We start from the raw sequence: 144179 nt of genomic DNA, 5'->3' as shown, positions 1-144179 counted from the left end.
GCATCGGAGATAACTACTTGTGTTCCAGGGAACGATCAAAGCGAAGACTGTTTGAGACATTACTCCTGTGGTGGAAAGTGTGCATGGTGACTGTTGTATTCAATCCCAATGCAATTTCTGTGTTTCATCAACACTCCGATAGTCCACAGATTACAGAATTGCTCCAGATGTGCGTCGGATACTACTATTGGCATTCCAGGGAACGATCAAAGCGTAGACAGTTTGAGACATTTCTCCTGTGGAGGAAAGTGCGCATGGTGACTGTTGTATTCAATACCGATGCAATTTCTGTGTTTTTCGTCAACACTCAGATAGTCCACAGATTACAGAATGCCACCAGATGTGCATCGGAAACTACTACTGGTCTTCCAGGGAACGATCAAAGCGTAGACTGTTTGTGACATTACTCCCGTGTAGGGAAGTGCACATGGTGACTGTTGTATTCTAACTCGATGCAATTTCTGTGTTTCATCAACACTCTGATAGTCCACAGATTACAGAATGCTACCAGATGTGCATCGGAAACTACTAGTTGTCTTCCAGGGAACGATCAAAGCGTGGACTGTTTCAGACATTTTTCCCATGGAGGAAAGTGCGTATTGTGACTGTTGTATTCAATCCCGACGCAATTACTGTGTTTCATCAACACTCTGATGGTCCACAGATTACAGAATGCCTCCAGATGTGCATTGGAAACTACCACTGGTCTTCCAGGGAACGATCAAAGCGTAGACTGTTTGAGACATTACTAACATGGAGGAAAGTTCGCATGGTGACTGTTGTATTCAATACCGATGCAATTACTGTGTTTCATCAAAACTCTGATAGTCCACAGATTACAGAATGCCTCCAAATGTGCATCGAAACTACTACTGGTCTTCCAGGGAACGATCGAACCATAAACTCTTTGACACATTACCCCCATGGAGGAAGGTGCGCATGGTGACTGTTGTATTCAATCCCGATGCAATTTCTGTGTTTCATAAACATTTTGAAGGTCGACAGGTTACAGAATGCCTCCAGATGTGCATCGGAAACTACTACTGGTCTTCCTGGGAACGATCAAAGCGTAGACTGTTAGAGATATTACTCCTATGGAGGAAAGTGCACATGCTGACTGTTGTAATCAATCCCAATGCAATTTCTGCGTTTCATCAACAATTAGTCAGTCCACAGATTTCAGAATGCCTCCAGATGTTCATCGGAAACTACTACTGGTCTTCCAGGGAACAATCAAAGCGTGACTGTTTGAGACATTACTTCCGTGGAGAAAGTGCGCATGGTGACTGTTGTATTCAATCCCGATGCAATTTCTGTGTTTCATCAACACTCAGATAGTCCACAGATTACGGAATGCCTCCAGATGTGCATCGGAAACTACTACTGGTCTTCCAATGAACGATCAAAGCGTAGACTGTTAGGGACATTACTCATATGGAGGAAAGTGCGCATGGTGACTGTTGTATTCAATCCCGATGCAATATCTGTGTTTCGTCAACTCTTTGAAGGTCCACAGATTACAGAACGCCTCCAGATGTGCATCGAAACTACTACTGGTTTTCCAGGGAACGATCAAAGCGTAGACTGTTTGAGACATTACTCCTGTGGAGGAAATTGCGCATGGTGACTGTTGCATTCAATCCCGATGCAATTTCTGTGTTTCATCAACAGTCTGATAGTCCACAGATTACAGAATGCCACCAGATGTGCATCGGAAACTGCTACTGGTCTTCCAGGGAACGATCAAAGCGTTGAGAGTTTGAGACATACCTCCCGTGGAGGAGAGTGCGCTTGGTGACTGTCGAATTCAATCCCGAAGCTATTTCTGTGTTTCATCAACACTCAGATAGTCAACGGATTACAGAATGCCACCAGAATTGCATCGGAAACTACTACTGGTCTTCCAGGGAACGATCAAAGCGTGGACTGCTTCAGACATTTCTCCCATGGAGGAAAGTGTGCATGGTGACTGTGATATTCAATCCCGATGCAATTTCTGTGTTTTATCAACACTCTGATGGTCCACAGATTACAGATTGCCTCCAGATGTGCATCGGAAACTACTACTGGTCTTCCAGGGAACGATCAAAGCGTGGACTGTTTCAGACATTACTCCCATGGAGGAAAGTGCGCATGGTGACTGTTGTATTCAATCCCGATGCAATTTATGTGTTTCATCAACACTCTGATAGTCCACAGATTACAGAATGCCACCAGATGTGCATTGGAAACTACCACTGGTCTTCCAGGGAACGATCAAAGCGTAGACTGTTTGAGACATTACTAACATGGAGGAAAGTGCGCATGGTGACTGTTGTATTCAATCACGATGCAATTACTGTGTTTCATCAACACTCTGATAGTCCACAGATTACAGAATGCCACCAGATGTGCATCGGAAACTACTACTGGTCTTCCAGGGAACGATCAAAGCGTAGACTGTTAGGGACATTACTCATATGGAGGAAAGTGCGCATGGTGACTGTTGTATTCAATCCCGATGCAATATCTGTGTTTCATCAACACTTTGAAGGTCCACAGATTACAGAATGCCTCCATATGTCCATCGGAAGCTACTACTGGTTTTCCATTGAACGATCAAAGCGTAGACTGTTTGAGACATTACTCCTGTGGAGGAAAGTGCGCATGGTAACTGTTGCATTCAATCCCGATGCAATTTCTGTGTTTCATCAACACTCTGATATTCCACAGATTACAGAATGCCACCAGATGTGCATCGGAAACTGCTACTGGTCTTCCAGCTAACGATCAAAGCGTAGACAGTTTGAGACATACCTCCCGTGGAGGAAAGTGCGCATGGTGACTGTCGTATTCAATCCCGATCCAATTTCTGTGTTTCATCAACACTCTGATAGTCCACGGATTACAGAATGCCACCAGAATTGCATCGGAAACTACTACTGGTCTTCCAGGGAACGATCAAAGCGTGGACTGTTTCAGACATTACTCCCATGGAGAAAAGTGCGCATGGTGACTGTTGTATTCAATCCCGATGCAATGTCCGTGGTTCATCAACACTCTGATAGTCCACAGATTAAAGAATGCCTCCAGATGTGAATTGGAAACTACCACTGGTCTTCCAGGGAACGATCAAAGCGTACACTGCTTGAGACATTACTAACATGGAGGAAAGTGCGCATGGTGACTGTTGTATTTAATCATGATGCAATTACTGTGTTTCATCAACACTCTGATAGTCCACAGATTACAGAATGCCACCAGATGTGCATCGGAAACAACTACTGGTTTTCCTGGGAACGATCCAAGCGTAGACTGTTAGAGACATTACTCCCATGGAGGAAAGTGCGCATGGTGACTGTTGTATTCAATCCCGATGCAATTTCTGTGTTTCATCAACACTCTGATAGTCCACAGATTACAGAATGCCTTAAGATGTGCATCGGAAACTACCACTGGTCTTCCAGGGAATGATCAAAGCGTAGACTGTTTGAGACATTACTAACATGGAGGCAAGTGCGAATGCTGACTGTTGTACTCAATCCCGATGTAATTTCGGTGTTTCGTCAACACTCTGATAGTCCACAGATTACAGAATGCCACCAGATGTGCATCGGAAACAACTACTGGTGTTCCAGGGAACGATCAAAGCGTAGACTGTTTGAGACATTATTCCCATGGAGGAAAGTGTGCATGGTGACTGTTGTATTCAATCCCGATGCAATTTCGGTGTTTCATCAACTCTCTGATAGCCCACAGATTACAGAATGCCACCAGATGTGCATCGGAAACTACTACTGGTGTTCCAGGGAACGATCAAGTCGTAGACTGTTTGAGACATTACTCCCATGGAGGAAAGTGCGCATGGTGACTGTTGTATTCAATCCCGATGCAATTTCCTTGTTTCATCAACACTCTGTTAGTCCACAGATTACAGAATGCCTCCAGATGTGAATTTGAAACTACCACTGGTTTCCAGCGAACGATCAAAGCGTAGACTGCTTGAGACATTACTACCATGGAGGAAAGTGCTAATGGTGACTGTTGTATTAAATCCCGATGCAGTTTCTGTGTTTCTTAAACACTCTGATAGTCCACATATTACAGAATGCCACCAGATGTGCATCGGCAACAACTACTTGTGTTCCAGGGAACGATCAAAGCGTAGACTGTTTGACACGTTACTCCCATGGAGGAAGGTGCGCATTGTGACTGTTGTATTCAATGCCGATGCAATTTCTGTGCTTCATCAACACTCTGATAGTCCACAAATTACAGAATGCCTCCAGATCTGCATTGGAAACTACCACTGGTCTTCCAGGGAACGATCAAGGCGTAGACTGTTTGAGATATTACTAACATGGAGGAAAGTGCCCATGGTGACTGTTGTATTCAATACCAATGCAATTTCTGTGTTTCATCAACACTCTGATAGTCCACAGATTACAGAATGCCTCCAGATGTGCATCGGAAACTACTACAGGTCTTCCAGGGACCGATCATACCGTAAACTCTTTGAGACATTACTCCCATGGAGGAAGGTGCGCATGGTGACTGTTGTATTCAATCCCGATGCAATGTCTGTGTTTCATCATCACTCTGATAGTCCACAGATTACAGAATTCCACCAGATGTGCATCGGAAACTACTACTGGTCATCGAGGGGAAGATCAATGCGTAGACCGTTTGAGACATTACTCCTGTGGAGGAAAGTGCGCATGGTGACTGTTGTATTCAATACCGATGCAATTTCTGTGTTTCGTCAACACTCTGGTAGTCCACAGATTACAGAATGCCACCAGATGTGCATCGGAGATAACTACTTGTGTTCCAGGGAACGATCAAAGCGAAGACTGTTTGAGACATTACTCCTGTGGTGGAAAGTGTGCATGGTGACTGTTGTATTCAATCCCAATGCAATTTCTGTGTTTCATCAACACTCCGATAGTCCACAGATTACAGAATTGCTCCAGATGTGCGTCGGATACTACTATTGGCATTCCAGGGAACGATCAAAGCGTAGACAGTTTGAGACATTTCTCCTGTGGAGGAAAGTGCGCATGGTGACTGTTGTATTCAATACCGATGCAATTTCTGTGTTTTTCGTCAACACTCAGATAGTCCACAGATTACAGAATGCCACCAGATGTGCATCGGAAACTACTACTGGTCTTCCAGGGAACGATCAAAGCGTAGACTGTTTGTGACATTACTCCCGTGGAGGGAAGTGCACATGGTGACTGTCGTATTCTAACTCGATGCAATTTCTGTGTTTCATCAACACTCTGATAGTCCACGGATTACAGAATGCTACCAGATGTGCATCGGAAACTACTAGTTGTCTTCCAGGGAACGATCGAAGCGTGGACTGTTTCAGACATTTTTCCCATGGGGGAAAGTGCGTATTGTGACTGTTGTATTCAATCCCGATGCAATTACTGTGTTTCATCAACACTCTGATGGTCCACAGATTACAGAATGCCTCCAGATGTGCATTGGAAACTACCACTGGTCTTCCAGGGAACGATCAAAGCGTAGACTGTTTGAGACATTACTAACATGGAGGAAAGTTCGCATGGTGACTGTTGTATTCAATACCGATGCAATTACTGTGTTTCATCAAAACTCTGATAGTCCACAGATTACAGAATGCCTCCAAATGTGCATCGAAACTACTACTGGTCTTCCAGGGAACGATCGAACCATAAACTCTTTGACACATTACCTCCATGGAGGAAGGTGCGCATGGTGACTGTTGTATTCAATCCCGATGCAATTTCTGTGTTTCATAAACATTTTGAAGGTCGACAGGTTACAGAATGCCTCCAGATGTGCATCGGAAACTACTACTGGTCTTCCTGGGAACGATCAAAGCGTAGACTGTTAGAGATATTACTCCTATGGAGGAAAGTGCACATGGTGACTGTTGTAATCAATCCCAATGCAATTTCTGCGTTTCATCAACAATTAGTCAGTCCACAGATTTCAGAATGCCTCCAGATGTTCATCGGAAACTACTACTGGTCTTCCAGGGAACAATCAAAGCGTGACTGTTTGAGACATTACTTCCGTGGAGAAAGTGCGCATGGTGACTGTTGTATTCAATCCCGATGCAATTTCTGTGTTTCATCAACACTCAGATAGTCTACAGATTACGGAATGCCTCCAGATGTGCATCGGAAACTACTACTGGTCTTCCAATGAACGATCAAAGCGTAGACTGTTAGGGACATTACTCATATGGAGGAAAGTGCGCATGGTGACTGTTGTATTCAATCCCGATGCAATATCTGTGTTTCGTCAACACTTTGAAGGTCCACAGATTACAGAATGCCTCCAGATGTGCATCGAAACTACTACTGGTTTTCCAGGGAACGATCAAAGCGTAGACTGTTTGAGACATTACTCCTGTGGAGGAAATTGCGCATGGTGACTGTTGCATTCAATCCCGATGCAATTTCTGTGTTTCATCAACAGTCTGATAGTCCACAGATTACAGAATGCCACCAGATGTGCATCGGAAACTGCTACTGGTCTTCCAGGGAACGATCAAAGAGTTGACAGTTTGAGACATACCTCCCGTGGAGGAGAGTGCGCTTGGTGACTGTCGAATTCAATCCCGATGCTATTTCTGTGTTTCATCAACACTCAGATAGTCAACGGATTACAGAATATCACCAGAATTGCATCGGAAACTACTACTGGTCTTCCAGGGAACGATCAAAGCGTGGACTGCTTCAGACATTTCTCCCATGAAGGAAAGTGTGCATGGTGACTGTGATATTCAATCCCGATGCAATTTCTGTGTTTTATCAACACTCTGATGGTCCACAGATTACAGATTGCCTCCAGATGTGCATCGGAAACTACTACTGGTCTTCCAGGGAACGATCAAAGCGTGGACTGTTTCAGACATTACTCCCATGGAGGAAAGTGCGCATGGTGACTGTTGTATTCAATCCCGATGCAATTTATGTGTTTCATCAACACTCTGATAGTCCACAGATTACAGATTGCCACCAGATGTGCATTGGAAACTACCACTGGTCTTCCAGGGAACGATCAAAGCGTAGACTGTTTGAGACATTACTAACATGGAGGAAAGTGCGCATGGTGACTGTTGTATTCAATCACGATGCAATTACTGTGTTTCATCAACACTCTGATAGTCCACAGATTACAGAATGCCACCAGATGTGCATCGGAAACTACTACTGGTCTTCCAGGGAACGATCAAAGCGTAGACTGTTAGGGACATTACTCATATGGAGGAAAGTGCGCATGGTGACTGTTGTATTCAATCCCGATGCAATATCTGTGTTTCATCAACACTTTGAAGGTCCACAGATTACAGAATGCCTCCAGATGTCCATCGGAAGCTACTACTGGTTTTCCAGCGAACGATCAAAGCGTAGACTGTTTGAGACATTACTCCTGTGGAGGAAAGTGCGCATGGTAACTGTTGCATTCAATCCCGATGCAATTTCTGTGTTTCATCAACACTCTGATATTCCACAGATTACAGAATGCCACCAGATGTGCATCGGAAACTGCTACTGGTCTTCCAGGGAACGATCAAAGCGTAGACAGTTTGAGACATACCTCCCGTGGAGGAAAGTGCGCATGGTGACTGTCGTATTCAATCCCGATGCAATTTCTGTGTTTCATCAACACTCTGATAGTCCACGGATTACAGAATGCTACCAGAATTGCATCGGAAACTACTACTGGTCTTCCAGGGAACGATCAGAGCGTGGACTGTTTCAGACATTACTCACATGGAGAAAAGTGCGCATGGTGACTGTTGTATTCAATCCCGATGCAATGTCCGTGGTTCATCAACACTCTGATAGTCCACAGATTAAAGAATGCCTCCAGATGTGAATTGGAAACTACCACTGGTCTTCCAGGGAACGATCAAAGCGTACACTGCTTGAGACATTACTAACATGGAGGAAAGTGCGCAAGGTGACTGTTGTATTCAATCACGATGCAATTACTGTGTTTCATCAACACTCTGATAGTCCACAGATTACAGAATGCCACCAGATGTGCATCGGAAACAACTACTGGTTTTCCTGGGAACGATCCAAGCGTAGACTGTTAGAGACATTACTCCCATGGAGGAAAGTGCGCATGGTGACTGTTGTATTCAATCCCGATGCAATTTCTGTGTTTCATCAACACTCTGATAGTCCACAGATTACAGAATGCCTTAAGATGTGCATCGGAAACTACCACTGGTCTTCCAGGGAATGATCAAAGCGTAGACTGTTTGAGACATTACTAACATGGAGGCAAGTGCGAATGCTGACTGTTTTACTCAATCCCGATGCAATTTCGGTGTTTCGTCAACACTCTGATAGTCCACAGATTACAGAATGCCACCAGATGTGCATCGGAAACAACTACTGGTGTTCCAGGGAACGATCAAAGCGTAGACTGTTTGAGACATTATTCCCATGGAGGAAAGTGTGCATGGTGACTGTTGTATTCAATCCCGATGCAATTTCGGTGTTTCATCAACTCTCTGATAGCCCACAGACTACAGAATGCCACCAGATGTGCATCGGAAACTACTACTGGTGTTCCAGGGAACGATCAAGTCGTAGACTGTTTGAGACATTACTCCCATGGAGGAAAGTGCGCATGGTGACTGTTGTATTCAATCCCGATGCAATTTCCTTGTTTCATCAACACTCTGTTAGTCCACAGATTACAGAATGCCTCCAGATGTGAATTGGAAACTACCACTGGTTTCCAGCGAACGATCAAAGCGTAGACTGCTTGAGACATTACTACCATGGAGGAAAGTGCTAATGGTGACTGTTGTATTAAATCCCGATGCAGTTTCTGTGTTTCTTCAACACTCTGATAGTCCACAGATTACAGAATGCCACCAGATGTGCATCGGCAACAACTACTTGTGTTCCAGGGAACGATCAAAGCGTAGACTGTTTGACACGTTACTCCCATGGAGGAAGGTGCGCATGGTGACAGTTGTATTCAATCCCGATGCGATTTCTGTGTTTCATCAACACTCTGGTACTCCACAGATTACAGAATGCCTCCAGATGTGCACTTGAAACAACTACTGGTTTTCCTGGGAACGATCCTAGCGTAGACTGTTAGAGACATTACTCCCATGGAGGAAAGTGCGCATGGTGACTGTTGTATTCAATCCCGATGCAATTACTGTGTTTCATCAACACTCTGATGGTCCACAGATTACAGAATGCCTCCAGATGTGCATTGGAAACTACCACTGGTCTTCCAGGGAACGATCAAAGCGTAGACTGTTTGAGACATTACTAACATGGAGGAAAGTTCGCATGGTGACTGTTGTATTCAATACCGATGCAATTACTGTGTTTCATCAAAACTCTGATAGTCCACAGATTACAGAATGCCTCCAAATGTGCATCGAAACTACTACTGGTCTTCCAGGGAACGATCGAACCATAAACTCTTTGACACATTACCCCCATGGAGGAAGGTGCGCATGGTGACTGTTGTATTCAATCCCGATGCAATTTCTGTGTTTCATCAACATTTTGAAGGTCGACAGGTTACAGAATGCCTCCAGATGTGCATCGGAAACTACTACTGGTCTTCCTGGGAACGATCAAAGCGTAGACTGTTAGAGATATTACTCCTATGGAGGAAAGTGCACATGGTGACTGTTGTAATCAATCCCAATGCAATTTCTGCGTTTCATCAACAATTAGTCGGTCCACAGATTTCAGAATGCCTCCAGATGTTCATCGGAAACTACTACTGGTCTTCCAGGGAACAATCAAAGCGTGACTGTTTGAGACATTACTTCCGTGGAGAAAGTGCGCATGGTGACTGTTGTATTCAATCCCGATGCAATTTCTGTGTTTCATCAACTCTCAGATAGTCCACAGATTACGGAATGCCTCCACATGTGCATCGGAAACTACTACTGGTCTTCCAATGACCGATCAAAGCGTAGACTGTTAGGGACATTACTCATATGGAGGAAAGTGCGCATGGTGACTGTTGTATTCAATCCCGATGCAATATCTGTGTTTCGTCAACACTTTGAAGGTCCACAGATTACAGAATGCCTCCAGATGTGCATCGAAACTACTACTGGTTTTCCAGGGAACGATCAAAGCGTAGACTGTTTGAGACACTACTCCTGTGGAGGAAATTGCGCATGGTGACTGTTGCATTCAATCCCGATGCAATTTCTGTGTTTCATCAACAGTCTGATAGTCCACAGATTACAGAATGCCACCAGATGTGCATCGGAAACTGCTACTGGTCTTCCAGGGAACGATCAAAGCGTTGACAGTTTGAGACATACCTCCCGTGGAGGAGAGTGCGCTTGGTGACTGTCGAATTCAATCCCGATGCTATTTCTGTGTTTCATCAACACTCAGATAGTCAACGGATTACAGAATGCCACCAGAATTGCATCGGAAACTACTACTGGTCTTCCAGGGAACGATCAAAGCGTGGACTGCTTCAGACATTTCTCCCATGGAGGAAAGTGTGCATGGTGACTGTGATATTCAATCCCGATGCAATTTCTGTGTTTTATCAACACTCTGATGGTCCACAGATTACAGATTGCCTCCAGATGTGCATCGGAAACTACTACTGGTCTTCCAGGGAACGATCAAAGCGTGGACTGTTTCAGACATTACTCCCATGGAGGAAAGTGCGCATGGTGACTGTTGTATTCAATCTCGATGCAATTTATGTGTTTCATCAACACTCTGATAGTCCACAGATTACAGAATGCCACCAGATGTGCGTTGGAAACTACCACTGGTCTTCCAGGGAACGATCAAAGCGTAGACTGTTTGAGACATTACTAACATGGAGGAAAGTGCGCATGGTGACTGTTGTATTCAATCACGATGCAATAACTGTGTTTCATCAACACTCTGATAGTCCACAGAATACAGAATGCCTCCAGATGTGCATCGGAAACTACTACTGGTCTTCCAGGGAACGATCAAAGCGTAGAATGTTAGGGACATTACTCATATGGAGGAAAGTGCGCATGGTGACTGTTGTATTCAATCCCGATGCAATATCTGTGTTTCATCAACACTTTGAATGTCCACAGATTACAGAATGCCTCCAGATGTCCATCGGAAGCTACTACTGGTTTTCCAGTGAACGATCAAAGCGTAGACTGTTTGAGAGATTACTCCTGTGGAGGAAAGTGCGCATGGTAACTGTTGCATTCAATCCCGATGCAATTTCTGTGTTTCATCAACACTCTGATAGTCCACGGATTACAGAATGCCACCAGAATTGCATCGAAAACTACTACTGGTCTTCCAGGGAACGATCAAAGCGTGGACTGTTTCAGACATTACTCCCATGGAGAAAAGTGCGCATGGTGACTGTTGTATTCAATCCCGATGCAATGTCCGTGTTTCATCAACACTCTGATAGTTCACAGATTAAAGAATGCCACCAGATGTGAATTGGAAACTACCACAGGTTTTCCAGGGAACGATCAAAGCGTACACTGCTTGAGACATTACTAACATGGAGGAAAGTGCGCATGGTGACTGTTGTATTCAATCACGATGTAATTACTGTGTTTCATCAACACTCTGATAGTCCACAGATTACAGAATGCCACCAGATGTGCATCGGAAACAACTACTGGTTTTCCTGGGAACGATCCAAGCGTAGACTGTTAGAGACATTACTCCCATGGAGGAAAGTGCGCATGGTGACTGTTGTATTCAATCCCGATGCAATTTCTGTGTTTCATCAACACTCTGATAGTCCACAGATTACAGAATGCCTTAAGATGTGCATCGGAAACTACCACTGGTCTTCCAGGGAATGATCAAAGCGTAGACTGTTTGGGACATTACTAACATGGAGGCAAGTGCGAATGCTGACTGTTGTACTCAATCCCGATGCAATTTCTGTGTTTCGTCAACACTCTGATAGTCCACAGATTACAGAATGCCACCAGATGTGCATCGGAAACAACTACTGGTGTTCCAGGGAACGATCAAAGCGTAGACTGTTTGAGACATTATTCCAATGGAGGAAAGTGTGCATAGTGACTGTTGTATTCAATCCCGATGCAATTTCGGTGTTTCATCAACTCTCTGATAGCCCACAGATTACAGAATGCCACCAGATGTGCATCGGAAACTACTACTGGTCTTCCAGGGAACGATCAAGTCGTAGACTGTTTGAGACATTACTCCCATGGAGGAAAGTGCGCATGGTGACTGTTGTATTCAATACCGATGCAATTTCTGTGTTTTTCGTCAACACTCTGATAGTCCACAGATTACAGAATGCCACCAGATGTGCATCGGAAACAACTACTTGTGTTCCAGTGAACGATTAAAGCGTAGACTGTTTGAGACATTACTCCTGTGGTGGAAAGTGTGCATGGTTTACAGTTGTATTCAATCCCAATGCAATTTCAGTGTTTCATCAACACTCTGATATTCCACAGATTACAGAATGCCACCAGATGTGCAACGGAAACTACTACTGGTCTTCCAGGGAACGATCAAAGCGTAGACTGTTTGAGACATTACTCCCGTGGAGGGAAGTGCACATGGTGACTGTTGTATTCTAGCTCGATGCAATTTCTGTGTTTCATCAACACTCTGATAGTCCACAGATTACAGAATGCTACCAGATGTGCATCGGAAACTACTAGTGGTCTTCCAGGGAACGTTCAATGCGTGGACTGTTTCAGACATGTTTCCCATGGAGGAAAGTGCGTATTGTGACCGTTGTATTCAATCCCGATGCAATTTCTGTGTTTCATCAACACTCTGATGGTCCACAGATTACAGAATGCCTCCAGATGTGCATTGGAAACTACCACTGGTCTTCCAGGGAACGATCAAAGCGTAGACTGTTTGAGACATTACTAACATGGAGGAAAGTTTGCATGGTGACTGTTGTATTCAATACCGATGCAATTACTGTGTTTCATCAAAACTCTGATAGTCCACAGATTACAGAATGCCTCCAAATGTGCATCGAAACTACTACTGGTCTTCCAGGGAACGATCGAACCATAAACTCTTTGAGACATTACCCCCATGAAGGAAGGTGCGCATGGTGACTGTTGTATTCAATCCCGATGCAATTTTTGTGTTTCATGACACTCTGATACTCCACAGATTACAGAATGGCTGTAGATGTGCATCGGAAACTGCTACTGGTCTTCCTGGGAACGATCAAAGCGTAGACTGTTAGAGATATTACTCCTATGGAGGAAAGTGCACATGGTGACTGTTGTAATCAATCCCAATGCAATTTCTGCCTTTCATCAACAATTAGTCAGTCCACAGATTTCAGAATGCCTCCAGATGTTCATCGGAAACTACGACTGGATTTCCAGGGAACAATCAAAGCATGACTGTTTGAGACATTACATCCGTGGAGAAAGTGCGCATGGTAACTGTTGCATTCAATCCCGATGCAATTTCTGTGTTTCATCAACACTCTGATATTCCACAGATTACAGAATGCCACCAGATGTGCATCGGAAAATGCTACTGGTCTTCCAGGGAACGATCAAAGCGTAGACAGTTTGAGACATACCTCCCGTGGAGGAAAGTGCGCATGGTGACTGTCGTATTCAATCCCGATGCAATTTCTGTGTTTCATCAACACTCTGATAGTCCACGGATTACAGAAAGCCACCAGAATTGCATCGGAAACTACTACTGGTCTTCCAGGGAACGATCAAAGCGTGGACTGTTTCAGACATTACTCCCATGGAGGAAAGTGCGCATGGTGACTGTTGCATTCAATCCCGATGCAATGTCCGTGTTTCATCAACACTCTGATAGTCCACAGATTAAAGAATGCCTCCAGATGTGAATTGGAAACTACCACTGGTCTTCCAGGGAACGATCAAAGCGTACACTGCTTGAGACATTACTAACATGGGGGAAAGTGCGCATGGTGACTGTTGTATTCAATCACGATGCAATTACTGGGTTTCATCAACACTCTGATAGTCCACAGATTTCAGAATGCCACCAGATGTGCATCGGAAACAACTACTGGTTTACCTGAGAACGATCCAAGCGTAGACTGTTAGAGACATTACTCCCATGGAGGAAAGTGCGCATGGTGACTGTTGTATTCAATCCCGATGCAATTTCTGTGTTTCATCAACACTCTGATAGTCCACAGGTTACAGAATGCCTCAAGATGTGCATCGGAAACTACCACTGGTCTTCCAGGGAACGATCAAAGCGTACACTGCTTGAGACATTACTAACATGGAGGAAAGTGCGCATGGTGACTGTTGTATTCAATCACGATGCAATTACTGTGTTTCATCAACACTCTGATAGTCCACAGATTACAAAATGCCACCAGATGTGCATCGGAAACTACTACTGGTGTTCCAGGGAACGATCAAGTCGTAGACTGTTTGAGACATTACTCCCATGGAGGAAAGTGCGCATGGTGACTGTTGTATTCAATCCCGATGCAATTTCCTTGTTTCATCAACACTCTGTTAGTCCACAGATTACAGAATGCCTCCAGATGTGAATTGGAAACTACCACTGGTTTCCAGCGAACGATCAGAGCGTAGACTGCTTGAGACATTACTACCATGGAGGAAAGTGCTAATGGTGACTGTTGTATTAAATCCCGATGCAGTTTCTGTGTTTCTTCAACACTCTGATAGTCCACAGATTACAGAATGCCACCAGATGTGCATCGGCAACAACTACTTGTGTTCCAGGGAACGATCAAAGCGTAGACTGTTTGAGACATTACTCCTGTGGAGGAATGTGCGCATGGTAACTGTTGCATTCAATCCCGATGCAATTTCTGTGTTTCATCAACACTCTGATATTCCACAGATTACAGAATGCCACCAGATGTGCATCGGAAACTGCTACTGGTCTTCCAGGGAACGATCAAAGCGTAGACAGTTTGAGACATACCTCCCGTGGAGGAAAGTACGCATGGTGACTGTCGTATTCAATCCCGATGCAATTTCTGTGTTTCATCAACACTCTGATAGTCCACGGATTACAGAATGCCACCAGAATTGCATCGGAAACTACTACTGGTCTTCCAGGGAACGATCAGAGCGTGGACTGTTTCAGACATTACTCCCATGGAGAAAAGTGCGCATGGTGACTGTTGTATTCAATCCCGATGCAATGTCCGTGGTTCATCAACACTCTGATAGTCCACAGATTAAAGAATGCCTCCAGATGTGAATTGGAAACTACCACTGGTCTTCCAGGGAACGATCAAAGCGTACACTGCTTGAGACATTACTAACATGGAGGAAAGTGCGCATGGTGACTGTTGCATTCAATCCCGATGCAATGTCCGTGTTTCATCAACACTCTGATAGTCCACAGATTAAAGAATGCCTCCAGATGTGAATTGGAAACTACCACTGGTCTTCCAGGGAACGATCAAAGCGTACACTGCTTGAGACATTACTCCCATGGAGGAAAGTGCGCATGGTGACTGTTGTATTCAATCCCGATGCAATTTCTGTGTTTCATCAACACTCTGATAGTCCACAGATTACAGAATGCCTTAAGATGTGCATCGGAAACTACCACTGGTCTTCCAGGGAATGATCAAAGCGTAGACTGTTTGAGACATTACTAACATGGAGGCAAGTGCGAATGCTGACTGTTTTACTCAATCCCGATGCAATTTCGGTGTTTCGTCAACACTCTGATAGTCCACAGATTACAGAATGCCACCAGATGTGCATCGGAAACAACTACTGGTGTTTCAGGGAACGATCAAAGCGTAGACTGTTTGAGACATTATTCCCATGGAGGAAAGTGTGCATGGTGACTGTTGTATTCAATCCCGATGCAATTTCGGTGTTTCATCAACTCTCTGATAGCCCACAGATTACAGAATGCCACCAGATGTGCATCGGAAACTACTACTGGTGTTCCAGGGAACGATCAAGTCGTAGACTGTTTGAGACATTACTCCCATGGAGGAAAGTGCGCATGGTGACTGTTGTATTCAATCCCGATGCAATTTCCTTGTTTCATCAACACTCTGTTAGTCCACAGATTACAGAATGCCTCCAGATGTGAATTGGAAACTACCACTGGTTTCCAGCGAACGATCAAAGCGTAGACTGCTTGAGACATTACTACCATGGAGGAAAGTGCTAATGGTGACTGTTGTATTAAATCCCGATGCAGTTTCTGTGTTTCTTCAACACTCTGATAGTCCACAGATTACAGAATGCCACCAGATGTGCATCGGCAACAACTACTTGTGTTCCAGGGAACGATCAAAGCGTAGACTGTTTGACACGTTACTCCCATGGAGGAAGGTGCGCATGGTGACTGTTGTATTCAATCCCGATGCGATTTCTGTGTTTCATCAACACTCTGGTACTCCACAGATTACAGAATGCCTCCAGATGTGCATTTGAAACAACTACTGGTTTTCCTGGGAACGATCCTAGCGTAGACTGTTAGAGACATTACTCCCATGGAGGAAAGTGCGCATGGTGACTGTTGTATTCAATCCCGATGCAATTACTGTGTTTCATCAACACTCTGATGGTCCACAGATTACAGAATGCCTCCAGATGTGCATTGGAAACTACCACTGGTCTTCCAGGGAACGATCAAAGCGTAGACTGTTTGAGACATTACTAACATGGAGGAAAGTTCGCATGGTGACTGTTGTATTCAATACCGATGCAATTACTGTGTTTCATCAAAACTCTGATAGTCCACAGATTACAGAATGCCTCCAAATGTGCATCGAAACTACTACTGGTCTTCCAGGGAACGATCGAACCATAAACTCTTTGACACATTACCCCCATGGAGGAAGGTGCGCATGGTGACTGTTGTATTCAATCCCGATGCAATTTCTGTGTTTCATCAACATTTTGAAGGTCGACAGGTTACAGAATGCCTCCAGATGTGCATCGGAAACTACTACTGGTCTTCCTGGGAACGATCAAAGCGTAGACTGTTAGAGATATTACTCCTATGGAGGAAAGTGCACATGGTGACTGTTGTAATCAATCCCAATGCAATTTCTGCGTTTCATCAACAATTAGTCAGTCCACAGATTTCAGAATGCCTCCAGATGTTCATCGGAAACTACTACTGGTCTTCCAGGGAACAATCAAAGCGTGACTGTTTGAGACACTACTCCTGTGGAGGAAATTGCGCATGGTGACTGTTGCATTCAATCCCGATGCAATTTCTGTGTTTCATCAACAGTCTGATAGTCCACAGATTACAGAATGCCACCAGATGTGCATCGGAAACTGCTACTGGTCTTCCAGGGAACGATCAAAGCGTTGACAGTTTGAGACATACCTCCCGTGGAGGAGAGTGCGCTTGGTGACTGTCGAATTCAATCCCGATGCTATTTCTGTGTTTCATCAACACTCAGATAGTCAACGGATTACAGAATGCCACCAGAATTGCATCGGAAACTACTACTGGTCTTCCAGGGAACGATCAAAGCGTGGACTGCTTCAGACATTTCTCCCATGGAGGAAAGTGTGCATGGTGACTGTGATATTCAATCCCGATGCAATTTCTGTGTTTTATCAACACTCTGATGGTCCACAGATTACAGATTGCCTCCAGATGTGCATCGGAAACTACTACTGGTCTTCCAGGGAACGATCAAAGCGTGGACTGTTTCAGACATTACTCCCATGGAGGAAAGTGCGCATGGTGACTGTTGTATTCAATCCCGATGCAATTTATGTGTTTCATCAACACTCTGATAGTCCACAGATTACAGAATGCCACCAGATGTGCGTTGGAAACTACCACTGGTCTTCCAGGGAACGATCAAAGCGTAGACTGTTTGAGACATTACTAACATGGAGGAAAGTGCGCATGGTGACTGTTGTATTCAATCCCGATGCAATTTCTGTGTTTCATCAACTCTCAGATAGTCCACAGATTACGGAATGCCTCCAGATGTGCATCGGAAACTACTACTGGTCTTCCAATGACCGATCAAAGCGTAGACTGTTAGGCACATTACTCATATGGAGGAAAGTGCGCATGGTGACTGTTGTATTCAATCCCGATGCAATATCTGTGTTTCGTCATCACTTTGAAGGTCCACAGATTACAGAATGCCTCCAGATGTGCATCGAAACTACTACTGGTTTTCCAGGGAACGATCAAAGCGTAGACTGTTTGAGACACTACTCCTGTGGAGGAAATTGCGCATGGTGACTGTTGCATTCAATCCCGATGCAATTTCTGTGTTTCATCAACAGTCTGATAGTCCACAGATTACAGAATGCCACCAGATGTGCATCGGAAACTGCTACTGGTCTTCCAGGGAACGATCAAAGCTTTGACAGTTTGAGACATACCTCCCGTGGAGGAGAGTGCGCTTGGTGACTGTCGAATTCAATCCCGATGCTATTTCTGTGTTTCATCAACACTCAGATAGTCAACGGATTACAGAATGCCACCAGAATTGCATCGGAAACTACTACTGGTCTTCCAGGGAACGATCAAAGCGTGGACTGCTTCAGACATTTCTCCCATGGAGGAAAGTGTGCATGGTGACTGTGATATTCAATCCCGATGCAATTTCTGTGTTTTATCAACACTCTAATGGTCCACAGATTACAGATTGCCTCCAGATGTGCATCGGAAACTACTACTGGTCTTCCAGGGAACGATCAAAGCGTGGACTGTTTCAGACATTACTCCCATGGAGGAAAGTGCGCATGGTGACTGTTGTATTCAATCCCGATGCAATTTATGTGTTTCATCAACACTCTGATAGTCCACAGATTACAGAATGCCACCAGATGTGCGTTGGAAACTACCACTGGTCTTCCAGGGAACGATCAAAGCGTAGACTGTTTGAGACATTACTAACATGGAGGAAAGTGCGCATGGTGACTGTTGTATTCAATCACGATGCAATAACTGTGTTTCATCAACACTCTGATAGTCCACAGATTACAGAATGCCTCCAGATGTGCATCGGAAACTACTACTGGTCTTCCAGGGAACGATCAAATCGTAGAATGTTAGGGACATTACTCATATGGAGGAAAGTGCGCATGGTGACTGTTGTATTCAATCCCGATGCAATATCTGTGTTTCATCAACACTTTGAAGGTCCACAGATTACAGAATGCCTCCAGATGTCCATCGGAAGCTACTACTGGTTTTCCAGTGAACGATCAAAGCGTAGACTGTTTGAGAGATTACTCCTGTGGAGGAAAGTGCGCATGGTAACTGTTGCATTCAATCCCGATGCAATTTCTGTGTTTCATCAACACTCCGATATTCCACAGATTACAGAATGCCACCAGATGTGCATCGGAAACTGCTACTGGTCTTCCAGGGAACGATCAAAGCGTAGACAGTTTAAGACATACCTCCCGTGGAGGAAAGTGCGCTTGGTGACTGTCGTATTCAATCCCGATGCAATTTCTGTGTTTCATCAACACTCTGATAGTCCACGGATTACAGAATGCCACCAGAATTGCATCGGAAACTACTACTGGTCTTCCAGGGAACGATCAAAGCGTGGACTGTTTCAGACATTACTCCCATGGAGAAAAGTGCGCATGGTGACTGTTGTATTCAATCCCGATGCAATGTCCGTGTGTCATCAACACTCTGATAATCCACAGATTAAAGAATGCCTCCAGATTTGAATTGGAAACTACCACAGGTTTTCCAGGGAACGAACAAAGCGTACACTGCTTGAGACATTACTAACATGGAGGAAAGTGCGCATGGTGACTGTTGTATTCAATCACGATGTAACTACTGTGTTTCATCAACACTCTGATAGTCCACAGATTACAGAATGCCACCAGATGTGCATCGGAAACAACTACTGGTTTTCCTGGGAACGATCCAAGCGTAGACTGTTAGAGACATTACTCCCATGGAGGAAAGTGCGCATGGTGACTGTTGTATTCAATCCCGATGCAATTTCGGTGTTTCATCAACTCTCTGATAGCCCACAGATTACAGAATGCCACCAGATGTGCATCGGAAACTACTACTGGTCTTCCAGGGAACGATCAAGTCGTAGACTGTTTGAGACATTACTCCCATGGAGGAAAGTGCGCATGGTGACTGTTGTATTCAATACCGATGCAATTTCTGTGTTTTTCGTCAACACTCTGATAGTCCACAGATTACAGAATGCCACCAGATGTGCATCGGAAACAACTACTTGTGTTCCAGTGAACGATTAAAGCGTAGACTGTTTGAGACATTACTCCTGTGGTGGAAAGTGTGCATGGTTTACAGTTGTATTCAATCCCAATGCAATTTCAGTGTTTCATCAACACTCTGATAGTCCACAGATTACAGAATGCCACCAGATGTGCATCGGAAACTACTACTGGTCTTCCAGGGAACGATCAAAGCGTAGACTGTTTGAGACATTACTCCCGTGGAGGGAAGTGCACATGGTGACTGTTGTATTCTAACTCGATGCAATTTCTGTGTTTCATCAACACTCTGATAGTCCACAGATTACAGAATGCTACCAGATGTGCATCGGAAACTACTAGTGGTCTTCCAGGGAACGTTCAATGCGTGGACTGTTTCAGACATTTTTCCCATGGAGGAAAGTGCGTATTGTGACCGTTGTATTCAATCCCGATGCAATTTCTGTGTTTCATCAACACTCTGATGGTCCACAGATTACAGAATACCTCCAGATGTGCATTGGAAACTACCACTGGTCTTCCAGGGAACGATCAAAGCTTAGACTGTTTGAGACATTACTAACATGGAGGAAAGTTCGCATGGTGACTATTGTATTCAATACCGATGCAATTACTGTGTTTCATCAAAACTCTGATAGTCCACAGATTACAGAATGCCTCCAAATGTGCATCGAAACTACTACTGGTCTTCCAGGGAACGATCGAACCATAAACTCTTTGACACATTACCCCCATGGAGGAACATGCGCATGGTTACTGTTGTATTCAACCCCGATGCAATTTCTGTGTTTCATCAACATTTTGAAGGTCGACAGGTTACAGAATGCCTCCAGATGTGCATCGGAAACTACTACTGGTCTTCCTGGGAACGATCAAAGCGTAGACTGTTAGAGATATTACTCCTATGGAGGAAAGTGCACATGGTGACTGTTGTAATCAATCCCAATGCAATTTCTGCCTTTCATCAACAATTAGTCAGTCCACAGATTTCAGAATGCCTCCAGATGTTCATCGGAAACTACGACTGGATTTCCAGGGAACAATCAAAGCGTGACTGTTTGAGACATTACATCCGTGGAGAAAGTGCGCATGGTAACTGTTGCATTCAATCCCGATGCAATTTCTGTGTTTCATCAACACTCTGATATTCCACAGATTACAGAATGCCACCAGATGTGCATCGGAAAATGCTACTGGTCTTCCAGGGAACGATCAAAGCGTAGACAGTTTGAGACATACCTCCCGTGGAGGAAAGTGCGCATGGTGACTGTCGTATTCAATCCCGATGCAATTTCTGTGTTTCATCAACACTCTGATAGTCCACGGATTACAGAAAGCCACCAGAATTGCATCGGAAACTACTACTGGTCTTCCAGGGAACGATCAAAGCGTGGACTGTTTCAGACATTACTCCCATGGAGGAAAGTGCGCATGGTGACTGTTGCATTCAATCCCGATGCAATGTCCGTGTTTCATCAACACTCTGATAGTCCACAGATTAAAGAATGCCTCCAGATGTGAATTGGAAACTACCACTGGTCTTCCAGGGAACGATCAAAGCGTACACTGCTTGAGACATTACTAACATGGGGGAAAGTGCGCATGGTGACTGTTGTATTCAATCACGATGCAATTACTGGGTTTCATCAACACTCTGATAGTCCACAGATTTCAGAATGCCACCAGATGTGCATCGGAAACAACTACTGGTTTACCTGAGAACGATCCAAGCGTAGACTGTTAGAGACATTACTCCCATGGAGGAAAGTGCGCATGGTGACTGTTGTATTCAATCCCGATGCAATTTCTGTGTTTCATCAACACTCTGATAGTCCACAGGTTACAGAATGCCTCAAGATGTGCATCGGAAACTACCACTGGTCTTCCAGGGAACGATCAAAGCGTACACTGCTTGAGACATTACTAACATGGAGGAAAGTGCGCATGGTGACTGTTGTATTCAATCACGATGCAATTACTGTGTTTCATCAACACTCTGATAGTCCACAGATTACAAAATGCCACCAGATGTGCATCGGAAACTACTACTGGTGTTCCAGGGAACGATCAAGTCGTAGACTGTTTGAGACATTACTCCCATGGAGGAAAGTGCGCATGGTGACTGTTGTATTCAATCCCGATGCAATTTCCTTGTTTCATCAACACTCTGTTAGTCCACAGATTACAGAATGCCTCCAGATGTGAATTGGAAACTACCACTGGTTTCCAGCGAACGATCAAAGCGTAGACTGCTTGAGACATTACTACCATGGAGGAAAGTGCTAATGGTGACTGTTGTATTAAATCCCGATGCAGTTTCTGTGTTTCTTCAACACTCTGATAGTCCACAGATTACAGAATGCCACCAGATGTGCATTGGCAACAACTACTTGTGTTCCAGGGAACGATCAAAGCGTAGACTGTTTGAGACATTACTCCTGTGGAGGAATGTGCGCATGGTAACTGTTGCATTCAATCCCGATGCAATTTCTGTGTTTCATCAACACTCTGATATTCCACAGATTACAGAATGCCACCAGATGTGCATCGGAAACTGCTACTGGTCTTCCAGGGAACGATCAAAGCGTAGACAGTTTGAGACATACCTCCCGTGGAGGAAAGTGCGCATGGTGACTGTCGTATTCAATCCCGATGCAATTTCTGTGTTTCATCAACACTCTGATAGTCCACGGATTACAGAATGCCACCAGAATTGCATCGGAAACTACTACTGGTCTTCCAGGGAACGATCAGAGCGTGGACTGTTTCAGACATTACTCCCATGGAGAAAAGTGCGCATGGTGACTGTTGTATTCAATCCCGATGCAATGTCCGTGGTTCATCAACACTCTGATAGTCCACAGATTAAAGAATGCCTCCAGATGTGAATTGGAAACTACCACTGGTCTTCCAGGGAACGATCAAAGCGTACACAGCTTGAGACATTACTAACATGGAGGAAAGTGCGCATGGTGACTGTTGCATTCAATCCCGATGCAATGTCCGTGTTTCATCAACACTCTGATAGTCCACAGATTAAAGAATGCCTCCAGATGTGAATTGGAAACTACCACTGGTCTTCCAGGGAACGATCAAAGCGTACACTGCTTGAGACATTACTCCCATGGAGGAAAGTGCGCATGGTGACTGTTGTATTCAATCCCGATGCAATTTCTGTGTTTCATCAACACTCTGATAGTCCACAGATTACAGAATGCCTTAAGATGTGCATCGGAAACTACCACTGGTCTTCCAGGGAATGATCAAAGCGTAGACTGTTTGAGACATTACTAACATGGAGGCAAGTGCGAATGCTGACTGTTTTACTCAATCCCGATGCAATTTCGGTGTTTCGTCAACACTCTGATAGTCCACAGATTACAGAATGCCACCAGATGTGCATCGGAAACAACTACTGGTGTTTCAGGGAACGATCAAAGCGTAGACTGTTTGAGACATTATTCCCATGGAGGAAAGTGTGCATGGTGACTGTTGTATTCAATCCCGATGCAATTTCGGTGTTTCATCAACTCTCTGATAGCCCACAGATTACAGAATGCCACCAGATGTGCATCGGAAACTACTACTGGTGTTCCAGGGAACGATCAAGTCGTAGACTGTTTGAGACATTACTCCCATGGAGGAAAGTGCGCATGGTGACTGTTGTATTCAATCCCGATGCAATTTCCTTGTTTCATCAACACTCTGTTAGTCCACAGATTACAGAATGCCTCCAGATGTGAATTGGAAACTACCACTGGTTTCCAGCGAACGATCAAAGCGTAGACTGCTTGAGACATTACTACCATGGAGGAAAGTGCTAATGGTGACTGTTGTATTAAATCCCGATGCAGTTTCTGTGTTTCTTCAACACTCTGATAGTCCACAGATTACAGAATGCCACCAGATGTGCATCGGCAACAACTACTTGTGTTCCAGGGAACGATCAAAGCGTAGACTGTTTGACACGTTACTCCCATGGAGGAAGGTGCGCATGGTGACTGTTGTATTCAATCCCGATGCGATTTCTGTGTTTCATCAACACTCTGGTACTCCACAGATTACAGAATGCCTCCAGATGTGCATTTGAAACAACTACTGGTTCTCCTGGGAACGATCCTAGCGTAGACTGTTAGAGACATTACTCCCATGGAGGAAAGTGCGCATGGTGACTGTTGTATTCAATCCCGATGCAATTACTGTGTTTCATCAACACTCTGATGGTCCACAGATTACAGAATGCCTCCAGATGTGCATTGGAAACTACCACTGGTCTTCCAGGGAACGATCAAAGCGTAGACTGTTTGAGACATTACTAACATGGAGGAAAGTTCGCATGGTGACTGTTGTATTCAATACCGATGCAATTACTGTGTTTCATCAAAACTCTGATAGTCCACAGATTACAGAATGCCTCCAAATGTGCATCGAAACTACTACTGGTCTTCCAGGGAACGATCGAACCATAAACTCTTTGACACATTACCCCCATGGAGGAAGGTGCGCATGGTGACTGTTGTATTCAATCCCGATGCAATTTCTGTGTTTCATCAACATTTTGAAGGTCGACAGGTTACAGAATGCCTCCAGATGTGCATCGGAAACTACTACTGGTCTTCCTGGGAACGATCAAAGCGTAGACTGTTAGAGATATTACTCCTATGGAGGAAAGTGCACATGGTGACTGTTGTAATCAATCCCAATGCAATTTCTGCGTTTCATCAACAATTAGTCAGTCCACAGATTTCAGAATGCCTCCAGATGTTCATCGGAAACTACTACTGGTCTTCCAGGGAACAATCAAAGCGTGACTGTTTGAGACACTACTCCTGTGGAGGAAATTGCGCATGGTGACTGTTGCATTCAATCCCGATGCAATTTCTGTGTTTCATCAACAGTCTGATAGTCCACAGATTACAGAATGCCACCAGATGTGCATCGGAAACTGCTACTGGTCTTCCAGGGAACGATCAAAGCGTTGACAGTTTGAGACATACCTCCCGTGGAGGAGAGTGCGCTTGGTGACTGTCGAATTCAATCCCGATGCTATTTCTGTGTTTCATCAACACTCAGATAGTCAACGGATTACAGAATGCCACCAGAATTGCATCGGAAACTACTACTGGTCTTCCAGGGAACGATCAAAGCGTGGACTGCTTCAGACATTTCTCCCATGGAGGAAAGTGTGCATGGTGACTGTGATATTCAATCCCGATGCAATTTCTGTGTTTTATCAACACTCTGATGGTCCACAGATTACAGATTGCCTCCAGATGTGCATCGGAAACTACTACTGGTCTTCCAGGGAACGATCAAAGCGTGGACTGTTTCAGACATTACTCCCATGGAGGAAAGTGCGCATGGTGACTGTTGTATTCAATCCCGATGCAATTTATGTGTTTCATCAACACTCTGATAGTCCACAGATTACAGAATGCCACCAGATGTGCGTTGGAAACTACCACTGGTCTTCCAGGGAACGATCAAAGCGTAGACTGTTTGAGACATTACTAACATGGAGGAAAGTGCGCATGGTGACTGTTGTATTCAATCCCGATGCAATTTCTGTGTTTCATCAACTCTCAGATAGTCCACAGATTACGGAATGCCTCCAGATGTGCATCGGAAACTACTACTGGTCTTCCAATGACCGATCAAAGCGTAGACTGTTAGGCACATTACTCATATGGAGGAAAGTGCGCATGGTGACTGTTGTATTCAATCCCGATGCAATATCTGTGTTTCGTCATCACTTTGAAGGTCCACAGATTACAGAATGCCTCCAGATGTGCATCGAAACTACTACTGGTTTTCCAGGGAACGATCAAAGCGTAGACTGTTTGAGACACTACTCCTGTGGAGGAAATTGCGCATGGTGACTGTTGCATTCAATCCCGATGCAATTTCTGTGTTTCATCAACAGTCTGATAGTCCACAGATTACAGAATGCCACCAGATGTGCATCGGAAACTGCTACTGGTCTTCCAGGGAACGATCAAAGCGTTGACAGTTTGAGACATACCTCCCGTGGAGGAGAGTGCGCTTGGTGACTGTCGAATTCAATCCCGATGCTATTTCTGTGTTTCATCAACACTCAGATAGTCAACGGATTACAGAATGCCACCAGAATTGCATCGGAAACTACTACTGGTCTTCCAGGGAACGATCAAAGCGTGGACTGCTTCAGACATTTCTCCCATGGAGGAAAGTGTGCATGGTGACTGTGATATTCAATCCCGATGCAATTTCTGTGTTTTATCAACACTCTAATGGTCCACAGATTACAGATTGCCTCCAGATGTGCATCGGAAACTACTACTGGTCTTCCAGGGAACGATCAAAGCGTGGACTGTTTCAGACATTACTCCCATGGAGGAAAGTGCGCATGGTGACTGTTGTATTCAATCCCGATGCAATTTATGTGTTTCATCAACACTCTGATAGTCCACAGATTACAGAATGCCACCAGATGTGCGTTGGAAACTACCACTGGTCTTCCAGGGAACGATCAAAGCGTAGACTGTTTGAGACATTACTAACATGGAGGAAAGTGCGCATGGTGACTGTTGTATTCAATCACGATGCAATAACTGTGTTTCATCAACACTCTGATAGTCCACAGATTACAGAATGCCTCCAGATGTGCATCGGAAACTACTACTGGTCTTCCAGGGAACGATCAAATCGTAGAATGTTAGGGACATTACTCATATGGAGGAAAGTGCGCATGGTGACTGTTGTATTCAATCCCGATGCAATATCTGTGTTTCATCAACACTTTGAAGGTCCACAGATTACAGAATGCCTCCAGATGTCCATCGGAAGCTACTACTGGTTTTCCAGTGAACGATCAAAGCGTAGACTGTTTGAGAGATTACTCCTGTGGAGGAAAGTGCGCATGGTAACTGTTGCATTCAATCCCGATGCAATTTCTGTGTTTCATCAACACTCCGATATTCCACAGATTACAGAATGCCACCAGATGTGCATCGGAAACTGCTACTGGTCTTCCAGGGAACGATCAAAGCGTAGACAGTTTGAGACATACCTCCCGTGGAGGAAAGTGCGCTTGGTGACTGTCGTATTCAATCCCGATGCAATTTCTGTGTTTCATCAACACTCTGATAGTCCACGGATTACAGAATGCCACCAGAATTGCATCGGAAACTACTACTGGTCTTCCAGGGAACGATCAAAGCGTGGACTGTTTCAGACATTACTCCCATGGAGAAAAGTGCGCATGGTGACTGTTGTATTCAATCCCGATGCAATGTCCTTGTGTCATCAACACTCTGATAATCCACAGATTAAAGAATGCCTCCAGATTTGAATTGGAAACTACCACAGGTTTTCCAGGGAACGATCAAAGCGTACACTGCTTGAGACATTACTAACATGGAGGAAAGTGCGCATGGTGACTGTTGTATTCAATCACGATGTAACTACTGTGTTTCATCAACACTCTGATAGTCCACAGATTACAGAATGCCACCAGATGTGCATCGGAAACAACTACTGGTTTTCCTGGGAACGATCCAAGCGTAGACTGTTAGAGACATTACTCCCATGGAGGAAAGTGCGCATGGTGACTGTTGTATTCAATCCCGATGCAATTTCGGTGTTTCATCAACTCTCTGATAGCCCACAGATTACAGAATGCCACAAGATGTGCATCGGAAACTACTACTGGTCTTCCAGGGAACGATCAAGTCGTAGACTGTTTGAGACATTACTCCCATGGAGGAAAGTGCGCATGGTGACTGTTGTATTCAATACCGATGCAATTTCTGTGTTTTTCGTCAACACTCTGATAGTCCACAGATTACAGAATGCCACCAGATGTGCATCGGAAACAACTACTTGTGTTCCAGTGAACGAATAAAGCGTAGACTGTTTGAGACATTACTCCTGTGGTGGAAAGTGTGCATGGTTTACAGTTGTATTCAATCCCAATGCAATTTCAGTGTTTCATCAACACTCTGATAGTCCACAGATTACAGAATGCCACCAGATGTGCATCGGAAACTACTACTGGTCTTCCAGGGAACGATCAAAGCGTAGACTGTTTGAGACATTACTCCCGTGGAGGGAAGTGCACATGGTGACTGTTGTATTCTAACTCGATGCAATTTCTGTGTTTCATCAACACTCTGATAGTCCACAGATTACAGAATGCTACCAGATGTGCATCGGAAACTACTAGTGGTCTTCCAGGGAACGTTCAATGCGTGGACTGTTTCAGACATTTTTCCCATGGAGGAAAGTGCGTATTGTGACCGTTGTATTCAATCCCGATGCAATTTCTGTGTTTCATCAACACTCTGATGGTCCACAGATTACAGAATGCCTCCAGATGTGCATTGGAAACTACCACTGGTCTTCCAGGGAACGATCAAAGCTTAGACTGTTTGAGACATTACTAACATGGAGGAAAGTTCGCATGGTGACTATTGTATTCAATACCGATGCAATTACTGTGTTTCATCAAAACTCTGATAGTCCACAGATTACAGAATGCCTCCAAATGTGCATCGAAACTACTACTGGTCTTCCAGGGAACGATCGAACCATAAACTCTTTGACACATTACCCCCATGGAGGAACATGCGCATGGTTACTGTTGTATTCAACCCCGATGCAATTTCTGTGTTTCATCAACATTTTGAAGGTCGACAGGTTACAGAATGCCTCCAGATGTGCATCGGAAACTACTACTGGTCTTCCTGGGAACGATCAAAGCGTAGACTGTTCGAGATATTACTCCTATGGAGGAAAGTGCACATGGTGACTGTTGTAATCAATCCCAATGCAATTTCTGCGTTTCATCAACAATTAGTCAGTCCACAGATTTCAGAATGCCTCCAGATGTTCATCGGAAACTACTACTGGTCTTCCAGGGAACAATCAAAGCGTGACTGTTTGAGACATTACTTCCGTGGAGAAAGTGCGCATGGTGACTGTTGTATTCAATCCCGATGCAATTTCTGTGTTTCATCAACACTCAGATAGTCCACAGATTACGGAATGCCTCCAGATGTGCATCGGAAACTACTACTGGTCTTCCAATGACCGATCAAAGCGTAGACTGTTAGGGACATTACTCATATGGAGGAAAGTGCGCATGGTGACTGTTGTATTCAATCCCGATGCAATATCTGTGTTTCGTCAACACTTTGAAGGTCCACAGATTACAGAATGCCTCCAGATGTGCATCGAAACTACTACTGGTTTTCCAGGGAACGATCAAAGCGTAGACTGTTTGAGACACTACTCCTGTGGAGGAAATTGCGCATGGTGACTGTTGCATTCAATCCCGATGCAATTTCTGTGTTTCATCAACAGTCTGATAGTCCACAGATTACAGAATGCCACCAGATGTGCATCGGAAACTGCTACTGGTCTTCCAGGGAACGATCAAAGCGTTGACAGTTTGATACATACCTCCCGTGGAGGAGAGTGCGCTTGGTGACTGTCGAATTCAATCCCGATGCTATTTCTGTGTTTCATCAACACTCAGATAGTCAACGGATTACAGAATGCCACCAGAATTGCATCGGAAACTACTACTGGTCTTCCAGGGAACGATCAAAGCGTGGACTGCTTCAGACATTTCTCCCATGGAGGAAAGTGTGCATGGTGACTGTGATATTCAATCCCGATGCAATTTCTGTGTTTTATCAACACTCTGATGGTCCACAGATTACAGATTGCCTCCAGATGTGCATCGGAAACTACTACTGGTCTTCCAGGGAACGATCAAAGCGTGGACTGTTTCAGACATTACTCCCATGGAGGAAAGTGCGCATGGTGACTGTTGTATTCAATCCCGATGCAATTTATGTGTTTCATCAACACTCTGATAGTCCACAGATTACAGAATGCCACCAGATGTGCGTTGGAAACTACCACTGGTCTTCCAGGGAACGATCAAAGCGTAGACAGTTTGAGACATACCTCCCGTGGAGGAAAGTGCGCTTGGTGACTGTCGTATTCAATCCCGATGCAATTTCTGTGTTTCATCAACACTCTGATAGTCCACGGATTACAGAATGCCACCAGAATTGCATCGGAAACTACTACTGGTCTTCCAGGGAACGATCAAAGCGTGGACTGTTTCAGACATTACTCCCATGGAGAAAAGTGCGCATGGTGACTGTTGTATTCAATCCCGATGCAATGTCCGTGTTTCATCAACACTCTGATAGTCCACAGATTAAAGAATGCCTCCAGATGTGAATTGGAAACTACCACAGGTCTTCCAGGGAACGATCAAAGCGTACACTGCTTGAGACATTACTAACATGGAGGAAAGTGCGCATGGTGACTGTTGTATTCAATCACGATGTAATTCCTGTGTTTCATCAACACTCTGATAGTCCACAGATTACAGAATGCCACCTGATGTGCATCGGAAACAACTACTGGGTTTCCTGGGAACGATCCAAGCGTAGACTGTTAGAGACATTACTCCCATGGAGGAAAGTGCGCATGGTGACTGTTGTATTCAATTTCGATGCAATTTCTGTGTTTCATCAACACTCTGATAGTCCACAGATTACAGAATGCCTTAAGATGTGCATCGGAAACTACCACTGGTCTTCCAGGGAATGATCAAAGCGTAGACTGTTTGGGACATTACTAACATGGAGGCAAGTGCGAATGCTGACTGTTGTACTCAATCCCGATGCAATTTCTGTGTTTCGTCAACACTCTGATAGTCCACAGATTACAGAATGCCACCAGATGTGCATCGGAAACAACTACTGGTGTTCCAGGGAACGATCAAAGCGTAGACTGTTTGAGACATTATTCCAATGGAGGAAAGTGTGCATGGTGACTGTTGTATTCAATCCCGATGCAATTTCGGTGTTTCATCAACTCTCTGATAGCCCACAGATTACAGAATGCCACCAGATGTGCATCGGAAACTACTACTGGTCTTCCAGGGAACGATCAAGTCGTAGACTATTTGAGACATTACTCCCATGGAGGAAAGTGCGCATGGTGACTGTTGTATTCAATACCGATGCAATTTCTGTGTTTTTCGTCAACACTCTGATAGTCCACAGATTACAGAATGCCACCAGATGTGCATCGGAAACAACTACTTGTGTTCCAGTGAACGATTAAAGCGTAGACTGTTTGAGACATTACTCCTGTGGTGGAAAGTGTGCATGGTTTACAGTTGTATTCAATCCCAATGCAATTTCAGTGTTTCATCAACACTCTGATAGTCCACAGATTACAGAATGCCACCAGATGTGCATCGGAAACTACTACTGGTCTTCCAGGGAACGATCAAAGCGTAGACTGTTTGAGACATTACTCCCGTGGAGGGAAGTGCACATGGTGACTGTTGTATTCTAACTCGATGCAATTTCTGTGTTTCATCAACACTCTGATAGTCCACAGATTACAGAATGCTACCAGATGTGCATCGGAAACTACTAGTGGTCTTCCAGGGAACGATCAATGCGTGGACTGTTTCAGACATTTTTCCCATGGAGGAAAGTGCGTATTGTGACCGTTGTATTCAATCCCGATGCAATTTCTGTGTTTCATCAGCACTCTGATGGTCCACAGATTACGGAATGCCTCCAGATGTGCATTGGAAACTACCACTGGTCTTCCAGGGAACGATCAAAGCGTAGACTGTTTGAGACATTACTAACATGGAGGAAAGTTCGCATGGTGACTGTTGTATTCAATACCGATGCAATTACTGTGTTTCATCAAAACTCTGAAAGTCCACAGATTACAGAATGCCTCCAAATGTGCATCGAAACTACTACTGGTCTTCCAGGGAACGATCGAACCATAAACTCTTTGAGACATTACCCCCATGGAGGAAGGTGCGCATGGTGACTGTTGTATTCAATCCCGATGCAATTTTTGTGTTTCATGACACTCTGATACTCCACAGATTACAGAATGGCTGTAGATGTTCATCGGAAACTACGACTGGATTTCCAGGGAACAATCAAAGCGTGACTGTTTGAGACATTACATCCGTGGAGAAAGTGCGCATGGTAACTGTTGCATTCAATCCCGATGCAATTTCTGTGTTTCATCAACACTCTGATATTCCACAGATTACAGAATGCCACCAGATGTGCATCGGAAAATGCTACTGGTCTTCCAGGGAACGATCAAAGCGTAGACAGTTTGAGACATACCTCCCGTGGAGGAAAGTGCGCATGGTGACTGTCGTATTCAATCCCGATGCAATTTCTGTGTTTCATCAACATTCTGATAGTCCACGGATTACAGAATGCCACCAGAATTGCATCGGAAACTACTACTGGTCTTCCAGGGAACGATCAAAGCGTGGACTGTTTCAGACATTACTCCCATGGAGGAAAGGGCGCATGGTGACTGTTGTATTCAATCCCGATGCAATGTCCGTGTTTCATCAACACTCTGATAGTCCACAGATTAAAGAATGCCTCCAGATGTGAATTGGAAACTACCACTGGTCTTCCAGGGAACGATCAAAGCGTACACTGCTTGAGACATTACTAACATGGGGGAAAGTGCGCATGGTGACTGTTGTATTCAATCACGATGCAATTACTGGGTTTCATCAACACTCTGATAGTCCACAGATTTCAGAATGCCACCAGATGTGCATCGGAAACAACTACTGGTTTTCCTGGGAACGATCCAAGCGTAGACTGTTAGAGACATTACTCCCATGGAGGAAAGTGCGCATGGTGACTGTTGTATTCAATCCCGATGCAATTTCTGTGTTTCATCAACACTCTGATAGTCCACAGATTACAGAATGCCTCAAGATGTGCATCGGAAACTACCACTGGTCTTCCAGGGAATGATCAAAGCGTAGACTCTTTGAGACATTACTAACATGGAGGCAAGTGCGAATGGTGACTGTTGTACTCAATCCCGATGCAATTTCTGTGTCTCGTCAACACTCTGATAGTCCACAGATTACAGAATGCCACCAGATGTGCATCGGAAACAACTACTGGTGTTCCAGGGAACGATCAAAGCGTAGATTGTTTGAGACATTATTCCCATGGAGGAAAGTGTGCATGGTGACTGTTGTATTCAATCCCGATGCATTTTCGGTGTTTCATCAACTCTCTGATAGCCCACAGATTACAGAATGCCACCAGATGTGCATCGGAAACTACTACTGGTCTTCCAGGGAACGATCAAGTCGTAGACTGTTTGAGACATTACTCCCATGGAGGAATGTGCGCATGGTGACTGTTGTATTCAATCCCGATGCAATTTCTGTGTTTCATCAACACTCTGTTAGTCCACAGATTACAGAATGCCTTCAGATGTGAATTGGAAACTACCACTGGTCTTCCAGGGAACGATCGAAGCGTAGACTGTTTGAGACATTACTAACATGGTAGAAAGTGCGCATGGTGACCGTTGTATTCAATCCCGAAGCAATTTCTGTGTTTCATCAACACTCTGATGGTCCACAGATTACAGAATGCCTCCAGATGTGCATTGGAAACTACCACTGGTCTTCCAGGGAACGATCAAAGCGTAGACTGTTTGAGACATTACTAACATGGAGGAAAGTTCGCATGGTGACTGTTGTATTCAATACCGATGCAATTACTGTGTTTCATCAAAACTCTGATAGTCCACAGATTACAGAATGCCTCCTAATGTGCATCGAAACTACTACTGGTCTTCCAGGGAACGATCGAACCATAAACTCTTTGAGACATTACCCCCATGGAGGAAGGTGCGCATGGTGACTGTTGTATTCAACCCGATGCAATTTTTGTGTTTCATGACACTCTGATACTCCACAGATTACAGAATGGCTCCAGATGTGTATTGGAAACTACCACTGGTCTTCCAGGGAACGATCAAAGCGTACACTGCTTGAGACATTACTAACATGGAGGAAAGTGCGCATGGTGACTGTTGTATTCAATCCCGATGCAATTTCTGTGTTTCATCAACACTCTGATAGTCCATAGATTACAGAATGCTACCAGATGTGCATCGAAAACTACTACTGGTCTTCCAGGGAACGATCAAAGCGTAGACAGTTTGAGACATACCTCCGGTGGAGGAAGGTGCGATTGGTGACTGTCGTATTCAATCCCGATGCTATTTCTGTGTTTCATCAACACTCTGATAGTCAACGGATTACAGAATGCCACCAGAATTGCATCGGAAACTACTACTGGCCTCCCAGGGAACGATCAAAGCGTGGACTGTTTCAGACATTACTCCCATGGAGGAAAGTGTGCATGGTGACTGTGATATTCAATCCCGATGCAATTTCTGTGTTTCATCAACACTCTGATAGTCCACAGATTACAGATTGCCTCCAGATGTGCATCGGAAACTACTACTGGTCTTCCAGGGAACGATCAAATCGTGGACTGTTTCAAACATTACTCCCATGGAGGAAGGTGCGCATGGTGACTGTTGTATTTAATCCCGATGCAATTTTTGTGTTTCATGACACTCTGATGGTCCACAGATTAAAGAATGCCTCCAGAAGTGCATTGGAAACTACCACTGGTCTTCCAGGGAACGATCAAAGCGTAGACTGTTTGAGACATTACTAACATGGAGGAAAGTTCGCATGGTGACTGTTGTATTCAATACCGATGCAATTACTGTGTTTCATCAAAACTCTGATAGTCCACAGATTACAGAATGCCTCCAAATGTGCATCGAAACTACTACTGGTCTTCCAGGGAACGATCGAACCATAAACTCTTTGAGACATTACCCCCATGGAGGAAGGTGCGCATGGTGACTGTTGTATTCAATCCCGATGCAATTTTTGTGTTTCATGACACTCTGATACTCCACAGATTACAGAATGGCTCCAGATGTGTATTGGAAACTACCACTGGTCTTCCAGGGAACGATCAAAGCGTACACTGCTTGAGACATTACTAACATGGAGGAAAGTGCGCATGGTGACTGTTGTATTCAATCCCGATGCAATTTCTGTGTTTCATCAACACTCTGATAGTCCATAGATTACAGAATGCTACCAGATGTGCATCGGAAACTACTACTGGTCTTCCAGGGAACGATCAAAGCGTAGACAGTTTGAGACATACCTCCCGTGGAGGAAGGTGCGATTGGTGACTGTCGTATTCAATCCCGATGCTATTTCTGTGTTTCATCAACACTCTGATAGTCAACGGATTACAGAATGCCACCAGAATTGCATCGGAAACTACTACTGGCCTTCCAGGGAACGATCAAAGCGTGGACTGTTTCAGACATTACTCCCATGGAGGAAAGTGTGCATGGTGACTGTGATATTCAATCCCGATGCAATTTCTGTGTTTCATCAACACTCTGATAGTCCACAGATTACAGATTGCCTCCAGATGTGCATCGGAAACTACTACTGGTCTTCCAGGGAACGATCAAATCGTGGACTGTTTCAGACATTACTCCCATGGAGGAAAGTGCGCATGGTGACTGTTGTATTCAATCCCGATGCAATTTATGTGTTTCATCAACACTCTGATAGTCCACAGATTACAGAATGCCACCAGATGTGCATCGGAAACTACTACTGGTCATCGAGGGAACGATCAAAGCGTAGACTGTTTGAGACATTACTCATGTGGAGAAAGTGCTCATGGTGACTGTTGTATTCAATTCCGATGCAATTTCTGTGTTTCGTCAACACTCTGATACTAAACACATTACAGAATGCCACCAGAAGAGCATCGGAAACAACTACTTGTGTTCCAGGGAACGATTAAAGCGTAGACTGTTTGAGACATTACTCCTGTGGTGGAAAGTGTGCATGGTGACTGTTGTATTCAATCCCAATGCAATTTCAGTGTTTCATCAACACTCTGATAGTCCACAGATTACAGAATGCCTCCAGATGTGCATTGGAAACTACCACTGGTATTCCAGGGACCGATCAAAGCGTAGACTGTTTGAGACATTACTAACATGGAGGAAAGTGCGCATGGTAACTGTTGTAATCAGTCCCAATGCAATTTCTGTGTTTCATCAACAATCAATCAGTCCACAGATTTCAGAATGCCTCCAGGTGTACATCGGAAACTACTACTGGTCTTCCAGGGAACAATCAAAACGTAGACTGTTTGAGACATAACTTCCTTGGTGAAAGTGCGCATGGTGACTGTTGTATTCAATCCCGATGCAATTTCTGTGTTTCATCAACACTCTGATAGTCCACAGATTACAGAATGCTTCCAGATGTGCATCGGAAACTACTACTGGTCTTCCAGGGAACGATCAAAGCGTAGACTGTTAGGGACATTAGTCATATGGAGGAAAGTGCGCATGGTGACTGTTGCATTCAATCCCGATGCAATTTCTGTGTTTCATCAACACTCTGATAGTCCACAGATTACAGAATGCCACCAGATGTGCTTCGGAAACTGCTACTGGTCTTCCAGGGAACGATCAAAGCGTAGACAGTTTGAGACATACCTCCCGTGGAGGAAAGTGCGCATGGTGACTGTCGTATTCAATCCCGATGCAATTTCTGTGTTTCATCAACACTCTGATAGTCCACAGATTACAGAATGCCACCAGATGTGCATCGGAAACAACTACTGGTTTTCCTGGGAACGATCCAAGCGTAGACTGTTAGAGACATTACTCCCATGGAGGAAAGTGCGCATGGTGACTGTTGTATTCAATCCCGATGCAATTTCTGTGTTTCATCAACACTCTGATAGTCCACAGATTACAGAATGCCTCAAGATGTGCATCGGAAACTACCACTGGTCTTCCAGGGAATGATCTAAGCGTAGACTGTTTGAGACATTACTAACATGGAAGCAAGTGCGAATGGTGACTCTTGTACTCAATCCCGATGCAATTTCTGTGTTTCGTCAACACTCTGATAGTCCACAAATTATGAATGCCACCAGATGTGCATCGGAAACAACTACTGGTGTTCCAGGGAACGATCAAAGCGTAGACTGTTTGAGACATTATTCCCATAGAGGAAAGTGTCCATGGTGACTGTTGTATTCAATCCCGATGCAATTTCGGTGTTTCATCAACTCTCTGATAGCCCAAAGATTACAGAATGCCTCAAGATGTGCATCGGAAACTACCACTGGTCTTCCAGGGAATGATCTAAGCGTAGACTGTTTGAGACATTACTAACATGGAGGCAAGTGCGAATGGTGACTGTTGTACTCAATCCCGATGCAATTTCTGTGTTTCGTCAACACTCTGATAGTCCACAGATTATGAATGCCACCAGATGTGCATCGGAAACAACTACTGGTGTTCCAGGGAACGATCAAAGCGTAGACTGTTTGAGACATTATTCCCATAGAGGAAAGTGTGCATGGTGACTGTTGTATCCAATCCCGATGCAATTTCGGTGTTCCATCAACTCTCTGATAGCCCAAAGATTACAGAATGCCACCAGATGTGCATCGGAAACTACTACTGGTCTTCCAGGGAACGATCAAGTCGTAGACTGTTTGAGACATTACTCCCATGGAGGAAAGTGCGCACGGTGACTGTTGTATTCAATCCCGATGCAATTTCTGTGTTTCATCAACACTCTGTTAGTCCACAGATTACAGAATGCCTTCAGATGTGAATTGGAAACTACCACTGGTCTTCCAGGGAACGATCGAAGCGTAGACTCTTTGAGACATTATTAACATGGAGGAAAGTGCGCATGGTGACCGTTGTATTCAATCCCGATGCAATTTCTGTGTTTCATCAACACTCTGATAGTGCACAGATTACAGAATGACTCTAGATGTGCATAGGAAACTACTACTGGTCTTCCAGGAACGATCAAAGCGTAAACTCTTTGAGACATTACTCCCATGGAGGAAGGTGCGCATGGTGACTGTTGTATTCAATCCCGATGCAATTTCTGTGATTCATCAACACCATGATACTCCACAGATTACAGAATGGCTCCAGATGTGCATCGGAAACTACTACTGGTCCTCCTGGGAACGACCCAAGTGTAGACTGTTAGAGACATTACTCCCATGGAGGAAAGTGCTCATGGTGAGTGTTGTAATCAATCCAAATGCAATTTCTGTGTTTCATCAACAATCAGTTAGTCCACAGATTTCAGAATGCCTCCAGATGTGCATCGGAAACTACTACAGGTCTTTCAGGGAACAATCAAAGCGTAGACTGTTTGAGGCATTACTTCCGTGGAGAAAGTGCGCATGGTGACTGTTGTATTCAATCCCGAAGCAATTTCTGTGTTTCATCAACACTCTGATAGTCCACAGATTACAGAATGCCTCCAGATGTGCAACGTTAACTACTACTGGTCTTCCTTGGAACGATCGAAGCGTAGACTGTTAGGGACATTACTCATATGGAGGAAAGTGCGCATGGTGACTGATGTATTCAATCCCGATGCAATATCTGTGTTTCATCAACACTTTGAAGGTCCACAGATTACAGAATGCCTCCAGATGTGCATCGGAAACTACTACTGGTCTCTCAGGTAACGATCAAAGCGTAGACTGTTTGAGACATTACTCATGTGGAGGAAAGTGTGCATGGTGACTGTTGTATTTAATCCCGATGCAATTTCTGTGTTTCATCAACTCTCTGATAGCCTACAGATTACAGAATGCCACCAGATGTGCATCGGAATCTACTACTGGTCTTCCAGGGAACGATCAAATTGTAGACTGTTTCAGACATTACTCCCATGTAGGAAAATGCGGATTGGGACTGTTGTATTCACTGCCGCTGCAATTACTGTGTTTCATCAACACTCTGATAGTCCACAGATTACAGAATGCCACCAGATGTGCATCGGAAACAACTACTGGTTTTCCTGGGAACGATCCAAGCGTAGACTGTTAGAGACATTACTCCCATGGAGGAAAGTGCGCATGGTGACTGTTGTATTCAATCCCGATGCAATTTCTGTGTTTCATCAACACTCTGATTGTCCACAGATTACAGAATGCCTCAAGATGTGCATCGGAAACTAACACTGGTCTTCCAGGGAATGATCTAAGCGTAGACTGTTTGAGACATTACTAACATGGAGGCAAGTGCGAATGGTGACTGTTGTACTCAATCCCGATGCAATTTCTGTGTTTCGTCAACACTCTGATTGTCCACAGATTATGAATGCCACCAGATGTGCATCGGAAACAACTACTGGTGTTCCAGGGAACGATCAAAGCGTAGACTGTTTGAGACATTATTCCCATAGAGGAAAGTGTGCATGGTGACTGTTGTATTCAATCCCGATTCAATTTCGTTGTTTTATCAACTCTCTGATAGCCCAAAGATTACAGAATGCCACCAGATGTGCATCGGAAACTACTACTGGTCTTCCAGGGAACGATCAAGTCGTAGACTGCTTGAGACATTACTCCCATGGAGGAAAGTGCGCATGGTGACTGTTGTATTCAATCCCGATGCAATTTCTGTGTTTCATCAACACTCTGTTAGTCCACAGATTACAGAATGCCTTCAGATGTGAATTGGAAACTACCACTGGTCTTCCAGGGAACGATTGAAGCGTAGACTGTTTGAGACATTATTAACATGGAGGAAAGTGCGCATGGTGACCGTTGTATTCAATCCCGAAGCAATTTCTGTGTTTCATCAACACTCTGATAGTGCACAGCTTACAGAATGACTCTAGATGTGCATCGGAAACTACTACTGGTCTTCCAGGAACGATCAAAGCGTAAACTCTTTGAGACATTACTCCCATGGAGGAAAGTGAGCATGGTGACTGTTGTATTCAATCCTGATGCAATTTCTGTGTTTCATCAACTCTCTGATAGCCCACAGATTACAGAATGCCACCACATGTGCATCGGAAACTACTACTGGTCTTCCAGGGAACGATCAAATTGTAGACTGTTTCAGACATTACTCCGATGTAGGAAAATGCGGATTGTGACTGTTGTATTCACTGCAAGTGCTATTTCTGTGTTTCATCAACACATTGAAGGTCCACATATTACAGAATGTCACCAGATTTTCATCGGAAACTACTACTGGTCTTCCAGGGAACGATCAAAGCGTAGACTGTTTGAGACATTTCTTCCATGGAGGAAAGTGCGGATGGTGACTGTTGCATTCAATCCCGATGCAATGTCTGTGTTTCATCAACACTCTGATAGTCCACAAATTACACAATGCCACCAGATGTACATCCGGAACTACTGCTGGTCTTCCAGGGAACGATCAAAGCGTAGACTGTTTGAGACATTACTCCCGTGGAGGAAAGTGCGCATGGTGACTGTTGTATTCAATCCCGATGCAATTTCTGTGATTCATGAACACTCTGATAGTCCACAGATTACAGAATGCCACCAGATGTGCATCGGAAACTACTACTGGTCTTCCAGGGAACGATCAAAGCGTAGACTGTTTGAGACATTATTAACATGGAGGAAAGTGCGCATGGTGCCCGTTGTATTCAATCCCGAAGCAATTTCTGTGTTTCATCAACACTCTGATAGTGCACAGCTTACAGAATGACTCTAGATGTGCATCGGAAACTACTACTGGTCTTCCAGGAACGATCAAAGCGTAAACTCTTTGAGACATTACTCCCATGGAGGAAAGTGAGGATGGTGACTGTTGTATTCACTCCCGATGCAATTTTTGTGATCATCAACACTCTGATAGTCCACAGATTACAGAATGCCTCCAGATGTGCATCGGAAACTACTACTGGTCTTCCAGGGAACGATCAAATCGTAGACTGTTTGAGACATTACTCCCATGGAGGAAAGTGCGCATGGTGACTGTTGTATTCAATCCCGATGCAATTTCTGTGATTCATCAACACCATGATACTCCACAGATTACAGAATGGCTCCAGATGTGCATCGGAAACTACTACTGGTCCTCCTGGGAACGACCCAAGTGTAGACTGTTAGAGACATTACTCCCATGGAGGAAAGTGCTCATGGTGACTGTTGTAATCAATCCAAATGCAATTTCTGTGTTTCATCAACAATCAGTTAGTCCACAGATTTCAGAATGCCTCCAGATGTGCATCGGAAACTACTACTGGTCTTTCAGGGAACAATCAAAGCGTAGACTGTTTGAGGCATTACTTCCGTGGAGAAAGTGCGCATGGTGACTGTTGTATTCAATCCCGAAGCAATTTCTGTGTTTCATCAACACTCTGATAGTCCACAGATTACAGAATGCCTCCAGATGTGCAACGTAAACTACTACTGGTCTTCCTTGGAACGATCGAAGCGTAGACTGTTAGGGACATTACTCATATGGAGGAAAGTGCGCATGGTGACTGTTGTATTCAATCCCGATGCAATATCTGTGTTTCATCAACACTTTGAAGGTCCACAGATTACAGAATGCCTCCAGATGTGCATCGGAAACTACTACTGGTCTCTCAGGTAACGATCAAAGCGTAGACTGTTTGAGACATTACTCATGTGGAGGAAAGTGTGCATGGTGACTGTTGTATTTAATCCCGATGCAATTTCTGTGTTTCATCAACTCTCTGATAGCCTACAGATTACAGAATGCCACCAGATGTGCATCGGAATCTACTACTGGTCTTCCAGGGAACGATCAAATTGTAGACTGTTTCAGACATTACTCCCATGTAGGAAAATGCGGATTGGGACTGTTGTATTCACTGCCGCTGCAATTACTGTGTTTCATCAACACTCTGATAGTCCACAGATTACAGAATGCCACCAGATGTGCATCGGAAACAACTACTGGTTTTCCTGGGAACGATCCAAGCGTAGACTGTTAGAGACATTACTCCCATGGAGGAAAGTGCGCATGGTGACTGTTGTATTCAATCCCGATGCAATTTCTGTGTTTCATCAACACTCTGATTGTCCACAGATTACAGAATGCCTCAAGATGTGCATCGGAAACTAACACTGGTCTTCCAGGGAATGATCTAAGCGTAGACTGTTTGAGACATTACTAACATGGAGGCAAGTGCGAATGGTGACTGTTGTACTCAATCCCGATGCAATTTCTGTGTTTCGTCAACACTCTGATTGTCCACAGATTATGAATGCCACCAGATGTGCATCGGAAACAACTACTGGTGTTCCAGGGAACGATCAAAGCGTAGACTGTTTGAGACATTATTCCCATAGAGGAAAGTGTGCATGGTGACTGTTGTATTCAATCCCGATGCAATTTCGTTGTTTTATCAACTCTCTGATAGCCCAAAGATTACAGAATGCCACCAGATGTGCATCGGAAACTACTACTGGTCTTCCAGGGAACGATCAAGTCGTAGACTGCTTGAGACATTACTCCCATGGAGGAAAGTGCGCATGGTGACTGTTGTATTCAATCCCGATGCAATTTCTGTGTTTCATCAACACTCTGTTAGTCCACAGATTACAGAATGCCTTCAGATGTGAATTGGAAACTACCACTGGTCTTCCAGGGAACGATTGAAGCGTAGACTGTTTGAGACATTATTAACATGGAGGAAAGTGCGCATGGTGACCGTTGTATTCAATCCCGAAGCAATTTCTGTGTTTCATCAACACTCTGATAGTGCACAGCTTACAGAATGACTCTAGATGTGCATCGGAAACTACTACTGGTCTTCCAGGAACGATCAAAGCGTAAACTCTTTGAGACATTACTCCCATGGAGGAAAGTGAGCATGGTGACTGTTGTATTCAATCCTGATGCAATTTCTGTGTTTCATCAACTCTCTGATAGCCCACAGATTACAGAATGCCACCACATGTGCATCGGAAACTACTACTGGTCTTCCAGGGAACGATCAAATTGTAGACTGTTTCAGACATTACTCCGATGTAGGAAAATGCGGATTGTGACTGTTGTATTCACTGCAAGTGCTATTTCTGTGTTTCATCAACACATTGAAGGTCCACATATTACAGAATGTCACCAGATTTTCATCGGAAACTACTACTGGTCTTCCAGGGAACGATCAAAGCGTAGCCTGTTTGAGACATTATTCCCATGCAGGAAAGTGTGCATGGTGACTGTTGTATTCAATCCCGATGCAATTTCGGTGTTTCATCAACTCTCTGATAGCCCACAGATTACAGAATGCCACCAGATGTGCATCGGAAACTACTACTGGTCTTCCAGGGAACGATCTAGTCGTAGACTGTTTGAGACATTACTCCCATGGAGGAAAGTGCGCATGGTGACTGTTGTATTCAATCCTGATGCAATTTCTGTGTTTCATCAACACTCTGTTAGTCCACAGATTACAGAATGCCTTCAGATGTGAATTGGAAACTACCACTGGTCTTCCAGGGAACGATTGAAGCGTAGACTGTTTGAGACATTATTAACATGGAGGAAAGTGCGCATGGTGACCGTTGTATTCAATCCCGAAGCAATTTCTGTGTTTCATCAACACTCTGATAGTGCACAGCTTACAGAATGACTCTAGATGTGCATCGGAAACTACTACTGGTCTTCCAGGAACGATCAAAGCGTAAACTCTTTGAGACATTACTCCCATGGAGGAAAGTGAGGATGGTGACTGTTGTATTCACTCCCGATGCAATTTTTGTGATCATCAACACTCTGATAGTCCACAGATTACAGAATGCCTCCAGATGTGCATCGGAAACTACTACTGGTCTTCCAGGGAACGATCAAATCGTAGACTGTTTGAGACATTACTCCCATGGAGGAAAGTGCGCATGGTGACTGTTGTATTCAATCCCGATGCAATTTCTGTGATTCATCAACACCATGATACTCCACAGATTACAGAATGGCTCCAGATGTGCATCGGAAACTACTACTGGTCCTCCTGGGAACGACCCAAGTGTAGACTGTTAGAGACATTACTCCCATGGAGGAAAGTGCTCATGGTGACTGTTGTAATCAATCCAAATGCAATTTCTGTGTTTCATCAACAATCAGTTAGTCCACAGATTTCAGAATGCCTCCAGATGTGCATCGGAAACTACTACTGGTCTTTCAGGGAACAATCAAAGCGTAGACTGTTTGAGGCATTACTTCCGTGGAGAAAGTGCGCATGGTGACTGTTGTATTCAATCCCGAAGCAATTTCTGTGTTTCATCAACACTCTGATAGTCCACAGATTACAGAATGCCTCCAGATGTGCAACGTAAACTACTACTGGTCTTCCTTGGAACGATCGAAGCGTAGACTGTTAGGGACATTACTCATATGGAGGAAAGTGCGCATGGTGACTGTTGTATTCAATCCCGATGCAATATCTGTGTTTCATCAACACTTTGAAGGTCCACAGATTACAGAATGCCTCCAGATGTGCATCGGAAACTACTACTGGTTTTCCAGCGAACGATCAAAGCGTAGACTGTTTGAGACATTACTCATGTGGAGGAAAGTGCGCATGGTGACTGTTGTATACAATCCCGATGCAATTTCTGTGTTTCATCAACACTCTGATAGCCCACAGATAACAGAATGCCACCAGATGTGCATCGGAAACTGCTACTGGTCTACCAGGGAACGATCAAAAACGTAGACTGTTTGAGACATTACTCCCATGGAGGAAAGTGTGCATGGTGACTGTTGTATTTAATCCCGATGCAATTTCTGTGTTTCATCAACTCTCTGATAGCCCACAGATTACAGAATGCCACCAGATGTGCATCGGAAACTACTACTGGTCTTCCAGGGAACGATCAAATTGTAGACTGTTTCAGACATTACTCCCATGTAGGAAAATGCGGATTGTGACTGTTGTATTCACTGCCTGCTGCAATTTCTGTGTTTCATCGACACATTGAAGGTCCACAGATTACAGAATGCCACCAGACTTTCATCGGAAACTACAACTGGTCTTCCAGGGAACGATCAAATCGTAGACTGTTTGAGACATTACTTCCATGGAGGAATGTGCGGATGGTGACTGTTGCATTCAATCCCGATGCAATATCTGCGTTTCATCAACACTCTGATAGTCCACAGATTACAGAATGCCACCAGATGTGCATCGGAGACTGCTACTGGTATTCCAGGGAACGATCAAAGCGTAGACAGTTTGAGACATACCTCTCGTGGAGGAAAGTGCGCATGGTGACTGTCGTATTCAATCCCGATGCAATTTCTGTGTTTCATCAACACTCTGATATTCCACGGATTACAGAATGCCACCAGAATTGCATCGGAAACTACTACTGGTCTTCCAGGGAACGATCAAAGCGTGGACTGTCTCAGACATTACTTCCATGGAGAAAAGTGCGCATGGTGACTGTTGTATTCAATCCCGATGCAATTTCCGTGTTTCATCAACACTCTGATAGTCCACACATTACAGAATGCCTCCAGATGTGAATTGGAAACTACCACTGGTCTTCCAGGGAACGATCAAAGCGTACACTGCTTGAGACATTACTAACATGGAGGAAAGTGCGCATGGTGACTGTTGTATTCAATCCCGATGCAATTTCTGTGTTTCATCAACACTCTGATAGTCAACAGATTACAGAATGCCACCAGATGTGCATCGGAAACAACTACTGGTGTTCCTGGGAACGATCCAAGCGTAGACTGTTAGAGACATTACTCCCATGGAGGAAAGTGCGCATGGTGACTGTTGTATTCAATCCCGATGCAATTTCTGTGTTTCGTCAACACTCTGATAGTCCACAGGTTACAGAATGCCACCAGATGTGCATCGGAAACAACTACTGGTGTTCCAGGGAACGATCAAAGCGTAGCCTGTTTGAGACATTATTCCCATGGAGGAAAGTGTGCATGGTGACTGTTGTATTCAATCCCGATGCAATTTCGGTGTTTCATCAACTCTCTGATAGCCCACAGATTACAGAATGCCACCAGATGTGCATCGGAAACTACTACTGGTCTTCCAGGGAACGATCTAGTCGTAGACTGTTTGAGACATTACTCCCATGGAGGAAAGTGCGCATGGTGACTGTTGTATTCAATCCTGATGCAATTTCTGTGTTTCATCAACACTCTGTTAGTCCACAGATTACAGAATGCCTTCAGATGTGAATTGGAAACTACCACTGGTCTTCCAGGGAACAATCAAAGCGTAGACTGTTTGAGACATTACTTCCGTGGAGAAAGTACGCATGGTGACTATTGTATTCAATGCCGAAGCAATATCTGTGTTTCATCAACACTCTGATAGTCCACAGATTACAGAATGCCACCACATGTGCATCGGAAACTACTACTGGTCTTCCAGGGAACGATCGAAGCGTAGACTGTTAGGGACATTACTCATATGGAGGAATGTGCGCATGGTGACTGTTGTATTCAATCCCGATGCAATATCTGTGTTTCATCAACACTTTGAAGGTCCACAGAATACAGAATGCCTTCAGATGTGCATCGGAAACTACTACTGGTTTTCCAGGGAACGATCAAAGCGTAGACTGTTTGAGACATTACTCATGTGGAGGAAAGTGCGCATGGTGACTGTTGTACACAATCCCGATGCAATTTCTGTGTTTCATCAACACTCTGATAGCCCACAGATTACAGAATGCCACCAGATGTGCATCGGAAACTGCTACTGGTCTTCCAGGGAACGATCAAAGCGTAGACTGTTTGAGACATTACTCCCATGGAGGAAAGTGAGCATGGTGACTGTTTTATTCAATCCTGATGCAATTTCTGTGTTTCATCAACTCTCTGATAGCCCACAGATTACAGAATGCCACCACATGTGCATCGGAAACTACTACTGGTCTTCCAGGGAACGATCAAATTGTAGACTGTTTCAGACATTACTCCGATGTAGGAAAATGCGGATTGTGACTGTTGTATTCACTGCAAGTGCAATTTCTGTGTTTCATCAACACATTGAAGGTCCACATATTACCGAATGTCACCAGATTTTCATCGGAAACTACTACTGGTCTTCCAGGGAACGATCAAAGCGTAGACTGTTTGAGACATTTCTTCCATGGAGGAAAGTGCGGATGGTGACTGTTGCATTCATTCCCGTTGCTATATCTGTGTTTCATCAACACTCTGATAGTCCACAAATTACACAATGCCACCAGATGTACATCCGGAACTACTGCTGGTCTTCCAGGGAACGATCAAAGCGTAGACTGTTTGAGACATTACTCCCGTGGAGGAAAGTGCGCATGGTGACTGTTGTATTCAATCCCGATGCAATTTCTGTGATTCATGAACACCCTGATAGTCCACAGATTACAGAATGCCACCAGATGTGCATCGGAAACTACTACTGGTCTTCCAGGGAACGATCAAAGCGTAGACTGTTTGAGACATTATTCCCATGGAGGAAAGTGAGGATGGTGACTGTTGTATTCACTCCCGATGCAATTTTTGTGTTCATCAACACTCTGATAGTGCACAGATTACAGATGTGCATCGGAAACTACTACTTGTCTTCCAGGGAACGATCAAATCGTAGACTGTTTGAGACATTACTCCCATGGAGGAAAGTGCGCATGGTGACTGTTGTATTCAATCCCGATGCAATTTCTGTGTTTCATCAACACTCTGATAGTCCACAGATTACAGAATGCCTCCAGATGTGCATCGTAAACTACTACTGGTCTTCCAGGGTACGATCAAAGCGTAGACTGTTAGGGACATTACTCATATGGAGGAAAGAGCGCATGGTGACTGTTGTATTCAATCCGGATGCAATTTCTGTGTTTCATCAATAATCAGTTAGTCCACAGATTTCAGAATGCCTCCAGATGTGCATCGGAAACTACTACTGGTCTTCCAGGGAACAATCAAAGCGTAGACTGTTTGAGACATTACTTCCGTGGAGAAAGTGCGCATGGTGACTGTTGTATTCAATCCCGATGCAATTTCTGTGTTTCGTGAACACTCTGATAGTCCACAGATTACAGAATGCCTCCAGATTTGCATCGGAAACTACTACTGGTCTTCCAGGGAACAATAAAAGCGGAAACTGTTTGAGACATTACTTCCGTGGAGAAAGTGCGCATGGGGACTGTTGTATTCAATCCCGAAGCAATTTCTGTGTTTCATCAACACTCTGATAGCCCACAGATTACAGAATGCCACCAGATGTGCATCGGAAACTACTACTGGTCTTCCAGGGAACGATCAAATTGTAGACTGTTTCAGACATTACTCCCATGTAGGAAAATGCGGATTGTGACTGTTGTATTCACTGCCGGTGCAATTTCTGTGTTTCATCAACACATTGAAGGTCCACAGATTATAGAATGCCACAAGATTTTCATCGGAAACTACTACTGGTCTTCCAGGGAACGATCAAGGCGTAGACTGTTTGAGACATTACTTCCATGGAGGAAAGTGCGGTTGGTGACTGTTGCATTCAATCCCGATGCAATATCTGTGTTTCATCAACACTCTGATAGTCCACAAATTACACAATGCCACCAGATGTACATCCGGAACTACTACTGGTCTTCCAGGGAACGATCAAAGCGTAGACTGTTTGCGACATTACTCCCGTGGAGGAAAGTGCGCATGGTGACTGTTGTATTCAATCCCGATGCAATTTCTGTGATTCATGAACACTCTGATAGTCCACAGATTACAGAATGCCACCAGATGTGCATCGGAAACTACTACTAGTCTTCCAGGGAACGATCAAAGCGTAGACTGTTTGAGACGTTACTCCCATGGAGGAAAGTGCGGATGGTGACTGTTGTATTCACTCCCGATGCAATTTTTGTGTTTCATCAACACTCTGATAGTCCACAGATTACAGATGTGCATCGGAAACTACTACTGGTCTTCCAGGGAACGATCAAAGCGTAGACTGTTTGAGACATTACTCCCATGGAGGAAAGTGCGCGTGGTGACTGTTGTATTCAATCCCGATGCAATTTCTGTGATTCATGAACACTCTGATAGTCCACAGATTACAGAATGCCTCCAGATGTGTATCGTAAACTACTACTGATATTCCAGGGAGCGATCAAATCGTAGACTGTTTGAGACATTATTCCCATGGAGGAAAGTGCGCATGGTGACTGTTGTATTCAATCCTGATGCAAATCTGTGTTTCATCAACACTCTGATAGTCCACAGATTACAGAATTTCTCCAGATGTGAATTGGAAACTACCACTGGTCTTCAAGGGAACGATCAAAGCGTAGACTGTTTGAGATATTACTAACTTGGAGGAAAGTGCGCATGGTGACTGTTGTATTCAATCCCGATGCAATTTCTGTGTTTCATCAACACTCTGATACTCCACAGATTACAGAATGGCTCCAGATGTGCATCGGAAACTACTACTGGTCTTCCAGGGAACGATCAAAGCGTAAACTCTTTGAGACATTACTCCCATGGAGGAAGGTGCGCATGGTGACTGTTGTATTCAATCCCGATGCAATTTCTGTGTTTCATCAACACTCTGATACTCCACAGATTACAGAATGGCTCCAGATGTGCATCGGAAACTACTACTGGTCTTCCTGATAACGATCCAAGCGTAGACAGTTAGAGACATTACTCCCATGGAGGAATGGGCGAATAGTGACTGTTGTATTCAATCCCAATGCAATTTCTGTGTTTCATCAACAATCAGTTAGTCCACAGATTTCAGAATGCCTCCAGATGTGCATCGGAAACTACTACTGGTCTTCCAGGGAACGATCAAAGCGTAGACTGTTAGGGACATTACTCATATGGAGGAAAGTGCGGATTGTGACTGTTGTATTCAATCCCGATGCAATATCTGTGTTTCATCAACACTTTGAAGGTCCACAGATTACAGAATGCCTCCAGATGTGCATCGGAAACTACTATTGGTTTTTTATTGAACGATCAAAGCGTAGACTGTTTGAGACATTACTCATGTGGAGGAAAGTGCGCATGGTGACTGTTGTATTCAATCCCGATGCAATTTCTGTGTTTCATCAACACTCTGATAGCCCACAGATTACAGAATGAAACCAGATGTGCATCGGAAACTGCTACTGGTCTTCCAGGGAACGATCAAAGCGTAGACTGTTTGAGACATTACTCCCATGGAGGAAAGTGTGCATGGTGCCTGTTGTATTCAATCCTGATGCAATTTCTGTGTTTCATCAACTCTCTGATAGCCCACAGATTACAGAATGCCACCAGATGTGCATCGGAAACTACTACTGGTCTTCCAGGGAACGATAAAATTGTAGACTGTTTCAGACATTACTCCGATGTAGGAAAATGCGGATTGTGACTGTTGTAGTCACTGCAAGTGCAATTTCTGTGTTTCATCAACACATTGAAGGTCCACAGATTACAGAATACCACCAGATTTTCATCGGAAACAACTACTGGTCTTCCAGGGAACGATCAAAGCGTAGACTGTTTGAGACATTTCTTTTATGGAGGAAAGTGCGGATGGTGACTGTTGCATTCAATCCCGATGCAATATCTGTGTTTCATCAACACTCTGATAGTCCACAAATTACACAATGCCACCAGATGTACATCCGGAACTACTACTGGTCTTCCAGGGAACGATCAAAGCGTAGACTGTTTGAGACATTACTCCCGTGGAGGAAAGTGCGCATGGTGACTGTTGTATTCAATCCCGATGAAATTTCTGTGTTTCATCAACACTCTGATAGTCCACAGATTACAGAATGCCTCCAGATGTGCATCGGAAACTACTACTGGTCTTCCAGGGTACGATCAAAGCGTAGACTCTTAGGGACATTACTCATATGGAGGAAAGTGCGGATGGTGACTGTTGTATTCAATCCCGATGCAATTTCTGTGTTTCATCAATAATCAGTTAGTCCAAGGATTTCAGAATGCCTCCAGATGTAAATCGGAAACTACTACTGGTCTTCCAGGGAACAATCAAAGCGTAGTTTGTTTCAGACATTACTTCCGTGGGGAAAGTGCGCATGGTGACTGTTGTATTTAATCCCGATGCAATTTCTGTGTTTCGTCAACACTCTGATAGTCCACAGATTACAGAATGCCTCCAGATGTGCATCGGAAACTACTACTGGTCTTCCAGGGAACTATCAAAGCGTAGACTGTTAGGGACATTACTCATATGGAGGAAAGTGCGCATGGTGACTGTTGTAATCAATCCCGATGCAATATCTGTGTTTCATCAACACTTTGAAGGTCCACAGATTACAGAATGCCTCCAGATGTGCATCGGAAACTACTACTGGTCTTCCAGGGAACAATCAAAGCGTAGACTGTTTGAGACATTACTTCCGTGGGGAAAGTGCGCATGGTGACTGTTGTATTCAATCCCGATGCAATTTCTGTGTTTCGTCAACACTCTGATAGTCCACAGTTTACAGAATGCCTCCAGATGTGCATCGGAAACTACTACTGGTCTTCCAGGGAACTATCAAAGCGTAGACTGTTAGGGACATTACTCATATGGAGGAAAGTGCGCATGGTGACTGTTGTAATCAATCCCGATGCAATATCTGTGTTTCATCAACACATTAAAGGTCCACAGATTACAGAATGCCTCCAGATGTGCATCGGAAACTACTACTGGTTTTCCAGGGAACGATCAAAACGTATACTGTTTGAGACACTACTCATGTGGAGGAAAGTGAGCATGGTGACTGCTGTATTCAATCCCGATGCAATATCTGTGTTTCATCAACACTCTGATAGCCCACAGATTACAGAATGCCACCAGATGTGCATCGGAAACTGCTACTGGTCTTCCAGGGAACAATCAAAGCGTAGACTGTTTGAGACATTACTTCCGTGGGGAAAGTGCGCATGGTGACTGTTGTATTCAATCCCGATGCAATTTCTGTGTATCGTCAACACTCTGATAGTCCACAGATTACAGAATGCCTCCAGATGTGTATCGGAAACTACTACTGATATTCCAGGGAGCGATCAAATCGTAGACTGTTTGAGACATTACTCCCATGGAGGAAAGTGCGCATGGTGACTGTTGTATTCAATCCCGATGCAAATCTGTGTTTCATCAACACTCTGATAGTCCACAGATTACAGAATTTCTCCAGATGTGAATTGGAAACTACCACTGGTCTTCCAGGAACCGATCAAAGCGTAGACTGTTTGAGATATTACTAACATGGAGGAAAGTGCGCATGGTGACTGTTGTATTCAATCCCGATGCAATTTCTGTGTTTCATCAACACTCTGATAGTGCACAGATTACAGAATGACACTAGACGTGCATCGGAAACTACTACTGGTCTTCCAGGGAACGATCAAAGCGTAAACTCTTTGAGACATTACTCCCATGGAGGAAGGTGCGCATGGTGACTGTTGTATTCGATCCCGATGCAATTTCTGTGTTTCATCAACACTCTGATACTCCACAGATTACAGAATGGCTCCAGATGTGCATCGGAAACTACTCCTGGTCTTCCTGGGAACGATCCAAGCGTAGACAGTTAGAGACATTACTCCCATGGAGGAATGGGCGAATAGTGACTGTTGTATTCAATCCCAATGCAATTTCTGTGTTTCATCAACAATCAGTTAGTCCACAGATTTCAGAATGCCTCCAGATGTGCATCGGAAACTACTACTGGTCTTCCAGGGAACGATCAAAGAGTAGACTGTTAGGGACATTACTCATATGGAGGAATGTTCGCATGGTGAGTGTTGTATTCAATCCCGATGCAATATCTGTGTTTCATCAACACTTTGAAGGTTCCACACATTACAGAATGCCTCCAGATGTGCATCGGAAACTACTACTGGTCTTCCAGGGAACGATAAAATTGTAGACTGTTTCAGACATTACTCCGATGTAGGAAAATGCGGATTGTGACTGTTGTAATCACTGCAAGTGCAATTTCTGTGTTTCATCAACACATTGAAGGTCCACAGATTACAGAATGCCACCAGATTTTCATCGGAAACTACTACTGGTCTTCCAGGGAACGATCAATGCGTAGATTGTTTTAGACATTACTCATGTGGAGGAAAGTGCGCATGGTGACTGTTGTATTCAATCCCGATGCAATTTCTGTGTTTCATCAACACTCTGATAGCCCACAGATTACAGAATGCCACCAGATGTGCATCGGAAACTGCTACTGGTCTTCCAGGGAACGATCAAAGCGTAGACTGTTTGAGACATTACTCCCATGGAGGAAAGTGTGCATGGTGCCTGTTGTATTCAATCCTGATGCAATTTCTGTGTTTCATCAACTCTCTGATAGCCCACAGATTACAGAATGCCACCAGATGTGCATCGGAAACTACTACTGGTCTTCCAGGGAACGATAAAATTGTAGACTGTTTCAGACATTACTCCGATGTAGGAAAATGCGGATTGTGACTGTTGTATTCACTGCAAGTGCAATTTCTGTGTTTCATCAACACATTGAAGGTCCACAGATTACAGAATGCCACCAGATTTTCATCGGAAACTACTACTGGTCTTCCAGGGAACGGTCAAAGCGTAGACTGTTTGAGACATTTCTTCCATGGAGGAAAGTACGGATGGTGACTGTTGCATTCAATCCCGATGCAATATCTGTGTTTCATCAACACTCTGATAGTCCACAAATTACACAATGCCACCAGATGTACATCCGGAACTACTACTGGTCTTCCAGGGAACGATCAAAGCGTAGACTGTTTGAGACATTACTCCGGTGGAGGAAAGTGCGCATGGTGACTGTTGTATTCAATCCCGATGAAATTTCTGTGTTTCATCAACACTCTGATAGTCCACAGATTACAGAATGCCTCCAGATGTGCATCGGAAACTACTACTGGTCTTCCAGGGTACGATCAAAGCGTAGACTGTTAGGGACATTACTCATATGGAGGAAAGTGCGGATGGTGACTGTTGTATTCAATCCCGATGCAATTTCTGTGTTTCATCAATAATCAGTTAGCCCACAGATATCAGAATGCCTCCAGATGTGCATCGGAAACTACTACTGGTCTTCCAGGGAACAATCAAAGCGTAGACTGTTTGAGACATTACTTCCGTGGGGAAAGTGCGCATGGTGACTGTTGTATTCAATCCCGATGCAATTTCTGTGTTTCGTCAACACTCTGATAGTCCACAGATTACAGAATGCCTCCAGATGTGCATCGGTAACTACTACTGGTCTTCCAGGGAACTATCAAAGCGTAGACTGTTAGGGACATTACTCATAAGGAGGAAAGTGCGCATGGTGACTGTTGTAATCAATCCCGATGCAATATCTGTGTTTCATCAACACTTTAAAGGTACACAGATTACAGAATGCCTCCAGATGTGCATCGGAAACTACTACTGGTCTTCCAGGGAACAATCAAAGCGTAGACTGTTTGAGACATTACTTCCATGGGGAAAGTGCGCATGGTGACTGTTGTATTCAATCCCGATGCAATTTCTGTGTTTCGTCAACACTCTGATAGTCCACAGATTACAGAATGCCTCCAGATGTGCATCGGAAACTACTACTGGTCTTCCAGGGAACTATCAAAGCGTGACTGTTAGGGACATTACTCATAAGGAGGAAAGTGCGCATGGTGACTGTTGTAATCAATCCCGATGCAATATCTGTGTTTCATCAACACTTTAAAGGTCCACAGATTACAGAATGCCTCCAGATGTGCATCGGAAACTACTACTGGTTTTCCAGGGAACGATCAAAACGTATACTGTTTGAGACATTACTCATGTGGAGGAAAGTGCGCATGGTGACTGTTGTATTCAATCCCGATGCAATTTCTGTGTTTCATCAACACTCTGATAGCCCACAGATTACAGAATGCCACCAGATGTGCATCGGAAACTGCTACTGGTCTTCCAGGGAACGATCAAAGCGTAGACTGTTTGAGACATTACTCCCATGGAGGAAAGTGTGCATGGTGACTGTTGTATTCAATACCGATGCAATTTCTGTGTTTCATCAACTCTCTGATACCCCACAGATTACAGAATGCCACCAGATGTGCATCGGAAACTGCTACTGGTCTTTTAGGGAACGATCAAATTGGAGACTGTTTCAGACATTACTCCGATGTAGGAAAATGCGGATTGTGACTGTTGTATTCACTGCCGGTGCAATTTCTGTGTTTCATCAACACATTGAAGGTCCACAGATTACAGAATGCCACCAGATTTTCATCGGAAACTACTACTGGTCTTCCAGAGAACGATCAAAGCGTAGACTGTTTGAGACATTACTACCATGGAGGAAAGTGCGGATGGTGACTGTTGCATTCGATCCCGATGCAATATCTGCCTTTCATCAAGACTCTGATAGTCCACAAATTACACAATGCCACCAGATGTACATCCGGAACTACTACTGGTCTTCCAGGGAACGATCAAAGCGTAGACTGTTTGAGACATTAGTCCTGTGTAGGAAAGTGCGCATGGTGACTGTTGTATTCAATCCCGATGTAATTTCTGTGATTCATTTTCACTCTGATAGTCCACAGATTACAAAATGCCACCAGATGTGCATCGGAAACTACTACTGGTCTTCCAGGGAACGATCAAATCGTAGACTGTTTGTGACATTACTCCCATGGAGGAAAGTGAGGATGGTGACTGTTGTATTCACTCCCGATGCAATTTTTGTGTTTCATCAACACTCTGATAGCCCACAGATTACAGATGTGCATCGGAAACTACTACTGGTCTTCCAGGGAACGATCAAAGCGTAGACTGTTTAAAACATTACTCCCATGGAGGAAAGTGCGCATGGTGACTGTTGTATTCAATCCCGATGCAATTTCTGTGATTCATGAAAACTCTGATAGTCCACAAATTACAGAATGCCTCCAGATATGTATCGGAAACTACTACTGATATTCCAGGGAACGATCAAATCGTAGACTATTTGAGACATTACTCCCATGGAGGAAAGTGCGCATGGTGACTGTTGTATTCAATCCCGATGCAATTTCTGTGTTTCATCGACACTCTGATAGTCCACAGATTACAGAATGCCTCCAGATGTGAATTGGAAACTACCACTGGTCTTCCAGGGAACGATCAAAGCGTAGACTGTTTGAGACATTACTCCCATGGAGGAAGGTGCGCATGGTGACTGTTGTATTCAATCCCGATGCAATTTCTGTGTTTCATCAACTCTCTGATAGCCCACAGATTACAGAATGCCACCAGATGTGCATCGGAAACTACTACTAGTCTTCCAGGGAACGATCAAATTGTAGGCTGTTTCAGACATTACTCCGATGTAAGGAAAATGCGGATTGTGACTGTTACATTCACTGCCGGTGCAATTTCTGTGTTTCATAAACACATTGAAGGTCCACAGATTACAGAATGCCACCAGATTTTCATCGGAAACTACTACTGGTCTTCCAGGGAACGATCAAAGCGTAGACTGTTTGAGACATTACTTCCATGGAGGAAAGTGCCGATGGTGACTGTTGCATTCAATCCCGATGCAATATCTGTGTTTCATCAACACTCTGATAGTCCACAAATTACACAATGCCACCATTTGTACATCCGGAACTACTACTGGTCTTCCAGGGAACGACCAAAGCGTAGACTGTTTGAGACAATACTCCCGTGGAGGGAAGTGCGCATGGTGAATGTTGTATTCAATCCCGATGCAATTTCTGTGATTCATGAACACTCTGATAGTCCACAGATTACAGAATGGCACCAGATGTGCATCGGAAACTACTACTGGTATTCCAGGGAACGATCAAAGCGTAGACTGTTTTAGACATTACTCCCATGGAGGAAAGTGCGCATTGTGCCTGTTGTATTCAATCCCGATGCAATATCTGTGTTTCATCAACACTCTGATAGTCCACAAATTACACAATGCCACCAGATGTATATCCGGAACTACTACTGGTCTTCCAGGGAACGATCAAAGCGTAGACTGTTTGAGACATTACTCCCATGGAGGAAAGTGTGCATGGTGCCTGTTGTATTCAATCCTGATGCAATTTCTGTGTTTCATCAACTCTCTGATAGCCCACAGATTACAGAATGCCACCAGATGTGCATCGGAAACTACTACTGGTCTTCCAGGGAACGATAAAATTGTAGACTGTTTCAGACATTACTCCGATGTAGGAAAATGCGGATTGTGACTGTTGTATTCACTGCAAGTGCAATTTCTGTGTTTCATCAACACATTGAAGGTCCACAGATTACAGAATGCCACCAGATTTTCATCGGAAACTACTACTTGTCTTCCAGGGAACGGTCAAAGCGTAGACTGTTTGAGACATTTCTTCCATAGAGGAAAGTACGGATGGTGACTGTTGCATTCAATCCAGATGCAATATCTGTGTTTCATCAACACTCTGATAGTCCACAAATTACACAATGCCACCAGATGTACATCCGGAACTACTACTGGTCTTCCAGGGAACGATCAAAGCGTAGACTGTTTGAGACATTACTCCGGTGGAGGAAAGTGCGCATGGTGACTGTTGTATTCAATCCCGATGAAATTTCTGTGTTTCATCAACACTCTGATAGTAAACAGATTACAGAATGCCTCCAGATGTGCATCGGAAACTACTACTGGTCTTCCAGGGTACGATCAAAGCGTAGACTGTTAGGGACATTACTCATATGGAGGAAAGTGCGGATGGTGACTGTTGTATTCAATCCCGATGCAATTTCTGTGTTTCATCAATAATCAGTTAGCCCACAGATTTCAGAATGCCTCCAGATGTGCATCGGAAACTACTACTGGTCTTCCAGGGAACAATCAAAGCGTAGACTGTTTGAGACATTACTTCCGTGGGGAAAGTGCGCATGGTGACTGTTGTATTCAATCCCGATGCAATTTCTGTGTTTCGTCAACACTCTGATAGTCCACAGATTACAGAATGCCTCCAGATGTGCATCGGAAACTACTACTGGTCTTCCAGGGAACTATCAAAGCGTGACTGTTAGGGACATTACTCATATGGAGGAAAGTGCGCATGGTGACTGTTGTAATCAATCCCGATGCAATATCTGTGTTTCATCAACACTTTAAAGGTCCACAGATTACAGAATGCCTCCAGATATGCATCGGAAACTACTACTGGTTTTCCAGGGAACGATCAAAACGTATACTGTTTGAGACATTACTCATGTGGAGGAAAGTGCGCATGGTGACTGTTGTATTCAATCCCGATGCAATTTCTGTGTTTCATCAACACTCTGATAGCCCACAGATTACAGAATGCCACCAGATGTGCATCGGAAACTGCTACTGGTCTTCCAGGGAACGATCAAAGCGTAGACTGTTTGAGACATTACTCCCATGGAGGAAAGTGTGCATGGTGACTGTTGTATTCAATACCGATGCAATTTCTGTGTTTCATCAACTCTCTGATAGCCCACAGATTACAGAATGCCACCAGATGTGCATCGGAAACTACTACTGGTCTTTTAGGGAACGATCAAATTGTAGACTGTTTCAGACATTACTCCGATGTAGGAAAATGCGGATTGTGACTGTTGTATTCACTGCCGGTGCAATTTCTGTGTTTCATCAACACATTGAAGGTCCACAGATTACAGAATGCCACCAGATTTTCATCGGAAACTACTACTGGTCTTCCAGAGAACGATCAAAGCGTAGACTGTTTGAGACATTACTACCATGGAGGAAAGTGCGGATGGTGACTGTTGCATTCGATCCCGATGCAATATCTGTCTTTCATCAAGACTCTGATAGTCCACAAATTACACAATGCCACCAGATGTACATCCGGAACTACTACTGGTCTTCCAGGGAACGATCAAAGCGTAGACTGTTTGAGACATTAGTCCTGTGTAGGAAAGTGCGCATGGTGACTGTTGTATTCAAACCCGATGTAATTTCTGTGATTCATTTTCACTCTGATAGTCCACAGATTACAAAATGCCACCAGATGTGCATCGGAAACTACTACTGGTCTTCCAGGGAACGATCAAATCGTATACTGTTTGAGACATTACTCCCATGGAGGAAAGTGAGGATGGTGACTGTTGTATTCACTCCCGATGCAATTTTTGTGTTTCATCAACACTCTGATAGCCCACAGATTACAGATGTGCATCGGAAACTACTACTGGTCTTCCAGGGAACGATCAAAGCGTAGACTGTTTAAAACATTACTCCCATGGAGGAAAGTGCGCATGGTGACTGTTGCATTCAATCCCGATGCAATTTCTGTGATTCATGAACACTCTGATAGTCCACAAATTACAGAATGCCTCCAGATATGTATCGGAAACTACTACTGATATTCCAGGGAACGATCAAATCGTAGACTATTTGAGACATTACTCCCATGGAGGAAAGTGCGCATGGTGACTGTTGTATTCAATCCCGATGCAATTTCTGTGTTTCATCGACACTCTGATAGTCCACAGATTACAGAATGCCTCCAGATGTGAATTGGAAACTACCACTGGTCTTCCAGGGAACGATCAAAGCGTAGACTGTTTGAGACATTACTATCATGGAGGAAGGTGCGCATGGTTACTGTTGTATTCAATCCCGATGCAATTTCTGTGTTTCATCAACACTCTGATAGTGCACAGATTACAGAATGACTCTAGATGTGCACGGAAACTACTACTGGTCTTCCAGGGAACGATCAAAGCGTAAACTCTTTGAGACATTACTCCCATGGAGGAAGGTGCGCATGGTGACTGTTATATTCAATCCCGATGCAATTTCTGTGTTTCATCAACTCTCTGATAGCCCACAGATTACAGAATGCCACCAGATGTGCATCGGAAACTACTACTAGTCTTCCAGGGAACGATCAAATTGTAGGCTGTTTCAGACATTACTCCGATGTAGGAAAATGCGGATTGTGACTGTTGCATTCAATCCCGATGCAATATCTGTGTTTCATCAACACTCTGATAGTCCACAAATTACACAATGCCACCATTTGTACATCCGGAACTACTACTGGTCTTCCAGGGAACGACCAAAGCGTAGACTGTTTGAGACTATACTCCCGTGGAGGGAAGTGCGCATGGTGAATGTTGTATTCAATCCCGATGCAATTTCTGTGATTCATGAACACTCTGATAGTCCACAGATTACAGAATGGCACCAGATGTGCATCGGAAACTACTACTGGTATTCCAGGGAACGATCAAAGCGTAGACTGTTTGAGACATTACTCCCATGGAGGAAAGTGCGCATGGTGACTGTTGTATTCAATCCCGATGCAATTTCTGTGTTTCATCAACACTCTGATAGTCCACAGTTTACAGAATGCCTCCAGATGTGAATTGGAAACTACCACTGGTCTTCCAGGGAACGATCAAAGCGTAGACTGTTTGAGACATTACTAACATGGAGGAAGGTGCGCATGGTTACTGTTGTATTCAGTCCCGATGCAATTTCTGTGTTTCATCAACACTCTGATAGTGCACAGATTACAGAATGACCCTAGATGTGCACGGAAACTACTACTGGTCTTCCAGGAACGATCAAAGCGTAAACTCTTTGAGACATTACTCCCATGGAGGTAGGTGCGCCTGGTGACTGTTGTATTCAATCCCGATGCTATTTCTGTGTTTCATCAACACTCTGATACTCCACAGATTACAGAATGGTTCCAGATGTGCATCGGAATCTACTACTGGTCTTCCTGGGAACGATCCAAGCGTAGACTGTTAGAGACATTACTCCCATGGAGGAAAGTGCGCATGGTGACTGTTGTAATCAATCCCAAAGCAGTTTCTGTGTTTCATCAACAATCAGTTAGTCCACAGATTTCAGAATGCCTCCAGATGTGCATCGGAAACTACTACTGGTCTTCCAGGGAACAATCAAAGCGTAGACTGTTTGAGAAATTACTTCCGTGGAGAAAGTGCGCATGGTGACTGTTGTATTCAATCCCGACGCAATTTCTGTGTTTCATCAACACTCTGATAATCCACAGATTACAGAATGCCTCCAGATGTGCATCTGAAACTACTACTGGTCTTCCAGGGTACGACCAAAGCGTAGACAGTTACTGACATTACTCATATGGAGGAAAGTGCGCATGGTGGATGTTGTATTCAATCCCGATGCAATATCTGTGTTTCATCAACACTTTGAAAGTCCACAGATTACAGAATGCCTCCAGATGTGCATCGGAAACTACTACTGGATTTTCCACGGCACGATCAAAGCGTAAACTGTTTAAGACATTACTCATGTAGAGGAAATTGCGCATGGTGACTGTTGTATTCAATCCCGATGCAATTTCTGTGTTTCATCAACACTCTGATAGCCCAGAGATTACAGAGCGCCACCACATGTGCATCGGACACTGCTACTGGTCTTCCAGGGAACGATCAAAGCGTAGACTGTTTGAGACATTACTCCCATGGAGGAAAGTGTGCATGGTGACTGTTGTATTCAATCCCGATGCTATTTCTGTGTTTCATCAACACTCTGAGTCCACAAATTACACAATGCCACCAGATGTACATCCGGAACTACTACTGGTCTTCCAGGGAACGACCAAAGCGTAGACTGTTTGAGACAATACTCCCGTGGAGGAAAGTGCGCATGGTGAATGTTGTATTCAATCCCGATGCAATTTCTGTGATTCATGAACACTCTGATAGTCCACAGATTACAGAATGGCACCAGATGTGCATCGGAAACTACTACTGGTATTCCAGGGAACGATCAAAGCGTAGACTGTTTGAGACATTACTCCCATGGAGGAAAGTGCGCAAGGTGACTGTTGTATTCAATCCCGATGCAATTTCTGTGTTTCATCAACACTCTGATAGTCCACAGATTACAGAATGCCTCCAGATGTAAATTGGAAACTACCACTGGTCTTTCAGGGAACGATCAAAACGTAGACTGTTTGAGACATTACTAACATGGAGGAAGATGCGCATGGTTACTGTTGTATTCAATCCCGATGCAATTTCTGTGTTTCATCAACACTCTGATAGTGCACAGATTACAGAATGACTCTAGATGTGCACGGAAACTACTACTGGTCTTCCAGGGAACGATCAAAGCGTATACTCTTTGAGACATTACTCCCATGGAGGAAGGTGCGCATGGCGACTGTTGTATTCAATCTTGATGCAATTTCTGTGTTTCATCAACACTCTGATACTCCACAGATTACAGAATGGCTCCAGATGTGCATCGGAATCTACTACTGGTCTTCCTGGGAACGATCCAAGCGTAGACTGTTAGAGACATTACTCCCATGGAGGAAAGTGCGCATGGTGACTGTTGTAATCAATCCCAATGCAATTTCTGTGTTTCATCAATAATCAGTTAGTCCACAGATTTCAGAATGCCTCCAGATGTGCATCGGAAACTACTACTGGTCCTCCAGGGAACAATCAAAGCGTAGACTGTTTGAGATATTACTTCCGTGGAGAAAGTGCGCATGGTGACTGTTGTTTTCAATCCCGATGCAATTTCTGTGTTTCATCAACACTCTGATAATCCACAGATTACAGAATGCCTCCAGATGTGCATCGGAAACTACTAATGGTCTTCCAGGGTACGAAAAAAGCGTAGACTGTTACTGACATTACTCATATGGAGGTAAGTGCGCATGGTGACTGTTGTATTCAATCCCGATGCAATATCTGTGTTTCATCAACACTTTGAAGGTCCATAGATTACAGAATGCCTCCAGATGTGCATCGGAAACTACTACTGGTTTTCCAGGGCACGATCAAAGCGTAAACTGTTTGAGACATTACTCATGTAGAGGAAATTGCGCATGGTGACTGTTGTATTCAATCCCGATGCAATTTCTGTGTTTCATCAACACTCTGATAGCCCACAGATTACAGAGTGCCACCACATGTGCATCGGAAACTGCTACTGGTCTTCCAGGGAACGATCAAAGCGTAGACTGTTTGAGACATTACTTCCATGGAGGAAAGTGCCGATGGTGACTGTTGCATTCAATCCCGATGCAATATCTGTGTTTCATCAACACTCTGATAGTCCACAAATTACACAATGCCACCAGATGTACATCCGGAACTACTACTGGTCTTCCAGGGAACGACCAAAGCGTAGACTGTTTGAGACATTACTCCCGTGGAGGAAAGTGCGCATGGTGAATGTTGTATTCAATCCCGATGCAATTTCTGTGATTCATGAACACTCTGATAGTCCACAGATTACAGAATGGCACCAGATGTGCATCGGAAACTACTACTGGTATTCCAGGGAACGATCAAAGCGTAGACTGTTGGAGACATTACTCCCATGGAGGAAGGTGCGCATGGTGAATGTTGTATTCAATCCCGATGCAATTTTTGTGTTTCATCAACACTCTGATAGTCCACAGATTACAGATGTGCATCGGAAACTACTACTGGTCTTCCAGGGAACGATCAAACCGTAGACTGTTTGAGACATTACTAACATGGATTAAAGTGCGCATGGTGACTGTTGTATTCAATCCCGATGCAATTTCTGTATTTCATCAACACTCTGATAGTGCACAGATTACAGAATGACTCTAGATGTGCATACGAAACTACTACTGGTCTTCCAGGGAACGACCAAAGCGTAGACTGTTTGAGACATTACTCCCATGGAGGAAGGTGCGCATGGTGACTGTTGTATTCAATCCCGATGCAATTTCTGTGTTTCATAAACACTCTGATACTCCACAGATTACAGAATGGTTCCAGATGTTCATCGGAAACTACTACTGGTCTTCCTGGGAACGATCCAAGCGTAGACTGTTGGAGACATTACTCCCATGTAGGAAAGTGCGCATGGTGACTGTTGTAATCAATCCCAATGCAATTTCTGTGTTTCATCAACAATCAGTTAGTCCACAGATTTCAGAATGCCTCCAGGTGTTCATCGGAAACTATACTGGTCTTCCAGGGAACAATCAAAGCGTAGACTGTTTGAAACATTACTCCCATGGAGGAAAGTGAGGATGGTGACTGTTGTATTCACTGCCAATGCAATTTTTGTGTTTCATCAACACTCTGATAGTCCACAGATTACAGATGTGTATCGGAAACTACTACTGGTCTTCATGGGAACGATCAAAGCGTAGACTGTTTGAGACATTACTCCCATGGATGAAAGTGAGCATGGTGACTGTTGTATTCAATCCCGATGCAATTGCTGTGTTTCGTCAACACCCTGATAGTCCACAGATTACAGAATGCCACCAGTTGTGAATCGGAAACCACTACTGGTCTTCCAGGGAACGATCAAATTGTAGACTGTTTCAGACATTACTGCCAAGTAGGAATGTGCGGATTGTGACTGTTGTGTTCACTCCCGAGGCAATTTCTGTGTTTCATCTACACTTTGAAGGTCCACAGATTACAGAATGGCTACAGATGTGTATCGGAAACTACTACTGATATTCCAGGGAACGATCAAAGCGTAGACTGTTTGAAACATTACTCCCATGGAGGAAAGTGCGCATGGTGACTGTTGTATTCAATCCCGATGCAATTTCTGTGTTTCATCAACACTCTGATAGTCCACAGAATACAGAATGCCTCCAGATGTGAATTGGAAACTACCACTGGTCTTCCAGGGAACGATCAAGGCGTAGACTGTTTGAGACATTACTAACATGGAGGAAGGTGCGCATGGTGACTGTTGTATTCAATCCCGATGCCATTTCAGTGTTTCATCAACACTCTGATAGTGCACAGATTACAGAATGACTCTAGATGTGCACGGAAACTACTACTGGTCTTCCAGGGAACGATCAAAGCGTAAACTCTTTGAGACATTACTCCCATGGAGGAAGGTGCGCATGGTGACTGTTGTAATCAATCCCAATGCAATTTCTGTGTTTCATCAACAATCAGTTAGTCCACAGATTTCAGAATGCCTCCAGATGTGCATCGGAAACTACTACTGGTCTTCCAGGGAACAATCAAAGCGTAGACTGTTTGAGATATTACTTCCGTGGAGAAAGTGCGCATGGTGACTGTTGTATTCAATCCCGATGCAATTTCTGTGTTTCATCAACACTCTGATAATCCACAGATTACAGAATGCCTCCAGATGTGCATCGGAAACTACTACTGGTCTTCCAGGGTACGATCAAAGCGTAGACTGTTACTGACATTACTCATATGGAGGAAAGTGCGCATGGTGACTGTTGTATTCAATCCCGATGCAATATCTGTGTTTCATCAACACTTTGAAGGTCCACAGATTACAGAATGCCTCCAGATGTGCATCGGAAACTACTACTGGTTTTCCAGGGAACGATCAAAGCATAGACTGTTTGAGACATTACTCATGTAGAGGAAATTGCGCATGGTGACTGTTGTATTCAATCCCGATGCAATTTCTGTGTTTTATCAACACTCTGATAGCCCACAGATTACAGAGTGCCACCACATGTGTATCGAAAACTGCTACTGGTCTTCCAGGGAACGATCAAAGCGTAGACTGTATGAGGCATTACTCCCATGGAGGAAAGTGTGCATGGTGACTGTTGTATTCAATCCCGATGCAATTTCTGTGTTTCATCAACTCTCTGATAGCCCACAGATTACAGAATGCCACCAGATGTGCATCGGAAACTACTACTGGTCTACCAGGGAACGATCAAATTGTAGACTGTTTCAGACATTACTCCGATGAAGGAAAATGCGGATTGTGACTGTTACATTCACTGCCGGTGCAATTTCTGTGTTTCATCGACACATTGAAGGTCCACAGATTACAGAATGCCACCAGATTTTCATCGGAAACTACTACTGGTCTTCCAGGGATCGATCAAAGCGTGGACTGTTTCAGACATTACTCTCCTGGAGGAAAGTGCGCATGGTGACTGTTGTATACAATCCCGATGTAATTTCTGTGCTTCATCAACTCTCTGATAGTCCACAGATTACAGAATGCCACCAGATGTGCATCGTAAACTACTACTGGTCTTCCAGGGAACGATCAAAGCGTAGACAGTTTGAGACATACCTCCCGTGGAGGAAAGTGCGCATGGTGACTGTTGTATTCAATCCCGATGCAATTTCTGTGTTTCATCAACTCTCTGATAGTCCACAGATTACAGAATGCCACCAGATGTGCATCGGAAACAACTACATGTGTTCCAGGGAACGATCAAAGCGTAGACTGTTTGAGACATTACTTCTGTGGTGGAAAGTGTGCATGGTGACTGTTGTATTCAATCCCGATGCAATTTCTGTGTTTCATCAACACTCTGATAGTCCACAGATTACAGAATGCCACCAGATGTGCATCGGTTACTACTACTGGTCTTCCAGGGAACAATCAAAGCGTAGACTGTTGGAGACATTACTTCCGTGGAGAAAGTACGCATGGTGACTATTGTATTCAATCCCGATGCAGTTTCTGTGTTTCATCAACACTCTGAAAGTCCACAGATTACAGAATGCCACCAGTTGTGAATCGGAAACCACTACTGGTCTTCCAGGGAACGATCAAATTGTAGGTTGTTTCAGACATTACTGCCAAGTAGGAATGTGCGGATTGTGACTGTTGTATTCAATCCCTATGCAATTTCTGTGTTTCATCAACACTCTGATACTCCACAGATTGCAAAATGCCTCCAGATGTGCATCGGAAACAACTACTGGTTTTCCTGGGAACGATCCAAGTGTAGACTGTTAGAGACCTTACTCCCGTAGAGGAAAATGCGCATGGTGACTGTTGTAAACAATCCCAATGCAATTTCTGTGTTTCATCAACAATCAGTTAGTCACCAGATTTCAGAATGCCTCCAGATGTGCATCGGAAACTACTACTGGTCTTCCAGGGAACAATCAAAGCGTAGACTGTTGGAGACATTACTTCCGTGGAGAAAGTACGCATGGTGACTATTGTATTCAATCCCGATGCAATTTCAGTGTTTCATCAACACTCTGATAGTCCACAGATTACAGAATGCCTCCAGATGTGCATCGGAAACTACTACTGGTCTTTCAGGGAACGATCAAAGCGTAGACTGTTAGGTACATTACTCATATGGAGGAAAGTGCGCATAGTGACTGTTGTATTCAATCCCGATGCAATATCTGTGTTTCATCAACACTTTGAAGGTCCACAGATTACAGAATGCCTCCAGATGTGCATCGGAAAGTACTACTGGTTTTCGAGGGAACGATCAAAGCGTAGACTGTTTGGGACATTACTCATGTGGAGGAAAGTGCGCATGGTGACTGTTGTTTTCTATCCCGATGCAATTTCTGTGTTTCATCAACTCTCTGATAGCCCACAGATTACAGAATGCCACCAGATGTGCATCGGAAACTACTACTGGTCTTCCAGGGAACGATCAAAGTGTGGACTGTTTCAGGCATGACTCCCATGTAGGAAAATGCGGATTGTGACTGTTGTATTCACTGCCGGTGCAATTTCTGTGTTTCATCAACACATTGAAAGTCCACAGATTACAGAATGCCTACAGATGTGCATCGGAAACAACTACTGGTGTTCCAGGGAACGATCAAAGCGTAGACTGTTTGAGACATTACTCCCATGGAGGAAGGTGCGCATGGTGACTGTTGTATTCAATCCCGATGCAATTTCTGTGTTTCATCAACACTCTGACACTCCACAGATTACAGAATGCCTCCAGATGTGCATCGGAAACAACTACTGGTTTTCCTGTAAACGATCCAAGCGTAGACTGTTAGAGGCATTACTCCCATGGAGGAAAGTGCGCATGGTGACTGTTGGAATCAATCCCAATGCAATTTCTGTGTTTCACAACAATCTGTTAGTCCCCAGATTTCAGAATGCCTCCAGATGTGCATCGGAAACTACTACTGGTCTTCCAGGGAACAATCAAAGCGTAGACTGTTGGAGACATTACTTCCATGGAGAAAGTGCGCAAGGTGACTGTTGTATTCAATCCCGATGCAATTTCTGTGTTTCATGAACACTCTGATAGTCCACAGATTACAGAATGCCACCAGATGTGCATCGGAAACAACTACTGGTGTTCCAGGGAACGATCAAAGCGTAGACTGTTTGAGACATTACTAACATGGAGGAAGGTGCGCATGGTGACTGTTGTATTCAATCCCGATGCAATTTCTGTGTGTCATCAACACTCTGACACTCCACAGATTACAGAATGCCTCCAGATGTGCATCGGAAACAACTACTGGTTTTCCTGGGAACGATCCAAGCGTAGACTCTTAGATACATTACTCCCATGGAGGAAAGTGCGCATGGTGACTGTTGGAATCAATCCCAATGCAATTTCTGTGTTTCATCAACAATCAGTTAGTCCCCAGATTTCAGAATGCCTCCAGATGTGCATCGGAAACTACTACTGGTCTTCCAGGGAACAATCAAAGCGTAGACTGCTGGAGACATTACTTCCATGGAGAAAGTGCGCATGGTGACTGTTGTATTCAATCCCGATGCAATTTCTGTGTTTCATCAACACTCTGATAGTCCACAGATTACAGAATGCCTCCAGATGTGCATCGGAAACTACTACTGGTCTTCCAGGGAATGATCAAAGCGTAGACTGTTTCAGACATTACTGCTAAGTAGGAATGTGCGGATTGTGACTGTTGTGTTCACTCCCGAGGCAATTTCTGTGTTTCATCTACACTTTGAAGGTCCACAGATTACAGAATGCCTGCAGATATGTATCGGAAACTACTACTGATATTCCAGGGAACGATCAAAGCGTAGACTGTTTGAAACATTACTCCCATGGAGGAAAGTGCGCATGGTGACTGTTGTATTCAATCCCGATGCAATTTCTGTGTTTCATCAACACTCTGATAGTCCACAGAATACAGAATGCCTCCAGATGTGAATTGGAAACTACCACTGGTCTTCCAGGGAACGATCAAAGCGTAGACTGTTTGAGACATTACTAACATGGAGGATGGTGCGCATGGTGACTGTTGTATTCAATCCCGATGCAATTTCAGTGTTTCATCAACACTCTGATAGTGCACAGATTACAGAATGACTCTAGATGTGCACGGAAACTACTACTGGTCTTCCAGGGTACGATCAAAGCGTAGACTGTTACTGACATTACTCATATGGAGGAAAGTGCGCATGGTGACTGTTGTATTCAATCCCGATGCAATATCTGTGTTTCATCAACACTTTGAAGGTCCACAGATTACAGAATGCCTCCAGATGTGCATCGGAAACTACTACTGGTTTTCCAGGGAACGATCAAAGCATAGACTGTTTGAGACATTACTCATGTAGAGGAAATTACGCATGGTGACTGTTGTATTCAATCCCGATGCAATTTCTGTGTTTCATCAACACTCTGATACCCACAGATTACAGAGTGCCACCACATGTGTATCGAAAACTGCTACTGGTCTTCCAGGGAACGATCAAAGCGTAGACTGTTTGAGGCATTACTCCCATGGAGGAAAGTGTGCATGGTGACTCTTGTATTCAATCCCGATGCAATTTCTGTGTTTCATCAACTCTCTGATAGCCCACAGATTACAGAATGCCACTAGATGTGCATCGGAAACCACTAAGGTCTTCCAGGGAACGATCAAATTGTAGACTGTTTCAGACATTACTCCGATGTAGGAAAATGCGGATTGTGACTGTTACATTCACTGCCGGTGCAATTTCTGTGTTTCATCAACACATTGAAGGTCCACAGATTACAGAATGCCACCAGATTTTCATCGGAAACTACTACTGGTCTTTCAGGGAACGATCAAAGCGTAGACTGTTTGAGACATTACTTCCATGGAGGAAAGTGCGGATGGTGACTGTTGCATTCAATGCCGATGCAATATCTGTGTTTCATCAACACTCTGATAGTCCACAAATTACACAATGCCACCAGATGTACATCCAGAACTACTACTGGTCTTCCAGGGAACGACCAAAGCGTATACTGTTTGAGACATTACTCCCGTGGAGGAAAGTGCGCATGGTGAATGTTGTATTCAGTACCGATGTAATTTCTGTGATTCGTGAACACTCTGATAGTCCACAGATTACAGAATGGCACCAGATGTGCATCGGAAACTACTACTGGTATTCCAGGGAACGATCAAAGCGTAGACTGTTTGAGACATTACTCCCATGGAGGAAAGTGAGGAAGGTGACTGTTGTATTCATTCCCGATGCATTATCTGTGTTTCATCAACACTCTGATAGTCTACGGATTACAGATGTGCATCGGAAACTACTACTGGTCTTCATGGGAACGATCAAAACGTAGACTGTTTGAGACATTACTCCCATGGATGAAAGTGAGCATGGTGACTGTTGTATTCAATCCCGATGCAATTGCTGTGTTTCATCAACACTCTGATAGTCCACAGATTACAGAATGCCTCCAGATGTGCATCGGAAACTACTACTGGTCTTCCAGGGAATGATCAAAGCGTAGACTGTTTCAGACATTACTGCCAAGTAGGAATGTGCGGATTGTGACTGTTGTATTCAATCCTGATGCAATTTCTGTGTTTTTTCAACACTCTGATGGTCCACAGATTACAGAATGCAACAAGATGTGCATCGGAAACTACTACTGGTCTTCCAGGGAACGATCAAAGCGTGGACTGTTTCAGACATTACTCTCCTGGAGGAAAGTGCGCATGGTGACTGTTGTATACAATCCCGATGTAATTTCTGTGTTTCATCAACACTCTGATAGTCCACAGATTACAGAATGCCACCAGATGTGCATCGTAAACTACTACTGGTCTTCCAGGGAACGATAAAAAAGCGTAGACAGTTTGAGACATACCTCCCGTGGAGGAAAGTGCGCGTGGTGACTGTTGTATTCAATCCCGATGCAATTTCTGTGTTTCATCAACTGTCTGATAGTCCACAGATTACAGAATTCCACCAGATGTGCATCGGAAACAACTACTTGTGTTCCAGGGAACGATCAAAGCGTAGACTGTTTGAGACATTACTTCTGTGGTGGAAAGTGTGCATGGTGACTGTTGTATTCAATCCCGATGCAATTTCTGTGTTTCATCAACACTCTGATAGTCCACAGATTACAGAATGCCACCAGATGTGCATCGGTTACTACTACTGGTCTTCCAGGGAACAATCAAAGCGTAGACTGTTTGAGACACTAGTTCCGTGGAGAAAGTGCGCATGGTGACTGTTGTATTCAATCCCGATGCAATTTCTGTGTTTCATCAACACTCTGATACTCCACAGATTGCAGAATGCCTCCAGATGTGCATCGGAAACATCTACTGGTTTTCCTGGGAACGATCCAAGTGTAGACTGTTAGAGACCTTACTCCCATAGAGGAAAATGCGCATGGTGATGTTGTAAACAATCCCAATGTAATTTCTGTGTTTCATCAACAATCAGTTAGTCCCCAGATTTCAGAATGCCTCCAGATGTGCATCGGAAACTACTACTGGTCTTCCAGGGAACAATCAAAGCGTAGACTGTTGGAGACATTACTTCCGTGGAGAAAGTACGCATGGTGACTATTGTATTCAATCCCGATGCAATTTCTGTGTTTCATCAACACTCTGATAGTCCACAGATTACAGAATGCCTCCAGATGTGCATCGGAAACTACTACTGGTCTTCCAGGGAACGATCAAAGCGTAGACTGTTAGGGACATTACTCATATGGAGGAAAGTGCGCATAGTGACTGTTGTATTCAATCCCGATGCAATATCTGTGTTTCATCAACACTTTGAAGGTCCGCATATTACAGAATGCCTCCAGATGTGCATCGGAAACTACTACTGGTCTTCCAGGGAACGATCAAAGCGTAGACTGTTGGGGACATTACTCATGTGGAGGAAAGTGCGCATGGTGACTGTTGTTTTCTATCCCGATGCAATTTCTGTGTTTCATCAACACTCTGATAGCCCACAGATTACAGAATGCCACCATATGTGCATCGGAAACTGCTACTGGTCTTCCAGGGAACGATCAAAGCGTAGACTGTTTGAGACATTACTCCCATGAAGGAAAGTGTGCATTGTGACTGTTGTATTCAATCCCGATGCAATTTCTGTTTTCATCAACTCTCTGATAGCCCACAGATTACAGAATGCCACCAGATGTGCATCGGAAACTACTACTGGTCTTCCAGGGAACGATCAAAGTGTGGACTGTTTCAGACATGACTCCCATGTAGGAAAATGCGGATTGTGACTGTTGTATTCACTGCCGGTGCAATTTCTGTGTTTCATCAACACATTGAAAGTCCACAGATTACAGAATGCCTACAGATGTGCATCGGAAACAACTACTGGTGTTCCAGGGAACGATCAAAGCGTAGACTGTTTGAGACATTACTCCCATGGAGGAAGGTGCGCATGGTGACTGTTGTATTCAATCCCGATGCAATTTCTGTGTTTCATCAACACTCTGACACTCCACAGATTACAGAATGCCTCCAGATGTGCATCGGAAACAACTACTGGTTTTCCTGTAAACGATCCAAGCGTAGACTGTTAGAGGCATTACTCCCATGGAGGAAAGTGCGCATGGTGACTGTTGGAATCAATCCCAATGCAATTTCTGTGTTTCACAACAATCTGTTAGTCCCCAGATTTCAGAATGCCTCCAGATGTGCATCGGAAACTACTACTGGTCTTCCAGGGAACAATCAAAGCGTAGACTGTTGGAGACATTACTTCCATGGAGAAAGTGCGCAAGGTGACTGTTGTATTCAATCCCGATGCAATTTCTGTGTTTCATGAACACTCTGATAGTCCACAGATTACAGAATGCCACCAGATGTGCATCGGAAACAACTACTGGTGTTCCAGGGAACGATCAAAGCGTAGACTGTTTGAGACATTACTAACATGGAGGAAGGTGCGCATGGTGACTGTTGTATTCAATCCCGATGCAATTTCTGTGTGTCATCAACACTCTGACACTCCACAGATTACAGAATGCCTCCAGATGTGCATCGGAAACAACTACTGGTTTTCCTGGGAACGATCCAAGCGTAGACTCTTAGATACATTACTCCCATGGAGGAAAGTGCGCATGGTGACTGTTGGAATCAATCCCAATGCAATTTCTGTGTTTCATCAACAATCAGTTAGTCCCCAGATTTCAGAATGCCTCCAGATGTGCATCGGAAACTACTACTGGTCTTCCAGGGAACAATCAAAGCGTAGACTGCTGGAGACATTACTTCCATGGAGAAAGTGCGCATGGTGACTGTTGTATTCAATCCCGATGCAATTTCTGTGTTTCATCAACACTCTGATAGTCCACAGATTACAGAATGCCTCCAGATGTGCATCGGAAACTACTACTGGTCTTCCAGGGAATGATCAAAGCGTAGACTGTTTCAGACATTACTGCTAAGTAGGAATGTGCGGATTGTGACTGTTGTGTTCACTCCCGAGGCAATTTCTGTGTTTCATCTACACTTTGAAGGTCCACAGATTACAGAATGCCTGCAGATATGTATCGGAAACTACTACTGATATTCCAGGGAACGATCAAAGCGTAGACTGTTTGAAACATTACTCCCATGGAGGAAAGTGCGCATGGTGACTGTTGTATTCAATCCCGATGCAATTTCTGTGTTTCATCAACACTCTGATAGTCCACAGAATACAGAATGCCTCCAGATGTGAATTGGAAACTACCACTGGTCTTCCAGGGAACGATCAAAGCGTAGACTGTTTGAGACATTACTAACATGGAGGATGGTGCGCATGGTGACTGTTGTATTCAATCCCGATGCAATTTCAGTGTTTCATCAACACTCTGATAGTGCACAGATTACAGAATGACTCTAGATGTGCACGGAAACTACTACTGGTCTTCCAGGGTACGATCAAAGCGTAGACTGTTACTGACATTACTCATATGGAGGAAAGTGCGCATGGTGACTGTTGTATTCAATCCCGATGCAATATCTGTGTTTCATCAACACTTTGAAGGTCCACAGATTACAGAATGCCTCCAGATGTGCATCGGAAACTACTACTGGTTTTCCAGTGAACGATCAAAGCATAGACTGTTTGAGACATTACTCATGTAGAGGAAATTACGCATGGTGACTGTTGTATTCAATCCCGATGCAATTTCTGTGTTTCATCAACACTCTGATACCCACAGATTACAGAGTGCCACCACATGTGTATCGAAAACTGCTACTGGTCTTCCAGGGAACGATCAAAGCGTAGACTGTTTGAGGCATTACTCCCATGGAGGAAAGTGTGCATGGTGACTCTTGTATTCAATCCCGATGCAATTTCTGTGTTTCATCAACTCTCTGATAGCCCACAGATTACAGAATGCCACTAGATGTGCATCGGAAACCACTAAGGTCTTCCAGGGAACGATCAAATTGTAGACTGTTTCAGACATTACTCCGATGTAGGAAAATGCGGATTGTGACTGTTACATTCACTGCCGGTGCAATTTCTGTGTTTCATCAACACATTGAAGGTCCACAGATTACAGAATGCCACCAGATTTTCATCGGAAACTACTACTGGTCTTTCAGGGAACGATCAAAGCGTAGACTGTTTGAGACATTACTTCCATGGAGGAAAGTGCGGATGGTGACTGTTGCATTCAATGCCGATGCAATATCTGTGTTTCATCAACACTCTGATAGTCCACAAATTACACAATGCCACCAGATGTACATCCAGAACTACTACTGGTCTTCCAGGGAACGACCAAAGCGTATACTGTTTGAGACATTACTCCCGTGGAGGAAAGTGCGCATGGTGAATGTTGTATTCAGTACCGATGTAATTTCTGTGATTCGTGAACACTCTGATAGTCCACAGATTACAGAATGGCACCAGATGTGCATCGGAAACTACTACTGGTATTCCAGGGAACGATCAAAGCGTAGACTGTTTGAGACATTACTCCCATGGAGGAAAGTGAGGAAGGTGACTGTTGTATTCATTCCCGATGCATTATCTGTGTTTCATCAACACTCTGATAGTCTACGGATTACAGATGTGCATCGGAAACTACTACTGGTCTTCATGGGAACGATCAAAACGTAGACTGTTTGAGACATTACTCCCATGGATGAAAGTGAGCATGGTGACTGTTGTATTCAATCCCGATGCAATTGCTGTGTTTCATCAACACTCTGATAGTCCACAGATTACAGAATGCCTCCAGATGTGCATCGGAAACTACTACTGGTCTTCCAGGGAATGATCAAAGCGTAGACTGTTTCAGACAGTACTGCCAAGTAGGAATGTGCGGATTGTGACTGTTGTATTCAATCCTGATGCAATTTCTGTGTTTTTTCAACACTCTGATGGTCCACAGATTACAGAATGCAACAAGATGTGCATCGGAAACTACTACTGGTCTTCCAGGGAACGATCAAAGCGTGGACTGTTTCAGACATTACTCTCCTGGAGGAAAGTGCGCATGGTGACTGTTGTATACAATCCCGATGTAATTTCTGTGTTTCATCAACACTCTGATAGTCCACAGATTACAGAATGCCACCAGATGTGCATCGTAAACTACTACTGGTCTTCCAGGGAACGATAAAAAAGCGTAGACAGTTTGAGACATACCTCCCGTGGAGGAAAGTGCGCGTGGTGACTGTTGTATTCAATCCCGATGCAATTTCTGTGTTTCATCAACTGTCTGATAGTCCACAGATTACAGAATTCCACCAGATGTGCATCGGAAACAACTACTTGTGTTCCAGGGAACGATCAAAGCGTAGACTGTTTGAGACATTACTTCTGTGGTGGAAAGTGTGCATGGTGACTGTTGTATTCAATCCCGATGCAATTTCTGTGTTTCATCAACACTCTGATAGTCCACAGATTACAGAATGCCACCAGATGTGCATCGGTTACTACTACTGGTCTTCCAGGGAACAATCAAAGCGTAGACTGTTTGAGACACTAGTTCCGTGGAGAAAGTGCGCATGGTGACTGTTGTATTCAATCCCGATGCAATTTCTGTGTTTCATCAACACTCTGATACTCCACAGATTGCAGAATGCCTCCAGATGTGCATCGGAAACATCTACTGGTTTTCCTGGGAACGATCCAAGTGTAGACTGTTAGAGACCTTACTCCCATAGAGGAAAATGCGCATGGTGATGTTGTAAACAATCCCAATGTAATTTCTGTGTTTCATCAACAATCAGTTAGTCCCCAGATTTCAGAATGCCTCCAGATGTGCATCGGAAACTACTACTGGTCTTCCAGGGAACAATCAAAGCGTAGACTGTTGGAGACATTACTTCCGTGGAGAAAGTACGCATGGTGACTATTGTATTCAATCCCGATGCAATTTCTGTGTTTCATCAACACTCTGATAGTCCACAGATTACAGAATGCCTCCAGATGTGCATCGGCAACTACTACTGGTCTTCCAGGGAACGATCAAAGCGTAGACTGTTAGGGACATTACTCATATGGAGGAAAGTGCGCATAGTGACTGTTGTATTCAATCCCGATGCAATATCTGTGTTTCATCAACACTTTGAAGGTCCGCATATTACAGAATGCCTCCAGATGTGCATCGGAAACTACTACTGGTCTTCCAGGGAACGATCAAAGCGTAGACTGTTGGGGACATTACTCATGTGGAGGAAAGTGCGCATGGTGACTGTTGTTTTCTATCCCGATGCAATTTCTGTGTTTCATCAACACTCTGATAGCCCACAGATTACAGAATGCCACCATATGTGCATCGGAAACTGCTACTGGTCTTCCAGGGAACGATCAAATCGTAGACTGTTTGAGACATTACTCCCATGAAGGAAAGTGTGCATTGTGACTTTTGTATTCAATCCCGATGCAATTTCTGTTTTCATCAACTCTCTGATAGCCCACAGATTACAGAATGCCACCAGATGTGCATCGGAAACTACTACTGGTCTTCCAGGGAACGATCAAAGTGTGGACTGTTTCAGACATGACTCCCATGTTGGAAAATGCGGATTGTGACTTTTGTATTCACTGCCGGTGCAATTTCTGTGTTTCATCAACACATTGAAAGTCCACAGATTACAGAATGCCACCAGATTCTCATCGGAAACTACTACTGGTCTTCCAGGGAACGATCAAAGCGTAGACTGTTTGAGACATTATTCCCGTGGAGGAAAGAGCGCATGGTGACTGTTGTATTCAATCCCGATGCAATTTCTGTGATTCATGAACACTCTGATAGTCCACAGATTACAGAATGCCACCCGATGTGCATCGAAAACTACTACTGGTCTTCCAGGAAACGATCAAAGCGTAGACTGTTTGAGACATTACTCCCATGGAGGAAAGTGCGCATGGTGACTGTTGTATTCAATCCCGATGCAATTTCTGTGTTTCATGAACACTCTGATAGTCCACAGATTACAGAATGCCACCAGATGTGCATCAGAAACAACTACTGGTGTTCCAGGGAACGATCAAAGCGTAGACTGTTTGAGACATTACTCCCATGGAGGAAGGTGCGCATGGTGACTGTTGTATTCAATCCCGATGCAATTTCTGTGTTTCATCAACACTCTGACACTCCACAGATTACAGAATGCCTCCAGAAGTGCATCGAAAACAACTACTGGTTTTCCTGGGAACGATCCAAGCGTAGCCTGTTAGGGACATTACTCCCATGGAGGAAAGTGCGCATGGTGACTGTTGGAATCAATCCCAATGCAATTTCTGTGTCTCACAACAATCAGTTAGTCCCCAGATTTCAGAATGCCTCCAGATGTGCATCGCAAACTACTACTGGTCTTCCAGGGAACAATCAAAGCGTAGACTGTTGGAGACATTACTTCCATGGAGAAAGTGCGCATGGTGACTGTTGTATTCAATCCCGATGCAATTGCTGTGTTTCGTCAACACTCTGATAGTCCACAGATTACAGAATGCCACCAGTTGTGAATCGGAAACCACTACTGGTCTTCCAGGGAACGATCAAACTGTAGACTGTTTCAGAAATTACTGCCAAGTAGGAAAGTGCGGATTGTGACTGTTGTGTTCACTCCCGAGGCAATTTCTGTGTTTCATCTACACTTTGAAGATCCACAGATTACAGAATGCCTACAGATGTGTATCGGAAACTACTACTGATATTCCAGGGAACATTCAAATCTTAGACTGTTTGAGACATTTCTCCCATGGAGGAAAGTGCGCATGGTGACTGTTGTATTCAATCCTGATGCAATTTCTGTGTTTCATCAACACTCTGATAGTCCACAGATTACAGAATGCCACCAGATGTGCATCGTAAACTACTACTGGTCTTCCAGGGAACAATCAAAGCGTGGACTGTTTCAGACATTACTCTCCTGGAGGAAAGTGCGCATGGTGACTGTTGTATACAATCCCGATGTAATTTCTGTGTTTCATCAACACTCTGATAGTCCACAGATTACAGAATGCCACCAGATGTGCATCGTAAACTACTACTGGTCTTCCAGGGAACGATCAATCGTAGACAGTTTGAGACATACCTCCCGTGGAGGAAAGTGCGCATGGTGACTGTTGTATTCAATCCCGATGCAATTTCTGTGTTTCATCAACTCTCTGATAGTCCACAGATTACAGAATGCCACCAGATGTGCATCGGAAACAACTAAATGTGTTCCAGGGAACGATCAAAGCGTAGACTGTTTGAGACATTACTTCTGTGGTGGAAAGTGTGCATGGTGACTGTTGTATTCAATCCCGATGCAATTTCTGTGTTTCATCAACACTCTGATAGTCCACAGATTACACAATGCCACCAGATGTGCATCGGTTACTACTACTGGTCTTCCAGGGAACAATCAAAGCGTAGACTGTTGGAGACATTACTTCCGTGGAGAAAGTACGCATGGTGACTATTGTATTCAATCCCGATGCAATTTCTGTGTTTCATCAACACTCTGATAGTCCACAGATTACAGAATGCCACCAGTTGTGAATCGGAAACCACTACTGGTCTTCCAGGGAACGATCAAATTGTAGACTGTTTCAGACATTACTGCCAAGTAGGAATGTGCGGATTGTGACTGTTGTATTCAATCCCTATGCAATTTCTGTGTTTCATCAACACTCTGATACTCCACAGATTGCAAAATGCCTCCAGATGTGCATCGGAAACAACTACTGGTTTTCCTGGGAACGATCCAAGTGTAGACTGTTAGAGACCTTACTCCCGTAGAGGAAAATGCGCATGGTGACTGTTGTAAACAATTCCAATGCAATTTCTGTGTTTCATCAACAATCAGTTAGTCACCAGATTTCAGAATGCCTCCAGATGTGCATCGGAAACTACTACTGGTCTTCCAGGGAACAATCAAAGCGTAGACTGTTGGAGACATTACTTCCGTGGAGAAAGTACGCATGGTGACTATTGTATTCAATCCCGATGCAATTTCAGTGTTTCATCAACACTCTGATAGTCCACAGATTACAGAATGCCTCCAGATGTGCATCGGAAACTACTACTGGTCTTCCAGGGAACGATCAAAGCGTAGACTGTTAGGGACATTACTCATATGGAGGAAAGTGCGCATAGTGACTGTTGTATTCAATCCCGATGCAATATCTGTGTTTCATCAACACTTTGAAGGTCCACAGATTACAGAATGCCTCCAGATGTGTATCGGAAAGTACTAGTGGTTTTCGAGGGAACGATCAAAGCGTAGACTGTTTGGGACATTACTCATGTGGAGGAAAGTGCGCATGGTGACTGTTGTTTTCTATCCCGATGCAATTTCTGTGTTTCATCAACTCTCTGATAGCCCACAGATTACAGAATGCCACCAGATGTGCATCGGAAACTACTACTGGTCTTCCAGGGAACGATCAAAGTGTGGACTGTTTCAGGCATGACTCCCATGTAGGAAAATGCGGATTGTGACTGTTGTATTCACTGCCGGTGCAATTTCTGTGTTTCATCAACACATTGAAAGTCCACAGATTACAGAATGCCTACAGATGTGCATCGGAAACAACTACTGGTGTTCCAGGGAACGATCAAAGCGTAGACTGTTTGAGACATTACTCCCATGGAGGAAGGTGCGCATGGTGACTGTTGTATTCAATCCCGATGCAATTTCTGTGTTTCATCAACACTCTGACACTCCACAGATTACAGAATGCCTACAGATGTGCATCGGAAACAACTACTGGTTTTCCTGGGAACGATCCAAGCGTAGACTCTTAGAGACATTACTCCCATGGAGGAAAGTGCGCATGGTGACTGTTGGAATCAATCCCAATGCAATTTCTGTGTTTCATCAACAATCAGTTAGTCCCCAGATTTCAGAATGCCTCCAGATGTGCATCGGAAACTACTACTGGTCTTCCAGGGAACAATCAAAGCGTAGACTGTTGGAGACATTACTTCCATGGAGAAAGTGCGCATGGTGACTGTTGTATTCAATCCCGATGCAATTTCTGTGTTTCATCAACACTCTGATAGTCCACAGAATACAGAATGCCTCCAGATGTGAATTGGAAACTACCACTGGTCTTCCAGGGAACGATCAAAGCGTAGACTGTTTGAGGCATTACTAACATGGAGGATGGTGCGCATGGTGACTGTTGTATTCAATCCCGATGCAATTTCAGTGTTTCATCAACACTCTGATAGTGCACAGATTACAGAATGACTCTAGATGTGCACGGAAACTACTACTGGTCTTCCAGGGTACGATCAAAGCGTAGACTGTTACTGACATTACTCATATGGAGGAAAGTGCGCATGGTGACTGTTGTATTCAATCCCGATGCAATATCTGTGTTTCATCAACACTTTGAAGGTCCACAGATTACAGAATGCCTCCAGATGTGCATCGGAAACTACTACTGGTTTTCCAGGGAACGATCAAAGCATAGACTGTTTGAGACATTACTCATGTAGAGGAAATTACGCATGGTGTCTGTTGTATTCAATCCCGATGCAATTTCTGTGTTTCATCAACACTCTGATACCCACAGATTACAGAGTGCCACCACATGTGTATCGAAAACTGCTACTGGTCTTCCAGGGAACGATCAAAGCGTAGACTGTTTGAGGCATTACTCCCATGGAGGAAAGTGTGCATGGTGACTGTTGTATTCAATCCCGATGCAATTTCTGTGTTTCATCAACTCTCTGATAGCCCACAGATTACAGAATGCCACCAGATGTGCATCGGAAACCACTAAGGTCTTCCAGGGAACGATCAAATTGTAGACTGTTTCAGACATTACTCCGATGTAGGAAAATGCGGATTGTGACTGTTACATTCACTGCCGGTGCAATTTCTGTGTTTCATCAACACATTGAAGGTCCACAGATTACAGAATGCCACCAGATTTTCATCGGAAACTACTACTGGTCTTTCAGGGAACGTTCAAAGCGTAGACTGTTTGAGACATTACTTCCATGGAGGAAAGTGCGGATGGTGACTGTTGCATTCAATGCCGATGCAATATCTGTGTTTCATCAACACTCTGATAGTCAACAAATTACACAATGCCACCAGATGTACATCCGGAACTACTACTGGTCTTCCAGGGAACGACCAAAGCGTATACTGTTTGAGACATTACTCCCGTGGAGGAAAGTGCGCATGGTGAATGTTGTATTCAGTCCCGATGTAATTTCTGTGATTCGTGAACACTCTGATAGTCCACAGATTACAGAATGGCACCAGATGTGCATCGGAAACTACTACTGGTATTCCAGGGAACGTTCAAAGCGTAGACTGTTTGAGACATTACTCCCATGGAGGAAAGTGAGGAAGGTGACTGTTGTATTCACTCCCGATGCAATATCTGTGTTTCATCAACACTCTGATAGTCTACGGATTACAGATGTGCATCGGAAACTACTACTGGTCTTCATGGGAACGATCAAAACGTAGACTGTTTGAGACATTACTCCCATGGATGAAAGTGAGCATGGTGACTGTTGTATTCAATCCCGATGCAATTGCTGTGTTTCATCAACACTCTGATAGTCCACAGATTACAGAATGCCTCCAGATGTGCATCGGAAACTACTACTGGTCTTCCAGGGAATGATCAAAGCGTAGACAGTTTCAGACATTACTGCCAAGTAGGAATGTGCGGATTGTGACTGTTGTGTTCACTCCCGAGGCAATTTCTGTGTTTCATCTACACTTTGAAGGTCCACAGATTACAGAATGCCTACAGATGTGTATCGGAAACTACTACTGATATTCCAGGGAACGATCAAATCTTAGACTGTTTGAGACATTTCTCCCATGGAGGAAAGTGCGCATGGTGACTGTTGTATTCAATCCTGATGCAATTTCTGTGTTTTTTCAACACTCTGATGGTCCACAGATTACAGAATGCAACAAGATGTGCATCGGAAACTACTACTGGTCTTCCAGGGAACGATAAAAAAGCGTAGACAGTTTGAGACATACCTCCCGTGGAGGAAAGTGCGCGTGGTGACTGTTGTATTCAATCCCGATGCAATTTCTGTGTTTCATCAACTGTCTGATAGTCCACAGATTACAGAATTCCACCAGATGTGCATCGGAAACAACTACTTGTGTTCCAGGGAACGATCAAAGCGTAGACTGTTTGAGACATTACTTCTGTGGTGGAAAGTGTGCATGGTGACTGTTGTATTCAATCCCGATGCAATTTCTGTGTTTCATCAACAATCAGTTAGTCCCCAGATTTCAGAATGCCTCCAGATGTGCATCGGAAACTACTACTTGTCTTCCAGGGAACAATCAAAGCGTAGACTGTTGGAGACATTACTTCCGTGGAGAAAGTACGCATGGTGACTATTGTATTCAATCCCGATGCAATTTCTGTGTTTCATCAACACTCTGATAGTCCACAGATTACAGAATGCCTCCAGATGTGCATCGGAAACTACTACTGGTCTTCCAGGGAACGATCAAAGCGTAGACTGTTAGGGACATTACTCATATGGAGGAAAGTGCGCATAGTGACTGTTGTATTCAATCCCGATGCAATATCTGTGTTCCATCAACACTTTGAAGGTCCGCATATTACAGAATGCCTCCAGATGTGCATCGGAAAGTACTACTGGTTTTCGAGGGAACGATCAAAGCGTAGACTGTTGGGGACATTACTCATGTGGAGGAAAGTGCGCATGGTGACTGTTGTTTTCTATCCCGATGCAATTTCTGTGTTTCATCAACACTCTGATAGCCCACAGATTACAGAATGCCACCAGATGTGCATCGGAAACTGCTACTGGTCTTCCAGGGAACGATCAAAGCGTAGACTGTTTGAGACATTACTCCCATGAAGGAAAGTGTGCATGGTGACTGTTGTATTCAATCCCGATGCAATTTCTGTTTTCATCAACTCTCTGATAGCCCACAGATTACAGAATGCCACCAGATGTGCATCGGAAACTACTACTGGTCTTCCAGGGAACGATCAAAGTGTGGACTGTTTCAGACATGACTCCCATGTTGGAAAATGCGGATTGTGACTTTTGTATTCACTGCCGGTGCAATTTCTGTGTTTCATCAACACATTGAAAGTCCACAGATTACAGAATGCCACCAGATTCTCATCGGAAACTACTACTGGTCTTCCAGGGAACGATCAAAGCGTAGACTGTTTGAGACATTATTCCCGTGGAGGAAAGAGCGCATGGTGACTGTTGTATTCAATCCCGATGCAATTTCTGTGATTCATGAACACTCTGATAGTCCACAGATTACAGAATGCCACCCGATGTGCATCGAAAACTACTACTGGTCTTCCAGGAAACGATCAAAGCGTAGACTGTTTGAGACATTACTCCCATGGAGGAAAGTGCGCATGGTGACTGTTGTATTCAATCCCGATGCAATTTCTGTGTTTCATGAACACTCTGATAGTCCTCAGATTACAGAATGCCACCAGATGTGCATCAGAAACAACTACTGGTGTTCCAGGGAACGATCAAAGCGTAGACTGTTTGAGACATTACTCCCATGGAGGAAGGTGCGCATGGTGACTGTTGTATTCAATCCCGATGCAATTTCTGTGTTTCATCAACACTCAGACACTCCACAGATTACAGAATGCCTCCAGATGTGCATCGAAAACAACTACTGGTTTTCCTGGGAACGATCCAAGCGTAGCCTGTTAGGGACATTACTCCCATGGAGGAAAGTGCGCATGGTGACTGTTGGAATCAATCCCAATGCAATTTCTGTGTTTCACAACAATCAGTTAGTCCCCAGATTTCAGAATGCCTCCAGATGTGCATCGGAAACAACTACTGGTCTTCCAGGGAACAATCAAAGCGTAGACTGTTGGAGACATTACTTCCATGGAGAAAGTGCGCATGGTGACTGTTGTATTCAATCCCGATGCAATTTCTGTGTTTCATCAACACTCTGATAGTCCACAGATTACAGAATGCCTCCAGATGTGCATCGGAAACTACTACTGGTCTTCCAGGGAACGATCAAAGCGTAGACTGTTAGGGACATTACTCATATGGAGGAAAGTGCGCATGGTGACTGTTGTATTCAATCCCGATGCAATATCTGTGTTTCATCAACACTTTGAAGGTCCACAGATTACAGAATGCCTCCAGATGTGCATCGGAAACTACTACTGGTTTTCGAGGGAACGATCAAAGCGTAGACTGTTTGAGACATTACTCATGTGGAGGAAAGTGCGCATGGTGACTGTTGTATTCAATCCCGATGCAATTTCTGTGTTTCATCGACTCTCTGATAGCCCACAGATTACAGAATGCCACCAGATGTGCATCGGAAACTGGTACTGGTCTTCCAGGGAACGATCAAAGCGTAGACTCTTTGAGACATTACTCCCGTGGAGGAAAGAGCGCATGGTGACTGTTGTATTCAATCCCGATGCAATTTCTGTGATTCATGAACACTCTGATAGTCCACAGATTACAGAATGCCACCAGATGTGCATCGAAAACTACTACTGGTCTTCCAGGAAACGATCAAAGCGTAGACTGTTTGAGACATTACTCCCATGGAGGAAAGTGCGCATGGTGACTGTTGTATTCAATCCCGATGCAATTTCTGTGTTTCATGAACACTCTGATAGTCCACAGATTACAGAATGCCACCAGATGTGCATCGGAAATAACTACTGGTGTTCCAGGGAACGATCAAAGCGTAGACTGTTTGAGACATTACTCCCATGGAGGAAGGTGCGCATGGTGACTGTTGTATTCAATCCCGATGCAATTTCTGTGTTTCATCAACACTCTGACACTCCACAGATTACAGAATGCCTACAGATGTGCATCGGAAACAACTACTGGTTTTCCTGGGAACGATCCAAGCGTAGACTGTTAGAGACATTACTCCCATGGAGGAAAGTGCGCATGGTGACTGTTGGAATCAATCCCAATGCAATTTCTGTGTTTCATCAACAATCAGTTAGTCCCCAGATTTCAGAATGCCTCCAGATGTGCATCGGAAACTACTACTGGTCTTCCAGGGAAGGATCAAAGCGTAGACTGTTAGGGACATTACTCATATGGAGGAAAGTGCGCATGGTGACTGTTGTATTCAATCCCGATGCAATATCTGTGTTTCATCAACACTTTGAAGGTCCACAGATTACAGAATGCCTCCAGATGTGCATCGGATACTACTACTGGTTTTCGAGGGAACGATCAAAGCGTAGACTGTTTGAGACATTACTCATGTGGAGGAAAGTGCGCATGGTGACTGTTGTATTCAATCCCGATGCAATTTCTGTGTTTCATCGACTCTCTGATAGCCCACAGATTACAGAATGCCACCAGATGTGCATCGGAAACTGCTACTGGTCTTCCAGGGAACGATCAAAGCGTAGAATGTTTGAGACATTACTCCCATGGAGGAAAGTGTGCATGGTGACTGTTGTATTCAATCCCGATGTAATTTCTGTGTTTCATCAACCCTCTGATAGCCCACAGATTACAGAATGCCACTAGATGTGCATCGGAAACTACTACTGGTCTTCCAGGGAATGATCAAATTGTAGACTGTTTCAGACATTACTCCCATGTAGAAAAATGCGGATTGTGACTGTTGTATTCACTGCCGGTGCAATTTCTGTGTTTCATCAACACATTGAAGGTCCACAGATTACAGAATGCCACCAGAGTTTCATCGGAAACTACTACTGGTCTTCCAGGGAACGATCAAAGCGTAGACTGTTTGAGACATTACTCCCGTGGAGGAAAGTGAGCATGGTGACTGTTGTATTCAATCTCGATGCAATTGCTGTGTTTCGTCAACACTCTGATAGCCCACAGATTACAGAATGCCACCAGTTGTGCATCGGAAACCACTACTGGTCTTCCAGTGAACGATCAAATTGTAGACTGTTTCAGACATTACTGCCAAGTAGGAAAGTGCGGATTGTGACTGTTGTATTCACTCCCGAGGCAATTTCTGTGTTTCATCAACACTTTGAAGGTCCACAGATTACAGAATGCCTCCAGATGTGTATCGGAAACTACTACTGATATTCCAGGGAACGATCAAATCGTAGACTGTTTGAGACAATACTGCCATGGAGGAAAGTGCGCATGGTGACTGTTGTATTCAATCCTGATGCAATTTCTGTGTTTCTTCAACACTCTGATAGTCCACGGATTACAGAATGCCACCAGAATTGCATCGGAAAGTACTACTGGTCTTCCAGGGAACGATCAAATCGTGGACTGTTTCAGACATTACTCCCATGGAGGAAAGTGCGCATGGTGACTGTTGTATTCAATCCAGATGCAATTTCTGTGTTTCATCAACTCTCTTATAGTATACAGATTACAGAATGCCACCAGATGTGCATCGGAAACTACTACTGGTCATCGAGGGAACGATCAAAGCGTAGCCTGTTTAAGACATTACACCTGTGGAGGAAAGTGCGCATGGTGACTGTTGTATTCAATCCCGATGCAATTTCTCTGTTTCGTCAACACTCTGATAGTCCACAGATTACAGAATGCCACCAGATGTGCATCGGAAACTACTACTGGTCATCCAGGGAACGATCAAAGCGTAGACTGTTTGAGACATTACTAACATGGAGGAAAGTGCGCATTGTGACTGTTGTATTCAATACCGATGCAATTACTGTGTTTCATCAACACCTTGATAGTCCACAGATTACAGAATGCCACCAGATGTGCATCAGAAACAACTACTGGTGTTCCAGGGAACGATCAAAGCGTAGACTGTTTGAGACATTACTCCCATGGAGGAAGGTGCGCATGGTGACTGTTGTATTCAATCCCGATGCAATTTCTGTGTTTCATCAACACTCTGACACTCCACAGATTACAGAATGCCTCCAGATGTGCATCGAAAACAACTACTGGTTTTCCTGGGAACGATCCAAGCGTAGCCTGTTAGGGACATTACTCCCATGGAGGAAAGTGCGCATGGTGACTGTTGGAATCAATCCCAATGCAATTTCTGTGTTTCACAACAATCAGTTAGTCCCCAGATTTCAGAATGCCTCCAGATGTGCATCGGAAACTACTACTGGTCTTCCAGGGAACAATCAAAGCGTAGACTGTTGGAGACATTACTTCAATGGAGAAAGTGCGCATGGTGACTGTTGTATTCAATCCCGATGCAATTTCTGTGTTTCATCAACACTCTGATAGTCCACAGATTACAGAATGCCTCCAGATGTGCATCGGAAACTACTACTGGTCTTCCAGGGAACGATCAAAGCGTAGACTGTTAGGGACATTACTCATATGGAGGAAAGTGCGCATGGTGACTGTTGTATTCAATCCCGATGCAATATCTGTGTTTCATCAACACTTTGAAGGTCCACAGATTACAGAATGCCTCCAGATGTGCATCGGAAACTACTACTGGTTTTCGAGGGAACGATCAAAGCGTAGACTGTTTGAGACATTACTCATGTGGAGGAAAGTGCGCATGGTGACTGTTGTATTCAATCCCGATGCAATTTCTGTGTTTCATCGACTCTCTGATAGCCCACAGATTACAGAATGCCACCAGATGTGCATCGGAAACTGCTACTGGTCTTCCAGGGAACGATCAAAGCGTAGACTCTTTGAGACATTACTCCCGTGGAGGAAAGAGCGCATGGTGAGTGTTGTATTCAATCCCGATGCAATTTTGTGATTCATGAACACTCTGATAGTCCACAGATTACAGAATGCCACCAGATGTGCATCGAAAACTACTACTGGTCTTCCAGGAAACGATCAAAGCGTAGACTGTTTGAGACATTACTCCCATGGAGGAAAGTGCGCATGGTGACTGTTGTATTCAATCCTGATGCAATTTCTGTGTTTCTTCAACACTCTGATAGTCCACGGATTACAGAATGCCACCAGAATTGCATCGGAAAGTACTACTGGTCTTCCAGGGAACGATCAAAGCGTGGACTGTTTCAGACATTACTCCCATGGAGGAAAGTACGCATGGTGACTGTTGTATTCAATCCAGATGCAATTTCTGTGTTTCATCAACTCTCTTATAGTATACAGATTACAGAATGCCACCAGATGTGCATCGGAAACTACTACTGGTCATCGAGGGAACGATCAAAGCGTAGCCTGTTTAAGACATTACACCTGTGGAGGAAAGTGCGCATGGTGACTGTTGTATTCAATCCCGATGCAATTTCTCTGTTTCGTCAACACTCTGATAGTCCACAGATTACAGAATGCCACCAGATGTGCATCGGAAACTACTACTGGTCATCCAGGGAACGATCAAAGCGTAGACTGTTTGAGACATTACTAACATGGAGGAAAGTGCGCATTGTGACTGTTGTATTCAATACCGATGCAATTACTGTGTTTCATCAACACCTTGATAGTCCACAGATTACAGAATGCCACCAGATGTGCATCAGAAACAACTACTGGTGTTCCAGGGAACGATCAAAGCGTAGACTGTTTGAGACATTACTCCCATGGAGGAAGGTGCGCATGGTGACTGTTGTATTCAATCCCGATGCAATTTCTGTGTTTCATCAACACTCTGACACTCCACAGATTACAGAATGCCTCCAGATGTGCATCGAAAACAACTACTGGTTTTCCTGGGAACGATCCAAGCGTAGCCTGTTAGGGACATTACTCCCATGGAGGAAAGTGCGCATGGTGACTGTTGGAATCAATCCCAATGCAATTTCTGTGTTTCACAACAATCAGTTAGTCCCCAGATTTCAGAATGCCTCCAGATGTGCATCGGAAACTACTACTGGTCTTCCAGGGAACAATCAAAGCGTAGACTGTTGGAGACATTACTTCAATGGAGAAAGTGCGCATGGTGACTGTTGTATTCAATCCCGATGCAATTTCTGTGTTTCATCAACACTCTGATAGTCCACAGATTACAGAATGCCTCCAGATGTGCATCGGAAACTACTACTGGTCTTCCAGGGAACGATCAAAGCGTAGACTGTTAGGGACATTACTCATATGGAGGAAAGTGCGCATGGTGACTGTTGTATTCAATCCCGATGCAATATCTGTGTTTCATCAACACTTTGAAGGTCCACAGATTACAGAATGCCTCCAGATGTGCATCGGAAACTACTACTGGTTTTCGAGGGAACGATCAAAGCGTAGACTGTTTGAGACATTACTCATGTGGAGGAAAGTGCGCATGGTGACTGTTGTATTCAATCCCGATGCAATTTCTGTGTTTCATCGACTCTCTGATAGCCCACAGATTACAGAATGCCACCAGATGTGCATCGGAAACTGCTACTGGTCTTCCAGGGAACGATCAAAGCGTAGACTCTTTGAGACATTACTCCCGTGGAGGAAAGAGCGCATGGTGAGTGTTGTATTCAATCCCGATGCAATTTTGTGATTCATGAACACTCTGATAGTCCACAGATTACAGAATGCCACCAGATGTGCATCGAAAACTACTACTGGTCTTCCAGGAAACGATCAAAGCGTAGACTGTTTGAGACATTACTCCCATGGAGGAAAGTGCGCATGGTGACTGTTGTATTCAATCCCGATGCAATTTCTGTGTTTCATCAACACTCTGACACTCCACAGATTACAGAATTCCTCCAGATGTGCATCGGAAACTACTACTGGTTTTCCTGGGAACGATCCAAGCGTAGACTGTTAGAGACATTACTCCCATGGAGGAAAGTGCGCATGGTGACTGTTGGAATCAATCCCAATGCAATTTCTGTGTTTCATCAACAATCAGTTAGTCCCCAGATTTCAGAATGCCTCCAGATGTGCTTCGGAAACTACTACTGGTCTTCCAGGGAAGGATCAAAGCGTAGACTGTTAGGGACATTACTCATATGGAGGAAAGTGCGCATGGTGACTGTTGTATTCAATCCCAATGCAATATCTGTGTTTCATCAACACTTTGAAGGTCCACAGATTGCAGAATGCCTCCAGATGTGCATCGGAAACTACTACTGGTTTTCGAGGGAACGATCAAAGCGTAGACTGTTTGAGACATTACTCATGTGGAGGAAAGTGCGCATGGTGACTGTTGTATTCAATCCCGATGCAATTTCTGTGTTTCATCGACTCTCTGATAGCCCACAGATTACAGAATGCCACCAGATGTGCATCGGAAACTGCTACTGGTCTTCCAGGGAACGATCAAAGCGTAGACTCTTTGAGACATTACTCCCGTGGAGGAAAGAGCGCATGGTGAGTGTTGTATTCAATCCCGATGCAATTTCTGTGTTTCATCAACACTCTGATAGTCCACAGATTACAGAATGCCTCCAGATGTGCATCGGAAACTACTACTGGTCTTCCAGGGAACGATCAAAGCGTAGACTGTTAGGGACATTACTCATATGGAGGAAAGTGCGCATGGTGACTGTTGTATTCAATCCCGATGCAATATCTGTGTTTCATCAACACTTTGAAGGTCCACAGATTACAGAATGCCTCCAGATGTGCATCGGAAACTACTACTGGTTTTCGAGGGAACGATCAAAGCGTAGACTGTTTGAGACATTACTCATGTGGAGGAAAGTGCGCATGGTGACTGTTGTATTCAATCCCGATGCAATTTCTGTGTTTCATCGACTCTCTGATAGCCCACAGATTACAGAATGCCACCAGATGTGCATCGGAAACTGCTACTGGTCTTCCAGGGAACGATCAAAGCGTAGACTCTGTGAGACATTACTCCCGTGGAGGAAAGAGCGCATGGTGAGTGTTGTATTCAATCCCGATGCAATTTTGTGATTCATGAACACTCTGATAGTCCACAGATTACAGAATGCCACCAGATGTGCATCGAAAACTACTACTGGTCTTCCAGGAAACGATCAAAGCGTAGACTGTTTGAGACATTACTCCCATGGAGGAAAGTGCGCATGGTGACTGTTGTATTCAATCCCGATGCAATTTCTGTGTTTCATCAACACTCTGACACTCCACAGATTACAGAATTCCTACAGATGTGCATCGGAAACAACTACTGGTTTTCCTGGGAACGATCCAAGCGTAGACTGTTAGAGACATTACTCCCATGGAGGAAAGTGCGCATGGTGACTGTTGGAATCAATCCCAATGCAATTTCTGTGTTTCATCAACAATCAGTTAGTCCCCAGATTTCAGAATGCCTCCAGATGTGCATCGGAAACTACTACTGGTCTTCCAGGGAAGGATCAAAGCGTAGACTGTTAGGGACATTACTCATATGGAGGAAAGTGCGCATGGTGACTGTTGTATTCAATCCCGATGCAATATCTGTGTTTCATCAACACTTTGAAGGTCCACAGATTGCAGAATGCCTCCAGATGTGCATCGGAAACTACTACTGGTTTTCGAGGGAACGATCAAAGCGTAGACTGTTTGAGACATTACTCATGTGGAGGAAAGTGCGCATGGTGACTGTTGTATTCAATCCCGATGCAATTTCTGTGTTTCATCGACTCTCTGATAGCCCACAGATTACAGAATGCCACCAGATGTGCATCGGAAACTGCTACTGGTCTTCCAGGGAACGATCAAAGCGTAGACTGTTTGAGACATTACTCCCATGGAGGAAAGTGCGCATGGTGACTGTTGTATTCAATCGCGATGCAATTTCTGTGTTTCTTCAACACTCTGATAGTCCACGGATTACAGAATGCCACCAGAATTGCATCGGAAAGTACTACTGGTCTTCCAGGGAACGATCAAAGCGTGGACTGTTTCAGACATTACTCCCATGGAGGAAAGTGCGCATGGTGACTGTTGTATTCAATCCAGATGCAATTTCTGTGTTTCATCAACTCTCTTATAGTATACAGATTACAGAATGCCACCAGATGTGCATCGGAAACTACTACTGGTCATCGAGGGAACGATCAAATCGTAGCCTGTTTAAGACATTACACCTGTGGAGGAAAGTGCGCATGGTGACTGTTGTATTCAATCCCGATGCAATTTCTCTGTTTCGTCAACACTCTGATAGTCCACAGATTACAGAATGCCACCAGATGTGCATCGGAAACTACTACTGGTCATCCAGGGAACGATCAAAGCGTAGACTGTTTGAGACATTACTAACATGGAGGAAAGTGCGCATTGTGACTGTTGTATTCAATACCGATGCAATTACTGTGTTTCATCAACACCTTGATAGTCCACAGATTACAGAAGGCCTCCAAATGTGCATCGGAAACTACTACTGGTCTTCCATGAAACGATGGAACCGTAAACTCCTTGAGACATTACCCCCATGGAGGTAGGTGCGCATGGTGACTGTTGTATTCAATCCCGATGCAATTTCTGTGTTTCATGACACTCTGATACTCCACATATTACAGAATGGCTCCAGATGTGCATCGGAAACTACTACTGGTCTTCCTGGGAACGATCCAAGCGTAGACTGTTAGAGACATAACTCCCATGGAGGAAAGTGCGCATGGTGACTGTTGTAATCAATCCCAAAGCAATTTCTGTGTTCCATCAACTCTCTGATGGCCCACAGATTACAGAATGCCACCAGATGTGCGTCGGAAACTACTACTGGTCATCCAGGGAACGATCAAATTGTAGACTGTTTCAGACATTACTCCCATGTAGGAAAGTCCGGATTGTGACTGTTGTATTCACTCCCGCTGCAATTTCTGTGTTTCATCAACACATTGAAGGTCCACAGATTACAGAATGCCACCCGATTTTCATCGGAAACTACTACTGGACTTCCAGGGAACGATCAAACATAGACTGTTTGAGAAATTACTTCCAAGGAGGAAAGTGCGGATGGTGACTGTTATATTCATTCCCGATGCTATTTCTGTGTTTCATATACACTCTGATAGTTCACAAATTACACAATGCCACCAGATGTACATCCGGAACTACTACTGGTCTTCCAGGGAACGATCAAAGCGTAGACTGTTTGAGACATTACTCCCGTGGAGGAAAGTGCTAATGGTGACTGTTGTATTCAATCCCGATGCAATTTCTGTGATTCATGAACACTCTGATAGTCCACAGATTACAGAATGCCACCAGATGTGCATCGGAATCTACTACTGGTCTTCCAGGGAACGATCAAACCTTAGACTTTTTGAGACATTACTCCCATGGAGGAAAGTGCGCATGGTGACTGTTGTATTCACTCCCGATGCAATTTTTGTGTTTCATCAACACTCTGATAGTCCACAGATTACAGATGTGCATCGGAAACTACTACTGGTCTTCCAGGGAATGATCAAAGCGTAGACTGTTTGAGACATTACTCCCATGGAGGAGAGTGCGCATGGTGACTGTTGTCTTCAATCCCGATGCAATTGCTGTGTTTCGTCAACACTCTGATAGTCCACAGATTACAGAATGCCACCAGTTGTGCATCGGAAACCACTACTGGTCTTCCAGGGAACGATCAAATTGTAGACTGTTTCATACATTACTGCCAAGTAGGAAAGGGCGGATTGTGACTGTTGTATTCACTCCCGAGACAATTTCTGTGTTTCATCAACACTTTGAAGGTCCACAGATTACAGAATGCCTCCAGATGTGTATCGGAAACTACTACTGACATTCCAGGGAACGATCAAATCGTAGACTGTTTGAGACATTACTCCCATGGAGGAAAGTGCGCATGGTGACTGTTGTATTCAATCCGGATGCAATTTCTGTGTTTCATCAACACTCTGATAGCCCACAGATTACACAATGCCACCAGATGTACATCCGGAACTACTACTGGTCTTCCAGGGAACGATCAAAGCGTAGACTGTTTGAGACATTACTCCCGTGGAGGAAAGTGCGCATGGTGACTGTTGTATTCAATCCCGATGCAGTTTCTGTGATTCATGAACACTCTGATAGTCCACAGATTACAGAATTCCACCAGATGTGCATCGGTAACTACTACTGGCCTTCCAGGGAACGATCAAAGCGTAGACTGTTTGAGACATTACTCCCACGGAGGAAAGTGCGGATGGTGACTGTTGTATTCACTCCCGATGCAATTTTTGTGTTTCATCAACACTCTGATAGTCCACAGATTACAGATGTGCATCGGAAACTACTACTGGTCTTCCAGGGAATGATCAAAGCGTAGACTGTTTGAGACATTACTCCCATGGAGGAAAGTGCGCATGGTGACTGTTGTCTTCAATCCCGATGCAATTGCTGTGTTTCGTCAACACTCTGATAGTCCACAGATTACAGAATGCCACCAGTTGTGCATCGGAAACCACTACTGGTCTTGCAGGGAATAATCAAAGCGTAGACTGTTTTAGACATTACTCCCATGGAGGAAAGTGCGCATGGTGGCTGTTGTCTTCAATCCCGATGCAATTGCTGTGTTTCGTCAACACTCTGATAGCCCACAGATTACACAATGCCACCAGATGTACATCCGGAACTACTACTGGTCTTCCAGGGAACGATCAAAGCGTAGACTGTTTGAGACATTACTCCCGTGGAGGAAAGTGCGCATGGTGACTGTTGTATTCAATCCCGATGCAATTTCTGTGATTCATGAACACTCTGATAGTCCACAGATTACAGAATGCCAACAGATGTGCATCGGAAACTACTACTGGTCTGCCAGGGAACGATCAAAGCGTAGACTGTTTGAGACATTACTCCCATGGAGGAAAGTGCGTAAGGTGACTGTTGTATTCACTCCCGATGCAATTTTTGTGTTTCATCAACACTTTGATAGTCCACAGATTACAGATGTGCATCGGAAACTACTACTGGCCTTCCAGGGAATGATCAAAGCGTAGACTGTTTGAGACATTACTCCCATGGAGGAAAGTGCGTAAGGTGACTGTTGTATTCACTCCCGATGCAATTTTTGTGTTTCATCAACACTCTGATAGTCCACAAATTACACAATGCCACCAGATGTACATCAGGAACTACTACTAGTCTTCCAGGGAACGATCAAAGCGTAGACTGTTTGAGACATTACTCCCGTAGAGGAAAGTGCGCATGGTGACTGTTGTATTCAATCCCGATGCAGTTTCTGTGATTCATGAACACTCTGATAGTCCACAGATTACAGAATGCCAACAGATGTGCATCGGGAACTACTACTGGTCTTCCAGGGAACGATCAAAGCGTAGACTGTTTGAGACATTACTCACATGGAGGAAAGTGCGGATGGTGACTGTTGTATTCACTCCCGATGCAATTTTTGTGTTTCATCAACACTCTGATAGTCCACAAATTACACAATGCAACCAGATGTACATCAGGAACTACTACTGGTCTTCAAGGAACGATCAAAGCGTAGACTGTTTCAGACATTACTCTCCTGGAGGAAAGTGCGCATGTTGACTGTTGTATTTAATCCCGATGCAATTTCTGTGTTTCATCAACACTCTGATAGTCCACAGATTACAGAATGAAACCAGATGTGCATCGGAAACTACCACTGGTCTTCCAGGGAACGACCAAAGCGTAGACAGTTCGAGAAATACCTCCCATGGAGGAAAGTGCGCATGGTGACTGTCGTATACAATCCCGATGCAATTTCTGTGTTTCATCAACACTCTGATAGTCCACGGATTACAGAATGCCACCAGAATTGCATCGGAAACTAATACTGGTCTTCCAGAGAACGATCAAAGCGTGGACTGTTTCAGACATTACCCCCATGGAGGAGAGTGCGCATGGTGACTGTTGTATTTAATCCCGAAGCAATTTCTGTGTTTCATAAACTCTCTGATAGTCCACAGATTACAGAATGCCACCAGATGTGCATCGGAAACAGCTACTTGTGTTCCAGGGAACGATCAAAGCGAAGACTGTTTGAGACATTACTACTGTGGTGGAAAGTGTGCATGGTGACTGTTGTATTCAATCCCAATGCAATTTCTGTGTTTCATCAACACTCTGATAGTCCACAGATTACAGAATGCCACCAGATGTGCATCGGAAGCTACTACTGGTCTTCCAGGGAACGATCGAAGCGTAGAGTGTTTGAGACATTACTCCCGTGGAGGGAAGTGCGCATGGTGACTGTGGTATTCAATCCCGATGCAATTTCTGTTTTTCATCAACACTCTGATAGTCCACGGATTACAGAATGCCGCCAGATGTGCATTGGAAAGTACCACTGGTCTTCCAGAGAACGATCAAAGCGTAGACTGTATGACACACAACTGACATGGAGGAAAGTGCGCATGGTGACTGTTGTATTCAATACCGATGCAATTACTGTGTTTCATTAAAACTCTGATAGTCCACAGATTACAGAATGCCTTCAGATGTGCATCGGAAACTTCTACTGGCCTTCCAGGGAACGATCAAAGCGTAGACTGTTAGGGACATTACTCATATGGAGGAAAGTGCGCATGGTGACTGTTGTATTCAATCCCGATGCAATATCTGTGTTTTATCAACACTTTGAAGGTACACAGATTACAGAATGCCTCCAGATGTGCATCGGAACCTACTACTGGTTTTCCAGGGAACGATCAAAGCGTAGACTGTTTGAGACATTACTCCTGTAGAGGAAGGTGCGCATGGTGACTGTTGTATTCAATCCCGATGCAATTCCTGTGTTTCATGACACTCTGATACTCCACAGATTACAGAATGGCTCCAGATGTGCATTGGAAACTACCACTGGTCTTCCAGGGAACGGTCAAAGCATAGACTGTTTGAGACATACCTCCCGTGGAGGAAAGTGCGCATGGTGACTGTCATATTCAATCCCGATGCAATTTCTGTGTTTCATCAACACTCTGATAGTCCACGGATTACAGAATGCCACCAGAATTGCATCGGGAACTACTACTGGTCTGGCAGGGAACGATCAAAGCGTGGACTGTTTCAGACATTACTCCCATGGAGGAAAGTGCGCATGGTGACTGTTGTATTCAATCCAGATGCAATTTCTGTGTTTCATCAACTCTCTTATAGTATACAGATTACAGAATGCCACCAGATGTGCATCGGAAACTACTACTGGTCATCGAGGGAACGATCAAAGCGTAGCCTGTTTAAGACATTACACCTGTGGAGGAAAGTGCGCATGGTGACTGTTGTATTCAATCCCGATGCAATTTCTCTGTTTCGTCAACACTCTGATAGTCCACAGATTACAGAATGCCACCAGATGTGCATCGGAAACTACTACTGGTCATCCAGGGAACGATCAAAGCGTAGACTGTTTGAGACATTACTAACATGGAGGAAAGTGCGCATTGTGACTGTTGTATTCAATACCGATGCAATTACTGTGTTTCATCAACACCTTGATAGTCCACAGATTACAGAATGCCTCCAAATGTGCATCGGAAACTACTACTGGTCTTCCATGAAACGATGGAACCGTAAACTCCTTGAGACATTACCCCCATGGAGGTAGGTGCGCATGGTGACTGTTGTATTCAATCCCGATGCAATTTCTGTGTTTCATGACACTCTGATACTCCACATATTACAGAATGGCTCCAGATGTGCATCGGAAACTACTACTGGTCTTCCTGGGAACGATCCAAGCGTAGACTGTTAGAGACATAACTCCCATGGAGGAAAGTGCGCATGGTGACTGTTGTAATCAATCCCAAAGCAATTTCTGTGTTCCATCAACTCTCTGATGGCCCACAGATTACAGAATGCCACCAGATGTGCGTCGGAAACTACTACTGGTCATCCAGGGAACGATCAAATTGTAGACTGTTTCAGACATTACTCCCATGTAGGAAAGTCCGGATTGTGACTGTTGTATTCACTCCCGCTGCAATTTCTGTGTTTCATCAACACATTGAAGGTCCACAGATTACAGAATGCCACCCGATTTTCATCGGAAACTACTACTGGACTTCCAGGGAACGATCAAACATAGACTGTTTGAGAAATTACTTCCAAGGAGGAAAGTGCGGATGGTGACTGTTATATTCATTCCCGATGCTATTTCTGTGTTTCATATACACTCTGATAGTTCACAAATTACACAATGCCACCAGATGTACATCCGGAACTACTACTGGTCTTCCAGGGAACGATCAAAGCGTAGACTGTTTGAGACATTACTCCCGTGGAGGAAAGTGCTAATGGTGACTGTTGTATTCAATCCCGATGCAATTTCTGTGATTCATGAACACTCTGATAGTCCACAGATTACAGAATGCCAACAGATGTGCATCGGAAACTACTACTGGTCTTCCAGGGAACGATCAAATTGTAGACTGTTTCATACATTACTGCCAAGTAGGAAAGGGCGGATTGTGACTGTTGTATTCACTCCCGAGGCAATTTCTGTGTTTCATCAACACTTTGAAGGTCCACAGATTACAGAATGCCTCCAGATGTGTATCGGAAACTACTACTGACATTCCAGGGAACGATCAAATCGTAGACTGTTTGAGACATTACTCCCATGGAGGAAAGTGCGCATGGTGACTGTTGTATTCAATCCGGATGCAATTTCTGTGTTTCATCAACACTCTGATAGCCCACAGATTACACAATGCCACCAGATGTACATCCGGAACTACTACTGGTCTTCCAGGGAACGATCAAAGCGTAGACTGTTTGAGACATTACTCCCGTGGAGGAAAGTGCGCATGGTGACTGTTGTATTCAATCCCGATGCAGTTTCTGTGATTCATGAACACTCTGATAGTCCACAGATTACAGAATTCCACCAGATGTGCATCGGTAACTACTACTGGCCTTCCAGGGAACGATCAAAGCGTAGACTGTTTGAGACATTACTCCCACGGAGGAAAGTGCGGATGGTGACTGTTGTATTCACTCCCGATGCAATTTTTGTGTTTCATCAACACTCTGATAGTCCACAGATTACAGATGTGCATCGGAAACTACTACTGGTCTTCCAGGGAATGATCAAAGCGTAGACTGTTTGAGACATTACTCCCATGGAGGAAAGTGCGCATGGTGACTGTTGTCTTCAATCCCGATGCAATTGCTGTGTTTCGTCAACACTCTGATAGTCCACAGATTACAGAATGCCACCAGTTGTGCATCGGAAACCACTACTGGTCTTGCAGGGAATAATCAAAGCGTAGACTGTTTTAGACATTACTCCCATGGAGGAAAGTGCGCATGGTGGCTGTTGTCTTCAATCCCGATGCAATTGCTGTGTTTCGTCAACACTCTGATAGCCCACAGATTACACAATGCCACCAGATGTACATCCGGAACTACTACTGGTCTTCCAGGGAACGATCAAAGCGTAGACTGTTTGAGACATTACTCCCGTGGAGGAAAGTGAGCATGGTGACTGTTGTATTCAATCCCGATGCAGTTTCTGTGATTCATGAACACTCTGATAGTCCACAGATTACAGAATGCCAACAGATGTGCATCGGAAACTACTACTGGTCTTCCAGGGAACGATCAAAGCGTAGACTGTTTGAGACATTACTCCCATGGAGGAAAGTGCGTAAGGTGACTGTTGTATTCACTCCCGATGCAATTTTTGTGTTTCATCAACACTTTGATAGTCCACAGATTACAGATGTGCATCGGAAACTACTACTGGTCTTCCAGGGAATGATCAAAGCGTAGACTGTTTGAGACATTACTCCCATGGAGGAAAGTGCGCATGGTGACTGTTGTCTTCTATCCTGATGCAATTGCTCTGTTTCGTCAACACTCTGATAGTCCACAGATTACAGTATGCCACCAGTTGTGCATTGGAAACCACTACTGGTCTTCCAGGGAACGATCAAAGCGTAGACTGTTTGAGACATTACTCCCATGGAGGAAAGTGCGGATGGTGACTGTTGTATTCACTCCCGATGCTATTTTTGTGTTTCATCAACACTCTGATATTCCACAAATTACACAATGCCACCAGATGTACATCAGGAACTACTACTAGTCTTCCAGGGAACGATCAAAGCGTAGACTGTTTGAGACATTACTCCCGTAGAGGAAAGTGCGCATGGTGACTGTTGTATTCAATCCCGATGCAGTTTCTGTGATTCATGAACACTCTGATAGTCCACAGATTACAGAATGCCAACAGATGTGCATCGGGAACTACTACTGGTCTTCCAGGGAACGATCAAAGCGTAGACTGTTTGAGACATTACTCACATGGAGGAAAGTGCGGATGGTGACTGTTGTATTCACTCCCGATGCAATTTTTGTGTTTCATCAACACTCTGATAGTCCACAAATTACACAATGCCACCAGATGTACATCAGGAACTACTACTGGTCTTCAAGGAACGATCAAAGCGTAGACTGTTTCAGACATTACTCTCCTGGAGGAAAGTGCGCATGTTGACTGTTGTATTTAATCCCGATGCAATTTCTGTGTTTCATCAACACTCTGATAGTCCACAGATTACAGAATGAAACCAGATGTGCATCGGAAACTACCACTGGTCTTCCAGGGAACGACCAAAGCGTAGACAGTTTGAGAAATACCTCCCATGGAGGAAAGTGCGCATGGTGACTGTCGTATACAATCCCGATGCAATTTCTGTGTTTCATCAACACTCTGATAGTCCACGGATTACAGAATGCCACCAGAATTGCATCGGAAACTAATACTGGTCTTCCAGAGAACGATCAAAGCGTGGACTGTTTCAGACATTACCCCCATGGAGGAAAGTGCGCATGGTGACTGTTGTATTTAATCCCGAAGCAATTTCTGTGTTTCATAAACTCTCTGATAGTCCACAGATTACAGAATGCCACCAGATGTGCATCGGAAACAGCTACTTGTGTTCCAGGGAACGATCAAAGCGAAGACTGTTTGAGACATTACTACTGTGGTGGAAAGTGTGCATGGTGACTGTTGTATTCAATCCCAATGCAATTTCTGTGTTTCATCAACACTCTGATAGTCCACAGATTACAGAATGCCACCAGATGTGCATCGGAAGCTACTACTGGTCTTCCAGGGAACGATCGAACGTAGAGTGTTTGAGACATTACTCCCGTGGAGGGAAGTGCGCATGGTGACTGTGGTATTCAATCCCGATGCAATTTCTGTTTTTCATCAACACTCTGATAGTCCACGGATTACAGAATGCCGCCAGATGTGCATTGGAAAGTACCACTGGTCTTCCAGAGAACGATCAAAGCGTAGACTGTATGACACACAACTGACATGGAGGAAAGTGCGCATGGTGACTGTTGTATTCAATACCGATGCAATTACTGTGTTTCATCAACACTCTGATAGTCCACAGATTACAGAATGCCTTCAGATGTGCATCGGAAACTTCTACTGGCCTTCCAGGGAACGATCAAAGCGTAGACTGTTAGGGACATTACTCATATGGAGGAAAGTGCGCATGGTGACTGTTGTATTCAATCCCGATGCAATATCTGTGTTTTATCAACACTTTGAAGGTACACAGATTACAGAATGCCTCCAGATGTGCATCGGAACCTACTACTGGTTTTCCAGGGAACGATCAAAGCGTAGACTGTTTGAGACATTACTCCTGTAGAGGAAGGTGCGCATGGTGACTGTTGTATTCAATCCCGATGCAATTCCTGTGTTTCATGACACTCTGATACTCCACAGATTACAGAATGGCTCCAGATGTGCATTGGAAACTACCACTGGTCTTCCAGGGAACGGTCAAAGCATAGACTGTTTGAGACATAACTCCCGTGGAGGAAAGTGCGCATGGTGACTGTCATATTCAATCCCGATGCAATTTCTGGGTTTAATCAACACTCTGATAGTCCACGGATTACAGAATGCCACCTGAGTTGCATCGGGAACTACTACTGGTCTGGCAGGGAACGATCAACGCGTGGACTGTTTCAGACATTACTCCCATGGAGGAAAGTGCGCATGGTGACTGTTGTATTCAATCCCGATGCAATTACTGTGTCTCTTCAACACTCTGATAGTCCACAGATTACAGAATGCCTTCAGATGTGCATCGGAAACTACTACTGGTCTTCCAGGGAACGATCAGAGCGTAGACTGTTAGGGACATTACTCATATGGAGGAAAGTGCGCAAGGTGACTGATGTATTCAATCCCGATGCAATTTCTGTGTTTCATCATCACTCTGATACTCCACAGATTACAGAATGCCTTCAGATGTGCATTGGAAACTACTACTGGTCTTCCAGGGAACGATCAAAGCGTAGACTGTTAGGGACATTACTCATATGGAGGAAAGTGCGCATGGTGACTGATGTATTCAATCCCGATGCAATTTCTGTGTTTCATCATCACTCTGATACTCCACAGATTACAGAATGGCTCTAGATGTGCATCGGAAACTACTACTGGTCTTCCTGGGAACGATCCAATCGTAGAATGTTAGAAACATTACTACCATGGAGGAAAGTGCGCATGGTGACTGTTGTAATCAATCCCAATGCAATTTCGGTGTTTCATCAACAATCACTTAGACCACAGATTTCAGAATGCCTCCAGATGTGCATCGGAAACTACTACTGGTCTTCCATGGAACGATCAAACCGTAGACTGTTTGAGACATTACTCCTGTGGAGGAAAGTGCGCATGGTGACTGTTGTATTCAATCCCGATGCAATTTCTGTGTTTCATCAACACTCTGATAGTCCACAGATTACAGAATGCCACCAGATGTGCGTCGGAAACTACTACTGGTCATCCAGGGAACGATCAAAGCGTAGACTGTTTGAGACATTACTAACATGGAGGAAAGTGCGCATTGTGACTGTTGTATTCAATACCGATGCAATTACTGTGTTTCATCAACACCTTGATAGTCCACAGATTACAGAATGCCTCCAAATGTGCATCGGAAACTACTACTGGTCTTCCATGAAACGATGGAACCGTAAACTCCTTGAGACATTACCCCCATGGAGGTAGGTGCGCATGGTGACTGTTGTATTCAATCCCGATGCAATTTCTGTGTTTCATGACACTCTGATACTCCACATATTACAGAATGGCTCCAGATGTGCATCGGAAACTACTACTGGTCTTCCTGGGAACGATCCAAGCGTAGACTGTTAGAGACATAACTCCCATGGAGGAAAGTGCGCATGGTGACTGTTGTAATCAATCCCAAAGCAATTTCTGTGTTCCATCAACTCTCTGATGGCCCACAGATTACAGAATGCCACCAGATGTGCGTCGGAAACTACTACTGGTCATCCAGGGAACGATCAAATTGTAGACTGTTTCAGACATTACTCCCATGTAGGAAAGTCCGGATTGTGACTGTTGTATTCACTCCCGCTGCAATTTCTGTGTTTCATCAACACATTGAAGGTCCACAGATTACAGAATGCCACCCGATTTTCATCGGAAACTACTACTGGACTTCCAGGGAACGATCAAACATAGACTGTTTGAGAAATTACTTCCAAGGAGGAAAGTGCGGATGGTGACTGTTATATTCATTCCCGATGCTATTTCTGTGTTTCATATACACTCTGATAGTTCACAAATTACACAATGCCACCAGATGTACATCCGGAACTACTACTGGTCTTCCAGGGAACGATCAAAGCGTACACTGTTTGAGACATTACTCCCGTGGAGGAAAGTGCTAATGGTGACTGTTGTATTCAATCCCGATGCAATTTCTGTGATTCATGAACACTCTGATAGTCCACAGATTACAGAATGCCAACAGATGTGCATCGGAAACTACTACTGGTCTTCCAGGGAACGATCAAATTGTAGACTGTTTCATACATTACTGCCAAGTAGGAAAGGGCGGATTGTGACTGTTGTATTCACTCCCGAGGCAATTTCTGTGTTTCATCAACACTTTGAAGGTCCACAGATTACAGAATGCCTCCAGATGTGTATCGGAAACTACTACTGACATTCCAGGGAACGATCAAATCGTAGACTGTTTGAGACATTACTCCCATGGAGGAAAGTGCGCATGGTGACTGTTGTATTCAATCCGGATGCAATTTCTGTGTTTCATCAACACTCTGATAGCCCACAGATTACACAATGCCACCAGATGTACATCCGGAACTACTACTGGTCTTCCAGGGAACGATCAAAGCGTAGACTGTTTGAGACATTACTCCCGTGGAGGAAAGTGCGCATGGTGACTGTTGTATTCAATCCCGATGCAGTTTCTGTGATTCATGAACACTCTGATAGTCCACAGATTACAGAATTCCACCAGATGTGCATCGGTAACTACTACTGGCCTTCCAGGGAACGATCAAAGCGTAGACTGTTTGAGACATTACTCCCACGGAGGAAAGTGCGGATGGTGACTGTTGTATTCACTCCCGATGCAATTTTTGTGTTTCATCAACACTCTGATAGTCCACAGATTACAGATGTGCATCGGAAACTACTACTGGTCTTCCAGGGAATGATCAAAGCGTAGACTGTTTGAGACATTACTCCCATGGAGGAAAGTGCGCATGGTGACTGTTGTCTTCAATCCCGATGCAATTGCTGTGTTTCGTCAACACTCTGATAGTCCACAGATTACAGAATGCCACCAGTTGTGCATCGGAAACCACTACTGGTCTTGCAGGGAATAATCAAAGCGTAGACTGTTTTAGACATTACTCCCATGGAGGAAAGTGCGCATGGTGGCTGTTGTCTTCAATCCCGATGCAATTGCTGTGTTTCGTCAACACTCTGATAGCCCACAGATTACACAATGCCACCAGATGTACATCCGGAACTACTACTGGTCTTCCAGGGAACGATCAAAGCGTAGACTGTTTGAGACATTACTCCCGTGGAGGAAAGTGAGCATGGTGACTGTTGTATTCAATCCCGATGCAGTTTCTGTGATTCATGAACACTCTGATAGTCCACAGATTACAGAATGCCAACAGATGTGCATCGGAAACTACTACTGGTCTTCCAGGGAACGATCAAAGCGTAGACTGTTTGAGACATTACTCCCATGGAGGAAAGTGCGTAAGGTGACTGTTGTATTCACTCCCGATGCAATTTTTGTGTTTCATCAACACTTTGATAGTCCACAGATTACAGATGTGCATCGGAAACTACTACTGGTCTTCCAGGGAATGATCAAAGCGTAGACTGTTTGAGACATTACTCCCATGGAGGAAAGTGCGCATGGTGACTGTTGTCTTCTATCCTGATGCAATTGCTCTGTTTCGTCAACACTCTGATAGTCCACAGATTACAGTATGCCACCAGTTGTGCATTGGAAACCACTACTGGTCTTCCAGGGAACGATCAAAGCGTAGACTGTTTGAGACATTACTCCCATGGAGGAAAGTGCGGATGGTGACTGTTGTATTCACTCCCGATGCTATTTTTGTGTTTCATCAACACTCTGATATTCCACAAATTACACAATGCCACCAGATGTACATCAGGAACTACTACTAGTCTTCCAGGGAACGATCAAAGCGTAGACTGTTTGAGACATTACTCCCGTAGAGGAAAGTGCGCATGGTGACTGTTGTATTCAATCCCGATGCAGTTTCTGTGATTCATGAACACTCTGATAGTCCACAGATTACAGAATGCCAACAGATGTGCATCGGGAACTACTACTGGTCTTCCAGGGAACGATCAAAGCGTAGACTGTTTGAGACATTACTCACATGGAGGAAAGTGCGGATGGTGACTGTTGTATTCACTCCCGATGCAATTTTTGTGTTTCATCAACACTCTGATAGTCCACAAATTACACAATGCCACCAGATGTACATCAGGAACTACTACTGGTCTTCAAGGAACGATCAAAGCGTAGACTGTTTCAGACATTACTCTCCTGGAGGAAAGTGCGCATGTTGACTGTTGTATTTAATCCCGATGCAATTTCTGTGTTTCATCAACACTCTGATAGTCCACAGATTACAGAATGAAACCAGATGTGCATCGGAAACTACCACTGGTCTTCCAGGGAACGACCAAAGCGTAGACAGTTTGAGAAATACCTCCCATGGAGGAAAGTGCGCATGGTGACTGTCGTATACAATCCCGATGCAATTTCTGTGTTTCATCAACACTCTGATAGTCCACGGATTACAGAATGCCACCAGAATTGCATCGGAAACTAATACTGGTCTTCCAGAGAACGATCAAAGCGTGGACTGTTTCAGACATTACCCCCATGGAGGAAAGTGCGCATGGTGACTGTTGTATTTAATCCCGAAGCAATTTCTGTGTTTCATAAACTCTCTGATAGTCCACAGATTACAGAATGCCACCAGATGTGCATCGGAAACAGCTACTTGTGTTCCAGGGAACGATCAAAGCGAAGACTGTTTGAGACATTACTACTGTGGTGGAAAGTGTGCATGGTGACTGTTGTATTCAATCCCAATGCAATTTCTGTGTTTCATCAACACTCTGATAGTCCACAGATTACAGAATGCCACCAGATGTGCATCGGAAGCTACTACTGGTCTTCCAGGGAACGATCGAACGTAGAGTGTTTGAGACATTACTCCCGTGGAGGGAAGTGCGCATGGTGACTGTGGTATTCAATCCCGATGCAATTTCTGTTTTTCATCAACACTCTGATAGTCCACGGATTACAGAATGCCGCCAGATGTGCATTGGAAAGTACCACTGGTCTTCCAGAGAACGATCAAAGCGTAGACTGTATGACACACAACTTACATGGAGGAAAGTGCGCATGGTGACTGTTGTATTCAATACCGATGCAATTACTGTGTTTCATCAACACTCTGATAGTCCACAGATTACAGAATGCCTTCAGATGTGCATCGGAAACTTCTACTGGCCTTCCAGGGAACGATCAAAGCGTAGACTGTTAGGGACATTACTCATATGGAGGAAAGTGCGCATGGTGACTGTTGTATTCAATCCCGATGCAATATCTGTGTTTTATCAACACTTTGAAGGTACACAGATTACAGAATGCCTCCAGATGTGCATCGGAACCTACTACTGGTTTTCCAGGGAACGATCAAAGCGTAGACTGTTTGAGACATTACTCCTGTAGAGGAAGGTGCGCATGGTGACTGTTGTATTCAATCCCGATGCAATTCCTGTGTTTCATGACACTCTGATACTCCACAGATTACAGAATGGCTCCAGATGTGCATTGGAAACTACCACTGGTCTTCCAGGGAACGGTCAAAGCATAGACTGTTTGAGACATAACTCCCGTGGAGGAAAGTGCGCATGGTGACTGTCATATTCAATCCCGATGCAATTTCTGGGTTTAATCAACACTCTGATAGTCCACGGATTACAGAATGCCACCTGAGTTGCATCGGGAACTACTACTGGTCTGGCAGGGAACGATCAACGCGTGGACTGTTTCAGACATTACTCCCATGGAGGAAAGTGCGCATGGTGACTGTTGTATTCAATCCCGATGCAATTACTGTGTCTCTTCAACACTCTGATAGTCCACAGATTACAGAATGCCTTCAGATGTGCATCGGAAACTACTACTGGTCTTCCAGGGAACGATCAGAGCGTAGACTGTTAGGGACATTACTCATATGGAGGAAAGTGCGCAAGGTGACTGATGTATTCAATCCCGATGCAATTTCTGTGTTTCATCATCACTCTGATACTCCACAGATTACAGAATGCCTTCAGATGTGCATTGGAAACTACTACTGGTCTTCCAGGGAACGATCAAAGCGTAGACTGTTAGGGACATTACTCATATGGAGGAAAGTGCGCATGGTGACTGATGTATTCAATCCCGATGCAATTTCTGTGTTTCATCATCACTCTGATACTCCACAGATTACAGAATGGCTCTAGATGTGCATCGGAAACTACTACTGGTCTTCCTGGGAACGATCCAATCGTAGAATGTTAGAAACATTACTACCATGGAGGAAAGTGCGCATGGTGACTGTTGTAATCAATCCCAATGCAATTTCGGTGTTTCATCAACAATCACTTAGACCACAGATTTCAGAATGCCTCCAGATGTGCATCGGAAGCTACTACTGGTCTTCCATGGAACGATCAAACCGTAGACTGTTTGAGACATTACTCCTGTGGAGGAAAGTGCGCATGGTGACTGTTGTATTCAATCCCGATGCAATTTCTGTGTTTCATCAACACTCTGATAGTCCACAGATTACAGAATGCCACCAGATGTGCATCGGAAACTGCTACTGGTCTTCCAGGGAACGATCAAAGCGTAGACAGTTTGAGACATACCTCCCGTGGAGGAAAGTGCGCATGGTGACTGTTGTATTCAATCCCGATGCAATTTCTGTGTTTCATCAACTCTCTGATAGCCCACAGATTACATAATGCCACCAGATGTGCATCGGAAACTACTACTGGTCTTTCAGGGAACGATCAAATTGTAGACTGTCTCGGACATTACTCCCATGTAGGAAAGTGCGAATTGTGACTGTTGTATTCACTGCCGGTGCAATTTCTGTGTTTCATCAACACATTGAAGGTCCACAGATTACAGAATGCCACCAGATTTTCATCGGAAACTACTACTGGTCTTCCAGGGAACGATCAAAGCGTAGACTGTTTGAGACATTACTTCCATGGAGGAAAGTGCGGATGGTGACTGTTGCATTCAACCCCGATGCAATTTCCGTGTTTCATCAACACTCTGATAGTCCATAAATTACACAATGCCACCAGATGTACATCCGGAACTACTACTGGTCTTCCAGGGAACGATCAAAGCGTAGACACTTTGAGATATTACTCCCGTGGAGGAAAGTGAGCATGGTGACTGTTGTATTCAATCTCGATGCAATTGCTGTGTTTCGTCAACACTCTGATAGTCCACAGATTACAGAATGCCACCAGTTGTGCATCGGAAACCACTACTGGTCTTCCAGTGATCGATCAAATTGTAGACTGTTTCAGACATTACTGCCAAGTAGGAAAGTGCGGATTGTGACTGTTGTATTCACTCCCGAGGCAATTTCTGTGTTTCATTAACACTTTGAAGGTCCACAGATTACAGAATGCCTCCAGATGTGTATCGGAAACTACTACTGATATTCCAGGGAACGATCAAATCGTAGACTGTTTGTGACAATACTGCCATGGAGGAAAGTGCGCATGGTGACTGTTGTATTCAATCCTGATGCAATTTCTGTGTTTCTTCAACACTCTGATAGTCCACGTATTACAGAATGCCACCAGAATTGCATCGGAAAGTACTACTGGTCTTCCAGGGAACGATCAAAGCGTGGACTGTTTCAGACATTACTCCCATGGAGGAAAGTGCGCATGGTGACTGTTGTATTCAATTCCGATGCAATTTCTGTGTTTCATCAACTCTCTGATAGTATACAGATTACAGAATGCCACCAGATGTGCATCGGAAACTACTACTGGTCATCGAGGGAACGATCAAAGCGTTGACTGTTTAAGACATTACACCTGTGGAGGAAAGTGCGCATGGTGACTGTTGTATTCAATCCCGATGCAATTTCTCTGTTTCATCAACACTCTGATAGTCCACAGATTACAGAATGCCACCAGATGTGCATCGGAAACTACTACTGGTCATCCAGGGAACGATCAAAGCGTAGACTGTTTGAGACATTACTAACATGGTGGAAAGTGCGCATTGTGACTGTTGCATTCAATACCGATGCAATTACTGTGTTTCATCAACACCTTGATAGTCCACAGATTACAGAATGCCTCCAAATGTGCATCGGAAACTACTACTGGTCTTCCATGAAACGATGGAACCGTAAACTCCTTGAGACATTACCCCCATGGAGGTAGGTGCGCATGGTGACTGTTGTATTCAATCCCGATGCAATTTCTGTGTTTCATGACACTCTGATACTCCACATATTACAGAATGGCTCCAGATGTGCATCGGAAACTACTACTGGTCTTCCTGGGAACGATCCAAGCGTAGACTGTTAGAGACATAACTCCCATGGAGGAATGTGCGCATGGTGACTGTTGTAATCAATCCCAAAGCAATTTCTGTGTTCCATCAACTCTCTGATGGCCCACAGATTACAGAATGCCACCAGATGTGCGTCGGAAACTACTACTGGTCATCCAGGGAACGATCAAATTGTAGACTGTTTCAGACATTACTCCCATGTAGGAAAGTCCGGATTGTGACTGTTGTATTCACTCCCGCTGCAATTTCTGTGTTTCATCAACACATTGAAGGTCCACAGATTACATAATGCCACCCGATTTTCATCGCAAACTACTACTGGTCTTCCAGGGAACGATCAAACATAGACTGTTTGAGAAATTACTTCCAAGGAGGAAAGTGCGGATGGTGACTGTTATATTCATTCCCGATGCTATTTCTGTGTTTCATATACACTCTGATAGTTCACATATTACACAATGCCACCAGATGTACATCCGGAACTACTACTGGTCTTCCAGGGAACGATCAAAGCGTAGACTGTTTGAGACATTACTCCCGTGGAGGAAAGTGCGCATGGTGACTGTTGTATTCAATCCCGATGCAATTTCTGTGATTCATGAACACTCTGATAGTCCACAGATTACAGAATGCCACCAGATGTGCATCGGAAACTACTACTGGTCTTCCAGGGAACGATCAATCCGTAGACTTTTTGAGACATTACTCCCATGGAGGAAAGTGCGCATGGTGACTGTTGTATTCACTCCCGATGCAATTTTTGTGTTTCATCAACACTCTGATAGTCCACAGATTACAGATGTGCATCGGAAACTACTACTGGTCTTCCAGGGAATGATCAAAGCGTAGACTGTTTGAGACATTACTCCCATGGAGGAGAGTGCGCATGGTGACTGTTGTCTTCAATCCCGATGCAATTGCTGTGTTTCGTCAACACTCTGATAGTCCACAGATTACAGAATGCCACCAGTTGTGCATCGGAAACCACTACTGGTCTTCCAGGGAACGATCAAATTGTAGACTGTTTCATACATTACTGCCAAGTAGGAAAGGGCGGATTGTGACTGTTGTATTCACTCCCGAGGCAATTTCTGTGTTTCATCAACACTTTGAAGGTCCACAGATTACAGAATGCCTCCAGATGTGTATCGGAAACTACTACTGATATTCCAGGGAACGATCAAATCGTAGACTGTTTGAGATATTACTCCCATGGAGGAAAGTGCGCATGGTGACTGTTGTATTCAATCCGGATGCAATTTCTGTGTTTCATCAACACTCTGATAGCCCACAGATTACACAATGCCACCAGATGTACTTCCGGAACTACTACTGGTCTTCCAGGGAACGATGAAAGCGTAGACTGTTTGAGACATTACTCCCACGGAGGAAAGTGCGGATGGTGACTGTTGTATTCACTCCCGATGAAAATTTTTGTGTTTCATCAACACTCTGATAGTCCACAGATTACAGATGTGCAGCGGAAACTACTACTGGTCTTCCAGGGAATGATCAAAGCGTAGACTGTTTGAGACATTACTCCCATGGAGGAAAGTGCGCATGGTGACTGTTGTCTTCAATCCTGATGCAATTGCTCTGTTTCGTCAACACTCTGATAGTCCACAGATTACAGTATGCCACCAGTTGTGCATTGGAAACCACTACTGGTCTTCCAGGGAACGATCAAATTGTAGACTGTTTCATACATTACTGCAAAGTAGGAAAGGGCGGATTGTGACTGTTGTATTCACTCCCGAGGCAATTTCTGTGTTTCATCAACGCTTTGAAGGTCCACAGATTACAGAATGCCTCCAGATGTGTATCGGAAACTACTACTGATATTCCAGGGAACGATCAAATCGTAGACTGTTTGAGACATTACTCCCATGGAGGAAAGTGCGCATGGTGACTGTTGTATTCAATCCCGATGCAATTTCTGTGTTTCATCAACACTCTGATAGTCCACAGATTACAGAATGCCTCCAGAAGTGAATTATAAACTAAAACTGGTCTTCCAGGGAACGATCAAATCGTAGACTGTTTGAGACATTACTCCCATGGAGGAAAGTGCGCATGGTGACTGTTGTATTCAATCCCGATGCAATTTCTGTGTTTCATCAACACTCTGATAGTCCACAGATTACAGAATGCCACCAGATGTGCATCGGAAACTGCTACTGGTCTTCCAGGGAACGATCAAAGCGTAGACAGTTTGAGACATACCTCCCGTGGAGGAAAGTGCGCATGGTGACTGTTGTATTCAATCCCGATGCAATTTCTGTGTTTCATCAACTCTCTGATAGCCCACAGATTACATAATGCCACCAGATGTGCATCGGAAACTACTACTGGTCTTTCAGGGAACGATCAAATTGTAGACTGTTTCGGACATTACTCCCATGTAGGAAAGTGCGAATTGTGACTGTTGTATTCACTGCCGGTGCAATTTCTGTGTTTCATCAACACACTGAAGGTCCACAGATTACAGAATGTCACCAGATTTTCATCGGAAACTACTACTGGTCTTCCAGGGAACGATCAAAGCGTAGACTGTTTGAGACATTACTTCCATGGAGGAAAGTGCGGATGGTGACTGTTGCATTCAACCCCGATGCAATTTCCGTGTTTCATCAACACTCTGATAGTCCATAAATTACACAATGCCACCAGATGTACATCCGGAACTACTACTGGTCTTCCAGGGAACGATCAAAGCGTAGACACTTTGAGATATTACTCCCGTGGAGGAAAGTGAGCATGGTGACTGTTGTATTCAATCTCGATGCAATTGCTGTGTTTCGTCAACACTCTGATAGTCCACAGATTACAGAATGCCACCAGTTGTGCATCGGAAACCACTACTGGTCTTCCAGTGAACGATCAAATTGTAGACTGTTTCAGACATTACTGCCAAGTAGGAAAGTGCGGATTGTGACTGTTGTATTCACTCCCGAGGCAATTTCTGTGTTTCATCAACACTTTGAAGGTCCACAGATTACAGAATGCCTCCAGATGTGTATCGGAAACTACTACTGATATTCCAGGGAACGATCAAATCGTAGACTGTTTGTGACAATACTGCCATGGAGGAAAGTGCGCATGGTGACTGTTGTATTCAATCCTGATGCAATTTCTGTGTTTCTTCAACACTCTGATAGTCCACGGATTACAGAATGCCACCAGAATTGCATCGGAAAGTACTACTGGTCTTCCAGGGAACGATCAAAGCGTGGACTGTTTCAGACATTACTCCCATGGAGGAAAGTGCGCATGGTGACTGTTGTATTCAATCCCGATGCAATTTCTGTGTTTCATCAACTCTCTGATAGTATACAGATTACAGAATGCCACCAGATGTGCATCGGAAACTACTACTGGTCATCGAGGGAACGATCAAAGCGTAGACTGTTTAAGACATTACACCTGTGGAGGAAAGTGCGCATGGTGACTGTTGTATTCAATCCCGATGCAATTTCTCTGTTTCATCAACACTCTGATAGTCCACAGATTACAGAATGCCACCAGATGTGCATCGGAAACTACTACTGGTCATCCAGGGAACGATCAAAGCGTAGACTGTTTGAGACATTACTAACTTGGAGGAAAGTGCGCATTGTGACTGTTGTATTCAATACCGATGCAATTACTGTGTTTCATCAACACCTTGATAGTCCACAGATTACAGAATGCCTCCAAATGTGCATCGGAAACTACTACTGGTCTTCCATGAAACGATGGAACCGTAAACTCCTTGAGACATTACCCCCATGGAGGTAGGTGCGCATGGTGACTGTTGTATTCAATCCCGATGCAATTTCTGTGTTTCATGACACTCTGATACTCCACATATTACAGAATGGCTCCAGATGTGCATCGGAAACTACTACTGGTCTTCCTGGGAACGATCCAAGCGTAGACTGTTAGAGACATAACTCCCATGGAGGAATGTGCGCATGGTGACTGTTGTAATCAATCCCAAAGCAATTTCTGTGTTCCATCAACTCTCTGATGGCCCACAGATTACAGAATGCCACCAGATGTGCGTCGGAAACTACTACTGGTCATCCAGGGAACGATCAAATTGTAGACTGTTTCAGACATTACTCCCATGTAGGAAAGTCCGGATTGTGACTGTTGTATTCACTCCCGCTGCAATTTCTGTGTTTCATCAACACATTGAAGGTCCACAGATTACATAATGCCACCCGATTTTCATCGGAAACTACTACTGGTCTTCCAGGGAACGATCAAACATAGACTGTTTGAGAAATTACTTCCAAGGAGGAAAGTGCGGATGGTGACTGTTATATTCATTCCCGATGCTATTTCTGTGTTTCATATACACTCTGATAGTTCACATATTACACAATGCCACCAGATGTACATCCGGAACTACTACTGGTCTTCCAGGGAACGATCAAAGCGTAGACTGTTTGAGACATTACTCCCGTGGAGGAAAGTGCGCATGGTGACTGTTGTATTCAATCCCGATGCAATTTCTGTGATTCATGAACACTCTGATAGTCCACAGATTACAGAATGCCACCAGATGTGCATCGGAAACTACTACTGGTCTTCCAGGGAACGATCAAACCGTAGACTTTTTGAGACAATACTCCCATGGAGGAAAGTGCGCATGGTGACTGTTGTATTCACTCCCGATGCAATTTTTGTGTTTCATCAACACTCTGATAGTCCACAGATTACAGATGTGCATCGGAAACTACTACTGGTCTTCCAGGGAATGATCAAAGCGTAAACTGTTTGAGACATTACTCCCATGGAGGAGAGTGCGCATGGTGACTGTTGTCTTCAATCCCGATGCAATTGCTGTGTTTCGTCAACACTCTGATAGTCCACAGATTACAGAATGCCACCAGTTGTGCATCGGAAACCACTACTGGTCTTCCAGTGAACGATCAAATTGTTGACTGTTTCATACATTACTGCCAAGTAGGAAAGGGCGGATTGTGACTGTTGTATTCACTCCCGAGGCAATTTCTGTGTTTCATCAACACTTTGAAGGTCCACAGATTACAGAATGCCTCCAGATGTGTATCGGAAACTACTACTGATATTCCAGGGAACGATCAAATCGTAAACTGTTTGAGACATTACTCCCATGGAGGAAAGTGCGCATGGTGACTGTTGTATTCAATCCGGATGCAATTTCTGTGTTTCATCAACACTCTGATAGCCCACAGATTACACAATGCCACCAGATGTACATCCGGAACTACTACTGGTCTTCCAGGGAACGATCAAAGCGTAGACTGTTTGAGACAATACTCCCGTGGAGGAATGTGCGCATGGTGACTGTTGTATTCAATCCCGATGCAGTTTCTGTGATTCATGAACACTCTGATAGTCCACAGATTACAGAATGCCACCAGATGTGCATCGGTAACTACTACTGGCCTTCCAGGGAACGATCAAAGCGTAGACTGTTTGAGACATTACTCCCACGGAGGAAAGTGCGGATGGTGACTGTTGTATTCACTCCCGATGCAATTTTTGTGTTTCATCAACACTCTGATAGTCCACAGATTACAGATGTGCATCGGAAACTACTACTGGTCTTCCAGGGAATGATCAAAGCGTAGACTGTTTGAGACATTACTCCCATGGAGGAAAGTGCGCATGGTGACTGTTGTCTTCAATCCTGATGCAATTGCTCTCTTTCGTCAACACTCTGATAGTCCACAGATTACACTATGCCACCAGTTGTGCATTGGAAACCACTACTGGTCTTCCAGGGAACGATCAAATTGTAGACTGTTTCATACATTACTGCAAAGTAGGAAAGGGCGGATTGTGACTGTTGTATTCACTCCCGAGGCAATTTCTGTGTTTCATCAACACTTTGAAGGTCCACAGATTACAGAATGCCTCCAGATGTGTATCTTAAACTACTACTGATATTCCAGGGAACGATCAAATCGTAGACTGTTTGAGACATTACTCCCATGGAGGAAAGTGCGCATGGTGACTGTTGTATTCAATCCCGATGCAATTTCTGTGTTTCATCAACACTCTGATAGTCCACAGATTACAGAATGCCTCCAGAAGTGAATTGGAAACTAAAACTGGTCGTCCAGGGAAGGATCAAAGCGAAGACTGTATGAGACATTACTAACATGGAGGAAAGTGCTCATGGTGAATGTTGTATTCAATCCCGATGCAATTTCTGTGTTTCATGAACACTCTGATAGTCTACAGATTACAGAATGCCCCCGGATGTGCATCGGAAGCTACTACTGGTCTTCCAGGGAACGATCAAAGCGTAGACTGTTTGAGACATTACTCCCATGGAGGAAAGTGCGCAATGTGACTGTTGTATTCAATCCCGATGCAATTTCTGTGTTTCATCAACACTCTGATAGTCCACAGATTACAGAATGCCTCCAGAAGTGAATTGGAAACTAAAACTGGTCTTCCAGGGAAGGATCAAAGCGAAGACTGTATGAGACATTACTAACATGGAGGAAAGTGCTCATGGTGAATGTTGTATTCAATCCCGATGCAATTTCTGTGTTTCATGAACACTCTGATAGTCTACAGATTACAGAATGCCCCCGGATGTGCATCGGAAGCTACTACTGGTCTTCCAGGGAACGATCAAAGCGTAGACTGTTTGAGACATTACTCACATGGAGGAAAGTGCGGATGGTGACTGTTGTATTCACTCCCGATGCAATTTTTGTGTTTCATCAACACTCTGATAGTCCACAAATTACACAATGCCACCAGATGTACATCAGGAACTACTACTAGTCTTCCAGGGAACGATCAAAGCGTAGACTCTTTGAGGCATTACTCCCGTAGAGGAAAGTGCGCATGGTGACTGTTGTATTCAATCCCGATGCAGTTTCTGTGATTCATGAACACTCTGATAGTCCACAGATTACAGAATGCCAACAGATGTGCATCGGAAACTACTACTGGTCTTCCAGGGAACGATCAAAGCGTAGACTGTTTGAGACATTACTCACATGGAGGAAAGTGCGGATGGTGACTGTTGTATTCACTCCCGATGCAATTTTTGTGTTTCATCAACACTCTGATAGTCCACAAATTACACAATGCCACCAGATGTACATCTGGAACTACTACTGGTCTTCAAGGAACGATCAAAGCGTAGACTGTTTCAGACATTACTCTCCTGGAGTAAAGTGCGCATGTTGACTGTTGTATTTAATCCCGATGCAATTTCTGTGTTTCATCAACACTCTGATAGTCCACGGATTACAGAATGCCGCCAGATGTGCATTGGAAGCTACTACTGGTCTTCCAGGGAACGATCGAAGCGTAGAGTGTTTGAGACATTACTCCCGTGGAGGGAAGTGCGCATGGTGACTGTCGTATTCAATCCCGATGCAATTTCTGTTTTTCATCAACACTCTGATAGTCCACAGATTACAGAATGAAACCAGATGTGCATCGGAAACTACCACTGGTCTTCCAGGGAACGACCAAAGCGTAGACAGTTTGAGAAGTACCTCCCATGGAGGAAAGTGCGCATGGTGACTGTCGTATACAATCCAAATGCAATATCTGTGTTTCATCAACACTCTGATAGTCCACGGATTACAGAATGCCACCAGAATTGCATCGGAAACTACTACTGGTCTTCCAGGGAACGGTCAAAACGTGGACTGTTTCAGACATTACTCCCATGGAGGAAAGTGCGCATGGTGACTGTTGTATTTAATCCCGAAGCAATTTCTGTGTTTCATCAACTCTCTGATAGTCCACAGATTACAGAATGCCACCAGATGTGCATCGGAAACAGCTACTTGTGTTCCAGGGTACGATCAAAGCGAAGACTGATTGAGACATTACTACTGTGGTGGAAAGTGTGCATGGTGACTGTTGTATTCAATCCCAATGCAATTTCTGTGTTTCATCAACACTCTGATAGTCCACGGATTACAGAATGCCGCCAGATGTGCATTGGAAGCTACTACTGGTCTTCCAAGGAACGATCGAAGCGTAGAGTGTTTGAGACATTACTCCCGTGGAGGGAAGTGCGCATGGTGACTGTCGTATTCAATCCCGATGCAATTTCTGTTTTTCATCAACACTCTGATAGTCCACGGATTACAGAATGCCGCCAGATGTGCATTGGAAAGTACCACTGGTCTTACAGAGAACGATCAAAGCGTAGACTGTATGACACACTACTAACATGGAGGAAAGTGCGCATGGTGACTGTTGTATTCAATACCGATGCAATTACTGTGTTTCATCAACACTCTGATAGTCCACAGATTACAGAATGCCTTCAGATGTGCATCGGAAACTTCTACTGGCCTTCCAGGGAACGATCAAAGCGTAGAATGTTAGGGACATTACTCATATGGAGGAAAGTGCGCATGGTGACTGTTGTATTCAATCCCGATGCAATATCTGTGTTTTATCAACACTTTGAAGGTCCACAGATTACAGAATGCCTCCAGATGTGCATCGGAACCTACTACTGGTTTTCCAGGGAACGATCAAAGCGTAAACTGTTTGAGACATTACTCCTGTAGAGGAAGGTGCGCATGGTGACTTTTGTATTCAATCCCGATGCAATTCCTGTGTTTCATGACACTCTGATACTCCACAGATTACAGAATGGCTCCAGATGTGCATTGGAAACTACCACTGGTCTTCCAGAGAACGGTCAAAGCGTAGACAGTTTGAGACATACCTCCCGTGGAGGAAAGTGCGCATGGTGACTGTTGTATTCAATCCCGATGCAATTTCTGTGTTTCATCAACTCTCTGATAGCCCACAGATTACATAATGCCACCAGATGTGCATCGGAAACTACTACTGGTCTTCCAGGGAACGATCAAATTGTAGACTGTTTCGGACATTACTCCCATGTAGGAAAGTGCGAATTGTGACTGTTGTATTCACTGCCGGTGCAATTTCTCTGTTTCATCAACACATTGAAGGTCCACAGATTACAGATTGCCACCAGATTTTCATCGGAAACTACTACTGGTCTTCCAGGGAACGATCAAAGCGTAGACTGTTTGAGACATTACTTCCATGGAGGAGAGTACGGATGGTGACTGTTGCATTCAATCCCGATGCAATTTCTGTGTTTCATCAACACTCTCATAGTCCACAAATTACACAATGCCACCAGATGTACATTCGGAACTACTACTGGTCTTCCAGGACCGATCAAAGCGTAGACTGTTTGGGACATTACTCCCGTGGAGGAAAGTGCGCATGGTGACTGTTGTATTCAATTCCGGTGCAATTTCTGTGATTCATGAACACTCTGATAGTCCACAGATTACAGAATGCCTTCAGATGTGCATTGGAAACTACTACTGGTCTTCCAGGGAACGATCAAAGCGTAGACTGTTAGGGACATTACTCATATGGAGGAAAGTGCGCATGGTGACTGATGTATTCAATCCCGATGCAATATCTGTGTTTCATCATCACTCTGATACTCCACAGATTACAGAATGGCTCTAGATGTGCATCGGAAACTACTACTGGTCTTCCTGGGAACGATCCTATCGTAGACTGTTAGAAACATTACTCCCATGGAGGAAAGTGCGCATGGTGACTGTTGTAATCAATCCCAATGCAATTTCTGTGTTTCATCAACAATCACTTGGACCACAGATTTCAGAATGCCTCCAGATGTGCATCGGAAACTACTACTGGTTTTCCAGGGAACGATCAAACCGTAGACTGTTTGAGACATTACTCCTGTGGAGGAAAGTGCGCATGGTGACTGTTGTATTCAATCCAGATGCAATTTCTGTGTTTCATCAACACTCTGATAGTCCACAGATTACAGAATGCCACCAGATGTGCATCGGAAACTGCTACTGGTCTTCCAGGGAACGATCAAAGCGTAGACAGTTTGAGACATACCTCCCGTGGAGGAAAGTGCGCATGGTGACTGTTGTATTCAATCCCGATGCAATTTCTGTGTTTCATCAACTCTCTGATAGCCCACAGATTACATAATGCCACCAGATGTGCATCGGAAACTACTACTGGTCTTTCAGGGAACGATCAAATTGTAGACTGTTTCGGACATTACTCCCATGTAGGAAAGTGCGAATTGTGACTGTTGTATTCACTGCCGGTGCAATTTCTGTGTTTCATCAACACATTGAAGGTCCACAGATTACAGAATGCCACCAGATTTTCATCGGAAACTACTACTGGTCTTCCAGGGAACGATCAAAGCGTAGACTGTTTGAGACATTACTTCCATGGAGGAAAGTGCGGATGGTGACTGTTGCATTTAATGCCGATGCAATTTCTGTGTTTCATCAACACTCTGATAGTCCACAAATTACAAAATGCCACCAGATGTACATTCGGAATTACTACTGGTCTTCCAGGTAACGATCAAAGCGTAGACTGTATGAGACATTACTCCCGTGGAAGAAAGTGCGCATGGTGACAGTTGTATTCACTGCCGGTGCAATTTCTGTGTTTCATCAACACATAGAAGGTCCACAGATTACAGAATGCCACCAGATTTTCATCGGAAACTACTACTGGTCTTCCAGGGAACGATCATAGCGTAGACTGTTTGAGACATTACTTCCATGGAGGAAAGTGCGGATGGTGACTGTTGCACTTAATGCCGATGCAATTTCTGTGTTTCATCAACACTCTGATAGTCCACAAATTACACAATGCCACCAGATGTACATTCGGAACTACTACTGGTCTTCCAGGGAACGATCAAAGCGTAGACTGTTTGAGACATTACTCCCGTGGAAGAAAGTGCGCATGGTGACTGTTGCATTCAATCTCGATGCAATTTCTGTGTTTCATCAACACTCTGATAGTCCACAAATTACACAATGCCACCAGATGTACATTCGGAACTACTACTGGTCTTCCAGGGAACGATCAAAGCGTAGAATGTTTGAGACATTACTCCCGTGGAAGAAAGTGCGCATGGTGACTGTTGTATTCAATCCCGATGCAATTGCTGCGTTTCGTCAACACTCTGATAGTCCTCAGATTACAGATTGCCACCAGTTGTGCATCGGAAACCACTACTGGTCTTCCAGGGATCGATCAAATTGTAGACTGTTTCAGACATTACTGCCAAGTAGGAAAGTGCGGATTGTGACTGTTGTATTCACTCCCAAGGCAATTTCTGTGTTTCATCAACACTTTGAAGGTCCACAGATTACAGAATGCCTCCAGATGTGTATCGGAAACTACTACTGATATTCCAGGGAACGATCAAATCGTATACTGATTGAGACATTACTCCCATGGAGGAAAGTGCGCATATTGACTGTTGTATTATATCCTGATGCAATTTCTGAGTTTCTTCAACACTCTGATAGTCCACAGATTACAGAATGCCACCAGATGTGCATCGGAAACTACTACTGGTCTTCCAGGGAACGATCAAAGCGTGGACTGTTTCAGACATTACTGTCCTGGAGGAAAGTGCGCATGTTGACTGTTGTATTCAATCCCGATGCAATTTCTGTGTTTCATCAACACTCTGATAGTCCACAGATTACAGAATGCCACCAGATGTGCATCGGAAACTACTACTGGTCTTCCAGGAAACGATCAAAGTGTGGACTGTTTCAGACATTACTCCCATGGAGGAAAGTGCGTATTGTGACTGTTGTATTCAATCCCGATGCAAATTCTGTGTTTCATCAACACTCTGATAGTCCACAGATTACAGATTGCCTCCAGATGTGCATTGGAAACTACCACTGGTCTTCCAGAGAACGATCAAAGCGTAGACTGTATGAGACATTACTAACATGGAGGAAGTGGGCATGGTGACTGTTGTATTCAATACGGTTGCAATTGCTGTGTTTCATCAACACTCTGATAGTCCACAGATTACAGAATGCCTTCAGATGTGCATCGGAAACTTCTACTGGTCTTCCAGGGAACGATCAAAGCGTAGACTGTTAGGGACATTACTCATATGGAGGAAAGTGCGCATGGTGACTGTTGTATTCAATCCCGATGCAATATCTGTGTTTTATCAACACTTTGAAGGTCCACAGATTACAGAATGCCTCCAGATGTGCATCGGAACCTACTACTGGTTTTCCAGGAACGAACAAAGCGTAGACTGTTTGAGACATTACTGCTGTGGAGGAAGGTGCACATGGTGACTGTTGTATTCAATCCCGATGCAATTCCTGTGTTTCATGACACTCTGATACTCCACAGATTACAGAATGGCTCCAGATGTGCATTTTAAACTACCACTGGTCTTCCAGGGAACGATCAAAGCGTAGACTGTTTGAGACATACCTCCCGTGGAGGAAAGTGCGCATGGTGACTGTCGTATTCAATCCCGATGCAATTTCTGTGTTTCATCAACACTCTGATAGTCCACGGATTACAGAATGCCACCAGAATTGCATCGGAAACTACTACTGGTCTGGCAGGGAACGATCAACGCGTGGACTGATTCAGACATTACTCCCATGGAGGAAAGTGCGCATGGTGACTGTTGTATTCAATCCCGATGCAATTACTGTGTTTCATCAACACTCTGATAGTCCACAGATTACAGAATGCCTTCAGATGTGCATCGGAAACTACTACTGGTCTTCCAGGGAACGATCAAATTGTAGACTGTTTCGGACATTACTCCCATGTAGGAAAGTGCGGATTGTGACTGTTGTATTTACTGCCGGTGCAATTTTTGTGTTTCATCAACACAATGAAGGTCCACAGATTACAGAATGCCACCAGATTTTCATCGGAAACTACTACTGGTCTTCCAGGTAACGATGAAAGCGTAGACTGTTTGAGACATTACTCCCGTGGAGGAAAGTGACTATGGTGACTGTTGTATTCAATTCCGATGCAATTTCTGTGATTCATGAACACTCTGATAGTCCACAGATTACAGAATGCCACCAGATGTGCATCGGAAACTACTACTGGTCTTCCAGGGAAAGATCAAAGCGTAGACTGTTTGAGACATTACTCCCATGGAGGAAAGTGAGGATGGTGACTGTTGTATTCACTCCCGATGCAATTTTTGTGTTTCATCAACACTCTGATAGTCCATAGATTACAGTTGTGTATCGGAAACTACTACTGGTCTTCCAGGGAATGATCAAAGCGTAGACTGTTTGAGACATTACTCCCATGGATGAAAGTGCGCATGGTGACTGTTGTATTCAATCCCGATGCAACTGCTGTGTTTCGTCAACACTCTGATAGTCCACAGATTACAAATTGTGACCAGTTGTGCATCGGAAACCACTACTGGTCTTCCAGGGATCGATCAAATTGTAGACTGTTTCAGACATTACTGCAAAGTAGGAAAGTGCGGATTGTGACTGTTGTATTCACTCCCGAGGCAATTTCTGTGTTTCATCAACACTGTGAAGGTCAACAGATTACAGAATGCCTCCAGATGTGTATCGGAAACTACTACTGATATTCCAGGGAACGATCAAATCGTAGACCTATTGAGACATTACTCCCATGGAGGAAAGTGCGCATGGTGACTGTTGTATTATAATCTGATGCAATTTCTGTGTTTCTTCAACACTCTGATAGTCCACAGATTACAGAATGCCACCAGATGTGCATCGGAAACGACTACTGGTCTTCCAGGGAACGATCAAAGCGTGGACTGTTTCAGACATTACTCTCCTGGAGGAAAGTGCGCATGTTGACTGTTGTATTCAATCCCGATTCAATTTCTGTGTTTCATCAACACTCTGATAGTCCACAGATTACAGAATGCCACCAGATGTGCATCGGAAACTACTACTGGTCTTCCTGGGAACGATCAAAGCGTAGACAGTTTGAGACATACCACCCATGGAGGAAAGTGCTCATGGTGACTGTCGTATTCAATCCCGATGCAATTTCTGTGTTTCATCAACACTCTGATAGTCCACGGATTACAGAATGCCACCAGAATTGCATCGGAAACTACTACTGGCCTTCCAGGGAACGATCAAAGCGTGGACTGTTTCAGACATTACTCCCATGGAGGAAAGTGCGCATGGTGACTGTTGTATTCAATCCCGATACAATTTCTGTGCTTCATCAACTCTCTGATAGTCCACAGATTACAGAATGCCAACAGATGTGCATCGGAAACCTCTACTGGTCATCAAGGGAACGATCAAAGCGTAGACTGTTTAAAATATTACTCCTGTGGAGGAAAGTGCGCGCGGTGACTGTTGTATTCAATGCCGATGCAATTTCTGTGTTTCGTCAACACTCTGATAGTCCACAGATTACAGAATGCCACCAGATGTGCATCGGAAACAACTACTTGTGTTCCAGGGAACGATCAAAGCGAAGACTGTTTGAGACATTACTACTGTGGTGGAAAGTGTGCATGGTGACTGTTGTATACAATCCCAATGCAATTTCTGTGTTTCATCAACACTCTGATACTCCACAGATTACAGAATGGCTCCAGATGTGCATCGGAAACTACTACAGGTCTCCCTGGGAACGATCCAAGCGTAGACTGTTAGAAACATTACTCCCATGGAGGAAAGTGCGCATGGTGACTGTTGTAATCAATCCCAATGGAATTTCTGTGTTTCATCAACAATCACTTAGACGACAGATTTCAGAATGCCTCCAGATGTGCATCAGAAACTACTACTGGTTTTCCAGGGAACGATCAAAGCGTAGACTGTTTGAGACATTACTCCTGTGGAGGAAAGTGCGCATGGTGACTGTTGTATTCAATCCCGATGCAATTTCTGTGTTTCATCAACACTCTGATAGTCCACAGATTACAGAATGCCACCAGATGTGCATCGGAAACTGCTACTGGTCTTCCAGGGAACGATCAAAGCGTAGACAGTTTGAGACATACCTCCCGTGGAGGAAAGCGCGCATGGTGACTGTTGTATTCAATCCCGATGCAATTTCTGTGTTTCATCAACTCTCTGATAGCCCACAGATTACATAATGCCACCAGATGTGCATCGGAAACTACTACTGGTCTTCCAGGGAACGATCAAATTGTAGACTGTTTCAGACATTATTCCCATGTAGGAAAGTGCGGATTGTGACAGTTGTATTCACTGCCGGTGCAATTTCTGTGTTTCATCAACACATTGAAGGTCCACAGATTACAGAATGCCACCAGATTTTCATCGGAAACTACTACTGGTCTTCCAGGTAACGATCAAAGCGTAGACTGTTTGAGACATTACTTCCATGGAGGAAAGTGCGCATGGTGACTGTTGCATTCAATCCCGATGCAATTTCTGTGTTTCATCAACACTCTGATAGTCCACAGATTACAGAATGCCACCCGATGTGCATCGGAAACAACTACTTGTGTTCCAGGGAACGATGAAAGCGAAGACTGTTTGAGACATTACTACTGTGGTGGAAAGTGTGCATGGTGACTGTTGTATTCAATCCCAATGCAATTTCTGTGTTTCATCAACACTCAGATAGTCCACAGATTACAGAATGCCACCAGATGTGCATCGGAAACTACTACTGGTCTTCCAGGGAACGATCGAAGCGTAGACTGTTTGAGACATTACTCCCGTGGAGGGAAGTGCGCATGGTGACTGTTGTATTCAATCCCGATGCAATTTCTGTGTTTCATCAACACTCTGATAGTCCACAGATTACAGAATGCCACCAGATGTGCATCGGAAACTACTACTGGTCTTCCAGGGAACGATCTAAGTGTGGACTGTTTCAGACATTATTCCCATGGAGGAAAGTGCGTATTGTGACTGTTGTATTCAATCCCGATGCAATTTCTGTGTTTCGTCAACACTCTGATAGTCCACAGATTACAGATTTTCTCCAGATGTGAATTCGAAACTACCACTGGTCCTCCAGAGAACGATCAAAGCGTAGACTGTATGAGACATTACTAACATGGAGGAAAGTGCGCATGGTGACTGTTCTATTCAATACCGATGCAATTACTGTGTTTCATCAACACTCTGATAGTCCACAGATTACAGAATGCCTTCAGATGTGCATCGGAAACTTCTACTGGTCTTCCAGGGAACGATCAAAGCGTAGACTGTTAGGGACATTACTCATATGGAGGAAAGTGCGCATGGTGACTGTTGTATTCAATCCCGATGCAATATCTGTGTTTTATCAACACTTTGAAGGTCCACAGATTACAGAATGCCTCCAGATGTGCATCGGAACCTACTACTGGTTTTCCAGGAACGAACAAAGCGTAGACTGTTTGAGACATTACTGCTGTGGAGGAAGGTGCACATGGTGACTGTTGTATTCAATCCCGATGCAATTCCTGTGTTTCATGACACTCTGATACTCCACAGATTACAGAATGGCTCCAGATGTGCATTTTAAACTACCACTGGTCTTCCAGGGAACGATCAAAGCGTAGACTGTTTGAGACATACCTCCCGTGGAGGAAAGTGCGCATGGTGACTGTCGTATTCAATCCCGATGCAATTTCTGTGTTTCATCAACACTCTGATAGTCCACGGATTACAGAATGCCACCAGAATTGCATCGGAAACTACTACTGGTCTGGCAGGGAACGATCAACGCGTGGACTGATTCAGACATTACTCCCATGGAGGAAAGTGCGCATGGTGACTGTTGTATTCAATCCCGATGCAATTACTGTGTTTCATCAACACTCTGATAGTCCACAGATTACAGAATGCCTTCAGATGTGCATCGGAAACTACTACTGGTCTTCCAGGGAACGATCAAATTGTAGACTGTTTCGGACATTACTCCCATGTAGGAAAGTGCGGATTGTGACTGTTGTATTTACTGCCGGTGCAATTTTTGTGTTTCATCAACACAATGAAGGTCCACAGATTACAGAATGCCACCAGATTTTCATCGGAAACTACTACTGGTCTTCCAGGTAACGATGAAAGCGTAGACTGTTTGAGACATTACTCCCGTGGAGGAAAGTGACTATGGTGACTGTTGTATTCAATTCCGATGCAATTTCTGTGATTCATGAACACTCTGATAGTCCACAGATTACAGAATGCCACCAGATGTGCATCGGAAACTACTACTGGTCTTCCAGGGAAAGATCAAAGCGTAGACTGTTTGAGACATTACTCCCATGGAGGAAAGTGAGGATGGTGACTGTTGTATTCACTCCCGATGCAATTTTTGTGTTTCATCAACACTCTGATAGTCCATAGATTACAGTTGTGTATCGGAAACTACTACTGGTCTTCCAGGGAATGATCAAAGCGTAGACTGTTTGAGACATTACTCCCATGGATGAAAGTGCGCATGGTGACTGTTGTATTCAATCCCGATGCAACTGCTGTGTTTCGTCAACACTCTGATAGTCCACAGATTACAAATTGTGACCAGTTGTGCATCGGAAACCACTACTGGTCTTCCAGGGATCGATCAAATTGTAGACTGTTTCAGACATTACTGCAAAGTAGGAAAGTGCGGATTGTGACTGTTGTATTCACTCCCGAGGCAATTTCTGTGTTTCATCAACACTGTGAAGGTCAACAGATTACAGAATGCCTCCAGATGTGTATCGGAAACTACTACTGATATTCCAGGGAACGATCAAATCGTAGACCTATTGAGACATTACTCCCATGGAGGAAAGTGCGCATGGTGACTGTTGTATTATAATCTGATGCAATTTCTGTGTTTCTTCAACACTCTGATAGTCCACAGATTACAGAATGCCACCAGATGTGCATCGGAAACTACTACTGGTCTTCCAGGGAACGATCAAACCGTGGACTGTTTCAGACATTACTCTCCTGGAGGAAACTGCGCATGTTGACTGTTGTATTCAATCCCGATTCAATTTCTGTGTTTCATCAACACTCTGATAGTCCACAGATTACAGAATGCCACCAGATGTGCATCGGAAACTACTACTGGTCTTCCTGGGAACGATCAAAGCGTAGACAGTTTGAGACATACCACCCATGGAGGAAAGTGCTCATGGTGACTGTCGTATTCAATCCCGATGCAATTTCTGTGTTTCATCAACACTCTGATAGTCCACGGATTACAGAATGCCACCAGAATTGCATCGGAAACTACTACTGGCCTTCCAGGGAACGATCAAAGCGTGGACTGTTTCAGACATTACTCCCATGGAGGAAAGTGCGCATGGTGACTGTTGTATTCAATCCCGATACAATTTCTGTGTTTCATCAACTCTCTGATAGTCCACAGATTACAGAATGCCACCAGATGTGCATCGGAAACCTCTACTGGTCATCAAGGGAACGATCAAAGCGTAGACTGTTTAAGATATTACTCCTATGGAGGAAAGTGCGCGCGGTGACTGTTGGATTCAATGCCGATGCAATTTCTGTGTTTCGTCAACACTCTGATAGTCCACAGATTACAGAATGCCACCAGATGTGCATCGGAAACAACTACTTGTGTTCCAGGGAACGATCAAAGCGAAGACTGTTTGAGACATTACTACTGTGGTGGAAAGTGTGCATGGTGACTGTTGTATACAATCCCAATGCAATTTCTGTGTTTCATCAACACTCTGATACTCCACAGATTACAGAATGGCTCCAGATGTGCATCGGAAACTACTACAGGTCTCCCTGGGAACGATCCAAGCGTAGACTGTTAGAAACATTACTCCCATGGAGGAAAGTGCGCATGGTGACTGTTGTAATCAATCCCAATGGAATTTCTGTGTTTCATCAACAATCACTTAGACGACAGATTTCAGAATGCCTCCAGATGTGCATCAGAAACTACTACTGGTTTTCCAGGGAACGATCAAAGCGTAGACTGTTTGAGACATTACTCCTGTGGAGGAAAGTGCGCATGGTGACTGTTGTATTCAATCCCGATGCAATTTCTGTGTTTCATCAACACTCTGATAGTCCACAGATTACAGAATGCCACCAGATGTGCATCGGAAACTGCTACTGGTCTTCCAGGGAACGATCAAAGCGTAGACAGTTTGAGACATACCTCCCGTGGAGGAAAGTGCGCATGGTGACTGTTGTATTCAATCCCGATGCAATTTCTGTGTTTCATCAACTCTCTGATAGCCCACAGATTACATAATGCCACCAGATGTGCATCGGAAACTACTACTGGTCTTCCAGAGAACGATCAAATTGTAGACTGTTTCAGACATTATTCCCATGTAGGAAAGTGCGGATTGTGACAGTTGTATTCACTGCCGGTGCAATTTCTGTGTTTCATCAACACATTGAAGGTCCACAGATTACAGAATGCCACCAGATTTTCATCGGAAACTACTACTGGTCTTCCAGGGAACGATCAAAGCGTAGACTGTTTGAGACATTACTTCCATGGAGGAAAGTGCGGATGGTGACTGTTGCATTCAATCCCGATGCAATTTCTGTGTTTCATCAACACTCTGATAGTCCACAGATTACAGAATGCCACCCGATGTGCATCGGAAACAACTACTTGTGTTCCAGGGAACGATGAAAGCGAAGACTGTTTGAGACATTACTACTGTGGTGGAAAGTGTGCATGGTGACTGTTGTATTCAATCCCAATGCAATTTCTGTGTTTCATCAACACTCAGATAGTCCACAGATTACAGAATGCCACCAGATGTGGATCGGAAACTACTACTGGTCTTCCAGGGAACGATCGAGGCGTAGACTGTTTGAGACATTACTCCCGTGGAGGGAAGTGCGCATGGTGACTGTTGTATTCAATCCCGATGCAATTTCTGTGTTTCATCAACACTCTGATAGTCCACAGATTACAGAATGCCACCAGATGTGCATCGGAAACTACTACTGGTCTTCCAGGGTATGATCTAAGTGTGGACTGTTTCAGACATTATTCCCATGGAGGAAAGTGCGTATTGTGACTGTTGTATTCAATCCCGATGCAATTTCTGTGTTTCGTCAACACTCTGATAGTCCACAGATTACAGATTTTCTCCAGATGTGAATTCGAAACTACCACTGGTCTTCCAGAGAACGATCAAAGCGTAGACTGTATGAGACATTACTAACATGGAGGAAAGTGCGCATGGTGACTGTTCTATTCAATACCGATGCAATTACTGTGTTTCATCAACACTCTGATAGTCCACAGATTACAGAATGCCTTCAGATGTGCATCGGAAACTTCTACTGGTCTTCCAGGGAACGATCAAAGCGTAGACTGTTAGGGACATTACTCATATGGAGGAAAGTGCGCATGGTGACTGTTGTATTCAATCCCGATGCAATATCTGTGTTTTATAAACACTTTGAAGGTCCACAGATTACAGAATGCCTCCAGATGTGCATCGGAACCTACTACTGGTTATCCAGGGAACGATCAAAGCGTAGACTGTTTGAGAAATTACAGCTGTTGAGGAAGGTGCGCATGGTGACTGTTGTATTCAATCCCAATGCAATTCCTGTGTTTCATGACACTCTGATACTCCACAGATTACAGAATGGCTCCAGATGTGCATTGGAAACTACCACTGGTCTTCCAGGGAACGATCAAAGCGTAGACTGTTTGAGACATACCACCCATGGAGGAAAGTGCTCATGGTGACTGTCGTATTCAATCCCGATGCAATTTCTGTGTTTCATCAACACTCTGATAGTCCACGGATTACAGAATGACACCAGATTTGCATCGGAAACTACTACTGGCCTTCCCGGGAACGATCAAAGCGTGGACTGTTTCAGACATTACTCCCATGGAGGAAAGTGCGCATGGTGACTGTTGTATTCAATCCCGATACAATTTCTGTGTTTCATCAACTCTCTGATAGTCCACAGATTACAGAATGCCACCAGATGTGCATCGGAAACCTCTACTGCTCATCAAGGGAACGATCAAAGCGTACACTGTTTAAGATATTACTCCTGTGGAGGAAAGTGCGCGCGGTGACTGTTGTATTCAATACCGATGCAATTTCTGTGTTTCGTCAACACTCTGATAGTCCACAGATTACAGAATGCCACCAGATGTGCATCGGAAACAACTACTTGTGTTCCAGGGAACGATCAAAGCGAAGACTGTTTGAGACATTACTACTGTGGTGGAAAGTGTGCATGGTGACTGTTGTATGCAATCCCAATGCCATTTCTGTGTTTCATCAACACTCTGATAGTCCACAGATTACAGAATGCCACCAGATGTGCATCGGAAACTACTACTGGTCTTCCAGGGAACGATCGAAGCGTAGACTGTTTGTGACATTACTCCCGTGGAGGGAAGTGCGCATGGTGACTGTTGTATTAAATCCCGATGCAGTTTCTGTGTTTCATCAACACTCTGATAGTCCACAAATTACAGAATGCCACCAGATGTGCATCTGAAACTACTTGGTCTTCCAGGGAACGATCAAAGTGTGGACTGTTTCAGACATTACTCCCATGGAGGAAAGTGCGTATTGTGACTGTTGTATTCAATCCCGATGCAATTCCTGTGTTTCATGACACTCTGATACTCCACAGATTACAGAATGGCTCCAGATGTGCATTTTAAACTACCACTGGTCTTCCAGGGAACGATCAAAGCGTAGACTGTTTGAGACATACCTCCCGTGGAGGAAAGTGCGCATGGTGACTGTCGTATTCAATCCCGATGCAATTACTGTGTTTCATCAACACTCTGATAGTCCACAGATTACAGAATGCCTTCAGATGTGCATCGGAATCTACTACTGGTCTTCCAGGGAACGATCAAATTGTAGACTGTTTCGGACATTACACCCATGTAGGAAAGTGCGGATTGTGACTGTTGTATTTACTGCCGGTGCAATTTTTGTGTTTCATCAACACAATGAAGGTCCACAGATTACAGAATGCCACCAGATTTTCATCGGAAACTACTACTGGCCTTCCAGGGAACGATCAAAGCGTAGACTGTTTGAGACATTACTCCCGTGGAGGAAAGTGACTATGGTGACTGTTGTATTCAATTCCGATGCAATTTCTGTGATTCATGAACACTCTGATAGTCCACGGATTACAGAATGCCACCACAATTGCATCGGAAACTACTACTGGCCTTCCACGGAACGATTAAAGCGTGGACTGTTTCAGACATTACTCCCATGGAGGAAAGTGCGCATGGTGACTGTTGTATTCAATCCCGATACAATTTCTGTGTTTCATCAACTCTCTGATAGTCCACAGATTACAGAATGCCACCAGATGTGCATCGGAAACCTCTACTGGTCATCAAGGGAACGATCAAAGCGTAGACTGTTTAAGATATTACTCCTGTGGAGGAAAGTGCGCGCGGTGACTGTTGTATTCAATACCGATGCAATTTCTGTGTTTCGTCAACACTCTGATAGTCCACAGATTACAGAATGCCACCAGATGTGCATCGGAAACAACTACTTGTGTTCCAGGGAACGATCAAAGCGAAGACTGTTTGAGACATTACTACTGTGGTGGAAAGTGTGCATGGTGACTGTTGTATACAATCCCAATGCAATTTCTGTGTTTCATCAACACTCTGATACTCCACAGATTACAGAATGGCTCCAGATGTGCATCGGAAACTACTACAGGTCTCCCTGGGAACGATCCAAGCGTAGACTGTTAGAAACATTACTCCCATGGAGGAAAGTGCGCATAGTGACTGTTGTAATCAATCCCAATGCAATTTCTGTGTTTCATCAACAATCAGTTAGACGACAGATTTCAGAATGCCTCCAGATGTGCATCAGAAACTACTACTGGTTTTCCAGGGAACGATCAAAGCGTAGACTGTTTGAGACATTACTCCTGTGGAGGAAAGTGCGCATGGTGACTGTTGTATTCAATCCCGATGCAATTTCTGTGTTTCATCAACACTCTGATAGTCCACAGATTACAGAATGCCACCAGATGTGCATCGGAAACTGCTACTGGTCTTCCAGGGAACGATCAAAGCGTAGACAGTTTGAGACATACCTCCCGTGGAGGAAAGTGCGCATGGTGACTGTTGTATTCAATCCCGATGCAATTTCTGTGTTTCATCAACTCTCTGATAGCCCACAGATTACATAATGCCACCAGATGTGCATCGGGAACTACTACTGGTCTTCCAGGGAACGATCAAATTGGAGACTGTTTCAGACATTATTCCCATGTAGGAAAGTGCGGATTGTGACAGTTGTATTCACTGCCGGTGCAATTTCTGTGTTTCATCAACACATTGAAGTTCCACAGATTACAGAATGCCACCAGATTTTCATCGGAAACTACTACTGGTCTTCCAGGGAACGATCAAAGCGAAGACTGTTTGAGACATTACTTCCATGGAGGAAAGTGCGGATGGTGACTGTTGCATTCAATCCCGATGCAATTTCTGTGTTTCATCAACACTCTGATAGTCCACAGATTACAGAATGCCACCAGATGTGCATCGGAAACAACTACTTGTGTTCCAGGGAACGATGAAAGCGAAGACTGTTTGAGACATTACTACTGTGGGGGAAAGTGTGCATGGTGACTTTTGTATTCAATCCCAATGCAATTTCTGAGTTTCATCAACACTCTGATAGTCCACAGATTACAGAATGCCACCAGATGTGCATCGGAAACTACTACTGGTCTTCCAGGGAACGATCGAAGCGTAGACTGTTTGAGACATTACTCCCGTGGAGGGAAGTGCGCATGGTGACTGTTGTATTCAATCCCGATGCAATTTCTGTGTTTCATCAACACTCTGATAGTCCACAGATTACAGAATGCCACCAGATGTGCATCGGAAACTACTACTGGTCTTCCAGGGAACGATCTAAGTGTGGACTGTTTCAGACATTATTCCCATGGAGGAAAGTGCGTATTGTGACTGTTGTATTCAATTCCGATGCAATTTCTGTGTTTCGTCAACACTCTGATAGTCCACAGATTACAGATTTTCTCCAGATGTGTATTCGAAACTACCACTGGTCTTCCAGAGAACGATCAAAGCGTAGACTGTATGAGACATTACTAACATGGAGGAAAGTGCGCATGGTGACTGTTCTATTCAATACCGATGCAATTACTGTGTTTCATCAACACTCTGATAGTCCACAGATTACAGAATGCCTTCAGATGTGCATCGGAAACTTCTACTGGTCTTCCAGGGAACGATCAAAGCGTAGACTGTTAGGGACATTACTCATATGGAGGAAAGTGCGCATGGTGACTGTTGTATTCAATCCCGATGCAATATCTGTGTTTTATCAACACTTTGAAGGTCCACAGATTACAGAATGCCTCCAGATGTGCATCGGAACCTACTACTGGTTTTCCAGGGAACGATCAAAGCGTAGACTGTTTGAGAAATTACAGCTGTTGAGGAAGGTGCGCATGGTGACTGTTGTATTCAATCACAATGCAATTCCTGTGTTTCATGACACTCTGATACTCCACAGATTACAGAATGGCTCCAGATGTGCATTGGAAACTACCACTGGTCTTCCAGGGAACGATCAAAGCGTAGACTGTTTGAGACATACCTCCCGTGGAGGAAAGTGCGCATGGTGACTGTCGTATTCAATCCCGATGCAAATTCTGTGTTTCATCAACACTCTGATATTCCACGGATTACAGAATGCCACCACAATTGCATCGGAAACTACTACTGGTCTGGCAGGGAACGATCAACGCGTGGACTGTTTCAGACATTACTCCCATGGAGGAAAGTGCGCATGGTGACTGTTGTATTCAATCCCGATTCAATTACTGTGTTTCATCAACACTCTGATAGTCCACAGATTACAGAATGCCTTCAGATGTGCATCGGAAACTACTACTGGTCTTCCAGGGAACGATCAAAGCGTAGACTGTTAGGGACATTACTCATATGGAGGAAAGTGCGCATGGTGACTGATGTATTCAATCCCGATGCAATATCTGTGTTTCATCATCACTCTGATACTCCACAGATTACAGAATGGCTCCAGATGTGCATCGGAAACTACTACAGGTCTTCCTGGGAACGATCCAAGCGTAGACCGTTAGAAACATTACTCCCATGGAGGAAAAGGCGCATGGTGACTGTTGAAATCAATCCCGATGCAATTTCTGTGTTTCATCAACAATCACTTAGACCACAGATTTCAGAATGCCTCCAGATGTGCATCGGAAACTACTACTGGTTTTCCTGGGAGCGATCAAAGCGTAGACTGTTTGAGACATTACTTCCATGGAGGAAAGTGCGGATGGTGACTGTTGCATTCAATCCCGATGCAATTTCTGTGTTTCATCAACACTCTGATAGTCCACAAATTACACAATGCCACCAGATGTACATTCGGAACTACTACTGGTCTTCCAGGGAACGATCAAAGCGTAGACTGTTTGAGACATTACTCCCGTGGAGGAAAGTGCGCATGGTGACTGTTGTATTCAATTCCGATGCAATTTCTGTGATTCATGAACACTCTGATAGTCCACAGATTACAGAATGCCACCAGATGTGCATCGGAAACTACTACTGGTCTTCCAGGGAACGATCAATGCGTAGACTGTTTGAGACATTACTCCCATGGAGGAAAGTGAGGATGGTGACTGTTGTATTCACTCCCGATGCAATTTCTGTGTTTCATTAACACTCTGATAGTCCACAGATTACAGTTGTGCATCGGAAACTACTACTGGTCTTCCAGGGAATGATCAAAGCGTAGACTGTTTGAGACATTACTCCCATGGATGAAAGTGCGCATGGTGACTGTTGTATTCAATCCCGATGCAATTGCTGTGTTTCGTCAACACTCTGATAGTCCACAGATTACAGATTGCCACCTGTTGTGCATCGGAAACCACTACTGGTCTTCCAGGGATCGATCATATTGTAGACTGTTTCAGACATAACTGTCAAGTAGGAAAGTGCGGATTGTGACTGTTGTATTCACTCCCGAGGCAATTTCTGTGTTTCATCAACACTTTGAAGGTCCACAGATTACAGAATGCCTCCAGATGTGTATCGGAAACTACTACTGATAATCTAGGGAACGATCAAATCGTAGACTGATTGAGACATTACTCCCATGGAGGAAAGTGCGCATGGTGACTGTCGTATTCAATCCCGATGCAATTTCTGTGTTTCATCAACACTCTGATAGTCCACGGATTACAGAATGCCACCAGAATTGCATCGGAAACTACTACTGGTCTTCCAGGGAACGATAAAAAAGCGTGGACTGTTTCAGACATTACTCCCATGGAGGAAAGTGCGCGCGGTGACTGTTGTATTCAATACCGATGCAATTTCTGTGTTTCGTCAACACTCTGATAGTCCACAGATTACAGAATGCCACCAGATGTGCATCGGAAACAACTACTTGTGTTCCAGGGAACGATCAAAGCGAAGACTGTTTGAGACATTACTACTGTGGTGGAAAGTGTGCATGGTGACTGTTGTATTCAATCCCAATGCAATTTCTGTGTTTCATCAACACTCTGATAGTCCACAGATTACAGAAAGCCACCAGATGTGCATCGGAAACTACTACTGGCCTTCCAGGGAACGATCGAAGCGTAGACTGTTTGAGACATTACTCACGTGGAGGGAAGTGATCATGGTGACTGTTGTATTCAATCCCGATGCAATTTCTGTGTTTCATCAACACTCTGATAGTCCACAGATTACAGAATGCCACCAGATGTGCATCTGAAACTACTACTGGTCTTCCAGGTCACGATCAAAGTGTGGACTGTTTCAGACATTACTCCCATGGAGGAAAGTGCGTATTGTGACTGTTGTATTGAATCCCGATGCAATTTCTGTGTTTCATCAACACTCTGATAGTCATCAGATTACAGATTGCCTCCAGATGTGCATCGGAAACTACCACTGGTCTTCCAGAGAACGATCAAAGCGTAGACTGTATGAGAAATTACTAACATTGGGGAAACTGCGCATGGTGACTGTTGTATTCAATTACGATGCAATTACTGTGTTACATCAACACTCTGATACTCCACAGATTACAGAATGGCTCCAGATGTGCATCGGAAACTACTACAGGTCTCCCTGGGAACGATCCAAGCGTAGACTGTTAGAAACATTACTCCCATGGAGGAAAGTGCGCATGGTGACTGTTGTAATCAATCCCAATGCAATTTCTGTGTTTCATCAACAATCACTTAGACGACAGATTTCAGAATGCCTCCAGATGTGCATCAGAAACTACTACTGGTTTTCCAGGGAACGATCAAAGCGTAGACTGTTTGAGACATTACTCCTGTGGAGGAAAGTGCGCATGGTGACTTTTGTATTCAATCCCGATGCAATTTCTGTGTTTCATCAACACTCTGATAGTGCACAGATTACAGATTGCCACCAGATGTGCATCGGAAACTGCTACTGGTCTTCCAGGGAACGATCAAAGCGTAGACAGTTTGAGACATACCTCCCGTGGAGGAAAGTGCGCATGGTGACTGTTGTACTCAATCCCGATGCAATTTCTGTGTTTCATCAACTCTCTGATAGCCCACAGATTACATAATGCCACCAGATGTGCATCGGAAACTAATACTGGTCTTCCAGGGAACGATCAAATTGTAGACTGTTTCAGACATTACTCCCATGTAGGAAAGAGCGGATTGTGACTGTTGTATTCACTGCCGGTGCAATTACTGTGTTTCATCAACACATTGAAGGTCCACAGATTACAGAATGCCACCAGATTTTCATCGGAAACTACTACTGGTCTTCCAGGGAACGATCAAAGCGTAGTCTGTTTGAGACATTACTTCCATGGAGGAAAGTGCGGATGGTGCCTGTTGCATTCAATCCCGATGCAATTTCTGTGTTTCATCAACACTCTGATAGTCCACAGATTACAGAATGCCACCAGATGTGCATCGGAAACAACTACTTGTGTTCCAGGGAACGATGAAAGCGAAGACTGTTTGAGACATTACTACTGTGGTGGAAAGTGTGCATGGTGACTGTTGTATTCAATCCCAATGCAATTTCTGTGTTTCATCAACACTCTGATAGTCCACAGATTACAGAATGCCACCAGATGAGCATCGGAAACTACTACTGGTCTTCCAGGGAACGATCGAAGCGTAGACTGTTTGAGACATTACTCCCGTGGAGGGAAGTGCGCATGGTGACTGTTGTATTCAATCCCGATGCAATTTCTGTGTTTCATCAACACTCTGATAGTCCACAGATTACAGAATGCCACCAGATGTGCATCGGAAACTACTACTCATCTTCCAGGGTACGATCAAAGTGTGGACTGTTTCAGACATTACTTCCATGGAGGAAAGTGCGTATTGTGACTGTTGTATTCAATCCCGATGCAATTTCAGTGTTTCACCAACACTCTGATAGTCCACAGATTACAGATTGCCTCCAGATGTGCATTGGAAACTACCACTGGTCTTCCAGAGAACGATCATAGCGTAGACTGTATGAGACTTTACTAACATGGAGGAAAGTGCGCATGGTGATTGTTGTATTCAATACCGATGGAATTACTGTGTTTCATCAACACTCTGATAGTCCACAGATTACAGAATGCCTTCAGATGTGCATCAAAAACTTCTACTGGTCTTCCAGGGAACGATCAAAGCGTAGACTGTTATGGACATTACTCATATGGAGGAAAGTGCGCATGGTGACTGTTGTATTCAATCCCGATGCAATATCTGTGTTTTATCAACACTTTGAAGTTCCACAGATTACAGAATACCTCCAGATGTGCATCGGAACCTACTACTGGTTTTCCAGGGAACGATCAAAGCGTAGACTGTTTGAGAAATTTCTGCTGTGGAGGAAGGTGCGCATGGTGACTGTTGTATTCAATCTCGTTGCAATTCCTGTGTTTCATGACACTCTGATACTCCACAGATTACAGAATGGCTCCAGATGTGCATTGGAAACTACCACTGGTCTTCCAGGGAACGATCAAAGCGTAGACTGTTTGAGACATACCTCCCGTGGAGGAAAGTGCGCATGGTGACTGTCGTATTCAATCCCGATGCAATTTCTGTGTTTCATCAACACTCTGATAGTCCACGGGTTACAGAATGCCACCACAATTGCATCGGAAACTACTACTGGTCTGGCAGGGAACGATCAACGCGTGGACTGTTTCTGACATTACTCTCATGGAGGAAAGTGCGCATGGTCACTGTTGTATTCTATCCCGATTCAATTACTGTGTTTCATCAACACTCTGATAGTCCACAGATTACAGAATGCCTTCAGATGTGCATCGGAAACTACTACTGGTCTTCCACGGAACGATCAAAGCGTAGACTGTTAGGGACATTACTCATATGGAGGAAAGTGCGTATGGTGACTGATGTATTCAATCCCGATGCAATATCTGTGTTTCATCATCACTCTGATACTCCACAGATTACAGAATGGCTCCAGATGTGCATCGGAAACTACTACAGGTCTTCCTGGGAACGATCCAAGCGTAGACTGTTAGAAACATTACTCCCATGGAGGAAAGTGCGCATGGTGACTGTTGTAATCAATCCCAATGCAATTTCTGTGTTTCATCAACAATCACTTAGACCACAGATTTCAGAATGCCTCCAGATGTGCATCGGAAACTACTACTGGTTTTCCAGGGAACGATCAAAGCGTAGACTGTTTGAGAAATTACTCCTGTGGAGGAATGTGCGCATGGTGACTGTTGTATTCAATCCCAATGCAATTTCTGTGTTTCATCAACACTCTGATAGTCCACAGATTACAGAATGCCACCAGATGTGCATCGGAAACTGCTACTGGCCTTCCAGGGAACGATCAAAGCGTAGACAGTTTGAGACATACCTCCCGTGGAGGAAAGTGAGCATGGTGACTGTTGTATTCACTGCCGGTGCAATTTCTGTGTTTCATCAACTCTCTGATAGCCCACAGATTACATAATGCCACCAGATGTACATTCGGAACTACTACTGGTCTTCCAGGGAACGATCAAAGCGTAGACTGTTTGAGACATTACTCCCGTGGAGGAAAGTGCGCATGGTGACTGTTGTATTCAATTCCGATGCAATTTCTGTGATTCATGAACTCTCTGATAGTACACAGATTATAGAATGCTACCATATGTGCATCGGAAACTACTACTGGCCTTCCAGGGAATGATCAATGCGTACACTGTTTGAGACATTACTCCCATGGAGGAAAGTGAGGATGGTGACTGTTGTATTCACTCCCGATGCAATTTCTGTGTTTCATCAACACTCTGATAGTCCACAGATTACAGTTGTGCATCGGAAACTACTACTGGTTTTCCAGGGAACGATCAAAGCGTAGACTGTTTGAGAAATTACTCCTGTGGAGGAAAGTGCGCATGGTGACTGCTGTATTCAATCCCGATGCAATTTCTGTGTTTCATCAACTCTCTGATAGCCCACAGATTACATAATGCCACCAGATGTGCATCGGAAACTACTACTGGTCTTCCAGGGAACGATCAAATTGTAGACTGTTTCAGACATTACTCCCATGTAGGAAAGTGCGGATTGTGACCGTTGTATTCACTGCCGGTGCAATTTCTGTGTTTCATCAACACATTGAAGGTCCACAGATTACAGAATGCCACCAGATTTTCATCGGAAACTACTACTGGTCTTCCAGGGAACGATCAAAGCGTAGACTGTTTGAGACATTACTTCCATGGAGGAAAGTGCGGATGGTGAATGTTGCATTCAATCCCGATGCAATTTCTGTGTTTCATCAACACTCTGATAGTCCACAAATTACACAATGCCACCAGATGTACATTCGGAACTACTACTGGTCTTCCAGGGAACGATCAAAGCGTAGACTGTTTGAGACATTACTCCCGTGGAGGAAAGTGCGCATGGTGACTGTTGTATTCAATTCCGATGCAATTTCTGTGATTCATGAACACTCTGATAGTCCACAGATTACAGAATGCCACCATATGTACATCGGAAACTACTACTGGTCTTCCAGGGAACGATCAATGCGTACACTGTTTGAGACATTACTCCCATGGAGGAAAGTGAGGATGGTGACTGTTGTATTCAATCCCGATGCAATTTCTGTGTTTCATCAACACTCTGATAGTCCACAGATTACAGATTGCCACCTGTTGTGCATCGGAAACCACTACTGGTCTTCCAGGGATCGATCAAATTGTAGACTGTTTCAGACGTAACTGTCAAGTAGGAAAGTGCGGATTGTGACTGTTGTATTCACTCCCGAGGCAATTTCTGTGTTTCATCAACACTTTGAAGGTCCACAGATTACAGAATGCCTCCAGATGTGTATCGGAAACTACTACTGATATTTCAGGGAACGATCAAATCGTAGACTGATTGAGACATTACTCCCATGGAGGAAAGTGCGCATGGTGACTGTCGTATTCAATCCCGATGCAATTTCTGTGTTTCATCAACACTCTGATAGTCCACGGATTACAGAATGCCACCAGAATTGCATCGAAAACTACTACTGGTCTTCCAGGGAACGATCAAAGCGTGGACTGTTTCAGACATTACTCCCATGGAGGAAAGTGCGCATGGTGACTGTTGTATTCAATCCCGATGCAATTTCTGTGTTTCTTCAACACTCTGATAGTCCTCAGATTACAGAATGCCACCAGATGTGCATCGGAAACTACTACTGGTCTTCCAGGGAACGATCAAAGCGTGGACTGTTTCAGACATTACTCTCCTGGAGGAAAGTGCGCATGTTGACTGTTGTATTCAATCCCGATGCAATTTCTGTGTTTCATCAATACTCTGATAGTCCACAGATTACAGAATGGCACCAGATGTGCATCGGAAACTACTACTGGTCTTCCAGGGAACGATCAAAGCGTAGACAGTTTGAGACATACCTCCCATGGAAGAAAGTGCGCATGGTGACTGTCGTATTCAATCCCGATGCAATATCTGTGTTTCATCAACACTCTGATAGTCCACGGATTACAGAATGCCACCAGAATTGCATCGGAAACTACTACTGGTCTTCCAGGGAACGATCAAAGCGTAGGCTGTTTGAGAAATTACTCCTGTGGAGGAAAGTGCGCATGGTGACTGTTGTATTCAATCCCGATGCAATTTCTGTGTTTCATCAACACTCTGATAGTCCACAGATTACAGAATGCCACCAGATGTGCATCGGAAACTGCTACTGGTCTTCCAGGGAACGATCAAAGCGTAGACAGTTTGAGACATACCTCCCGTGGAGGAAAGTGCGCATGGTGACTGTTGTATTCACTGCCGGTGCAATTTCTGTGTTTCATCAACTCTCTGATAGCCCACAGATTACATAATACCACCAGATGTACATTCGGAACTACTACTGGTCTTCCAGGGAACGATCAAAGCGTAGACTGTTTGAGACATTACTCCCATGGATGAAAGTGCGCATGGTGACTGTCGTATTCAATCCCGATGCAATTTCTGTGTTTCATCAACACTCTGATAGTCCACGGATTACAGAATGCCACCAGATGTGCATCGGAAACTACTACTGGTCTTCCAGGGAACGATCAAAGCGTAGACAGTTTGAGACATACCTCCCATGGAAGAAAGTGCGCATGGTGACTGTTGTATTCAATCCCGATGCAATTTCTGTGTTTCATCAACTCTCTGATAGCCCACAGATTACATGATGCCACCAGATGTGCATCGGAAACTACTACTGGTCTTCCAGGGAACGATCAAATTGTAGACTGTTTCAGACATTACTCCCATGTAGGAAAGTGCGGATTGTGACTGTTGTATTCACTGCCGGTGCAATTTCTGTGTTTCATCAACACATTGAAGGTCCACAGATTACAGAATGCCACCAGATTTTCATCGGAAACTACTACTGGTCTTCCAGGGAACGATCAAAGCGTAGACTGTTTGAGACATTACTTCCATGGAGGAAAGTGCGGATGGTGACTGTTGCATTCAATCCCGATGCAATTTCTGTGTTTCATCAACACTCTGATAGTCCACAAATTACACAATGCCACCAGATGTACATTCGGAACTACTACTGGTCTTCCAGGGAACGATCAAAGCGTAGACTGTTTGAGACATTACTCCCGTGGAGGAAAGTGCGCATTGTGACTGTTGTATTCAATTCCGATGCAATTTCTGTGATTCATGAACACTCTGATAGTCCACAGATTACAGAATGCCACCATATGTGCATCGGAAACTACTACTGGTCTTCAAGGGAACGATCAATGCGTACACTGTTTGAGACATTACTCCCAAGGAGGAAAGTGATGATGGTGACTGTTGTATTCACTCCCGATGCAATTTCTGTGTTTCATCAACACTCTGATAGTCCACAGATTACAGTTGTGCATCGGAAACTACTACTGGTCTTCCAGGGAATGATCAAAGCGTAGACTGTTTGAGACATTACTCCCATGGAGGAAAGTGCGCATGGTGACTGTTGTATTCAATCCCGATGCAATTGCTGTGTTTCGTCAACACTCTGATAGTCCACAGATTACAGATTGCCACCTGTTGTGCATCGGAAACCACTACTGGTCTTCCAGGGATCGATCAAATTGTAGACTGTTTCAGACATAACTGTCAAGTAGGAAAGTGCGGATTGTGACTGTTGTATTCACTCCCGAGGCAATTTCTTTGTTTCATCAACACTTTGAAGGTCCACAGATTACAGAATGCCTCCAGATGTGTATCGGAAACTACTACTGATATTCCAGGGAACGATCAAATCGTAGACTGATTGAGACATTACTCCCATGGAGGAAAGTGCGCATGGTGACTGTCGTATTCAATCCCGATGCAATTTCTGTGTTTCATCAACACTCTGATAGTCCACGGATTACAGAATGCCACCAGAATTGCATCGGAAACTACTACTGGTCTTCCAGGGAACGATCAAAGCGTGGACTGTTTCAGACATTACTCCCATGGAGGAAAGTGCGCATGGTGACTGTTGTATTCAATCCCGATGCAATTTCTGTGTTTTTTCAACACTCTGATAGTCCACAGATTACAGAATGCCACCAGATGTGCATCGGAAACTACTACTGGTCTTCCAGGGAACGATCAAAGCGTGGACTGTTTCAGACATTACTCTCCTGGGGGAAAGTGCGCATGTTGACTGTTGTATTCAATCCCGATGCAATTTCTGTGTTTCATCAACACTCTGATAGTCCACAGATTACAGAATGGCACCAGATGTGCATCGGAAACTACTACTGGTCTTCCAGGGAACGATCAAAGCGTAGACAGTTTGGGACATACCTCCCATGGAGGAAAGTGCGCATGGTG

This window comes from Schistocerca gregaria, chromosome 9 (assembly GCF_023897955.1).
Source record: "Schistocerca gregaria isolate iqSchGreg1 chromosome 9, iqSchGreg1.2, whole genome shotgun sequence".
Classification (NCBI taxonomy): domain Eukaryota; kingdom Metazoa; phylum Arthropoda; class Insecta; order Orthoptera; family Acrididae; genus Schistocerca; species Schistocerca gregaria.
The sequence above is the reverse complement of the archived record's forward strand: the minus strand, read 5'-3'. Positions refer to the sequence as shown.